Source organism: Chelonia mydas, chromosome 27 (genome assembly GCF_015237465.2).
Source record: "Chelonia mydas isolate rCheMyd1 chromosome 27, rCheMyd1.pri.v2, whole genome shotgun sequence".
Classification (NCBI taxonomy): domain Eukaryota; kingdom Metazoa; phylum Chordata; order Testudines; family Cheloniidae; genus Chelonia; species Chelonia mydas.
In genome coordinates this window covers 9,410,949-9,520,189 of record NC_057860.1, presented here as the reverse complement: position 1 = coordinate 9,520,189, position 109,241 = coordinate 9,410,949, and the positions used below count along the sequence as shown (strand labels likewise).

The 109,241-nt window shown below is 45.6% G+C and overlaps 2 protein-coding genes across 5 annotated transcripts; both read right to left on the bottom strand.

Annotated features, from left to right (window-relative positions):
- Positions 1-10,007: 10,007 nt before the first annotated feature.
- Positions 10,008-62,196, bottom strand: ZNF652 (zinc finger protein 652). 3 transcript variants are annotated; one of them, XM_037886664.2, is made up of 9 exons: positions 61,935-62,196; positions 59,849-59,908; positions 53,405-53,554; positions 47,361-47,547; positions 21,820-22,969; positions 14,934-15,081; positions 14,532-14,647; positions 13,355-13,499; positions 10,008-12,893 (listed from the first exon to the last, which is right to left on the bottom strand). In XM_037886664.2, the coding sequence occupies exons 5-9, from the start codon at positions 22,726-22,728 to the stop codon at positions 12,379-12,381; spliced, it is 1,833 nt and encodes a 610-aa protein (XP_037742592.1). In that variant the 5' UTR covers positions 22,729-22,969; positions 47,361-47,547; positions 53,405-53,554; positions 59,849-59,908; positions 61,935-62,196; the 3' UTR covers positions 10,008-12,378. The 3 variants fall into 3 exon arrangements, with proteins under 3 accessions (XP_037742592.1, XP_037742591.1, XP_037742593.1); XM_037886663.2 differs by lacking the exons at positions 47,361-47,547; positions 53,405-53,554; positions 59,849-59,908; positions 61,935-62,196 and adding an exon at positions 43,693-44,035; XM_037886665.2 differs by lacking the exons at positions 47,361-47,547; positions 53,405-53,554; positions 59,849-59,908; positions 61,935-62,196 and adding an exon at positions 27,237-27,316.
- A 123-nt stretch (positions 62,197-62,319) lies between these two features.
- On the bottom strand, positions 62,320-71,038 carry PHB (prohibitin). 2 transcript variants are annotated; one of them, XM_007061910.4, is made up of 7 exons: positions 70,798-71,038; positions 69,303-69,427; positions 68,521-68,682; positions 67,531-67,673; positions 66,231-66,347; positions 64,332-64,427; positions 62,320-63,526 (listed from the first exon to the last, which is right to left on the bottom strand). In XM_007061910.4, the coding sequence occupies exons 2-7, from the start codon at positions 69,388-69,390 to the stop codon at positions 63,314-63,316; spliced, it is 819 nt and encodes a 272-aa protein (XP_007061972.2). In that variant the 5' UTR covers positions 69,391-69,427; positions 70,798-71,038; the 3' UTR covers positions 62,320-63,313. The 2 variants fall into 2 exon arrangements, with proteins under 2 accessions (XP_007061972.2, XP_043392685.1); XM_043536750.1 differs by having other exon boundaries at positions 70,710-70,814.
- Positions 71,039-109,241: the final 38,203 nt, after the last annotated feature.

The window sequence follows — 109,241 nt, the reverse complement described above, 5'->3', positions numbered from 1 at the left end:
TAACAAGCATTGGAATACATACTAGATACCTGCAGTGGAACTGGACCTAAGGTTTCTATCCAGCTAGAATTACTTACATTCCACATAACTGCTTTTAAATGGATTACATTCCATTTATACAAATCACTTGTATATAAATGTGGAAGGTCACAATTAGTACATATGATTGCATACTACATCATTTGCGACTGTTTAGTCTGCTGAGCCCAGGAAAATATCCAGAAATCGTCCAACATTTCTTTGAATGTGTACTTATTGATATAAAGCCATTGTGTTTACTTGACAGATTACACAAATTATATATCACAAGATATAACTATTATTTGAACATGTAATCAACTATTTATTTCAACCAGTACACATTCAAATACAGGGTATATACACAATATATTTTTATTAAGAATGGTCTGTAATGAAGTACTTGGTATCAATGGCTACCTGCTCACATGTATATCTCAGAGCTGCACATTGCAGAATGTACTTTGCATGCAGAGTATAGTATTTTTTAAACACTTCGTTTACTTCTATATCAAATTTCTTTGAACATGTCAAAAGGCGCAGAGGACTAACTATGATAAGTCATACAAATCATGCTTAAAATCAAGGTGAATAAATATACACGAAGCTGTATGAGTGTGCAAGACGTAAAGAGTTATATTCTGTAACATAAAAAGGTCCAACAAATATATCCGACTTTCCATACAACTTCACAATTATGAGCAGTTTCAGCTCCAGTAGGTATTTTCCTTCAGATGCTGTAATCACCCCAAAACAAGAAGATTTATACATGCTTATTTCTAAAACAAAAAGTCAACTTTAATTATAGGGTTACTGGCATATTATAATATACAGTCCCTTTCTTTCTTGGTGATTGTATCATTTTCAGTTACAAATTTGCAACTAAAGTGGTCAGATAAATAGGCTTCTTCAGTAGCCACACTGAAGATGCCCTCTTATATTGCCAAGGCATCCAGCAATATAAACAGTCCAGACAGAACAGGAAGTATAGGATAACATACCTAATTTAAATCACAAGGCCCACGTAACGAGATAGAAGAGTTATAAAAACTGGAATTTGACCAGGACACAGTAACTCATATCATATGAAAACTGCCATAGGATCTTTATGGCTACAAATGGTATTTGGTATTTAGGCTTATCTGATAGAGGGCACCATGAGCAGCTCTGAACTTACCCAACCTGAAACAGAGCTTGAAGTGGATATGGTTCCGGGTCATAAATTAAAATGTGTCATCCCTTTTGTCTGTGGCTTTTGCCTTCACATATCAGTTTAAGTGGAACCTCACACTGAGGTACACTGATAGTATCTACCACCTGACTACACTGTATACAAACCATTGTTAGAAAAAACCTTACAGAGAGAGGATCATACAAAAACTGAAGAGAAAAATCTGTGTTCTTGTGATTAGAACACGGGATTGGGATTCAAGATATCTGGGGTCTGGTTCCCAGCTTTGGCAAGTCATACTGTTTTCCCATCTATAAAAATGGGGATATCATCTTCCACCCAAGAGTGCTGTGACGATGAATACATACATGAGCTGCTCAAATACTAGAATACTGAGCATCATAGAAAACCCTGTAATGCAGGCAGAGATTGTCTGTCACAGCAGTGCTTTCTAATGAACTTCCTTGTTTTTCTCACGTTTATGGAGAAAGGTGTCTAGCTGGCAAAGTCTGACACCAGATACTTCTCTCTCTGACGGGCAAAAGGGAGAACTTTTAAACAAACAAGTATATGGAAGCCTACAAATCTAGGTGTCTCACTGGACAGCGATGCACACACTGCTTCAATTCATTATCCTGTGTTGAGTTACGAAGGCAAAAAAAAAAGGCTGAATTCCTGTCGGAAAGTTGAACAGCAGAGTCTATATTATAACCTGCTGCCTCATGAGCTCCTAATTTTGCAAGCTTTCTAGCGTGCATATCCTGTGTGATTTCTGGATTGTTGTGTAAAGTGTGTTCAAGCCCACACATATGCAGACATCGGTACAGCACTTTCCTAGCTGTAACATATGCAAGAATCTGAACTGCTGTTTCTGTACCAGCATAGGTGACAAAAACAGAACTACAATATTTTATAAGCAGTTCCAAACTCCACTCATTATCTCCTGCCCCAACCACATCTCTCTCAGCTATGGTCAACCTGAAGACGAAACTGTGAAATTAGGACATCAACAGTCACAGCAGCTCACAGTTGAGAACCTAAATTGATTTTCCATACAGTCAAGACTGAAATAAGGAAAAGTAATTATGTTTGATGGATCCTTACGGTTTTAATTTTTTAGTTCAATATTAGAAACAGCAGGGGCTCTTATCAGTATTCTGATTAGTCAGTGTCTATACTGCAGCTTCTCCACTGGTTACTTCTGACCTCTTTCTTTTTATTGCTTGCTGGCACCAGCTCCCAAGTGCAATGATAAATAGTTATCTGTAATGGGGGTGAGGAGAAAAAGTGGGAAAAATCTCATCTCCCCTAAATTCTTAAAAGAATCCTAGCTCTAGATGTTGAGTAACTTCTCCGACATGGAAATGTAGTTACTTTGCTTCTCTTTCTGTGGTCTACATGATGTTGTTTATAGTATGACTTATTTTATTGGACCTGCAATTTTGGAACCTTCCTTTGGTGTTCAAGATATTACACAAATTAAATTAATTGATATTGTTCAAAAGGGCCCAATAAACCTTCCCTCAACTGATTTTGTAAGAAGGGTTAGTGCAACATACACAGTAAAGACAGACATTTCTTTTTACTCTGAACATTCGCAAAATGTTGGTTATTGTACACATCCAAAGGCTCAGCACGTCAAACATTGCGAAATGGCACATCTGGTAGCAGAGACTCTCAAGAATAAAATATACAATGCAACAATGATGGGCTAATAAAACAGTAGTTTTTACAATGTGTAACTGTTATAAACTTTATTTTTCAGAGCCATGCTTGAGTTGGGGGAAGTGCACTCTCTTGCTAAGGAAACTTAGCAACTGAGTAAATATAAAAAGAAAAAACTCCAGTCTGACTGGATTCGTCCAGATGCAGACGTCAGAGCATTCAGAGGAAGAAAAATTGAGCATTGGGAGCTAGTTTGAGACTACAGAAGAGGAAATGTGGGAACTTACATATAATGAACTGGTGACCCAACAATGCCACTGGTGCACCATAAACCAGAGTGGACATCTCTCCACCCCATCATGGCATCAATCCAAAAAGAGGAGTATATAGTCTCATTCATTTGCAAGCATCTCAACACCAAAAGCCCCTTGTATTTTCCACAGGGCGAGGGTTACTGCCAAACACCTCATCCTGGTGTAAGCTCCAACTGGCCATCTTTGTTTTTTTGCTAGTATGATCAAGTGACTAATTCATATGACAAAGGGTTCAATCCTGGACATCCAATGGAATCAGTGGGAGATGTGTCCCCAACAACTACAGTTTACCTTTAGCTAGCTTCTCTTTAGATGCCATCTGTTTAGTGATGTTATCACTAAACAGTCTAGTTTATTGCTTAGATTTAGCTTTAAACAATTCACTGAATATTTTTCTTAACATGTCAGAAAAGTCCAAGGAATTTCTGTACTATATCAACAAATCAATCCTACTATATACAAACTGATCACAGTTTTAGTATTCTTGTTAATTGTAGATTTTATTTTACTATAGAGGTGGAATTAGAGGAATAATACAAGACAAAATCCTCTAATCATCCTTGACTAGAGAGAAAGGGTAAACACTGCTCAGTATACTCTGAGTCATATTAACATCAGTATAGCATCTCAAAAGGGGGCTGGATCAGAGTGCTTCTTTTGAAGAGCTTGTAAGTTCTCCCAGCTAAGTTGAAAGGGAAAGTTGAACAAGAGCAATGTTTCTTTTTGGACTGGAAATGTGAAAGCATTTCCAATAGTTCAGAATAATCCAAACTGGGCATTTAAAATCTTCATATTAAAGTACATGGTGAAGTACCCTAGCTTACTGTAGTCAACAGTATGAGAACACTTTAGACAGGTCAACACAGATACTGGTTCTTATGCTAAATTAGTAGAGGGTGAGTGGCATGGAGGCAATGGACGAGCCGTTTGAAAAAAATGTAATAGTATAAAGTAAAAGGACAGTTTCCAAACTTCTAAATGATTAGTTTTCTAACCCAGCCTCGTGCAGCTAGGGAAGCTGTGTATAAAAATTGTTTTACATTGGTGTTACTGTGTCAAGAAATGCCTATTTACGGTCATATACAGCCAAATGTAGTCTGTTCACCACACATATGGGGCACAGCTCTTGAGAAAAAGCTGTCACTCTCAATACCTGATACAGTGAGAGAAGAATGATTAAACATTTCTGAAGAATTTCATAATCAGAAGCAATTTCCTAATTCCTTGGCATTTTAAGTCAGTGAAAAGGGCAGCAGAATAAGTGGTTATAATGATCAGGAGGCAGCGTCAAAGAGTTGTTCACAAGAAAAAAAAACGGACAGGCCATTTTTCTAAAAGTTTAGGAGAATAAAAATCACCAAACCCCTCTTAAATCCCTATACTCCTTGAAAAGGCTCAGCTACCAAACAGAATAATCCAACACTGTCTACAGAGAGCTTTGTGGTTACTTTTCCAAATGCAAAGGGTGCCCCCTGCTGCCCACAAATGGCTTCCTCATTAAGCACCAGAATAAATGACTAGGTGGGCTCAAGCAGAAATTCCTGGGGAGAGCCATGAAATTAACATAATTCTCACCACTTTTTACTCAATCATATTAAAGATTAGCAATCACAAAATTATCTGATTGTTACCAGGAGCAAAATCATGAGTGTGTTTCTGAACCTTAAACCGGAAGGAAATTTTACAGAGAGTTCTCTGCCCAAAAGGCAACTCACTACTGAGTGGAAAATGCAGAAAATTGTTTTATCCTTTATTTTTAGCTCATCTTTCCTTCAGAGAAATTAAGCCTTCTACCAATCCCATCATTTTATACAGTATTTGCCTTAAATTTTCAAGTCTCTCCTTGTGATACCAGTAACAATCCACCATGGACCCAAATGAAAGGACTAGCAGATTTATAGATTTTAAGGCCAGACGGGACCATCAGAATCTAGTCTAACCTGAGATTAATAATTCAAAAATTACTCCTCTCTCCAACCTTTATCTGCCAAACTCTTAGGAGTTTGGTTTGCCTTGCAAAAACTAAATTAGGTGTTTACGTCAAGGAAAGCAAATGGTAGAAGAATGAATTCAGATGGAATTGATAAACCTTAAGGCTAGACTATTCTCAGTGGTCTAATTTACCCATCCAACTAACCCAGTTTTCAGTCTTTATTCCCCTTTTCAAAAGCAACTAAGATGAGTCCTTTTGTTCGGTTTCAGACAACACAGGGGTGAAGGGAATGGAAGAGAGCTGTTCACTGTGCAAACCCCAGCTGCAGCAGCCCAAAAAAAAAATAAAAATGGTGGTTTTGTTATTATGTAGGAAGCTGAACCTGATGTGCGAACAATATATTATACCACTTATAATAAAGGCAGCTTCTATTGTACAAAATCAGGGTAGAAAAGAAAGGTGGTTTATGGAGAGAACTAAAGAGTGACTAGAAGATATTGGGGAGGATTGGGGGAAGTTCAGAAAGACAGCTGCATAAAGTGAACATCAAACTTTCAGCTTTTTGCAGCCATGTGGAGGGGCTGGAGTCAAGTGAATGGACAGAGGAGTAAATGGTTGAGTGAGCAAATACTTTTGAAAATAAAGGAAAATTTAGGACTGCATCTGAAGATACTTTTAAGCTAGTGAAATAGGACAGGAGATGATGTGAGCTTACTTCCTGGAACAAGAACAAATTGCCTAGTAGCAGCATTCTGGTCTCCTTGAACATTAGTGAGAAGGACCGGATCTAGGAAGAACTGAAATAGGAAATATAGGAAAGGATTAAGATTTCTGCAGAAGTGTTAATAAATTACACAGAAGGTTACTGAAAAGTGATTGGAGGTCAAGGAAAACTAGATTTCTGACTATAAGAGGAAAGCTAGGAAGAGTGATACAGGAGTTGGAGTCATGGGAAAAGGACTTTAAACCAGATCTATAGTTTTTAAATATTCTGTACTAGAAAGTTGCAGCATAATCACTATCCAAGAGTCAGAAGGGAAGAGAGATAAGATAAGCAGGATCAAAGTGTTGAGATGTGGAGCAGGGTGACGTTCACATGTAAATGATATTCAAAGATGAAACTATGAAAGAGAGAGAGGAGGACAGAAGAAAGCTAAAAACAGCCCCGAGGCACTCAGTGGAAAGGGACAAAGAGGAAGCCACCCCATCAGAAATTAAAGGAAGATTTTGAACTGGGATGTGTTTTGGAAACCTGGTTTCCTCAATCAAGACACTGAAGGACAGAAGGGTAGTGCTGATGCTATATGGAGATAGGGTAGGACTGATGGTAAGACACACAGAGGTTAGCACCAAATAGGTGATTCTATTACTTGAAATTCATAGCTGGTCCTTTGTCTGAAAAGTGCATCAAAACTACATTAAATTTTACTAGTCTGAGTTTTATTTAGATTTTGTGTGTCCTGAGATCATGGCAGAAAAATCAGGTTTTATCTATATACACATGAAGGTGCTTGATATAAAGCAGCTAAACATGTCCCTTTTCTTAAAAGGGGACAAAGTAAGTGTCAACTACTAGTAAAGACACCTATACACAAGAAATCAACAAATAGTTCCATAAAATTGTGGAATCAAGTAGTGAGCAAAATGAGTAAATTAAGAGTGTAGTAAGGTGAACTACTTAGATGTAGGTTAGCGAATGATGTTGCATAAAAGGATATTTAAATCTTAATGAGTACTTCAGAAATGGCAAGATTTTGTGACAAGAGCTTCCCTATTTAATCCTTAGAAGAGTTAAACTATTACATATTCATAAATGTGGAATTTTGCTTTCTTCAACTGTTACAATTTTGGATGATGTACCTGGGAAAAAAAAAATCAGAGAGTCTAGACTTGAATGTTAAAGTGTTTATCAATAGTGAAAACTGACAAGTTTTTGGCTAATGGCCTTTAAGGTCTAAAATGTCGAGAGCACCTCTGATTTGTTGAGGTAGTGTCCAGTGCAAGGTGGTTATCAATAATCATATGTTACAAAGCTAGAATCTATTGCATAATAAAGATAACACTCGCATCCTTAATAAGGTTTAACTATTCTCCGTTATAACACACACATTTTTCAAATCGGAATGTAATATGTCACCCTAGTCTCAAATTTAGTATGCAAGTTTTCAGCTCAACAGCAATTTTTTAAAACCAATTTTGAAAACCAAAATCCAATTGCCCACTTTAAAATCATAAGATTGGGAGAGGGAAAAGAGAGAGAGAGAGAAGAGCCTGAGATAAAGAGGAATTGAATAGTCATGACTGAAAAATGGTAGAACTCAAAAGTTCAGAAATGGGTTAATGTGCATGGGCAGTACAATTTTTCCATTCTCCCTCTCCCCCCCCCCATTTAAAAAAAAGTATATTGTATTACACAATAGACTGGAAAAGCTTCAAGAATGCTATTACTTGTCTATCAAGTATCCAATATTTGTTATGGAAACTGCCTCATGTATTTACTTAAATGATTTCAAAGATCTCTCAGGTAAATGTGTGTCTTGGGTATTATTTCCCCTCAAAGCAGCTTTTTAAAGACACAGTTTAATTAAGCCTCTATTTACAGACAAGATGTTCTATCTCAATGGGTAAAATTGCACAGTTCAAGTCTATAATTAGGAGTTTTTTTCCTTTTTATTATTAGTCCATGGAAATTAAACCATAAAACATATAAATATTTTTATGAGAGTTTGGGCTAAATTCCCACGAGCTAGGAAGTTTGGCATTACTGACTTAGTACACTCATGGGCCTCACTACAAGTCACATGGTGTTCTATTATGAGGTCCCTCAACCTCTTTCAAATCAAGGGCATGTACATATACAATCCATATGCACAATCAAAATCAAAAGTTTCAGTGCACAAACATTTGTCTCAGAGTCCAAACATCACTAGATAATATGACATATCACTCTGAAAAACACTTCTAAAATGCCTCTCATACAAATATTGTTCATAGTTGGACCATTAATCATTCTATTTGTACTGCAAAGGGGTAGACAGTAATTCAAGTAACTCTTAGGTGGGAGAGTTACATTTTGTTGCTCACCTACTTGGTTAAAAACAGAAGTGAAAATGACATATGGAAGCGCTTGTGTTTCAGATGATATCACTTCAGTTTTACCTCCTTCCTTCCTCCATCAAAGAGCAACCACCACCAATAATCATTTCAAGATCAACAGATTACAAGAGCAAACCAAAGAAATTCACAGTTCAGGGTAAGGTGCAACAATGAGGTGCATAGGAAGCTCCAGGAAAACAGAGAAGAATCCCACCTATCGTGGATTTAACTGGTGAGATATAGAGCCTTTCCCCGTTTAGGACTCAGGCTTGAATCTGGCTCAAGATACTAAATCTAAAATCATCATACCCCAACAACTGTTTAATGATTCATTAACAGTGTTAGTATTAGTTGTAATGGTGGTTTTTTAAGGGGACATCTATCCATTAAGAATTAGACTGATGCTAAACGTTCCTATTGTTAGCAGTACCAGCAAAGACGACAATTGTGTAGGCAGTCATAGACACAGAACTGCTCTCTCATCTTGAAAGACTGGTTTCCTTTCAGGTCAATCTGAGATACACACTGTATAGGGAAGCTTGCATTGCCACTGCCTTTTCTGAAAATAAATGACTTCTCTCTCCAAGACTAGCAGTTTTGTATCTATCATAAGCACTAAATTCACTGAAGGGGTGGGGTGGGGAAAGAGGGCAGCTGTCCCACTACTGCTGCTGTCTGACTCCTAACTGTAAGTTAATTTTGCGTGTGACAACTAGTGTGTGTCAATTTCGCTGAAATTTCTCCTTTAAAAATGCATTTAAAAAGTTCAAAAAATAAAATCTGAGTTAGGTTCTAGAAAATTTTGGACGGGCCAGAATTCAGTGCGTCAGACTTCACCAGCTGAGTCCGGATGACAGAAGCGCACAAAACTTGGAGGCAAATCCTCAGCTAGTATAAACTGCCTTTGTTGCATTTACTTCAACAGAGCTATGGGATACACGCCACCTGAGGGTCTGCTCCTTGGAGAGACTAAGCACTGCCACACTTATTTTAAAGACAAAGTAGGTAAAAATAAGCTTTAAACAGGCAAATCAACTAGCCTACACTGGCTAAAAGCTTCCAAATTTGGAAAGGAGTCAGAGCTCTACAAATAAAGAGAAAGCATCTTGTAAATCCACATTTCCATGTTTGTTATATAGTTTTTTAACTCAAAAAGTATCGAAATCCTTTTCACTCCTGGACTAGCATCTGGGCTGGAATTTTCTCTAGGCTGGAACTTTGTTGAATTTTAATACCTTGCTGTCACCAGAAAACTGAGTAACAAACAAAACACTTAATATAACCGAAAAAACTCTTTAGGCCAATAAAATACACACACACTAAAGCTAACACAAAACTCATGCATATTTTTTCCCCTTCACAACAATGGTAAAGTGTTATGACAAGAATTTGTCTATTTTCCAGTATTGCGTGAACCCTGTAAATGAAGCCCATGTTAATATAATTTAGGGCATATGCCATGTTAAGAATATGCCAGTAGCCATGGCAAATCTCTCCTTTGAATTTTCACCTACCCTCTGTTACTGCAGTTTGTAGTTTTATGGTACAATATTGCAGCACTTTTAGACAAGCATGTCAGATTCCATTTTAAGTTTGTCCCCAGATGCTTACAGAGAATTTGTCTCCACATCATTTTGTACCATGACATTCTATTAAACATGTGACTATTAAGTTAATTTTTCCTAGCCCAATTTCACTTTCTTCTGCAGAATGGTAGAAGTTCCTATATCTCAGCGGCAAAATCAGCTGAAATCCAAGATGTACAATTACTGTGTACCATAGAAGAGAAAAACGGTCTCAGATTCTCGAATTTTGAATAGCAGCCTAATACTGTAAATTTATTGAGAAGAAAATCATTTTTAAAAACCGGATTACAATTCATTTACCAAGATTTTGTTTTAGCATTTAAAAACCATTTAATAACAGGCCTGACCACAAAATCGTGGCACAACAGAAACGTAGGGTGTAAATGTGACATGGAATGCATAGAACTTTCCTGGGCGGACATGCCACCGTAAATACAACAGTCATAATCATGAGTGGCTTTATCACCTAGAAGATAAAGGGTGTATATAAATATTGTAGAGAAACATTTAAAAAACCCGCATTCTTTTATTTTTCAGAAATGGGGGGTACGTTCAGTTCAGTCAAAAATGAGTATGTTGGCCCAAAAGGGCCTAATTCCTGTTCCTAAAATTTCCTATGAAAAAAGAAAGCATTAACGATTAGATGGCAGAAAGTTTGTAAAATATCAACTAAGGAGCTAATTCCCAAAAGACGGAAAATGTGGTGTTTCAAAAAAATAGTGAACAGCATTAAACTTGAAGAAATAATGCTAGGAAGAATTCCCACCATTTCTGCTACTTTGAAGGTATCGATCAGCCACAAAAGCCCAGTCCATTAACTAAAATGGCAGTCTGTCTATTGGGGTCTTTGGAGATGGAGTTTGGGTGGGATTCATTTTACAAAGCAGCACAAAATAGTAGGAAACATTTTTGAAACTTACAGTACAATGGCCTTGGGCCTCTGTGTCTTCATTGAAGGTGGCAACAATTACCTAGATTGCATAATGCTGCTATATTCAATGTCATTTAAACAAAAATACAAACCTGAAAAACCACCACTCACTGATTAAAACAGATACATTTGGCCTTCCAAGCCCACCACCTCTGCACCAAACTTGTCATTTGCCACTCACTCAGTGCCTCACAAGATTATGAAACAGTGACTTGTCTAAATTCAAAGGTTTCTAACCTACAACTGTCAAACTCCGATTTGCCCAAAAAAGGGGACTATGAACCCCTCAGCATCATCCCATATTGTCTGAATGTGTCACGTTTATGGGACAGAGCTCCATACTGTGGATACATACTGCATTTTCTCAGCAATGTGTCTACTTAAACACCATTTTCCCATTCAAATTTCTCCTCTTCTCATTCTTACAATCAACCAAACACCACATTTGTGAATCTAACTTAATTCCCCTCTCCTAAATCCAGGAATTTAAAAATAGCAATCTGAATGAGCAGCATTTGATATGATCCCAAAATTAAAATCATATCATAAACAAACATTAAAACCAGGCCTTCCTATACCAAAGAAGATATGCTTGGCTGACTTGAGATAGTTTATTTCCCTCTCCTAAGTCAGATATCTCACTCACCTGTGACTTCGTAACTCATGAGCTGTTGAGTCTCTTCACCCAACGGGTGTGTCCCTTTCTAACCCATTCCACACTTCCATCTAACTGAACTAAGTGAAACTTGTAGAGCAGGAGTATGGTAACTCAATGTCTTTGTTCAATAAGCCTAAGAGACACTGTGGAAGGGGAAAGGTAAGGTTTAAAAACTACTAAATAAATTACATAAAAGTTCTGAAATCAACACCACTTCTGAGGCAGCCTTGCCAGAGACCTCTTGGGTCCCTCTCTTCTCTGAAGCACCTTTTGAGTTGTATGGATGTAAGAATAACTTTAACTATAGAAGCTATTTGCATCTTTTTAGAATCACGTTTTGATGATTATAAAATTTTATCTATTATACAACATAGGTCCAGCTACACTGAAAAAATTACACCGCTTATTGAAATACATTTCATTTTAGAAACAGACTACTAAATAGGTCTATACAAAAAACTCTAAAATAATTTCTGTAGTAAAATAAAGAGTGCGTTAGGAGAGCTACACAAACAAATTTTTTTGTCTTTCTCTATAATGCTTGATATACTGTGATACGTGGCTGGCTCACTCTGTAGCCGGCACGAAAAGCTGAAAAGAATTCATTACGATACACAGTGATACAATTAATGCTCTGTATTAATCTCACAGCCTTTCCGATTAGTACAAAGGAAACCAGGCCCATCCCCTCTTTGAGGAGAAGTCCAGGATATAAAAGCAAGCATACCTCATCAGCTGATATGAAATTATAAAATTCCACAAGTCTCAGTATTTGAAATTTATAAAAGTCATCAGTAGAACGCAAGCAAATTGGGTTTCAGTCCCTTTGGTTCCCCTGGTTCAAATGATCACTGCTGATCCAATAGAATTTTCTTGTTCGTTAACTGATTCATGGGAGTACCAGGAGAGATTGAAAGATCTTCACGAGCTCTCCCTCTGCAATTTCCAGGAGGGCACGTTTCCATGTGCATAAAACAGGAAAAACAGCTGGCAGGAGGCAAAGGTGTTAGTGGTGTTGTGCTGAAATGTTTTTTTCTGCCAGGTGTCGCAGAAAGTTGTCCTCACTCTGGCCTCTATGATTTAAAGGCTCACTCTTAAAAAGGGCTGGAGGTGGGGGTAAATGAGGGACTGGGGGGACTGGGAGATGGTGTGGATGGTGTGGGTGAGGGTGGAGATGAAGGTGTGAATATGGATGTGGGATGGGACGTGGCGGGAGCGTGTTCACTGGGTTCAGGTTAATGGGTGGAGTTGGGGAGGTGGGTGTGTTTGCTACAGAAAGGACTGCGGAAGCAGGAGAAGTTGTGGTAAGTGGGATCTGAACAGCAGGTGGCACATTAACGGGGCTTGTGACTCGGAAGCACTTCTCCTTGTGCGCCTTGAGCATATTGGAGAAGCGAAATCGCTGGCCACACACATCACATGGGTAAGGCTTCTCCCCTGTGTGAGTTCTGCGGTGTCTCTTCATGTTTGGGCGGCTGGTGAAGCTTTTGCCACAGATTTCACAGATAAAAGGCTTCTCTCCTATAAGACAAACACAGCAGCCAGTTAGGCTGAAAGCTTCTGCTAACAATTTACTTCAGCTACAAGTGGTCAATGAGTTGTATATTCCACAGACTGCACTCTTCCCTACTTACGGCCAAAATAAAATCACAGCCGACACTGCTTTCCCAAAAAAGCCCTCAATCTTTGTGAGCTCCTCTCCCAGCTTCATAGTATGGTGCATGAGGAAACCTCTAAAAAGGCTAGGTAACGGGCTTCTTCAAACCACAGTAACATGAAGAGAAACATGCACAACCATGCATTTTTGCAGTTGAAATACAGTATACAGTGCAGTGGGAGACGAGGTCAGGTGTCACTAAGTTACTGGATGGATCTGGGTTGAATCTGGCTTTAGGCATAAGTTTGGTGGGACCGATACACATGGAAGACTTGGCATGTTTATTCCCTGGAGGTGTGTGCATTTTTCTTAGATATGTTCTTACCAGTGTGTGTTTTCATGTGCTCATCGAAGTACTGTTTCATGTTGAAGTCTTTGCCACACCACTGGCACATGAACTGTTTGTGCCCAATGTGGATGCTCATGTGGGAACGCAGCTGGTACTTGTACTGAAACCTTTCATCACAGTTCTGCAACAGACACAGACCTTGACTTTCAGGCATCTCAGGTAAGAAAGCAATGAAGTTGCAGAAGGGTGTTCTACTGTTGCATATATAGAAATCCAGAAGACCACCCCAAAGCAGTACATGCACCAAGAAAACATACAGTGCAGAGATGATTTTACAACAGTAGGGCATCTAGTTAAAAATGCATATATGAAACACACACACTACTGATACCCACAGTTTTTTTTTTTTTTTTTTTTTTGGGGGGGGTGTCCATTATTAGGAGCATTATCTTGTGTACCCAGGAGGTACAGCCTTAAAGAGATTTATGAAAAATCAGGGCTTAGAAACTGCTCATCGGATACCTAATGGCCACAAGTAATATGAAAAATGACTCTCCATTTTACTAACAGTTTGTCTCATTAGAAAGCTCAGTGTATTCCTTGCACTGCTGAAGAAGGAAAACAATGGACTCTTCCAACAGCACTTTCTCTGGATTCTGTTGAGTCCTATTGTAGTTTGGCATGTAGATGCCTGGTAAGTTTAGAACTACGCCTACCCCTCCAAAGCTAGGACAGAAAGGGATGTTTTGTTTCTTCATCCTCTCCAACACTGATGAAAGTGATGGCAAGCTTTGTTTTCCTCCATTTTTCCTGAAGGTGCTAGGAAGAGAGATCTGGATAATTGGTCTAAAGATTTTTTCCTACCCTCCTTCATTCCTGGTTTTGGAAAGAAAGGGAGAGCTTCTTACCCGCTTTACCCTCTCACCCCCTGAACCAATATCCCTTTTCTGCCCCCATAGTATTCCCAGTAAAGGAAAAAATGACACACCGTAATTGGCTACTTCCACTGCAGCATTGAACCAACCCAGATTTCTTGACAGTTTTGCTTTACTCCTATCTGCACTTATGCTCTGCTCTCCCCAGAGAGTATATTTTTTCCCAAAGCCTTAATACAACTGCACCTCGTTACATAGATAAGACATTTTCACATTTGTAGCTACTAGATGCATATGCCTCATACCCTGTCAACACATCATTAAAGTGGCTGCCTCACCTCACATCTGAAAGGTTTCTCTCCAGAATGCTGTAGGGAATGCACTTTGAGCGACATACTGCGTTTGAATGATTTTCCACAGGTTTCACATGTAAATGGCATATCCTTTGTATGTGCTGCAACATATATATTACATTATGAAAAAAGGTTACTAAAAATGCAACATAAACACACTACTTCACTCAAAATCTCTCATTCTGGACTCCTGAGGAGAAAGACTGGTACTACAGAGATGAATACTATCTGGTGTTCCCAGTACTACGGACATATATTTTTTGTTTCCCTCTAACAGATTAAGCTAAGGAAGTTAGGTTACCTGCATTGTAGGTTATCTATTAAAAACAGTTAAGACCAGGAAGACAACAAGCTATCAGGCTCAGCAAATAAGCAGCAAGAACTCACCAACCATGTGCTTCCGCACATGGGCCATTGTGTAGAACTTCTTTTCGCAGATCTCACAGGAGAACTTTTTCTCTGCATATCCATGAACAATCTTGATGTGTTCATGGAGAGACCAGAGCTTCTTGAATGATTTCTTACAGGAAACACACTGAATGAATGGGACAAACAAGGAAGCTTAATTCACAAAGAGTTTCAAAGCCACAAGTCACATATCAACTTGATCAAGGAAGAATGTCCCCAAAACAAGGAAGGTAGTAAGAATCCCAACATGTACTTCAGCCCATATTCACTGTTTTTAAGAATCTGGAAAATTTAGATACACTTACAAGGAGTACAGAACAAGGAAGAGTGGAATGAGGGAACAGAGGTTAACACACTTGCAGTTTGGTGCCATCTGCTGACGTCTCAAGAGCAGTGCAGCTACTATATTACAGTATCCTGTTTCCAAAACCCAGTGGGATCTATAGTGTCAGCTCATGTTAGGTTGGACTGTCCAGTCAGATTCTAGTATTGGAAGGAGAGGTTTAGAATGTCCATATCAGGGTCCTTGTTCAGCGCCAGAAAGCAAGAAAACTTGGAGGCTTTGCAAAACTCTTGGCATGGCTCTCTACTTTTCTTGGCAGCAGGACTACATAGGAAGAAACATCTTAATGCCAGAGCTCAAACTCCAGCAACAAGCCCAAAGGAGACAGCAATACATGGCCAGATTTCCCTGTTTCTGGAACTTTAGGGCCCTGAAAATTGTAAGGTCAGAAGGCACTATGCAACCACCTTAATACTGACCTGGTGCACTTCTGGACACTGCTATTCTAATCTTGATCCTTAATTGAGCAGGGACGGTCAACTGTGTGGTGGTTTTATGAGGTGGATAAGTAAGGCGTAAAGTCACACTGAAGTCATTTTCACTAACTACCTAATCCAGACAGCTGGATGCCAAACAGTCATGAGTTCTAACCCTGGCCTGTACAATGACACTGTGTGATCTTGGACAAATCACTTAACTTTTGTGTCTTACTTTCTCCCTCTGCAAAATGAGGATATAACCTGCAGGGGTGTTGAGGAACAGTTAAATTCTTTATTTCACTTTCAAGAAGGAAAGCACTATACAAGTATACTAAGCAAGAATTTAAACCCAGTTCTACAGAGGTGAAAGCCTAATACACTAACTCATGTAGACAAACTACTTCTAACCCAAGAACCTTGTTTGCCTTGCCTTCAAGACCATTTTATATTGGGAAATATGCAGTACATGACCTCTCAATTCAACCCCAAACCCCAACCCCAGCATTACCATGAAATCTCCAGACAGGATCAAGGACAAGCCGCTCATGTACACCCCCATTTTCAAAAGAACATTAATGATAAACATGTTTAAAAATCATTGTACAATTTTATACATTTCAGAATAACAGTTGTAAATGGAGCAATATATGAAGATACCAAACATTTTCTATCTTTGAAGGGAAAGGGAAGGAGTTCTCTAGAAATTTTAATCTTTCCTGGCTGTCATTCATGCTGCTCACATTATCCTGCTCATGCTCAAAGTGAGCTGGATGCAGTTTTCTAAGGAGACAGTCAGTGCCACTCCTGTCAACATGAGGTGTTCCTCCCCCTCATGGGCAAGTCATACTGCCTTCACAGTGCATCCAACCTTTGCTGGCCTGGGAGTTTGCATACCACACTGCCACCAGGAAGAGCCTTCTCCTTTCAAAGGACCTACTTGGAGATGTCAGGAACAAACTGCAGTCGATGGTGGAAAAACCCTGGAGAGTAAAGCAGTGCTAAAAAGTGATCATTTGATTTAACACAAAGTTCAGCCATTGGGATATGGAAATCTAGCATTTCCATGAGCAATCAACAGCAAGTAATCGGGATACACCAATTTAATGTCTGGATACAGCCTAACACAACAATAAAAACCTTTGTAAAGGCACTAATTTTGAAAAGGTACTTATCCAACAGAATACAAAGGCTCTTTTGGAATGGCTACAATCCATCATATAGAGCTATATTTAGGTTTACACATGACTGAACAGCCATTATCATCAGTCCAACTGGCACTTATGTAATCAAGCCACATGGGATTTGTTCTAGACAAGGCTCCATGTCTTACTTGGCATATTAGAACTATATTACGCAACTCTCCCCCCACCTCTTCACTGCCTTCCCAATCAAATTAATTTTTTAAAAAGCTGCTCCCAAATTTTCATTTTTAACATGCTGCAAGTTTTAGTACTGACAAGGTATAATTGCATAATAGATGTTTACAGGGAGAATCTGAAGAAGACAGTCAGGCACCCATGAAGTTTTGGGAGACAGTTTTTGGGTTCTGAGGCTTTTGATACGGGAGAGGGAATATATTCTCCTCTTTCCCTCTCCCTTTTGGGCAGAGGCAGAAGTGCCTAAGGTATTGCCTACATGAGAGATTTTTGCATTAGTGTAGCTACACCAATACAGCTAAACCATCGCAAACTCCCAACACAGATATTCTGCACTGGAATAAAGCAGGTCTTATAGGTGGGCTGACTTATCCTGGGTACAGTAGTGCAAAATGTCTTGCACCAACATAAGTCATGTCTGTTAGGAATTTGGCACTACAGTAGCTATACCAGTGGCTAAAAATCAGCATAAACAAGGCCTTATGTTTGCCTCACATTTAAAAAGTTATCTGTGTAACCAATAAGGGCGAGACTTTTAAATGAACGCTTAGATTCTGGAGCACAAGATGCAGCCATTTATGTGGCTGCATAATAGCACCTACTAGCCCCTGGGTCCTACAGTTTACATATTATATTATGATGAATATATTATATAAAGGCAAAGATAAAATTTTGCTGAATTTGAAATAGGTCTTGGATAAAATTTTCATAAGCACTTAAAGACTTAGGAGCTTAATTCTCATTTCATAAGTGACTCAGTCACTTAGGAGCCTAAATCTCACTGAAAGTCAACTCCTAAGTGCCTCAATCACTTTTGAATGTGTGACTTAAGCTTCTAGTCCATTTTTACTCAATATACTGCATACTAACAATGGTCAAAAGACTAACTTATTGTACCAGTGATGCCTTTCAAGTGTGGTAAGTGTCCTGACAAATACTTCTGTTCAATGTCCCCAGAAGTCCCTTATATACCATACGTTAACTACTTATAAAATCCCATTGACAGTTCTAAAAGATTATTTGCTGTGAGCTGAGTCACCTGAATGACTATATCATCCTGTAAATTTATACTTAAGTGATCTCTGCTACACTACAAGCTTTAGAAATGTTTCATTTAAGAAGTGCAAGGATTTCTTCAATTCATTGATAGGCATGAGGATGCAGCAGAATGTTTAATTTTTACATACACACACACACACACACACTCAACGACAATGATGTTTACATTTCTACTTAGATGACATAAGGGGCATTTATAGTGCATCCATAGTCTACTATGCACTAATTGATGCTACAGATACCTCAAATTAATTTTATACAAATATTTATTGGCTTTTTTCTTTCTGATCTATTACAGGTAAACCAATAGGTCTAACTTCTCCTAGACTATTGTCTACCTTGAGGAATTTTAGGAAAAAAATCCTACTGGTGCTGTCACTGGTTCAACTGCACCTGGTGTTAGCATCAGTAAAAGCCTTAGTGTAAACAAGGCTCCAGTGGGTTACAAAGCTTTTATTACCATGTCAGTTAAACTTCTTGAGAAGCAGGTTTATTTGACAGTGGTAAAAATACCAGAAGCTGCTGCTGACTTGTGTACATTAGGTCTTCAACTGATGTTAACACCAAATGTAACTGAATTCGTTGTAGCACTGCTGGATTATTATTTTTAAACACCAAAATGCCCAGGTATAAAATGGCTTTATACTAGGCCACTTCATTACATGGCTGTCTCCTGGATATTTGGTTATATACATTGGCTTGTCTAACAGATCGTGCCCAACTGTTTTACTGCAATTCTAGCTCCAGATTCTACTTTGTATCCATTCTCAAGCCTTGTCTGCTCTTAGAAATAGTTCTCACTAGGCCAGGAATGGCCACCAATCAGTGTAGCTGCATCAATCCTGACCCTTATTTGTAGACAAGGAGATACAGGTGGGTTTGCACCAACTGAGGTTTACCCATGTTTGTATTGGGGAAAATCCAGGCTTGCCTTGCCTATATTTAAGAGTCAGCACCAGTGTAGCTACACCACATGCCAGCCACCAATGGCTGAGTCAGGGGTACTCCTAAGCATAGATATGGTCTCAACTTGGCAGTGAAAACCATTCTGGAATTTGTGTGGTCCAAAGCCTAACCCATTGTAACCTCAATTTTTAAAGCCCAGTGTGGCCTAATGGACAGAACACTGGATTGGGTTCCAGGAAACCTGGGTTTTCCTTCTGGCTTTGACACTGGGCCGCTAAGTGACCTTGGGCAAGTCACTTCACCTCTCTCTGCCTCAGTTTCCTCATTTGTAAAATGGAAATAACAATGCTGATCTTTTTTGTAAAGTGCTTGAGATCTACTGAAGTACTCAATAAGAGCTAGGTAATAATAATAAATAATAATTTATCCTTCCTTTCATCTCCCTCTTATGAGCTGGAACATAAGGTAAAACAGTTCAGTCAGAAATGTCACTTGAAATGTACTTCTACAAAATTGGAAAGTCTGCATTTATTTAAAAATTGTTACTTTTTTCCTATATATATTCAGTGTTTTCTATTGTTGTTTACTAACACTGTAAACTGCATATCAGTACAGGTCCAGAAATGCAATTTAAAATAAAAGGGAAAGCTGTCCAGAGACTTCATAAGCAAATTCTAAGTAAGGTCAAAAATTACTGGCTGCTGTACCAAAAAGTTAAGATCCATTTTAGGTAAGAATCCAAGCTTCACGGCTAGGATTATTTTCAGAATACTGGAGCAGTCCAGTAACTTGTTCAGAAACGGGCAACAAAAATGATTAGGGGTATGGAATGGCTTCCGTATGAGGAGAGATTAATAAGACTGGGACTTTTTGGCTTGGAAAAGAGACTTCTAAGTGGGGATATGACAGAGATCTATAATATCATGACTGATGTGGAGAAAGTAAATAAGGAATTGTTATTTACTCCTTCTCATAATACAAGAACTAGGTGGTCTCTAAATGACAATAATAGGCAGCAGGTTTAAAACAAACAAAAGGAAGTATTTCTTCACACAATGCACAGTCAACTTGTGGAACTCTTTGCCAGAGGATGTTGTGAAGACCAAGACTTGAACAGGGTTCAAAAAAGAACTAGATAAATTCATGGAGGATAGGTCCATCAATGGCTATTAGCCAGGATGGGCAGGGATGATGTCCCTAGCTTCTGTTTGCCAGAAGCTGGGAATGAGCGACAGGGAATGGATCACTTGATAATTCATTCCCTATGGGGCACCTGGCATTGGCCACTGTCGGAAGACAAAAAGAAAAGGAGTACTTGTGGCACCTTAGAGACTAACAAATTTATTTGAGCATAAGCTTTCGTGAGCTACAGCTCACTTCACTGAAGCTCACGAAAGCTTATGCTCAAATAAATTTGTTAGTCTCTAAGGTGCCACAAGTACTCCTTTTCTTTTTGCGGATACAGACTTACATGGCTGCTACTCTGAAACCAAAGGTTTTAATGTTCTGGGCTGAAATGGGGCCTTCTGCTTGACTGTCGGAAGACAGGATACAGGGCTAGATGGACCTTTGGTCTGACCCAGTATGGCCGTTCTTATGTCACGTTTCAGTCAAATGTACGTATTCTTTTTAAAAAGTGCCCTCTTTTGGTGATACTCATTGGATGGGAATAATTTACTGCCCTTCTGCCTTTTAACATTTCAACTAAATTAAAATGGAATTCACAGGGCTTTACCATGGGGCAGTGGGCCTATTTCACCACTAGGATGCAGCACTGTGTTAAGTTTTCTTTAACAAAGCAAGACTAAATCACCAGATAAAACAACAATGCCCATGGTTATGAGATAACATATATGCCTAAGAGCAGAAAACAAGTCACAGATAAGTCAAAAGCTCAGAAATTGTATTCCATAATTTAAATTATTTAAATGATTCTTTCATGGCAAAGATTTCCACTGTTGTGTATATAACTAAAAGTGACAAACCTTCTGGTGAGATGCAGTCCAACAAAAATCTCCCTACTAACAGCAAATTCAAAGGCTAATCTATTATTTATTCAGATTTTGCAGCACTGCAGAAATGGGCAGGTTTATGATCAGGTTCACCTTTTGCATTATTAGAAGGATTTCCACATACCTATGTACATGTATACAAACACCAATGTCAAGAGAATTTGAATCATCTTAATGTGATCCAGAAAGCAAAGATGACAAATTAACACTTTTCACATCTTGAAGGTGTTACAATTTTTCTAGGTCACTTGTGGCAGCCAACATTCTACACATTGCTGATTCCCTGACACTTGTCACCATTTTGTTCTCCCCTCAAATTCTTACCTTTACACATTACGTCCCTGATTTTCAAGGGTGCCAAACATTCAAAACTTTGACTGAAGCTACTGGAAGCTGCAGGTGGGTCAGCACCTCTGAAAAATCAGGTCCTATTTTGCACAAAGTGGTGCACTGCAGACAAGTTTTCAACCCATTATTCTTGTATCTGGCATTTGTTAAAAAGTAGTCTGGCATCTTCCCACAGTGTAGATTAATCCTAGCAAGAACTCTGCTAAAACAGCACACAGGGCACCCTCTGGTCCCTACAAGTTATTTCCTTTGGCAGACACCAAGAAGTGCTGACAGGTAGAGGCAGATCTCGGTCAGGACCTTGTCTCCATAAAAAAAATTCCCTCTCTGAGGTGTCCACTAGCCGTATCCAGGGCACAACAGAAAGGTGTGGAAATCTGGCAAGCAGGTGAACTAACCTACCTGAATGTTTTTTTCACAGTCTGTTTGCTGGTGAAGGGACAGCTCACTTTCTAGAACAAATTTCTTCCCACACTTGTCGCAGATCTGCATACGCCTGTGAGTGACGTTCATGTGCTTCTCCAGGTACCAGCGTGTGTTAAACACCCTGGGGCACTTTTCACAGGTCAAAGTCTCCTTTTCTTCACACTTTGATTTCTGCACAGGTGCCTTGGGCTCCTTTGCAGCTTTCTTCTTACGCTTGGGGGGCTCCACACTCTTTCTACGGCCCCTTGTAGTTCTGGGTGAAGGAGAAGTTGTGGCTGCTGCAGCAGATGCAGCTCTCCTTGTTCTCCTTTGGGTAACACTAACTTTTTCCACTCTTTTCTCTTTTTTCTTCTGCCTCTCATTTTCCTCATCATCATTACTGTCTTCAGTGGCCTCTTCCCCACTGTCACCCTCCTCTTCCTCACTGCTGGTCTTAAGAACAGCAGTCTCTTTGGACTGGGAGGGGACACCCTTTTCCCCTTTTGATACATTTAATGTTTGGTTGTTAAGGTTTACCTCCACTATAATCTGCTCCCTTTTGTAAGTCACTTCATCTTCCTCCTCTTCTTCCTCCTCAGAGTTGTCAGAGTTCTCTCTATCTTCTTTCACAGCCCGGACCTCTCCCACTGATCTGTTCTCCCTGAAATATGGCTGCTCCTCTCTTTCATGGAGATGTGGTTTACTCATTTTGCTGTCCACCAACACAGAGTAAGGGCTTCCTGACTCTCTTTTGTACACTTTGGTGGACAGATCAAGTTCCTGACTGGAAGCATGATAAAATGTGGGTGGCACTTGACCACGACGGCTTTCCTCTTGCGCCATCCCTGCTACATGCACAGCACTGTTTTCAACCAGCTGTTGGTCAGAATTGGCTGTTTGACTCATTGGGGGGGGGCCCTGATTCACTGAGCACCTTTGATCCCAGAAAAATCAAATAAGCTGCTGTGAAATATGATGGGCTTTCAAGATGATGCCTGTTCCATCAAGACAGAATGACTAAAATACGACTCTCTCCTGGTGTTTAGCACTGAAGTGTGGATCACAGAATTCTGGTATTATGGCAAGAGCAGAGCTGTAGTAAATATTCTTCTGAAGAAAGCGACCAACCAATCTCCAAACATCTTATCTACAAAGAAGAACAGAGAAAATTAAGTCAGTTTCTTAAAAATAATTGAAGAAATGTATCCCCCAAGCTCCTTGTTTTCTTTCCAGGTGTACAATTTAGGCAGAGCCCAGCAAGATCTACCATACCAATTGTTAATTATTCATTATGCTTAGCGGTCTATTCTTCAAATTGCCAAACAAAAAAATCTTATTTCCACTGATTACTGGCAACGGTGCAGATCTCAACAGACCCTCTGGGAGAGATAAGAGATTATCAAACTGTAAAATATGAAAATGGACCATACTACTAGGTCCACAGCTTATAATGGATAATGTGGGATAAAGGCCAGGTGCAAAGAAAAAAAAGGGTGCCCACCATCTTTTTTTTTTTTTTTAATTAAACTTATGTCTAAAAGCATCCTGAATGATATCCTTCCTAAAAATCCCTCCCCCTCCCAAATTTTGTTTTTTTTAAATCTTTTACATTACAAATTGAAGTCTGCTCTACCCTGTTTTCTGATGATCTGTGGAAAGATGGAGAACTGATAGTATGGCATATCTCTGGTTATTAAACCTCATTACTTGAGAAAGAAGTGATTTTCATTCCAATATAGTTTTGTTAAAGATTCAGCACACAATTAAGGGCTGAGAAGTCTTGCAATACTCATCTGAGACTATTCCCAAACAAAGTTTCCTGTAAACCTGAGAATAGCAGACTTAATATTCCTGATATATCAAAGATAAATACGAAGTATTTTTGATGGGGAGGAGGGCAGATAATCTTTTCAAATCTTCTCTATATATCATAAAGAAGCAAAAAAGAGGCACAGACCCTCTTTCTCCTTTTCACAGGTCACTTTTAAGTTAGTCAACAAACTCACTGTAGTTCCCAGTAGCACCAAGGACACAATTTCACTGTGCTGCAAAAAAAGTTACATCAGAACAAGAAAAACTCAGATCAAAAAGGCCATGAAAAATTCTGTACATGTGCCAGCCTGGATGAGATGGGTAACCAGACAGGAAAGTTCTGTAGAACAACTGAGAAAGCATCTCTAAACTGTCTCCTCCCTGTTCTACCCTCCAGGTTGTAGTAGCATGCAAACTGGAACTAATTATGTGCCAAAGGACATTTTATTAATGTACATGTGCATGAAGAGTCTCAGTGAAACATTTTCATCTTGCAGCAGTAAATTAGAGTGGAAGATATTGTGTGTCCAGTTGTTTGTGTTTCCACCTCACAGATTGTTCATACAATCTCTATTTGATTTAAGGGACCTATTCTCTTCTATCTCAGCTTGTGCCCTGTCCCACGGTTACTCACTCCCCAATCTAGTAGCCAAACAATAACACTTTCTATCCATCTAAATTTCACCTGCAGTTATCAAAGTTGGAGTTTGACCAGTACACCAGGGTTAAAGCTCCTACTTCCTCCTGCAAAAAATACCACGTGATCTCTACCACTAGTAATCAGAACCTCAAGATTTTTTTCCCATTCAGGAAATGACATTTCAAGCAGTGCAATATTAGAAAGACAAACCAAGAATCTGGATTGAATGGATGAGATAGAGGGGTATATCTGAGCCATCAGCATTAATGTGGGATAGTCAAAAAGTCATGCCTGCAGACAACAGTACCTAGAGAGGGTGCAGAAGGAGGGAACCAAGGATAGAGGCCTGGGGGAAGCACATAGGAAGGAGAAGAGAGGATGACAGATCACCAAACAAGAGAGTTTGAAACAGCAATCAGAGAGCTAGGAGAACCAGAAAAGCCAACCACTAAACTGTTGGGGTTAAGAAGGAACTTCCTCTATGGGAATATTATTACATAACTGTCCACCTCTAAAGTTTGTTCCACCAATTCAGAGTTGAGGCACCTTTGATTTAACAACACTGTGTAGTGAGACTTATGCTGCTATTCCTATGCAATACTCATACCATCAACAGAGTAAAGCACCTTTGGGTACAATTCAGCACCATTCACATGCACTAAATTGACTTCAATAAGAAAAAACTACACATGACTTAAGTAGGAAGAATAGTATATTACAGCTGTACATTACACACTTCTTTCCACTTAGCACTGTGAGTTACTAATAAAAACATTCTCCAAACCACAAATATGACAACTTCATTCCAGACACAGCTGAATGCAATTTATATAAAGAAGGAAGTATATGTTGCATTTCTCTATTCGACAACCTTAAAAAGAGTTCAATTAAGGTGTTTGAAAAAGGACGACTTCAGTAATAGTTTTTATGGTAAACAAATTCATTAAATCAGTGGTGCTTCTCCTAGGGTACCAATTACCAACGATCTGCAGAATAAAAAACAAGCATTCTACAGATAGTGTAGGGAGATGAGAGACTGCAAAGCAATAGGGACCCAAAGAGGTACTTACAAAGTGGTCTGCACAACAAAGTGTGAATTCCACCATTATGTCTCTCCCCCAACAGAATTTTAAAAATTAGTCATAAAACCTAGCAAACAGTGTTTATGCCATATAGAAAACTATACCTAGTTATTTCGTAAGCTCATTGAACAGATCTAAGTTACATGGCTAACACTAGAAGTGTGTATAATCACTGATAGTGTAACACCTGAAATAGCTTAACATGCTGCTGTGAACAAGAAAAAAAATAAAATCACCTTTTCATTGAATTTTTGTCTTCATATTTATTAGAATTGTTTCACCTCTGCTCATTTTAGGAACATTCTATAAAATAAAACCACTCTACATGAATGTATTACCACTTCAAAAGCAAAAGGACACATTCTGAACATATCAAAAGCTGTTTGGTCTTAAACCACTGCACTTTGCAGAAACAGTAACCTAGTTTCACTTTGAATATAATATTTGCAATCCTCAAGGGACCCACAACTTTCGAACAAAATTTCATTAACTGCCACAGAGATGGTAAAGAGAGGGACACTTAATACATTCTCAATGCATTGCATCAGAAGATTAAAAAGTTTGAAATAAAATAGTGCTGAAGTATAACTTTTACTAGCAATTTCTGACACAATATACAAATCTTAATTCTGAAAATACAAAAAAGACAAGAGACAAAAAAATCTATTTTTCTTAATGAATTCTTAATGAGCGAGAGTCTGTCTCATATCTTGATGAATTGTTCAGACTCTGAAAGAATGCTTTTCCTATCAGATGGGAGAAACACAGGCTCTCTTTAAAGGAAGTACATCCGAATTCAAACTCAGAAGTAGTTTTATTATGAATATAAAATGAATAGTTATGAGGCACCTGCAGGAAATTCGTATTCAGAGACTACACTGGAAAAACCTAAAAAGTGAGGTTACAAGAGTTAAAGGCATAAAGCCCAGAAGCAAAAAGTGCACCAAATCTTGACTTGCAGACAAATGTGTAGGTGGAGGAAGCATCTATGTGGGAGCAGCATTTCACACAATGCCTTTGCTACTTCTAATGAAAAACCACATTTCTTCATGTTATCTGCCAGCTAAAAATAGAAAAATCTACCCAGCAATGAACTCAAACAATTATTTGTTCTAACTTTGATTCAATATCAGCTGTTTTAAATCAAGACCAGTCTGAGTCGGATGTACAGAGTGCTACTGACTATAGATTTTAAATTACATCTCCTCAGAGTGGTGTGGTTAATAGTGACCAGACAGAGTGAGAAAACCTGGCTTTTATTCTTAACTCTGCCACTGACTCACCAGGTGACCCTACCTCTGTGCCAAATTTCCCTATCTGTAAAATGGAGATAATGCTTATCCCATTTGTAACACATTTTGTGATCTACAGATGAAAATTATTCCTGCTTAGCATGGTTCTCCATGCACCACATAGTTGTGTAGCTACCAACATACACTGTGAACAACTAGGTGCCTACTACACAAGTGCGCTGAATTACTTCTCGTGGCTCCCATGGAAGACAGGAAGATGACGCATTTTACGTCACTCCACAACCACTTACAGCACTGCGGGAAGCTCTCCAGGGCAGGAGTGACATTGACCTAATTCTTACCAGTTGTGCTGCTATCCATAGGGTTCCCAATATCAGCAGTGATTAACTGCCAAAGATATTGGTGGGCTTTCACTTTGCTGTAGCTTTGCAAACCTACAAGCATTTATATAGAGTCATTGCAGTGGTCTCTGCAGACATAGAAAGACAGCACTGCACTGGGTTTATACTTAGTTATCACTTGGAAGATTATTTTTGCAACCATGAAGGCTAGAAACTTACTTTTTTAAAATGAAAGTTTAGATTGTATACAATTGGTGGCATTTGCTTGGGAAAGCTCTGTACTCACCATAAGGAAGAGTGAAGTTTTCAAGTCCTATTCTCTACACTCCTTGCAGCTCTCCAACTTCCATCACACAGATTTGAGGACTGATTCAAAGAAAGAGAGAGAGAGAGAGAGAGAGAGAAAAAGAAAGAAAGACTGCAGTAGCCGACTCTCAGGCTATGTCTATACTGCAGAGCCTATGCCAACATAGCCCCCTAGCGTAGACACAATATATGCAATAGAAAGAGGAGTTCTGTGGTATAGGACCAGCACCTCTGCAAATGGCATTAGCTATGCCGACAGAAACTCTCTTCTGTTGGCATAGTTGTGTCTCACTGAGAGTTTTGTCAGCACAGATATCACAAGCAGATATTTTTTCATACCTCTTACTGACACAGCTATGATGGTACAAGTTTTAAGTGTAGACTAGGCCTTAGTCTTTAAGCTCAGTACTTACTTTGATTCAGAAACTATTCATTAAAATGTCTTACACTGGCAAACAGTATTCCAGAGTTGGAAGTAGAATAAACTAAATTTGTCTATTTTAAACCTCATTTGTGTTGGACTTCACTTCCACCAATGTGGCATAAGTGCGCCCAACTTTAATAATAAAAGGTCACAAAAACCCAGGCCAAAACTGATTTTACAGAAAAGCGCATATTAACAGTACACAAACATTAGGAATTAGTTTTACATACAGGCCCACAGAACAAATAAAACTTACAAAACTGCTTCCTTGTTATGGAATCTAAATTTTGCTTACAATGCAGAATAAAAAGCCCTGGTTGATGCAAGCAGCCTACTTTAAAGGGATACATGCAGATTACAGATGTGATCCATTAAATAAGAGACCTACTAAAAATTTCACCGCTAGCATGATAATGTAAAAATAGATTTTAATTTTTTATTTTTAACCTTTCCCCACTCTCCCCCTATAAGAAATTTTTGGTGCAGACAGACTGAAAGATAGGCTTTTCCTTACTGCTTCAATAAAAAAAAAAAAAAAAAAAACACCAGAGAAAGAGCAACAAGTTTTGAAATGGATATGGTCAAGTTATATCTTGTCACGTTAACAAGTTCCACTCTGACTTTTAAGCAAGTAGCCTCTCCTAACAGCATTTTGCCATTTGAGAATCTCTTATCCACACAATGAGAATTCACAATCCACACCAGTAGAAAGTATAATTCAAAAGACTTATTACCTTTTCCTCATTCCACTATTAAGCAATCCCACTTTACCTGTGCTTTAGAAATCTGAAGCAGTTAAGAATTGTGAATGTCTTTTAGTTGTAATATGCAGTGTTGTAACCCTGTGGGTCTCATGATATTAGAAAGACAAGGTGGGTGAGGTAATATCTTTTATTTGACCAACTTCTGCTAGTGAGAAAGACAAGCTTTTGAGCTTCCACAGAGCTCTTCTTCAGGTCTGGGAAACTCAGGCCATGTCTACACTTCCACTTATGTTGGCAAAACTTATGTCGCTCAAGGGTGTGAAAGAACGCACTCCTGAGTGACATAAGTTGTGCTAGCATAAGCACTCTTGTGCACAGCACTATGTCTGCGCTGATTTAGGTGTTTTTTTTATGTGGATAGGAGAGCTCTCTCCCATCGACACAGCGCGGCTACACAAGTGGTCCAGCTGTGCTGCTGTAAGCCTACTAGTGTAGACATGGCCTTACTCAGTGTCTCACAGCTTAATACAGGACGGAATAGATTGTTTAGCATTAGTACTTAACTCATACTTCAAGGGACTATTCAAGGTAAAGTGGCCAGTTAACTCTTTTTAATTATATTGGCAATCAGCAGGTGCACTAGGTCCCAGGTTATAAATATACAGCATACACCATGATTGGGGCAGAAGTGTGTGTTTTGGCTAAAGAAACCAAATGAAAACTCTTATAAAAAGTGGCATGTTATATATTTAATGTCTTTTTTTTTAAAAAATATGCCTCATCCAAAACACCTCAACATGTTAAAGGACTAAGTCAATCTGCTGGTATTTGAAATTGTAGAACCAGGGAGTCTAAATATTCCAAATTTGATTTTTAGAACACTGAACTATCACACTCTGCAGTTGTCCTTAATTAAAGAAGCTAAAAGACTTCCAGAGACTTAGCACACAAGACCATTAGGTGAATTTAACATTTGCATTATGACATTTACAACAGCAAATGTGAAGATTCAGGTCTCCAGCCACCTCTCTAATGGTTCCATATTATTTCTTTTAGACAATACTTAAAAACACTCAGACACCTATTTAACCAATTTGGCAAGCAACATATTCGCTATGTGGAGTTGGCCATTTGCCTGCAAATATTTAATATTCCCATGGAAAAGTGGAGCAGACTGGACATCTCCAATTTCAGAAAAAGATACCTTGCATCAGTGTCCTACAACTGGAGTGTAAAAACAAGACTGGCAAACCTGGAGGCCTTCTCCATTAATTAAGTCAGGATCTTATACTGTACCTACAGGTCAGAATTGGGGGACAACGTCTTACAGATCTGTAACTAAAGGGAATCTCCAAATCTATGGATCTGGAATTTTTTGCAAGCACTAAATTCACATGGAAGAAAGTTGAAGAGGATGTTCTGGCAGGATTCTTTAAAATATTATAATCCCATAGTCTTTGCTGTATGATGTAGACAAAATTTTCTTTGCTTTTGGGGTTATTTTTAGATAACCCAATAATACACCTAGATAGTTTTTCTATGTCTGTAGCCCAATTACCTTGAAATATGTTCTAGCCCAGAGATTCTCAGACTGAGGCTCGCAAACCACAAGTGGCTCTTTAATATGTCTCCTTCAGCTCCTTGCAGCACAATATGAAAACACTGTGATTTAATTATTAACCAATCAGAATGCTTTTACTACCAATTGTAGAATACTTGGTCAGTCATTTTGCTATAAGAATTTTATATTATATTTATATAAACAGTAAATGAAACAATTAATTCACTCTACATGGCTCTTTTGGGTAATGTTGATCGCTAATTTGGCTCCTGAATCACTGAGCTCTGAGTGTCACCATAGTTCATTCTAAACCATAAAGTCTAGGTGCACATGTAGAATCAGACTACTATTTAAACAACTAGTGTACGTCTCTACTAATCCAAATTCCTGGAAAACAGACAAAGTCAGCAATGAAACTGCAATTTCCCAATGGCATTTTGATTATAATTTCAGCACTGGCTAAGAAGTCTCAAAAATTAAAAAAAAAAAAAGTCCACTAGACTGTAAATTAAATTAGCTTCTTGAGTTGCCTTCAGGAAGCAAAGAATGGAAGATGCTTGAGAAAAAAATGCAATTACCCTTAACCACTATAAATTTGTGCTTAGAGACTTATGCTTTTAAAGCAGTACCAAACCTGAGTCCATTTAGTACCAATTGCAGAGTCAACTGATTTTAACCAATCATAACAAACAATTGTGCTGGTTATAGTGGGAGAGGCTGTTACAGCAAAGTTGCAGAACTCTATTCTGCCTGCTTTTTCAGGCACTCAAAATTTTCTGAAACTCACTTTTTGGGATAGTGTCCCAGGTTCATTCCCTACCCCAGGGTGATTAATTATACTATTTATTATTATTTTAGCAAAGAAGCATTAGCTGGTTTTGAGAATGAGTGAAAAAAAATATTTCCCACATGCTCTTGCAATTTTTTTCCCAAACAACTCTACAGCTGAGAGAGTTACAGTCAGGACAGAGAAAACTGAGCCAGTGCAAATTGTGTTACATCAGTCTAAACTGTGTATATTCTAGGTGTCCGTACTGGTGTAGCTGCACCACTGGCTGAAATCCCAGTACAGACCAGGTCTTTGCCTATTCTATTTAGATTATAAGGTCTTTGGGGAGGGACTCTTACTTTTTTTTGTGGGTAGTGCCTAGCACAATGGGGCCATGATTTCAGGTTGGGGCATATAGGTGCTAACATAATACAAATAACGTTTTCCACATAAATCAGTGGAAGTATGGCACATCAATAACTGGAAACAAAAGGTGTATGTTTCCAACACAGACCGCTAAATATCCTATAAAATGTGCAGGGATTGAGGAATGACCCTTTCCTCATGAATCTCTTAAGATAAAAGCTGCACACCTAAAAATTTGCAGATAATGGATTCTCCTCTGCAAACTCCTTAATGTTCAGAGCAGAGAGCAAACTCTTAGTAGGACCCTGCAAGGTGGACAGGATAGGATGTTCTAATGGTGTCATACTTCCACTATAAAATTCATTTTCTCTCTCTTTCCTTCTAAAATCCATGGAGTTCCATCAAATATTATATTGACAATCTTAAGGTTACCCTGATGTGCACACACGTCAGAAAATTACAGTTATGGCTGCACATGCAACCTTTAATCTGATCCTTATCCCTCTGTAAACTCTTTGGGGAAGGAACTGTCTTTTTGTTTTGTGTTTGTACAGCTCCTAGCACAACAGGCCCTAGTCCCTGACTACGGCTCCTACGGGCGACAATAATATACATTAATGATATTAATTATATGAACATGTACAGTTTCTATTACTGTGTATAACTATATTGAACATGAGAATTGATTAAATTGATTTCTATGACATGCACACAGTAAACTTTCTTACACAACATGTGATTACAACAAAGCACTAGTGAAATACACTAGTATATACAAGCCAGTTTTTCACTAAACTATTGCTCTAATTGCCTCATCTCCAAAATGGCACCTAAAGACTGATGGTTGGAAAGAAAAGGTATAGTAAATGGCTGCTGATTAAATTATTAAAACATATACATTAAAGATAGAAAACATTTTAGAAGTCTAAAAATACTAGATCATTTTGGCAAATAAAACAGTGTAAAGATACCAAAACTAAAAAATACAAGATACTGCCTTATCTAAAGTTTTACAATTTTATTTGATATAGTGTATTTGGGAAATAGCATAGGATCATAACTAAAGACTATCAGAATGCATCCACACAAGAAGGCAGAGGTACAGTTGCACATGTAACCTCAACTTTGGCATTTGAGGATTTGAGTAATTAATCATGCAACTTTAATATTTTTTACCAATAGTATCTAGGACAATTTAAAAAGTGCAAGAACTAAAACTATTCAATAAAAATCTCTACTTCCAATAGGCTTCATATTACTTGACCTGAGATTTTGACCCCCTTTCCCCCCAAAAAAAATCATAAGACCACATCTGTAGTGGTCATGAAGATTAATTACAGCTGAACAACTTTTTACATTAGAAAGTGCAGAATAATAAATTAACAGCCCAACAAAACAACTCTCAAAATAATGGAAAACAGCAGTGAAATAGATAAAACCTACAAAGGTTTTATGAAATGAGATAAAACACACACTATAGCTTGCATTTCATATGTATATTTATTCCTCAAACATAAAACACATACATTGTCCAAAATTAAAAGTTTGCAATGCTGTAATTTATTTGAACATAATCAAATTCCCAGTCTATTAATTAGTTATACCTAATGTCGTGATGGAGGGACAGCTGGGCAAACTTGAGTAGTACTGCGACCCTTTGCTTCAGGTCACAACATCTGGAGTGGGGAGCCAGCCCCAGCCCCATGGGACAGAAACCACTGCTGTGTGGGGTGAATGCAAGGCATGCTTGCACTCAGACAACACCCCCTCCGAGGAACTGCCCTCTGCCCTGGGCTGGGATTCGGGTTGCAGAAGGTGCATATATGTAATAGTGGGTCACTAAAAAGAAAATGCAGTTAGTGGGTCACTTCAGGAAAAAATTTGGGAACCGCCGACCTAGCCTATAATGAAGTTTCACCCAAACCAAACCAACTGTGTTAAAATACACTCAACAGATGTTGAGCTTATTGGACAAGAGTGGAAGTCTTCTAAACATTGAAAAAATTCTGAATTAAACTGTCCTGTCTTGTGATTTTACTTCTACAATTTCCCACTATTTAATGGAACAAACAATGACAATCTCCTTCAAAAGCAGATTGGAGACAGAAATGTGGATTTTCAACTTTAAATGCAAAAAAAGAGTAGAGAATTTAAGATTTTGTTCTAATCACATTTCAGACTCTTCTTTTTCTGGGCCCCAACTATGACCTTTGTCTTTGGGATCAATCACATTAGCTAAATAATAAAGAAGGACCATACCTTCTTTTCTTCTTGTATGGTTCCAGTTCTTTGCCATTAATTAGATCAAGCCAGATTTCCACCGAGACTGAGAAAGAAGTGTTATCAGGCTATAATTTGTCATGTCCCACTGAAACCTCACCCAGTGTAAGTTTAGTGCTTCTCTGTAGTCCCTTGTTGTATAAAATAGATGCTATATTTTGACCAAAGTCCTCTTCAACACTCTTATGGCAGCTGGATACAAACACACAGTATTCCTTAGATTTCACCAAAAAATGGGACATCAAAAAAAAAGAAGCAATGAAATGATCTTTAGGCCCAGGAGTGGTTGAGAAAATTTTTTTGAGTTTCCACAATGTGTTTCAGGTCTGTATTAGTATTACTTCATCCACAGGGCTTAAAGAGCATACTGAACACTGAAACACATCTGATGAAATGGGGTTTAGCCCACAAAGGCTTATGCCCCAATAAATTTGTTAGTCTCTAAGGTGCCACAAGAACTCCTAGTTGTTTTTGCTGATACAGACTAACATGGCTACCACTCTGAAAACTGAAACATCAGACAGCTAAGATAAGTGCTCCTGAGAAGACTGTCTTCTTCATTTCAATGCTTTTATATAAGAAAATGTCACATAACCTCCTTTTTCATACTTTTCTCTGAAATTTTGGATGCTATTGTGAGCAACTTGGACACAATATTGTTTTCAGATATAGAATTAATAGCATTGTGTATGTGCACATTTCTCCCCTCTATGGCTGCTTCTACTCATTTACTGGGTCATTTCTCAAGAGTATATCCTGAGCAAAGTGCTTCAATTATTTCTTTAAAATACTCATTTTGTGTTACGCTGAAAGCAACATCTACTAGCATAGAAGGTTGCAACTTTATCAAGTTTAAGTCTCTGCCTTTCCGTTGTTTTTACAACAAAACTATTGATTGATATTTGCCATTTGTGAAGTGTCACAAACACCGACTGCTCCTGAATGAATCTGATGTTGAAGAGCTTTAACGTGGCTTGAGTAGTAGCGGCAGAGCGCTGGGAGAGAACTCTCCCAGCACTCTAAAAATACCACAAGGGGCGTAGCTACCAGCGCTGGTGCACTGTCTATACTGGTGCTTTACAGCACTGAAACTTGCTGCGTTCGGGGTGTGTGTGTGTTTTTCACACCCCTGAGCGAGAAAGTTGCAGCGCTGTAAAGTGCCAGTGTAGACAAGCCCTTAGTTTCCCCATGCAGACAGCCCTAAGATGGATAGGCCTTTAACACCACATGGTGGGCCAGAATGGGGATGGTTTCATTTGGAAGGACTTACTTTCTATAAATGCTCTCCTAGGAGTCACCTTAATTAAAATGTTAACAAGAGTTTTGTTGTTTGACTATAAAATTTTGTCAATTATCCTAAATTATTCATCCTAGCAGGTAATGTGCCCCAATACCAACCATCCACCATCACAACTTAAATCAAAATCTTTACTGTGAGTCCACTATGATGAGGACTCACGCCACCTGAGCATTTGTCTTAACTCATCCCTCCTAGGTTGACAAAACTATCAGACTCTCTTTGTTTTTGTTTTTTTAAAGACATTTTGACTCACTTCCAGCCTATTAACTGGTGTTTTATAAATTAAAATGTTTTAATAAATTAAACATTTCAGATTTGCTGAGGGCAATAAAAGGTAAAAGTTTGCACTAAAATATGAAGCTCTTTCTGAGCTTTGTGGAAGCGTGCATTTAAAACCAACTTTATTTTTTAAACTTATTGCTTTAGAATTTTGAAATATGCCCACAGATCATGGTGTTAAATGTGCTCCCCTGTTCAACAGAGCCTTATACAATAATAAGCTCGTCACACACCTCATATCCACATGCAAAATTGCTTGCAATGGGTGCATAACTGTTTTATGCACAGTTGGAACCACATTTGCTTGGAACGTAACTCACCATCATGAATCTTATACTGAGTCAACTCTGCACCACTATAGTAATAGTGTAGAAAAAGGCTTTGCCTGCAATTAATTCTCTTAAAAATCCCCTTCCATTGCCACCACCAATATAGATTACACCAGTTTGGAGTTTTAGTTTAGATCTGCTGCCAGCATTTAAACCATTAGGCCCCTGAACCCTGCTCAGAGCAAGTCTAGCCAACATGGTGGTTAAGATGTAAGTGGCGGTGTCTCTATGCTAGCACTACCACCTGTGGAACTGCAGCCACAATAGCAACGGTGGAAAGTTTTTAAGAAAAGAAGTTTAGAGTTGACAAGTTCTAAACGTGCTGATGCTACTGTCTCAACTGGGTCCGCTTGCACAGTCTCTCAATGCTCCTGCAAACTTTCAATGATCTCCTATATTCCTAATTACTGTACTTTGTTTTGACCTACTGAAGCTTCTGTAATTTTATGCATACCAAGTTTGCTTTACAAGGTGAAATGCATGTAAACTTAAGGCTTTTCTTGTTTCAACAAATAAAAAACATGTTTATGCAATACTTCTAACATTTACTCTGACAAAACACATTTTATATAGTAAAAATGTTATACAGTTCACATCTCAAAAATTTTTTGGTACAACACCTCTCCAGCCACGTAATGCCATTCCTACAAAACCTTACTTTTCACACCTGTGCTGGAAACTATGGGTTAGGTACTCAGAATGCATTAGTACTGCAGCGGTTGGAGTGAGTGCTATATCTGGACATGCTGAACAGGTCTACATCAGCCACGATGGCCAGTGCAGACACACTGTACCATTAAAATAGTTCATGTCAACCTTCTTTTGTTGGACTGGCACAAGAGACACTGCTATACAGGGTTCTTGGATTCTATTCCCAGTTCTTCCACTAACTCATGCCGTGAGGCGGGACAACTCACTTCCCCTCTGTGCAAGATAAGGATAGCACACACCTAAGGTTTTCCATCATTGTAGTACTGCAAACCTAACTCATGGGGTGAGGAGGCTTACATTCATGTTTGCAAAGTGCCTTCACATAATTGGACTAAAGCACCTGTATGAGCAAACAGTACTCCTGTTACTGGTCCTGGAAGCCTATATAATAAAGAGATGTGATCTCCTAAAATGACCGATTTGCTTAGGTGGGTGTTACCAGACTCTACAATCTCCAATGAGATAGCAAGGAGAGAGAAGTAGTGCCTTAACAAGTCCTAAGATGCTTCATGAGAGCTGAAGCGGAGAAACACACTTTTGCCAGAGCCTGAAAAATTCATCTGTCTGGGGCAAATAGGAATCTCTCTCAGACAAATGCCACCAGCTTATGCATAACCTATGCTTTCATTTTAAAATAATATATTTCAAGCTCTTATAATTGCAAAAACAACCTTCAGCTACTATTCATAGCTTTGGCAAACCCAGAGTGAAACTGCAGGTAGCAATGGAAGTATCAAAATTCAGGTCAAATTCACATCTTGGAAAAGCTATGAATAGCTGTAGAGGTGGGCTGAAGAGATATTTATTGGGGACATGGACCCAAATCAGAGGGTTGACGATGGCTACATTGGAAATACCAGCCTTGCAATAGCCCAGGATGTCTAGTGTGAGACTAGCGGAACAGAAAAAGGTTAGAAAACGTTAGACTGATAAACTGCCAATAAGAGCAATCCCAGTATTCTCCCCTTTCCCAATAGTCAGAGGTTTGTGGATGAGGATGGATGGCTGAGAGACAGTGGGGAACTTTAACTTCATCTAGTTCTTTGGATTTTACATGTTTGGATGGGAGGATGAATAGAAGTGAGGATGTGAGAGTGGCTAAATGCACAAATGGATATCTGTGGGAGAGATTATTTTTAATTATTTTAAATCACCCATAAATTGGCTAAGTTTACAGAAGATACATAAGATCAGGAACCTGTCTTCAAAGAAAGGTAAAAGTTAGAAAAGAAGGAAGAGAAAAAAGACTGATTTAGGGGAGAAGTAGGAGAAATGGAAAAATAGAGAAGGAAGTAGAGAAGTAGAGAAAGAAAACAGATATAAGGGCATGCAAAACAAAGATTTCAGACATGACTGAGGTACATTTTAAGAAAACAAAGATAAGAAGTTACAATTAATAGCACACAATTTGTTCCATATCTTTAAAATGCAGGAGCCATGGCTTACCGGCAGATAGGCATAGCATGATAGCAGAAGTGGGGTTTTTTACCGACTAGGTTTAATCCTTCCACTAGATTGAAGACCTGCACATTTCAAAAACCAGACAAACTAGAGCAGTGGTTCTCATCTAGATATTTGCCTAGTTTTACAAGAGGCTACATAAAAAGCACTAGCGAAGTCAATACAAACTAAAATTTCATACAATGACTTGTTTATATTGTTCCATACACCGAAACATAAGTACAATATTTACCAGTCGATTTTATAATTATATGGTAAAAATGAGAAAAAGCAATTTTTCGGTACTGGTGTGCTGTGACATTTTTGTATTTTTATGCCTGATTTTGTAAGCAAGTAGTTTTTAAGAGAGGTGAACCTTGGGATACAATCATGTGGAAAAGTTGAGAGTCCTGAACTAGAGGGCCATAGCAGCCAGTTTTGCCACTACATGACATGGGTGAGGAAGAGTTATTGCTATGTAATTTGGTCCCTGTCTCAAACTCCAAAAATCACTTCTCTGAACAAGAGCTTGTCTTTTCACAGCATAAGTTTACTGAAAGTCATGTACATTGAAGGCCAATCCCATCCTAGTGCATGTCTCCAGAAAGAAGTATTATTAACAGTGATCTGGATCCAAGTGCAATGCTATATTACAGGAAATCTAGGTGCATTAATGGTAGCAGATGCCATCCTATTGTGAATTGAGGTTGCAACCAACCGTATTATCCATGTGCCAATCCTTTCCCAGTGTAAATCTTTAGGAAACCCAGATATGTTCACAGATTTGGTCACAGTGAAAGAATAGGGAACCCAGAGAGGAGATAATGATAGTAAACTGATCCCATCAAGAAATCTATAAGAAATCCTAATTAAATAAGGTTCCTTCACTGAGTTAACTGTAGCTGCACCCCTTGATCCACTAAGACTGAAAAACAAGAGGAATTAGTTGGAGTCAGGGATACAAATTCCATTTCGTATTTTATGAAAGGATCTAACTTGCAAGGAATAAACAAAAAACAAAGTGTGTATGAAGGAGAGTTATTAAAGTTACTGCTTAAAAAACCCCAGCTTGCTTGATTTTTTTAAAATGTAAGTTGCAAAGAACATTCACTTTAGCTGAAATCCTAAATATGAGTATTCTGTAGATGTCGAACACAACTCTAGTGATGCTATCAGGACTGTCAGCCTTTAGCAATCAGATTAACATACAGTAAATGTCCAATCTCTCTGCTGATTTAATCTGCTGCCTACATTAACCACTAAAATTCACACTAGGCCTGCCATGTGATTTGACTTCAGACACAGCATTCATTCAGACATTAAAGTCTTACAACACCCCTTTCACCACAAACTCTGAGCAGGTTTAAATAAGCAATGCCTCTGAGTAAGTGTAGCATTTGGAGCAGATTTTTATTGTCTTCATCAAAACCAGCCAGCCACAGTGCAACCAAAGTTCCAATAAGCCCTCTGCATCTGCAAGATTCAGCTATGTTCCAAGTTAAATATTTCCATCTTATTGTGTACAACATTCAAAGAAATGAAGGTATGCAGATCACAGAATGTTAGCCCATAAATTTTCAACCATAAAAGTTAAGCAGATCTGTACTCTTATACTACTTGATTACCTGTCTCCATGTCGTCTCTCTAGCTTGGTTACCACCTCAGATATTCCTTTAGAAATAACAGACTAAAGACGTTTTCAGTATTTGGAAAAGAATGAAACTGCTTGACAGGTTTAATATCAGCTGACAACGAGGAGCCCAATACTGTTGACACAAGAACTCAAATCTCCTTGTCAAGGAAAGTATAGTAGTCATCCTCAATTCTAAAGGCTTATAGTATATTTTTTAAAGTACACTTTTTGGCAGACTCTCAAACGTTCAGCACAGATAAGAGCAAGGGTGCTTTTAGATGTTTTTGCAACTATATTGAGAAAACTTTTTTGAAGCTTCATAACTGCATGTTAATTTAGTACTAAACCTTTTTTTGCACTGCAGCAACAAGAAGCAAGCCCACTACTGAACTCTTTCCTATATTCCATTTTTAACACACTTTCCCACAAAAATAATCAAATTTCCAAATTTAGGAGTAAAACTGCAAGCAAGAACTCCAGAAACTCTGAATGTAGCTCTGGTTGCAGCAGTTTGCAAAGCTTAGGATGGCTAAAATCTGAGTGCTTCTCCTGAGAGAAAACTACTGGTCTGAAACCTCCTTAGGGAAAAAGAAAAGGAGTACTTGTGGCACCTTAGAGACTAACCAATTTATTTGAGCATAAGCTTTCGTGAGCTACAGCTCACTTCATCGGATGCATCCGATGAACCAACCAACTAACCAATTTTAGTCTCTAAGGTGCCACAAGTACTCCTTTTCTTTTTGCGAATACAGACTAACACGGCTGCTACTCTGAAACCTCCTTAGGGAAGAGTGTCTGAAAGTGTCAAGGAAACTAATGCAAGCTGTTTGTACTAATGAGTTTGAGCTGCTGGCACCACAGCTACCTCAAGAGTTTCACTCCCTCTGCAACTGTCCTCCAGCAGAGTGGAGTGATATAAATTACTCAGTTTTATGAAGCCTCAAAACAATTTGAACATTTGTACTATTGCACATTTAGAAGATTCAAATTTATAATGAACTAAATTACAAAGGTTTTCTTTTTAAAAATAACATTACTGTTAGGGTAATTTATTTGAATTTTACAAAATTGCAGAACTTGATCCTGCAAATATTTAAGGAGATAAGTAACTTTACTGACATGAACTCACGTAAAGTTAAGCACGTACACAAGTATTTGCAGTATGAGACAAAAACTGTATTTGTATTAAATATTTAGAGGTATAAAATTTGTTACTTCAAAACAATAGCATCAATGTTAATAATGAAAAGTTATTTAGACTTACAATACAATAAAGTTAATATGAGCTTTTTATATATATATACACACACACACACACAAATAAAAAAAATCTAAAGCTAGGATCCTAAACCCATATTTAAGGCATTTAAGGGTAGGATATTCTAAAGCACCTATGTAATTCAGGAGTATAAATCCCATTGACTTCAAACCCTGATGGAGAAGTATTAGCGTGTTTGAAATATTTTAGCATTCCTGACTTATAAAAGTTCAATATAACCGAAGATGGCATAGGCTGCAATTACAGTATGGGGTATTTGCTTATCAATTTTGTGACTGAATGTGTGTTCTTACAGTAAAGATGTTAACAATGCCCTGGACTTATCTTTTTCAGTATAGATGAACATTTTAAATATGAAGCTTCTTAATGGACAAAATTTCCATGTAAAATCTGAAATTCTACTAACAATTAGGAAGTTAAAGAAACATACAATAATCTACTTTAGTAATTTAAGATTATAAAATGGGAAGAATGTAAAGAATTAGCAGCACAAGTATTTTTTAAAAATTTTAGGGTTTTTTTAAAATTATGATTTTATCTAGTTTGTCTTCCAGTACAAGCCAAGCGCTGAATCTCACAGGAAGAGAGCAGTTCTCATAGCAGAACACATTACATGACTAGCTGCTCTGTGTTGTAGGAATTTAAGTAAGTAAATGGTTAGAAAAAGTTCTGTAATATTGACCCAAAGAAGCAGGTTTTCAGAAGAGATTATCTCCTCAACAGGTTGCCACTTCTTTGCCCCTACAAAAGAAATTTAACATAACAGGAACAATAGGCTTGCTTTTTGTACAGGCATATTATGGCACTAGTATATATAGAGTGCTAAATAAACATAAGTCATTTCTGGCATGCAGTTTTGGAATCACAGAAAACATTTCTATCGCTGTCTCAGGAATATGCTGTCTGCACGCTACTCTTCAATTAAACATTCATATATAAAACATGATACTAAGGATGAAAGATGTTCTCTTGTTTACGGAGGTCTATCCAAGTTTAGCTGCATGAGTTTAAAGGATTTTTTCACCAGCTCTTCCTGAGGCTAATACTACATAAGCTCCCCTAGCTCTAAGTGGGGAATAAACTTCCTATACGTATACATAGAGTTTTCCTCTTTATATGCAACTACTCAACTCTAATTATAGTATGATATTCTCACATTCCCTAACCCTAACACTCAGGAAACAAAAGCAGATTCTCCCAGCATCCTACATGTCCAAATTGATATACTACCCTTAAAATCTAGCTAACTTGTTACTAAACTAGAGATCTCCTCACAAAAGATGTACTCTCATAGGAAAAACTGAACCTCTGTATTTTCACATTTGTGTCAAACAAAAAAGCAGTACCACTTAACCCATCGGATCATTTAAAATAGGCCAGTGATACAGTACTAGCTTAAAAGTGCAAGCCGAATAGCTTCTGCTAGTGTAAATGACATAAGTCCACATTATAAAGCTAAACGATTACACAAGCTACTTCATACTACAGCTTTATTTTCATTCTGAACTGACCTTCACAAATATACCAGATCTAGTTTCTTGCACGTCAGTTCTGAAGTTGGTAGCTGGAGAAACCCAAATCACTAGATACAATTCTGAAAAAAAACTGAGAACACAGCTCACTAAAAATTGTACAATAATAAATGCATAAAACACCTCTCCCCAGCACTGCAAAACTGCATAGTTACAAAGTCAATATAAACTATTGAATGATTTTACATTTTATGATCTCTCAATTGTACACTTCCGAGAAGCGTCCTATCCAACATCTGCACCACCCCTGACTTATGTTGTCAATATCAGGATCTGAGTGTAAACTGTCTATGGAAGGGACTGGGTTCTTTTTTTCATACAGCACAGACACACTGTAGGTGCTTGATTAATCACCATAAAATAGACAGAGTATCTTAAGCGGGTGAAAAGGGGAGGGAAAAGACTCTAGAAACAAGGTACCACTGGTTATACTAAACCACATCAGGTGTTTAAAGTGGAAAGGGATGATTTTTTTTTTAAAACCAAAAACAGTCCATAAAATGTCATTAAAGATACTAAACTTTTTAAACGTTTCAACCCACCCAATCCTTTCCCCATAACATACCCTATGAGCCCAGAACCCATACCAATGCAATTCAGTACCGGCATAACAGGGTTACAGAGCTCAACCCAGTGGACGCACAAGGCTAACTCCACATTAAGACCACGTGAACAAACAAGGCGGGCAGTCAATGCCATGACAAATCAAGGTGCATCAGACCATCTTTCACAAATCAATGCTTGCACATTAGAGCATCTCCTCTATTCAGTGCATACACACACCCCAGCATCATTCTCCTGATTCATCGCGCATACACCACTGTCAACAAAGCATGTACCAGTTGTCATTCCCAGAACAATAAGGCTCAGGTCATCCTCTGAAAAAATGCACATCCCTCATATCCTCAGCGCACACACTACCTCCCCCACTCTTCCTTAGATCACTTCTACTACACCCAGACCCAAAACCTCAGGCACAATATATAAAAAAGAGTGCACCTATAATACTGTTATGCTTAACCATTTCATTCTTACAGTGCAGGTACCCAGACATTCACAGACCCCTGAGCTGCACGCAGGACAGCTCCATACAAACGGAAGCATGCACACTGCACGGTTTGTCCTGGGATCATCAAGGCAGTGTGCCTTATGGAGTGATTGAAGAAACTAGAAAACATGGCCCACAGCCCGAGAGTAGGAATCACCAGGGGGAGAAAGAGGAGGTGAATACATTTTCCCCTCCCCGCATAACAACTCCAGAGCCAGCAGCAGAGGAGGGAAGGGGACGCATGTAGCAGCCCCCACGCACCCCTGCCGAGCTGGGGCACGCACACACCGTGGGTGGCGGGTGCACAGCCCGCAGGTGACAGCGGGGAAGAGGCTGCACCTGATCTCTCTATTGCCCCACACGCAATGCCGCCGCTCCGGGGGGGAAGGAGGATGGCGAGACCCGGGCCCATCCCCGAGCGAAGGGAGAGGGTGGGCGGAAATGTAACCCCCACTTGCTCAACGCAAGAGGCAGCACGGGAAGGTTTACCTGCTCCGTGCCACCCAGCCCCCCACCTGCCCGGGCTGCAAACAGCTGGTGCAACCCCCCCTCCCCCTCCCGCCCGTACGACCCCTCTGCCCCCAAGGTGCAGCAGCCGGTGCACGCCCCGCGCACCCCAGGGTGCGCCCCCCCCCCCGCCGGGGGGCTTCAGCTGCTGCCGCCTCCCGACTCTGCCCAAGTTCCTTCCCCCACCCCCCACCGAGGCCGGGCCTAGCGCTGCCAGCCGGCTGCCCCCAAGGCCCGACCGGGGTCCCCTGCCGGGCGGGCGGCCCCTACTCACCCAGGCCGAGCCCCTCTGGACCACCTCCGCCGCCGTCCATGCCGGGCGGTGGAGGGGAGGAGAGGGAGGGAGGGGGGCGGGCGCCAGGGGCCCTCCCTCCCGCTCAGCCCCCGAAGCCGCCGCGGCGCTCGCGTAGCTGCCGCCTCAGGCCCAGGCCCCGCCGCCGCCGGACGCGGCTCCCGCTCCCCTCAGCCGCCGCCGCCGCCGCAGCGCTACGTGGCCGCCGCAGCCAGTCTCGCGACTCAGGCTCGAGCGCGAGCGATGAGGGGGGAGGGAGGGGAGGGGGGGGAAAAAAGGGAGTGAAAGGGAGCGCGCGCGAGGCGCCTCGCGCCGCCTTTTCAGCCTGTCGCGCGCGCAGCCCCATAGGCGGCGGCGGCGGGGGAGGGGAGAAGAAGGAGGAGGATGGAGTTGGCGCATGCGCCATAGGGCGGCTCCTGTGCTCACCTCTGCCAGCAAGTGAAGTCCAGCAGGAGGGGAGGAAGCGGGCGCAGGGGGTTCGGTGCACACGTGAGAGGCTCGCCCTGGGGGCAAGCTGGGTGTTGGAGAGGGGTAGAAGTCAGTGAGCTCGGCAGGGTGAAAGGGGGGGTCAGGGGTGGAGTGGGGTCATGCTGGGGGGGGCGCTCAGGGCGGTGGAGTGGGCGCCAGGCTTTGAAGGGGGATGGGTGCCATACTCAGGGGGTTGGAGTGGGTGCCAGGCATGGAAGGGGGATGAGTGTAGGGTTCAGGGGGGTAGGTGCTGAGCTCCGTAGCCTGGAGTGATTGCCTGGCTGTGGAGGAGGGTTGGTGGGCTAATGATTAATACTCTTTGCACTCTCAATGAAACCTAAAACTACTGTACTATACAACAACCGCAAAGATGCAAAAACCTGCAAGTCTTGCCATCGTAAAATCTGGGCCACTGGCACCACAGAATCCTGTAGCATGGTTAATAAGGGCAAGTATTAAAGACAGAAGCCACAAAATTGCAAAAGTGTTGCATGCAATTGTTGCAAACCCAGCACAGTTTCCAGGCATATGTGATTTCATTTTTCTGGGATCCCTCTGTTGCTGCATGGAATCCTGCAACCAGGGGGGCTATGGCAAAACTCCAATAAGAACAGAGTCAGACACACTGCTGGCACTTGCGTGCGCAGTCTCTCCTGCAGCAAGATTAAAAAAAACTTTCAATTGCTTTCTCTCTATGCATGCATTTCTGTGCCCCCATCTCCCCAGTTACTTCTTAGTATTGGCATGCCTACACATCCTCGAACCTCTTATGCTGGAGAAAGAGGCTAATGCTGACTGATTGCAGCACGGATAAAGCAGTAGTGTAAATGATCCCAGGCTGCCTAAACCAACCGTTACTCTATTGTCCTCATCTAGGTAATTACAGTGAGATTTCACTTAATTAAAGTCATCTGAGCTGGGCGAGCTGCGGCAATGCTCTGAGAGCTTTGAGGAACTGTGGCTAACACCAACCCACGCATGGATTGTCTTTTGGCTCTGAGTAAAAGTGACTGGGTCCTGGGCTTAGTTGCTCTTCAGCAGCATGGGGGGTTTATATTCGAAACAGCAGTGACCCCTGTCTGTTAGCTTCACTGAAGGGTGCATGGAAGCATGAACCTCTAGCATAATGCAAATGCTGCCCAATTTTCATTTAATCAAGGGCTTGTTGCACTTAAGTGTCCTACCATTGATACGGAATATATGAAGCATAAAGGTACATGTAGAGAGAGATGTGGTCTGGTTACAGGACTGGGAACCAGAAGCTCTCCTGAGTTTTCTCCTAGCTCTGCTACTGACTCACTGTATGGCACTGGCCAAGTCATTTGATCTTTCTGTATCTGTTTTCCCATCTCTGCAATGGAGATAGTACATATATTACCTACATTCCAGAGGGCTTATGAAGAAGAATGCTTTTAATGTGCTTTGAAGGCAAGTGCCAAATATTAGTAAGTGTTCTGATTGTTTCCAGTGCTGTTGTAGCTGCGTTGGTCCCAGGATATTAGAGGTGGGTGGGGTAATATCTTTTACTGGACCAGCTGCTGTTGGTGAGAGAGACAAACTTGCAAGCTTACACAGAGCTGTTCTTCAGGTCCTGAAAGACCGCTTGTCTCCCTCCTCAACAAAAGTTGGTCCAATTAAAAAATATTACCTCATCCACCTTGTCCTGCTCTATATTCATGTAGCACTCTACCCCTGCAAGGTTTGGTTCAGATTTCATTGACTGAGAAGGCTTTGGCCCCTCCATCAATAACATTAACACCCTGCTCGACCTCTCTAGAATAAAGTGATCCTCCATTTTACAGATTGGGAAACTGAGGCAAAGATGTGGTCACTCAGGAAGGCTGATGGTCCTGAGTTTTGTTTTCCTTGGTGTAAATCAGGAGTAGCTGCATTGACCTCAGTGGAGTTACGCTGATGTAAAACAGTTGTGGTAGGAAAGTCAGGGCCTGTTGTGTCAATGGAGTTAGGATCAGACTTCAGTGGAGTTAATCCAGTTTGACACTGGTGTGACTACGCAGAATTAGGCCCCAAGAATTTAAGATCTTCACATCTAGCCGCCTCCAGGTTAGATTTGGTAGCAGCTCGGCTGGAAAAGCACCTAGTGGTTATAACAGCAGATTGGGAGTGAGGAGACTGTTCTAGTCACACCTCTGCCACCAGTTTGCTGTGTAACCTTGGCCAAATCACCTAACCTTGCTCTGCCTCAGTTTCCCTGTTGGTAAAATGGTAATAACGTTTAACTTACTGGGATGTTGTGAGGCTAAGTTAATATTGTAATGTGCATTGACATTCTCAGATGAAAAGTGCTATAAAAGGGCAACATATTGTATTGTGAAGGCCGCTATGAAAGTACAAGTATTTATCTCTCTCACAGAGGCATTGTAAAACTTTTTAGGTTTGTAATTGAGACAGAGAGAGATTCTATGATTTACCCATGTCATTGGCAGTCAGCAAGAAAAAACAGTAGTCTTGATTTGCAGTCTGCTGCTCCAAACCCTACCTCCAAGTTTCTCAATCTTTTTCCACCTAGAACCTCCTCCCCGCAGAATTCTGCCTCTAGTGGATAGCACACTGGACTGCAACCCCAGGGACCTGTGTTCTATTCCTGGCTCTGCCACTGGCCTTCTTGGTGCTCTTGGACAAGTCACTTGACCTTGATGTGCCTCAGTTTCCCCCAAGGGAAAATGAAGATAATGATACTGACCTCCTTTGTAAAGTGCTTTGAGCTCTACTGGCGAGCAGCGCTAAATAAGAGCTATGTATTCTTTATAGCACTCTTCCATGGCTTCTTACTGTGATCTGAATTTCCCAGTGCTTTGCGGGAACAGGGTCACTGCAGGAAACTAAGGGGTGGCTCTTTGGTGCTGGTGGGGCTATTGCTTGGTGGGTGGGTGGCTGCTGGCTACACGTGGCTGGTGGGAGATATAGGGCTGGAAGAGGATGCTGGATTGCTGTGGAGCTATTTTCTTCCTGCTCCTGCATCTCACGGTGCTCGGGGAGGCCCTGCTTTGAGAGGCTGTGAAGCCTGTCCCACGGCCTTTAGGCACACGACTTCCCTTGCCCCAGAGCTGAACACAGTGTAGGAGGGGGCAAGAATTCCACTGTGACCAGGTTAGGGGGTAAAAGAGGGTAGGGCAAGGGAGTGGGAGCAACTGGAAAGGGGAGGGTTCAAAATGATTAACCTGAGCTGGTTCCTGGTAGCATTTTCCCTGTGGCTCAGCAGTTGGGTTGTGACCCACAGTGAGTGTCGCCTCTGACCACGTATCCTCTGGTCCTTGGGGTTGTTTCTTGTATTGTCTTGTCTGTTGTGCACAGCAGGTGAAGTTTGGTGGGAGGTTCTCTAAGCAATTCTTTTTGTATGTAAATTACCTACAAACAGATTTGACCTGGTCACAATTAGTACAGCATGAAAATGACTCAGTGCTTTAATACAGGGTTACAATAAAGCTCTCCTGAGATCTTTCATTTACAACAATGATACTCAGAGCTCAGTGGCTCAGGAGCCGAATTAGCGATCAGCATTATCCAAAAGAGCCACAGAAGTGTGAATTAATTGTTTCATTTACTATAGTACTGTATATTCATATTTAAATGGTATGACGTGGAAATATTAATAAATATACAAACTTCTCACAGCAAAATGACTGACCAAGTATTATTATTTTAATCAACTACAGTTGGTGAATAGCATAGTTAAAGCATCCTGATCGGTTAATAATTAAATCACACAGTGCTTTAATAGCATGTGCTGCAGGAGACGCATTAAAGAGCCCCTTGCGGCTCGTGAGCCTCAGTCTGAGTATCACTGAATTGAAACCTCAAATAAAAGGGACAAGCAAGTTGGAGAGCCCCCCATGGCATACAGCCAGCATAGCTGACTTTTGTGTCTCACCGCCTACTGCACTCGCTACAGGGACATGGCTGCAGTATCTTTGCTCCCATCGGTTCCTGGAAGTCATAACCTACCAGCTGGCTCAGTTCAGAGCTGTCCCCAGGCTGTTCTAATCTATACTGAGGCTGATGTAGACCTAACTTGAGAGTCAGGGAGCCCTTGCTGTGGCCAGGGAAGAATCTCAGCCTAATAGAATCAGGGCTGCCTCTTTTGACCACAGAGAGAAGGCGGCTCAGGTGAAGGGGGAGGGTGGTCTGTCTTTGCAAGAGCAATACCTGCCTGTGTGAATTAATTCAAATTACAAATAAACTCAGTGTGTGCTCCAAAATTACAACTGAAATGCAAAAATTTAGGAACCTGCAGCTTAGAGAGCAGGATGATTGAGATGGCTATGAGCAAAGAGATCTGCCTACTGGATTTGGTATCTCAGGGAAGGAAGGGTTTCTGATCTGGTCTTCCAGTTCAGGCCTGTTTCTCAAGACAATGAAATACTTTCCCAAACATCTTATCTGTACCACAAAGGCCGAATGGTGCCCTATAGAAGATACCATTCTAGAGCAGTTTGACTTTTCTCCTAGCCTTGGGCCCCTCTCCTGTACATCTTCTGCAGGCCCCGAGTCCCTTGCGGGACACTCTCTTTGTTAGTGATTGACAATCCCAGTGATGGCTCTCAGTTTCCCCAGTAAGAATCTCTCAGAGACGTTGGCTGCCAAACTCAGTTCCTATTCCCACAAAGGAGTCTGTTTTGGCTACTTCTATTTTTCTCTTTGATCCAAGTTTTGACATGAAAAGACATGTCAGCCAGGAAGGAAAAAAAACAACCAAACCCACACCTCTGCCTTCATATGAGCTTCTTCAACACATGGAGCTGCACACTTGCCAATCAGCCACAGATCCTTATCAGCCCTCTGATTTCCTCATTGTCCTCTTCCCTCTACAGTCTCCTTTCACATCATTCATTGTACAACCTCTAGCGGTATGTAACCCATACTGCAACCCCCCCCCGGAAAGGATATAAATCATAAGCCCCGACCACGTGCTCACTGAAGATCCTGTGGCATGGCTCAAGATATCCTGGGGCAATTCCAGTGTGGGTAATTATCTTCTACATTCCCCCTACGGTTTCAGATGGATATGACATAGTTCTGCCCTAGACTGTTGTGTAGGGTTCCCAAACAACTGCTCTATCTCACCCCAGAGGTAGCTGCATTTCAGTGGTAGATGAAGTGCCTCCTATGCATAGTTTCTTGATCAGCTCATTAAATCTGCAAAGCACCTTGGGATCTCATGGGATGAAAGGTGCTATAAAAATGTAAGTAATTATTAGGCTAGCATCATTAAACACGCCCTGGGATTTTTAATATTATCATACATTTATTATATATGAAGCATTTTTTTAAATTAAAGAATCCCAAAGAGCTTTACAAAACTTAACAAATTATAGCAGCAGCACGGAGGTGCAGCTGGCTCTGGGGTGGAGAGCAGTGACCAAACACCACGCAGTATACTGCAGAACAGTGTGGGAAGGGAAAGCCAAGCACACTGAGGTAAGCTCCTACTTTTACAAGAAGTGCAATGGGATTGTAAACATCCCTGTGGCATAGGCAGAGTCTCAGTTTTGACACCTACCATCACCCAGTAAACTAAATGGTCTACATTTTATATCTACCTAGGAAGGAAAAAAGGTTGAGGGCAGCTCTGCTGGGATCAGAACTGATGGTGTCAAGGAGCCCAGGTGTCTCAAACCTAATGCTTAGACTGCTAAGCCATCCTTGCTAGCTGTCACTTTGGGAGAGGAAGAAGCTACAGACCCAGTATAATAATGGAAGCTCTAATGGATCAGCACATGGTAATTAAACTGTAAATTCACTGGGGCAAAGTGTGTCTTATCATATATGTTTGCACCGTGCTGGAGACAGTAGTGATGCTCAGAAAATGAACAGTTATTCCCTGGGGCTCCGTGTGTGGATCTTTGGTCTAATATCACTTTTAAACACTGGAAAGTAAGCTAATGAGTCTGGGGCTGTGGCAGCTGGACAGGGCTGGGAATGGGAGAGCTATTGTGTGAAAGGGAATCTGGCAGGGGTTGGGGGGAATTGTAACTTACAAAAAACCAACATATTAACAAAGAGTCAACAGAAGAGAATTTGTATCTGTCTGTCTTGTCCTTACTGTAAGCACTTCAGGGCAGGGATGAACTCTTCTAAAGTTTTGTCTACATGGGAAAGTTTTGACCAGTTACACCAGTATAATTATACCAATGTAGTTAACCTGATGTACTGGTATGACTCCACACACAGACACATTTTTTTTCTGATTTAAGTGGCTTTTGGGGGAGACGGGTAAGCTTAAAGCCCTTCCCAAGTAACAAGCTAAACCAAAACCAAGCCTGCTTATACTGGAATAAGTGTCCACACGGGGGTTATACCGCTATAACTACAGTGCTTTAAAATCACATCCTACCTTATACCAGTATAACTTCCCTGTGTAGACAAGCCCTAAGGCCCAGATCCTCCAAGGTATTTAGATGCCTAACTCCTATTGATTTTAATGGGAGTTTGGCCCAGATTCCGCAAGGTATTTAGGCACCTAAGAGTTTGTAAAGCACCTAACCCAATGGCTGCAATCCAGGGTGGAGTTTTTGGTGTAAGAGGAATACAAAGAATCCATAGGTTCTTGCTCCCCACCGTACAGAATTAGCCTCTGGAGTCCTGTCCCCTCTGAAGGACTTGTTTGAATTAATCTCTCTTGGACATGCTCATTTTGCTTAGACTTAACCCCTGCTTCCTTCCTGTTCTTGCCTCTCTTGAACACAAGAGTATTTTTAACCTAGTACTTCGGTGGCATGTTGAGCGCTCTTCTGTCCAGCCTTGTCCCACCCTTCCTGTTGCACCCACCACTCTTTGCCCTCCGGTTTAGTTATAACAGAGGACAAATTTTGCATCTAGCCAGTGGTACATGGACCCTGAGCCTTCCGCATAACCCTCCTGAACATCCATAGCTCCCCTCTGCTCCGGATGGACTCTGGGGCAGTTCCTAGGAGACTGGAGGGAGCTTGTTCCTTATTACGGCTGCTACCCATGGAGCTGAGAGTCAGGTCTCCTTGGGTAATGAGACCTTCTCTACTGATGTCTTGCTGTGTGACCTTAGGCATTCTCTGTTCGTCTTGCTGCACCACCATGGGTGTCCTTTTGACTTCGCCATCTCTGTGACCTTGAGTAAGTATTTCACAGCTATGTCAAATGGGGATAGTGAGGCTTGCCTTGCAGAGTACCTCTACATCTAGAGATGAAAAGCTGTCTCGTCAGTGGAAAGGTTTTTTTTTAATTAATTTCCTCTATCAAGCTGGTGACACTATCTCCCAAGTTGGGGTGAAGTGTCTTCTATCGTCCTGCAGCGCCCATCCTTTACAGCTCTGGTTTTGATTTCATGGTATGACAACACATCAGTGGCATTTTTACTTTGTTCTTCATCATGGCACTTTTTCTATATCTTTGGGTTTTATGCTGTCACCCATCACTGCAGTGTCTGGGCTTCTTCCACGTAAAGAGCTAGAACTAACTCGAGTGTTGCCCCTAACTTGAGTCCAGTCCACACACAAAATCCTTTCACCGGAGGGTAGGTGTGCTTTTCCACTCAAGATGGCTGGCCTGCCAAGGGTGTAGGTTCAGTCAGCACAACTTGTCAGCTGCTCCCCTGACTGCTCTGGAGTGTGGATGCAGCTTAGCTTCGGTGGAGCGCTGCTGGTTCTCCTATGCCTTCCCACAATTCCCTCTGTGTGCCCAGAAAGGACAGACACGTTATCCCCCAAGTCACTGGGAAAGAATTCATAGAGTGGTCCAGCTTATTGCCGTACAAAGAACCCAGGGATGTGCCCTCACATGAGGGGCCCAACACGAGTGAGTGCCGCATCAGTGTGGAGACAGCCGCTCCAGGGTTATCGCTCAGTGGGGCCGTTCTCGCTTGAGCTTGGCTAGCTCGAGAGGAGCAACCCCAGTGCAAATCTCTCGAGTCCCCTCTGCAGCAAAGGCAGACCCAAAATCAGTAGCGAAGGCTCTAGTGGAATGACTCCTCTCCCTTTTGGGGGTGTGAGCTCTGCTTGGGGCGGGGTGTTTTCCTTTGTTTCCATCTGAGTTGTTTTAGGCTGAGTAGATGTGGATGTCAGTGGTGTGAGAGTCATTTGTGCTATGGTTAAAAGGCTTTCTTGAAGAGGAAGATTTTGCAGTATTTTCTAAAGATGATCAGATTACTGTTTACTGTCTCTATCACCATAGAGCCTAGGGCAGAGGTCCCCAAACTGTGGGGCGCGCTCCTGAACATTCAGGGGTGTTTGGCAGGGCCTGAGCTAGCCCCCACAGCGGTGGGGAGGGAGCCTGGCAGCAGCTCTACACCTGGCCATGCAACCACCTCAGCCCCTGGCAGAGGCTCCATTCTCAGCTATGCTCCTGGCCCCAGATGCAACCCTTACTCCTGTTTGTGATTCCCCCCACCTTTCCCCTGGGAGCCACAGCGCCGCTGCCGGCTCTGGGGAGAGCAGATAGGGGAAAGGGGGGGCACAACCCCGAAAAGTTTGGGGACCACTGACCTAGGAGCCTCAGTCAGAGACCAGGACCCCGTTGTGCTAGGTGCTGTACAAACACAGAACACACAAACAGTCTCTGCTCCAAGGGGCTTACAGTCTGCTAGAATCGTGTCATCTCCTATTCAGGTTTCATCCAGATCTCATTGACTGAGAAGGCTTTGGCCCCTCCATCAATAACATTAACACCCTGCTCGACCTCTCTAGAATAAAGTGATCCTCCATTTTACAGATTAGGAAACTGAGGCAAAGATGTGGTCACTCAGGAAGGCTGATAGTCCTGAGTTTTGTTTTCCATGGCGTAAATCAGGAGTAGCTCCATTGACCTCAACGGAGTTACGCTGTTGTAAAATGGTTGTGGTAGGAAAGTCAAGGCCTGTTGTATCGATGGAGTTAGGATCAGACTTCAGTGGAGTTAATCCTGACTGACACTGGTGTGACTATGCAGAATTAGGCCCCAAGAATTTAAGATCTTCAGATCTAGCCACCTCCAGGTTAGATTTGGTTACAGCTCGGTTCAGAGCTTTGCTCACTCCCTTCTCCCCCACTTTTCCAGTGCAGTGTATTTCTCACTCTCTGCACCTCAGCGTGGTGGTGTTTTATACTGCCACTGTGAACTACTCCACCAGCTGCAAAGCAACGATGAACCAGACCCTAGGTCTTGCCTTACAGTCCCCAGCCCTAATGGCTATAAAACATACCCTTCAGCTGTGCTCTATGATACACGGTACAGCAAACCCAGGGAGCATCCTTACCTGGATAGAGTTCAGCTCCGGCAGCTGCTGCAACAGAGAGGAAGCATGTTTTCTGTTTGACGGCTAAGTTCCAAGTTACAACTGCTCTGATGATGTCTGGCTGTATGGTTACGCATGGTCTTCTCTTCACAAATCAGGTGAACTGGTTATCTATTTTAAAAAATCAGGGGGGGGGCGGGAGGGGAGGTGAGGCAGAGAGGAAATCAGGCAGTTTCCTGTTTGTTTGTGCTGAACAAAAGTGTGTTTGGTTGTTCTGAGTGATAAGTGAGCCTGCGAGCAGCCTTCGAGAGACTAGAGCACAGCTATGCAAATTAACATCAGAGAAATTATAAAGATGCAGGTTGACATCTTCCTCCATATGAAAAATCTCAACTATCAAATCATCTTGGGACACTTAAAACAAGGGAGAGAAGGGATGGAGACCTTCACCTTAGCTACACCCATCCTAGGTCAGCAGTGACTGGAGCCGGTGACCAGGTGATTGCCCACGGGCAGCTTTTGTGAAATAAGTTTGGCAGTTCTCAGTCTAGTTCCTCCTTGGAAAAGCACCAGTGCACTTGGCCCCCGTTGTCTCTTGTTGGAAGTCTCCGCTGGCCCAAGATATGGGGCATCCAGCTCAGGCCTGAGAGATGTTGGTGGCGAAATGCTGGGATTAAGCATATACTGCTGTCCCTGTTCTGTGGCTAAATAAATACAGGACCTTGGTCTTAAAGCAAATAGTTGGCATAGCACTAAGGGCTTGCCTACCCACAGAAGTTGCCCTGACTTAACTTAAATTGGTTTAAAAACCGATTTAAGATAAACCGGTGCAACTTGGTGTGTGGACACTCATGCTTACAGACACGAGCTAAACTGCTGTAAACCAGGTTTAAACTGATATGAGTGTCTGTGCCCAATGTTGCACCAGTGTTTGAATCACACCTGGTGGTGCAACTGTGCTTGTAGACCAGTCCTGCTAGGATAACTAGCTTCTTAATAGGGGGCCTAAGAGAGAAATTCTCACAGAGAGAGGCTCCATTGTCCGCATGCCTCATACACCAGCATGTTTTAAAAGCCAAATTCCAATTAGCCATAAATCCTCCATCTGATTGATAGATAGATAGATAAGGGCAAAAGTGCAAAGTCCTGCTCCTAAATCCTCGATCGTGACTGGCTACAATAGATACGAATGCCACACAACGTCTGTCCCTCCTTCCTGATTGGCTCAGACCCCAACTGGCTACAGGAGAATGAGATAGGTTTCATTTCACTTCATGCATCATCTGTGGTCTGAGTGCAGGATTGTTATTACTGGCAAGGCTGTCTGGGGCAGAAAGAACCCAGATGAACTTTCAAATTGCTGGAGAACTGATGTGTATCTTTTTTTGGCTTGTAAGTGGACCACGTTTTTATTGAGGTCACCCAGTGGCAAGAACAATGAACCTAATACATTGTCTTAGCTAGCACTCCCCCCCCCCCCCCCCCCCCAAGAATCTCATATGCAGGCATAAACTAATGAATTCTCACAGGCCCCTCATTAGGTGGGTCAACATCATTAAAAATGGGAAGATGGAAACCAATACCTAAGGTGAGTGGAATAGCTCTGGATTTCAAGGTCCACCTTGTTCTTTAACCCCCAGACCAGGGATTTCAAACTCAAATCACCACGAAGGCCACACGAGGACTAGTACATTGGCCAGAGGGCCGCATCACTGAAACCTTTTCACACAGCGATACAAAAGTATAGTCAAAAATGAAAAGCAATATAGTATGCTATTAAAAGTCAATGTATTCACTTTTTAAAAACTGTAATGCGAAGAGGGGTTTTAATAAAATATAAACATCTGTAACTATTCCTTACGTGGTCAGTAACACTGATGATGATCTACACTAACAGTCTATCAACATCGCAGTAATGGCAGGAACTTTTTAAAGTAACTATTCGTACAAAATACATTGCCACTTTTAACAAACATCTTCCCAACTACTCACAGCAAAGAATCATACATGCTGAACTTCGTATCTCAGACTGCTCGTCTAGTCCATGAGGCCCCACCCCTATCCTGCCACTTCCCACCCTGTGGCCACCCCCATTCCAACCCCTGTCCCAAAGTCCCCGCCCAAACTCTGCCCCCTCCCTGCCCCTATTCCAACCCCTTCCCCAGATCCCCACCCCGGCCCTACCTCTTCTTCCCCTCTTCCCTTGAGCTTGCTACATCCCTGCGCCTTCCCCCTCCCCCCGGGAAAGTGCTAAGCACTGCCAAACAGCTGTTTGGCGGCGGGAAGCACTGGGAGGTAGGCGGAGGAGCGGGGACGCGGCACGCTTGGGGGGTGTTGGAGGGGGGGCTGGGGGTGAGGGGAGCTTGGCTGCTGGTGGAGTCGGCGCCTATGGCGGGCCACAGGAAATAACGCCGCGTGTTTGAGACCCCTGGTCTTAAAGGCTTCCAGGCTAGCACCGTCTACCAGTTCTACATTCATTTAAACAAATTGTGCAGAACGGATCAAATAAATAAGAGTACTGGGTCCTGGTGGATTCCTCTGCCTCCGATAAATTAACTCTAGCCAGCAGGACTCCAGCACAACAGGATTGGTGTAATCCCTGCACAGCTTAAAATTTCTCCTCTCCAGCTCTTGGTTTTATCATTTCTATCCCTCTATGGAGCAGCTGTGAGAAGATCCCAAGTAGATTCCAAGCCGCAGTCTACTGTGGAATGAGAGGTGCTGCATTGGACGTGCAAGAACGACATGCTTTCAACACCACCTCTTTTCTTCCTGCTTGTGGATTCACCATCAGGCAAAAATCTTGCAGCTGGATTTGCTCCTGGACACTGGGTGCAAGAAACTTCCTGCAACTGAATTCACCACTAGGGATAAGGTGTGAGGCAGCTGTTGTGAGAAATATTGTATCTCCAGAATCAGGCGTGCACAGGGGATGCTGCCATGTCGGGCATGGAAATTGGCAGGGGAAAGGAGGATTAAACAAGGAGCCGGCTATTGACTGTTTTGGAGAGCTGAGAACAGTTCCACACAGGCAGGACAGACAAGGTCTCCCACAATCCATAAACAAATCCTAGAATGGCACCTGCTAGTGAGGCGCGAAGAACCCTGCCACATGTATGTCCGCAGGAGCCCGAGCATCAGACAGGAGCCTGCACTTCCAGAGTAGATGCAGCTACCCTGGTAGGGGTGGACGTACCAATGCAACATGCTTGGCAAGCACAGGTTTCACATGCGAGTGCCCGGGCACAGGTACTCTGTGCTGTGTAGATGTGACCAAAGATACAACTAGAAAAGGAGGACTTGTGGCACCTTAGAGACTAACCAGTTTATTTGAGCATAAGCTTTCGTGAGCCGATGAAGTGAGCTGTAGCTCACGAAAGCTTATGCTCAAATAAATTGGTTAGTCTCTAAGGTGCCACAAGTCCTCCTTTTCTTTTTGCAAATACAGACTAACACGGCTGTTACTCTGAAAGATACAACTGTTGTAGCTACCAAAAGCATGGCACGAGATGTATTAAACAGGGAAAAGGGCAGCATAACTTGAATGAGACGCCTTAGTATAGTAGCAGTAAACCAGTGAAATGAGCAAGGGAGATTGGTTTGGAAAAGCCTGCCCTGGCAAGGCGTCTGGTATCACGGGTTTAATGGGATAGCCTGGCACAGAAGGGGTTAAACAGGCAGCTGAGCACCCAAACTTTGTTTGCACATGACCGTGTGACAGATTTCACACCAGTGGTTTGCATGTTTAGTGCTGGCCCAGCACTTTCTCAGTATTGTCTTTGCCCTCAAGGTCTGGGAAGAACCTTTCTCCTCTGAGGGTACCTTGACCTATTTACTCACCTGCCCTGATTGCAAGGGAAACACCTTCTTTCTTTTCTTTTCCTTCCCTGGCCACAAGTTCTGCTCTGCTCCTAAGATTTATTGCTGCCATCTAGTGGTGCTAAAAGGACAAGGCCTGATCATGACTGCCCCCCCCCCCCCCCCCCCCCCCCGCTCTACCAGCACAGTGCGGGTCTGTGAAAAACATATTGTTCCCTCTGTAGATCTGTGCTTCTCGGTGAATGAAATGGCCTGTCCTGGCTGGAGGCTGCAGCCCTCATTTCCCATCTGGTGAAAGAGCCCCTCTGACTTTCAGCGTCTAAACTATCTTCACACAGATACCCGTAAGAAACTGGAGGAGCTATGGATTTTGTCCGAACACGATGTTGCTGTCCGTGTCAGTCGGTGGGGTAGGTAGCTACAGGGAGACTCTGGAGAAACAGAGGCATTTTTTGTTGTTGGTATGGAACAATAAACAGGAAAGATTCTGGACTAGGTATTGCTTTGAGCAACTTCCGTTTTTGTTTCTAGTATATTTTTAGTGATGGTGACGTGCCTGGAGTTCCCTCCAACATTCACGGAACAGATGCATTGATGTGAGGTGGACACATACCTGGTGGAGAGACCAAATATGGCAGGGAGAAGGGAGTTGAGTCTTCATGGTTCGGTCAATTCCCTTTTCTGAGAAGGATGCCCATTAGTGGTGATAGTGGTTTTTGATTGCAGACACCTTATCTACTGAGAATTAACTAGAGGTCTTTCAACTTCATTTCAGCTAGCTCACCCAACCACCATCCATCTTTGGTCACCACTTACTCATGTTGGATTCTAGCACAAAATTACCTCCATGCTTGGCACCTTTGGATGATAGGCAAGTACCATGGTTTCCTCGCTGCCTAAGGCTGATCTCTCAGGAACAGGCTTCAACCATGTTGGTGAAGCAAGATGGAGGAAGCTAGTGCTGCGACTTTCCAGGCTGCACCAGTTCTGCTGGTTAGTAGAGATCGGACTGCCTCCTTCAAGGGTGCCAGTCCAGCACCTCTAACTACCACTGAGTCAGTTCTTCTTTCATAACTTCCCAATGATTGCATGCACTCTGCTATGGCTGTCTCTCCACTAATACAGAATCCCTTTCTTAGGTAGGAAAGGATAGAGACAGGTGGGTCTAGCAACTCAAGCCAAATTAAGCCTAGGGGGGCTCCCATAGGACTCCTCAGTAGCTGGAGGAGGGTGTTAACAGAAAGGAGAGAGGGGAATAAGAAACAGTGTGCTTTAACTGGAGATCGCGGTAACAAAATAACCCACGTTGCACTGAGAAGCTCAAGATGTACATGCCTCTAACCTGTCCCCATTTTTTGACTTTCTTGCATCTTAGTCCTTGCTGGTGTTTCACTTTTATTATTTGTTATTTACATCATAAATGCTGAACCAAGAGAAAGCCACATTCTTCAAGAGGGTATTGGGCTGCTGATTTTTACAAGAATTCTGCTGGGAGTTGCTGGCTTGATGCGACCTGAGCCTGAAGTCCTCTCTAAACCCCTCAGGCCAAGTACAGAATGGGTCATGGCACTGCAAGTGTCCTCCAGCCTGCCCTGCCAGCATCTTAACCTTGGTTATAGAAGCTCCCAGCTTCAGGGGGTGGGGAAGTGAAGAGAGGAGGGAAGATCAGTCTTTGGCTCAATTCAGGCCTGGAGTTCTCTGCTGAGACTGTCAGGGAGGCTGCTAATTAGGGTGGTGTTTTGGGGTGACATGGACAACTGTACACAGAACTGGGCTGACAGCTCCAAGCTCGGCTGTCATAGCCCACGAGATGCCGATGGCTTTGTTACAGCTGAACTCAATCAAAGCAGCATCCATCAGCATAGAGGCTCTGTATCCTACCCTGATCCCCCAAGCCACCCACTTACCCAGCCCTCATTTCAAGCTTCCTATGCTGCTATTTTTCTCATGTCCCTGATTTTGGGGTCATTGCCCACTGCTGGAGCTTGGCCAGGAGACATGGTGCCACATGTTCTACCAACCTGGGAAACTACTGTAGTCACGGGATAGCCAAGAGATTCTCCCTGCACGTGGTGGGACAGATGCAGCTTTCAAGAGGAGCTTTGAAATTCTCAGGCTCCTGGCAGCTCTGGCTTAAAACCAGAGGCAGCTGGAGGTAGGGTAACAGGGCAGTTAACAGCTAGAGAACATTTGTGAAAAGAATTACATCCAAAAGTGGAGGAAATAGTGAATAATAAGGCCCAGAGGCCACCATTCGGGCCTTCAGTCATCTCCTCCAGTGAGGCTAACAGCAAAAGCAGCAGGAAGCGTTCCACTTCGCTGAAAACATGAAACTGGAGGAAGAAGTAACACAGAACAACAGAAGCTGAGAAAGGGATTTCAGATCCACTGTTCTGAGCCCAGCACCTGGCGCATGAAACTTAATCTAGAGAAATGCAGGAAGCACTAAGGGTCTTTAAAGAGGGCCATGGGAGAAGAGTGGAAGCTTCCTTAAAAGACTGTCTAAAGCAATAAAACCCAGAACTAAAGAATGGGACCAGTAGAGGGGAAAGCAGGTCTGGAAGTTATTTGGGAATTATGTACCTTTCTGCTCAGATGTTTAAAATACTTTGAAAGCTCAGGCACTTCATCACTGAAAGATCTTACCTTGGCAGCAGAAAGAGGACTGGATGGGACAGGCAGCCTTTTACCTTCATGCGGATTCCACTGCAAGGATCAAAAGTGGCCATCAGATTAAATCAAGGCAGCATTCTCAGATCTGGTCCTACTAGCCAGGTGTTTACACCACGACAGAAACGTAGTGGAGTGAGAGGGGCCAGTGCTAAAGCATTTCATTGAGACTGCACTTCACTCATGCTTAATGGGTGCTTCCTTTAGAACAAAGGAGATGCTGCCAGTGGGGGAGATATTTGTTTTGGCGTCCAAGCACGGTCATGCCCCAGACTTGAAGACGCTCTAAACGTTGACGTGATTAAGATGGCCAAATACCGTGGTTGGTGGCACTGACAACCAAATGTGACTAAGACAGTTTCAAGTATGTTCCATCTTTACAGTGCCAGAAGAGCAAAAGAACTGAATAGCTTTCTCAATGGTCATCACTTGAAACAAATCCCACCCAGTCTACCTTGGAATAACCCTAGATAGATCTCATATAACTTAACCTTCTGAGGAAAACTGCATCCTGGTGAGGTCATGTAACCATCTGCTAAACAAATTGGTCAGCACTCTATGGGGAGCAAAGGCTCAAACTCTCCAATCATCTGCTTAATCCCTGATACTCTGCAGCAGCATATGGTGCTCCAGTCTGGCTCCATTCATCCCACGTCAAGTTGGTGACACACAGCTATATTCAACCATGCGCATTGTAACTGGCACGATTCGACCCATACTAATATCGTGGTTCCCCATATTAAGCAACATCGCTCCTCCACACATCTGGCGTGAGGCTGCTACAGCCAGAATGGTTGAGAAGATCAGAGCAAACCCAAGCTGCTTTGACCACCCAAGAGGGCACTTATCAGCGAGGTACCCATTGTGGGCCCACTTGCCCTGCTCAGATTTCTCTGTGATATCACTGTAGCGAGAAGAATGTTCTGTAGCGGAGGTCAGAAACCAGTCTCTTGTAACTGACCTGACCATGTGTGTACCTGGCTTTGATTTGCCGTGCCGGTCCTGGGCCCTTCTGAACCGATTTTGAATGGGCTGGGGTCTATATGCAGCTAGGCTTCACACTAGAGGCTAATGAAAGGATGCCACCTGTGACTGCGGCCAAAGATGGATAATGTCACACATCACTCACAACTGCTCTCTGACCAGATTTGAGGGTGGTCTGAGGGCTCTGCACTTTGCTGATGAGGTGGTGGCAAATAAGGCAAGCTCCACATCAGATAAGAAGTGGGGGAAGAGGAAAAGAAAGGGTCTCTTGAGCGACTACTGCAGTATTTTGTGGCAAAGTAATTTTAAACTTAGCCCTTCTGTTCTGTGGTGGCTCTGCCTTGTAGAACTTAGTTCTTTCAAGTGCCACCATTCCATCAGGATGTCTCAGCTATCTGGAGCAGTAACTTTAAGTGGTACCACCCTGCAGACCTTGTTGCCAGCGAGGTAACCAGTAGCCCAAATGATACCATGCAATGAATGAGTTTTTTAAAAAGCCTTTCACCTTGAAGGCTGATACCGATGTGGAATTGACTCTTGTCCTCAGAGGAAAGAGTTGGGAGTGGAAGGTGGGGTGATGCTCTCATGGGGGTAGTTTTCACCTGGGAGAAAGCCATTCAGCCACAGCAATACCCTTTTTTGGCCTGTAGAAATTCTCAGGTTAGAACTGAGCTGGACTGTATAAAAAGAGAAAAGGCTCTCCCTTTCTGAGCTCCAGCAACCAGCCAGGAATTGTTTTTACTCTGGGGAGTGAGATGTAGTCAGTGTATTATATGTAAGCTCTTTGGGGCTCTCTCTTTGTTCTGGGTTTGTACACCACTTAGCACAATGGGGGCATGGTCCAGGCCTGGGAGTTTTGGGTGCTGCCTACAACTAATAGATCTTAGAGCTCTGCCACGCACTGTATGAAGGAAGGTGATAAGAGTCACTTAACAGATGGACAAACTGATGTGCAGGGAGGTGAAGTTACTTGCCCAAGGCTACACAGTAGATCAATGGCACAGCTGGTACTAGACCCCAAGTCCAATTCCCAGTCTAGTGCTCTACCCCCAGAATTGAGATGCATTAGTCCTCTAACCTCTGGAAATCCAGTTGGTGCATCTTTGCAGCGGAAGCCTTGCAAGATGTCTTCTATTCACTGGTTTCAGCGAAGAGTCTCACCCCAGCTTCTCAGGGCATTTTGATTCTCACACTAAGTACAAACAGGAAGCCCAGCAACGGACACGTGAAGGTTAGTATTTTCTGGTGGAAGATGGCTCAAGTTTTAATTCAAGAACTCCATTGCTCAGGCTAAGTTTTATTTAACCAAAAGCAATTTGTTCTGTTCAAGGCACACCCTTCTTTTGAGCCAGAGAGAACCTTGCTGCTGGGGACTTTTTGCTTCGTGTCCTGAAATAGCAACAGCAAGAAGCACCTTTCTTCAGAACTTCGGTCTTTTAAGAAACGAACATGAGAGAGCTGGGCAGGGTTGTGGTTTCATTTATTGAAGGCTGGGTTATACAATTTCGTCTTTCACATCCTCATTGTAATTCAGGTTCCCTAAATAAAAACACAGCGCTGGTGCTGCAGCAAATCATACTGCCAAGATCAGACTGTCTGAACTGTGGAACATTAAGTCAGACCTTCTTTGTCCGAAGTAGACACAAATGCAAGCACATTTACCAACCTTAGTACAACCTGGTGTACAACAGGGAGTCACTGGAATCGGGGCACCAAGGAGGTGGAGGAGGCGGAGAGGGAACTATTTCATTATGCACAGAAGGAATGTTTCCTGTATAGTAGAAATAGCTTCACTTCTACATCAGGAAAGTTCCACCTTTTGGGGTGGAACTCAGCTGTTCCGACACCCACAGACATGCCATAAGGATACACCTCCTGCCTACAATGCCACAGTTCAGAAAGCCAGTCAGAGCAGAGCTGCTAACCTGACAACAGATGTCCTCTTAGCTTCAGCTCACACCTGCAAAACACTGGGCTGACCAAGGAAGAAGGCCCTCAGCACTCCCATTCCCTTTCTGCAGGCAGCAGGGACAAACAGCGGTAGTCCAGGGCATGCGTGCCATTGCCTGTATTGACCATGCTTTGTGAAGTAAGACAGTGAAATCTCATTGGTACAGAATTTCTATGGTCAACAGAGAATGGCCTGAGCTTCTACGGATTCATCCAAGAAGCGAACACAAGACATTCCCCTCATGGCACTCCTCAAACTGTTGGAAAAGGGGCAATTTCTTCCATCTAGTTTACTGACCATTGCAGCTTCTGCACTGAGTGTACAAGGCTGTTGGAGAAACTCAGTATTCTCGTCAAAGAGAGCCGAGCGTTATGCGATTAAGGACTCGATTGAGGATGCATTTAATTTTGTTTCCTTTGCTTTACCCAATCAGGAAATCTCAATGATTTTTTTGTTTAAGGGATTATTTAGAGGCGATTAGGTAATGACTGGCTGCAAAGCTACGTTCACTGGGGCAGCTGGAGCAGCACCGACTGGCCTGACGGCAGGTAGGTGATGTTGCGGGACCGTGAGAGCTGGTAAGCGATGTCTTCGGCTGCCTCCAGCTTGCGGAGTTCAATCAGGCCATCACCAGCTGCGGTCAGCGAGGTGGCAACCAGCTCGGCCGCGATGGAGTCCCCCTCGGCAGTAATGACAGCTGCCTTTTTCTGCTGCTCAGCCTGCAAGGGAAGCGAAAAAGATGGACTGAAGAACCTGAAAAGCAGGAGGAAAATGCAACTGCCGTCCTTGATGATTTAAGACCTGAACTTCCCCTCTCCCGCACAAACAGCCTTAACAAGGGAGCTCAGACAGGTCATTAACGGACAAGGAAAGAGGGATACTGGGAAGGTAAGAGATCCCAGGTAAAGGTGCACAGACTTGCTTCGTTACCTTCTTACAACTGGAATGGTTAGTTTCACTTTGTTTCCATTCAGTTTCACTTTCAGCATGGGTCAACATGAAACTTGTGTTTCCAACACTGCTCAGGAGTTTTTAAACAAGACTATTTTCTATTGAAACTTACCATGCTTTGTGCTCAGATCAGCCAAGGATCTCCCAGTACAATGCAAAGAATTAAGCCACACAGCACCCACCTGAAGTAGGTACTATGCCCATTCTCCAGACTGGCACATGGAGAGCTTACCCGACTGTTTCAAAGATTCAGCAAGTCAGAAGCAGAATCTGAGCACCCTCAATCTCTCACCCCAGCTCTTGCAAGAGAGGACACTCCCCCCTTTAAAAAACCTCCAGAGAACATTGCTATTCAGTAAGTTTGGTAGAAACACCACAGCTGATTTCAGAAGAGTGGAAGCTTTGGAGTGTGACTTAAGAACAGATTGAGCCTGTCCGTTCTGTGGCAGGAATTCCTGGTCAGAGCAGACTTAAACGCTTCAGACCATTGGACAAATGAATGTTACTAGTCAGGGTAGGAACTGGATGACATTGGAATCAGTCCGCAGCCTAAAGTCGTCCACGGGCACTCACCTTTTCCACTATGAATCTGGCTCTCTCTGCTTCCTGCTGGGCCACCTGCTTCAATTCTACTGCCTCCGTGAACTCTTTCCCAAAGGTCAGATGTGTCTGGGGCAGGGGAGGAGAGAAATGAGCAAGATGAGAGTACCCATTAGGACATTTCTGCTGCTAGGAACCACTCACCATCTGACAGGCAGGAAACCTGCCTGTATCACTGAAGCTGGAGGAGAGAAGAGGAAGGAGGTCCCTCTTCCTCAGAGATCCTATTTGGTACACTGGACCAAGAAGGAGAGCCACACCATGTTCTACAGTCTGAACTCAGATCTGATGGAAACAGGCATAGCTCCATTGATGTGAATAGAGCAGCAGCCTCTTCAGTCAGGTTTGACTCAGTTTCTCCCTTCAGCTGGTTTCGGTTTTGAATTTAATGGGTGGTGGGGTGGGGGACAGAGCTGTAAAGCATTTACTAAGTAAAACCACCTAACGCAAAAAAAAAAAAAAAAAAATCTGGGTAATGGAATCCTCCCACAGTAGGCTTTAGACTCAAAGAAACATGACACTAGCCTCCCAGAAAAAGCCTATTGTAACTTCCCAATGAAGCCAGTAGGTGGAGCTCATTGTAGGTCAAGCTGTCCTGAAACTGACCTACCTTTCCCGCTCAATTCTGTACTTGTATTCTCAGCACACTGTTTGAACAGCTGCACTCTGCCGAGATGCAATGGGGAAAAGGTGAGCCTCCCCCAGCAGCATGTTCAGAAGGCAGCCACATCAGGCAGAAAGAGCCAATACTCACTTCCAGGAGGGAAATACTGGGACAGGGAACACACCTCACCAAGAGAGTGTTTTTCTAAGGAACACATCCTGCACATCCAAAGCCAAGTCCAGAGTATGCTCTGATAGGCTATCGTAGGGAAATCCCAGGAAGCAATGCGCGTAATAAAGGGCCAGATGACAAAGGGTTTCAGTTTACAACAAGCACTAGAACAGAGCTCACTTCAAGGATGGTCTCAGAACAGGGAGGAATTAATTATTGACAGAAAACTGAAGGGAAAGATGCCAAACAAGGTTTGGATTTTTTTTTACTGGGCGCTCAGGGTCCTGTAGCTTGTCCTTCTGCAGGCTTACAGAAGCCCTGGTGAGAGATCCCCTTACGCACATCTAGGGCCTTCCACAAGAATCCCTAAACAGTTTATAAACGGAGGCACAGTTGCCAGCCAGCAAGTCAGTATGGGCCAGGTCCTCAAGGATTTGCTCAAGTCACAGTAACTCAATAACAGAGCCGTTGACAGTAACTTTAACTATCAGCACCCTGTCCTAGCCACTGATGCTATGTCTACACTGCAAAAAAACCCAAAAACCTGTGACACCAAGGGTCAGCTCCCATGTCAGCTGACATGGGGCTAGACTCTGCAGGGCTAAAAAATAGCAGTGTAGACCAGGAGTTCTCACACTGGGGGTCGGGACCCCTCAGGGGGTCGTGAGGTTATTACATGGGAGGGTCACGAGCTGTCAGCCTCCACCCCAAACCCTGCTTCGCCTCCAGCATTTATAATGGTGTTAATTAAAAAGGTTTTTTAACTTATAAGGGGTGGGGGTTGCACTCAGAGGCTTGCTATGTGAAAGGGGTCACCAGTACAAAAGTTTGAGAATCACTGGTGTAGATGTTTGGGCTCCAGCACAAGCCCCGAGACACCACCCTCATGCAGAGTCTAGCCCCACAGCTTGAGTCAGCTGACTCAGGCCAGACATGCGTATTTTATTGCAGTGTAGACTTACCCAATGCATCACATTCCTCCCCAGACATTGGATTAAAAACCACAAGTCCCAACCTTCAGTCCCCTGCTCTAGCTACCCCGCTACACTCTCACTGGCTCTTATCCGAGCAGACTCCTAAAAAGAGAGAGCTCTTACCAAGGAAACGTCATCTAGGATGAGGCCAAAGGTATCTGCTCGCTCCGTGAGGTCTTCACTCACTTGCCTGGACACCAGCTCTCTCTGTGTGATCAGCTCTCCTGCGTCAAAACGAGCCTGAAGCCAGGACGAGCAGCAGAAGTGAGAGGGGAAACAGACATGCAAAAACAACATGCAGATTCTAACGAAGGAAAGCTCACAATATCTTGAGCTTCTCCACCCAGCTTTCCCCACCACAGACAAGGAGGTTTTGGAGGCTGCAGCCTAAAAGAGAATTCCAGACCTTTTCAGTTGGCGTCTACTTGCAACTGATTTTCAAGGACACTCTTTGTGCCCCTTATGCCATACCCTATTATACCAGTACAGTTCCTGCTGCTATTCCCCCTCTCCATCCAATTCCTATCGTCCTTTGTTCTTCTTTCTCTTGTCCCTGTCCCAGCCCCCACCCACACTCCCCTTTCTTTTTTCTCCCTATGGTGTGTTTGTAACGTGTGGCTCCTCTCCCTCCACTTTCCAGAAGGCCACATGTTTTTGCAGCTTAATGCTACAAGACTGGGGAAGAGAAGCCTAGGTTGGGGTGGGGGCTGCCTGAAGCTTCTTGACAGCCAGCTAGGAGAGCTGAAAGGGAAGGTGAGCAGTTTTCAAGGAGCTGCCTGCACCCGATGCCAAGGGGTGAAGCAAACAGGTGTGCAGAGTGCATGTAAATCAGGGTTCATTCAGCTTTCCTCAGATCCTGCACACACACCCCCGACCCCCAGATTAATCTGGTGTCCCCACACCCAAAGAGCAGGAAACGCTGAGTTACCTGTTCCATTGAATGAAACAGGCTCCCATCAATTCTTTAAGCACAAGCTACAGCAGTGACTGCCCAGCAGGGCCTACATGATAGTGTGAGAGCTGTACTGAAAGTACTCAGTGGGTGAGTTTAAGTATTGTACATACAGAGGTGGGAAGAGGGACTCCCTTTGCTGGAGAGGCTGGGAAGCCCCACAGCAATTCGAGGCTGGAGAGGGGGCTGAAGATAGCCCCACTCAAGAGTGAACAGTTTTGAGGAGCACCAAAATGAACTCAGCTCCCCATCATGCTCGACAAGACTGTATCTGACGCAACTATCAACTCTTCCCAAACGGGGATGGCAGAGAAGCAAACAGCAGTATGACCATCTTCATTCTCTGGAGGACAACTTGCAGGAGGGTGTCTCTAGTCTGAAGCATTGAATGATCCATGCTAAATTAGGTCTCTCACTGCTAGAGGAAGATCACAGCATCACAACTGGCACAAACTGTTGCATGGTCCTTACCACAACAGACTTCAGGATCTCGGTGGTGATGGACGGTAGTACGCGCTCGTCATAATCCTCCCCGAGGCTAGTGAAAATTCGAGGTAACTGGGCAGCAACTGGTCTAAACAAGATACGCAGTGTGATGTTCACATTCTGTAGATCTGCAGAGATAGGTGCATGAGTTAGACAGCATATCACAGGGACAAGGGATGGCACGTGATTGCTCTTCCACGGTCACCGAACAGGGAAGGACAAATGTGTTCAGATCTCTTCCCTCCCCCAAAGTTTGCTCTCCTGCCCAATTTATCCTTCTGTCGTCTCTTTCACTGGGGATCTCAACACCTTTTACAAACTTGACTTAACCTTTGTCTTGCTTCTGAGGCTGGGAATTATTTACCCTACTCTACGTATGGGGAAACTGTCTTTAAAGGACAACCTGAAGGCCTGAGGAAAGGGTTCCCTATCACTACCCATCACAGAACAGACTGCTGGCAGAGGCCACATGCCAGACTGACGCCAGCACCCATAGAATTGCCACACCAGAAAGGACAAGAGCCCTATCCTGATTATGATTTTCTGTAAGGATACAGACCATGAAAATCAGGCCTTACCATTCCTCTGGCCCTGCCTACTTAGCCCTATTTTGTCCCAGGGATCCCATCCCTGTTAGTTTACTTTACTAAGTCACCCAAAAGCAACATGAGAATAAGGGACAGGACATATGATCAAAGAGGTGCTTCGAGGAGCTACAATCTCGCAGGGCCTTAACTTTGAGGCACTATCCTGCGAGGCACTGAAAACCTTCTGCCATTACCTTCATGGGGAGTACAAGGCAGCCAGCATTTTGCAGAACTGAGCCCTAGTTGACATGGGCACTAAGGGTATGTCTACACAAGCTGGCATGGACTAGCCTCGGGTGTCTAATTGCAGTGTTGACGTACCCTAAGGGACTCTGAGCGAACACCACCAATGTTGCTCTCACAGCTGCCACTTGCCCGGAACGCTCACCTTTGCTGCCAGTGATGACAGGGACATTACGTGGGCGGGAACGACAATCAAAGATGATTGGTTTCTGTACCCAGGGGATGAGAAAGTGGGTTCCTTCTCCTACCACCACATCTTGAACACCACGGAATCGATCAAAGATAACGGCTCTGTGTCCTCCATCGACTAGAGGAGAAAAAAGAGCACATCAAATACAACTTTAACCATTACCATTGATCATACGTTGCACATTACCAAAACACTTCACAGAGGATATCAGAGGCCTATCCACATTAGTTAAGCCTCTCCAACTCCCAGGGGCTAATCAAGTATTCTTATTTTACATGGGGAAACTGAGGTACAAATAAGTTAAGTCACTTGCCCAAAGTCAAGCATGTCAGTCAGTAGGAGAGCAAACAAAAAAACAACTTCTGGCTCCTAGTCCCCTACTTTCAATCACTAGACCAGTCTCCTTTCAAGAACACCACAGAAGATAGTTTTCTAGGCAGGAGATTTGATTCACTGTTTTTCTGCACCTTGTGTTGTCAGTTACACTGGTATCAAATACTAGAAGTTAAGAATGCTAATGTCGTACACCCATTTTGCCCTGGTGTGAGTGACAACACAAGGAGCAGAGCAACCAAAAATGAAGGCCAGGAAGGCCAATTAATTAGTTCTCCCAATCCTCAGAGTAGCTGATCTTAAGAACTATCCCAAGGCAAGTTTATACTCTCTTATAAATATCTCAGCTTCACTAATTTTTAGTAGAGAAAGATTATTTCAGCTCCATCTCTTCTGCTCCTCACCATTATAGAGAGCGGAGTTGACAACTCCCCCTGCAATGGCTAATCCCAAACCAAATTTGCCAATGTTCTCAAAGAGTCTGGAAGCCATTTGTCAGTCCAACTGCAGCCTCTTTGCAGAGTCACACCTGCAAAAATCCAGTAAACATATTAGAAAGGTACTACACAAGGAGCCTAGGTTTTCCCCTCTCTCTCTGTCGGACAGAGCAATAAATAACTCCCATCCCCACTGACAGCATTCATCACAGCAGGAATAGCTGCAGCCCCAGGCTCCCGTCCCAGTCAGATCTCACCTCAATCCTAGTTGAAGGTTGTCCCCTTCCCACGGAAACGCCGCTTTCCTTCACCGCACCCGCTGGTCCCACAAATCCCCTTGCATAGCCCAACACCTCAGACTAGCCTCTCCGTGGAGCTCCCCTTCCCTTATCCTAGGGCTCCAGACTCCCAGAGCTCAGACCCTGCAAAGGCCACAGATTTCAATCCACTCCACGCCCCCACACCAGGGTAAGGCCCTGAAATGCTCCTCCTCTCCTCACCTTACCGTGCTTCCTTCCAGAGACATCCCGTCGCTAGGGCTCCACTGCTTTGTCCTCCCCCACAGGGCCTCCAAATCCTGCCCCCCACCCTTCCCCCGGCACCAGCCCCCAAGCTTGCCAACCTCCCACATCCCCATCCTTCCCAACTCCCCCAGGGCCCTCCAACCCCCCCTTCCCCAGCCCCGCTCCTCCAGGGCCCCCCAGTCCCCTCCTCCTCCTCCCCCCCCACATCTCTTCCTTCCCAACTCCCCCAGGGCCCTCCCCAACACCCCCTCCCTCCTCCAGCACCGCTCCTCCCCCTCCAGCCCCACATCTCTTCCTTCCCAACTCCCCCAGGGACCTTCAACCCCCACTCCCTCCTCCAGCCCCGCTCCCCATAGGGCCCTGCAACCCCCATCCCCAGCCCCGCTCCGCCTCCAACCCCCACCTCCAGGGCTCTCCAACCCCCCTTCTCCAGCACCCCAGCCCCGCTCCCCCAGGGCCCCCCAGTCTCCCTCCTCCTCCAGCCCCACATCTCTTCCTTCCCAACTCCCCCAGGGCCCTCCCTCCTCCAGCCCCGCTCCTCCCCCTCCAGCCCCGCGTCTCTTTCTTCCCAACTCCCCCAGGGACCACCAACCCCCCCTCCCTCCTCCAGCCCCGCTCCCCATAGGGCCCTGCAACCCCCCCTTCTCCAACCCCGCTTCCCAGCCCTCCATCCTCCTCCCAGCTCCCTCAACCCCCCCCCCCCCCCCCCCCCCCCCCCCCCCCCCCCCCCCCCCCCCCCCCCCCCCCCCCCCCCCCCCCCCCCCCCCCCCCCCCCCCCCCAGCCCCGCTCTCCCGCCAAAGGAGGCCCCACTCCCAGCTCCCATCCCCCCGGGGGGGCGGGGCGACTCACGCACTCCGGTTCTGGCCCCCGGCCTTCCCCCTCCCCCCGCCCCGGCAGGGACCGGACCGAACCCCCACCTACCCCCTCCCCCGCTCACCTTCGGCCACAGCCCTGACCTCCACATGAAAGGCCAGCCAACAGCGCCTGCGCAGTCCTCTGCCAGCGCTTCTCATTGGCTCCCGCGGGCGCAAAGCACTCTGGGATTCGTAGTTCTCCGGCCGCTTCCTGCTCGCCCCTCTCCGGCGAGGCCGAAGCTGGCTAGACTACAACGTCCGGCAGGCCGCGTCCTGGCTCGGCCGCGGAGCAAAGTCTCTCTCTATTGGCCTCGGCCCTGCCTCGCTAGGCGCACGGCTTCTTGGGAATTGTAGTCCTGCCGCGGGGGATGCACGTGTTGGCGGAGCTGGTGCCTGAGGGGGTTCGGGTTTGGCTTGGGCTTGGCTCTCCTCTGTTCTCTCCCGCCGGGTGCCAGGCAGCCAGTGTGATGGGCAAAGAGCCATGCTCCAGCCCACGCCACACTTCTCTGCCAGGCAGGGAATCCTGCAAAACACCATGACCAACCAACCCCCTCCCCCATTTCTCTGCAGGGCAAGGGTTCCCCAAAAGGGCCATGCTCCAACCCCCCTCTCAACTTCTCTGCTGGGCAGGGGTTCCCCAAAAGGGCCATGCTCTAACCCCCCTCTCAACTTCTTTGCTGGGCAGGGGTTCCCCAAAAGGACCAACCCCTCTGTAAACTTCTCTGCCGGGCAGAGGTTCCCCAAAAGGACGATCTAACCTGACTGTAGCACAGAAGGGCCCCTTCAAAGAGTCATTATAGCACTGCCCTAGAGCGCTCTTTCTTGTAAAGGGATCCCCAGAAGGGGATTTCTGCTCCCCCCAGAAAACTCTGCGGAGTCAGGCTGTCACCAGAAAGGTCGATGCTTCAACCCTCAACCACCTAGCTGCTCAAGGTAAAGAGGCTTCTTCAGGGTGCACTGCTCTGATGTCCCTCCACTCACATGCCTTCTGCAAGGTAAGTGTGTCCCTAGGAAAGGTCACATTCCCCACTCGTACCAAAACCTTTTGGCCAAGTCAGGGAATTCCTGTCCCAAACCTGAATTTATTCTGTTATTCTGTTGCTATGCAGTTAATTGCTGTCAGAAACGCTGAATCATGGAAATGAAGGAGTAGAAAACTCTGTGCGTGTTAAACAAATGAGGTCACGGGTCTTTTCAAGTTTCCGCCCTACTGCTTCGTAGTGGGGAGCTTGTCATGTGTATTAGTCAAGTGTGTGCCCTTCACTTGAGCCTTGGATGATCTTTGGAATGAAATTTTAAAAATCAGGGCCTTGCTCAGTTAGGGTATTACAGGAAGTTTCAAAAGAAGCATCTCTAAGTATTTTCGGTGGTGGAAATAACCAAGCGTGGCTAAAGGGCAGCTGCTTGAAGAGACAAAAGGTAACATGGCTGAATCTTAACCCTCACCGTTATGGCTCTTTTGAAAACCTGGCTGTATGTGTCACACTGGGGGCTGAGCACTTTGAGAACCGGGCCCACGTTTAGGTGCCTAAATGACAGCTGAGGTCTCTGGAAAATCTGCCTACTGAGCACCTGAAAATCAGAGACCCCCCCCCCCCCCCCCCCCCCCCCCACACACACCTGATAGTTGCATCCTTAGCCCTAATGCGGTAAGAGAGTCAGCAGTCACCACTGTACAGGGTGAAAGTGATCTCTGAAAGGTGTCTTTTCCTAGTTGGGAGAAGCGATGTTCACCTTACTCTTCTTCCTTTCCCCTATGTGCTCTCTAGGAGCAAGGGTATTTTCATAGCAGGGAGCGTCTTGAAACCAAGAAGGTGTGCAGGCTAGGTGGGTCTACGGGGTGCCTGGCACGTGCACCTTTAAGGACCATTTTGGTATGGGATGATTGACACGGCTGATGACAGTGACGCCTGTGTCGACTGACGGCAAGAGCCGCAGGGCAGTGAGCATGGTGGTGAATGTTCCATTGTGCTTCAGGGAAGACCTTGGAGTAGGTTGGCAAGAGCACGGGGGGAAGGGGCTGGGGAGGGCAGAGCAGTTGGCAGGGCATTTGATAGTGTGCTGGGCTCTGAGCAGCATGGGGTGTTAGGATATAGATATTCAGGCCTGTTTGTAAAGGCCTGTACTTTAAGAATTTAGGGGTATTCTTATCACTTGGCTAGTTCTAGAGGTATAAAAGAAAGAATCAAAATCACTGTCTGCTGGTGTAAGGGCCTTCTCTTACTGTGACAGTTTGAGGCCCTGTTCTTAGGCTAAGGCCTTTGGCTAAGCAGCAGAGGCAGCCATAAGCCAGGAAGCGAACAGTCACATCCTCACATTCCAAACTAGCTACATTGAAAGAAGGTGCTATTGGGCTGTTAGGAATACAATCCTGTCCTGAATACAATCCTGTCCTGATAATTCCTATCACCTCCAGAGAAAGGGAAGTGCCTAGAAAATGTAAAAGGAAACTTAGTTTGATAGCATCCTGTCTGGCAAGAACTCACTTATCAATAGCTGGGATGTGAAATCCTCACTTCTGTATTGTTTTGTCATTAGAGTTCCCACTTTGCTATTGTTTGTCTGTATAATCTCTGTCTGGTTCTGTGATTGTTTCTGTCTGCTGTATAATTAATTTTGCTGGGTGTAATCTAATTAAGGTGGTGGGATATAATTGGTTAGCTAATCATGTTACAATATGTTAGGATTGGTTAGTTAAATTTCAGTAGAATGATTGGTTAAGGTATAGCTAAGAATATTACTATATAAATTAGGGGCAAACAGGAAGTAAGTTGGGATTCGAAAATAAGGAAAAAGGAACTTGTATTTAAGCTTGCTGGAAGTTCACCCCAATAAACATCGAATTGTTTGCACCTTCGGACTTCGGGTATTGTTGCTCTCTGTTCATGCGAGAAGGACCAGGGAAGTGGGAGAGTGAAGGAATAAGCTCTCTAACATGGGGTAGTTGGCAGTGGAAGATGCCAAGGCCGGCTGGTATAGCGGGTGACATAGATGGGTCCTCTGGAGAGTGCAAAGAATGAGGCATGGGAGGGTGAACTTGCAGTTCTGGAGCCGTTGGCGCAGCAAGGGTGCCCGTAGAGCAAGGCGGCTGGCATTTGGCGAACTGGCTGACGGCAGCGTGTACTCTGGGGAATTATTGGCACCTCTACCACCAGCAGGGGCCAGAGGGTTTGAAGTCTATGTGAGTCATGTGGCCCAAAGGTGCACGCAGTGGAGAGGACGTAGGAGTTGGCAGAGCTGGGGTGTTCTCAGATTACGGCAGCCAGCGGAATGGCTCTGGGGGAGTACTTGGAGCCATCTATCAATTTCGAGTCTTTTAGCATGCTCCTCACTCTGGATTCTAGTGGGATGACTCGGGATGGTGGATAGAATAGTGGTACCGAGCTGTGGGTGTGATATTGTGCAGAGCATGTGAACACGGAGAGAACAATAATCTCTAAGAGGCCTAGTCCAGTACCAGGATTTTGGTCAGAGGAGAAACTTGGTAGGTCTAAGCAAGCAAGGTAGTCTCTAGTCCTGCTTCGCCTTTGTTCCTGCCCACCTGGGGCAGCACATGGCCATGTGGATCTCTTTCTCATGCTCTGGCATATCCCCCAGTTCACTGAAGCATCAAGTCCCAGAAGCCCAAGCTAAACACAATCACAGTAATCAGCCATTACATGTTCCTCTCCTTTCATCGAAGGAGAGAAAAAGACCTGAAATTGGCTTTTTTCCCTGCTGAATAAGCAGCATTCCTAGGAACGTGGGAAGCAGGATGCTGGGAAGAGACAGATGGGGCTTGGTGTTTGCTGATAGTGCACTGGGGAGGTCCTAAAGCTAAACCCACCTGGCTACCCTTTGAAGAAGAAACGTGGCTAGTTCAGGAGGAAGATTACAGGATTGGGCTGAAACCAGACTCTGGTGTGTCTATAAACGTTGTCTACAGGTGTGAATTGATGGAGCCTCACAACAGCTCCCTGAAATAGAGTTTAGATCACCAGTTTTAATGAGGGGGAACCAGGCTCAGAGAAAGGTTAAGGGACTTGCCCAGGTTAAGGGACTTGTCACAAAGTGAGTCAGTGGCAGAACCAGGAGTAGACCCTGGAATCCTGATTCTTAGTCCCATACCCAAATTGGTATAGCACATTTCCTTCCACATGGTTAGAAACAGAGCCCAGGAGTCCTGACTCCTAGCCCCCTGTCTTTAACCATTAGATAGCCCTGCCTCTTTTGACAGGGGTTGTGCCTACGGGTATGCCTGTACCCCAGCGGCACAGCTACGGAGCTGCAGTGCTATAACGTAGATGCTTTCTACATTGACATAAGGGGTTTTTCCAGTTAATCCACCTCTCCGAGAAGCAGTAGCTAGACTGACGGAAGAATTTGTCCATTGACCTAGCTGTATCTACACTGGCGGTTGGGTTGACCTAACTACATCTCACAGGGTGCAAAATTTTTCATCGCCCTGAGTGGCGTAGTGAAGTCGATCTCATGTTTAAGTGTGGACCAGGGCTATGGTACGTTTGCATGTTTGGGGTTACAGAGATCGGGTAGAAATTTCAAGCAGTCTCAGAAAATGGCACAAAGGCTGTTGATCACCAAGGATTTCCAGGACTTCCCGTCCAGTCAGTAAAGGCAGAGGTTGTGGGCGGGAGACAGACACACACAAAAAACATTGCCCGTTGCCAACTGTGCCCACATATCTATTCAGGGGACACCATCACAGGGCCTAATAACATCAGCCACACTATCAGAGGCTCGTTCACCTGCACATCCACCAATGTGATATATGCCATCATGTGCCAGCAATGCCCCTCTGCCATGTACATTGGTCAAACTGAACAGTCTCTACGTAAAAGAATAAATGGACACAAATCAGATGTCAAGAATTATAACATTCATAAACCAGTCGGAGAACACTTCAGTCTCTCTGGTCACGCAATCACAGACATGAAGGTCGCTATCTTACAACAAAAAACCTTCAAATCCAGACTCCAGCGAGAAACTGCTGAATTGGAATTCATTTGCAAATTGGATACTATTAATTTAGGCTTAAATAGAGACTGGGAGTGGCTAAGTCATTATGCAAGGTAGCCTATTTCCCCTTGTTTTTTCCTACCCCCTCCCCCCCCAGTCGTTCTGGTTAAACTTGGATTTATGCTGGAAATGGCCCACCTTGATTGTCATGCACATTGTGGGGAGCGTGGTCAGTTTGGATGAGCTATTGCCAGCAGGAGAGTGAGTTTGTGTGTGTGTTTTGAGGGTGGTGGTGGGGGGGGGGGTAGAAAACCTGGATTTCTGCTGGAAATAGCCCACCTTGATTATCATGCACATTGTAGGGAGAGTGATCACTTTGGATGAGCTATTACCAGCAGGAGAGTGAGTTTGTGTGTGTATGGGGGTGGGGGGGTGAGAAAACCTGGATTTGTGCTGGAAATGGCCCACCTTGATTATCATGCACATTGTAGGGAGAGTGGTCACTTTGGATAAGCTATTACCAGCAGGAGAGTGAGTTTGTGTGTGTGTGTTTTTTGGAAAAAAAGGGGGGGGGGTGAGGAAAACCTGTATTTGTGCTGGAAATGGCCCACCTTGATTTTCATGCACGTTGTAAGGAGAGTGGTCACTTTGGATAGGCTATTACCAGCATGAGAGTGAGTTTGTGTGTGTGGTTTTTGGAGGGGAGTGAGGGAGTGAGAGAACCTGGATTTGTGCAGGAAATGGCCCACCTTGATTATCATACACATTGTGAAGAGAGTGGTCACTTTGGATGGGCTATTACCAGCAGGAGAGTGAGTTTGTGTGTGTGGGGGGGGGCGGAGGGTGAGAAAACCTGGATTTGTGCTGGAAATGGCCCAACTTGATGATCACTTTAGATAAGCTATTACCAGCAGGAGAGTGGGGTGGGAGGAGGTATTGTTTCATGCTTTGTGTGTATATAAAAAGATCTTCTACACTTTCCACAGTATGCATCCGATGAAGTGAGCTGTAGCTCACGAAAGCTCATGCTCAAATAAATTGGTTAATCTCTAAAGTGCCACAAGTCCTCCTTTTCTTTTTGCGAATACAGACTAACACGGCTGTTACTCTGAAACAAAAAACATTGTCAAACCTCTGCTCCAGGCTGCTTTCGCGATCCCTACTCCTGACTAGCCACTAGGAGGAGACAGCACTCTCCTGTTAAAGTCTCAGCACAGGATGCTCTCAGGGGACTTATCTTTCGCCTGAGCCTGTATCCAGGAAGGAAGGAAAAGACAGATTACATCCAGCTAAGCCTGCTGCCACTTGCCCCTGGCAAAGCCCCCCCTCCCCTTTTGCATCCCCGCCATGGCAGTAGCTTTTTCCAGGCACCTTCCCCATGTGTTCTGCCTTTAACTTAATGCCACGAAGCATGGGGTCTTCATTAAGCTGCAGCCTGGTGATTTGTGAGCGTGTAGCTGGGATCCTGACATCCATCAGGTATCAGATACGTGTCGGTGGGGGGAGCAGGGGAGGGAGCAATTAATGGCTGGGTGTCCCCACTTCGGGGGGCCCCGGCCTGATTTACGAGCTCCTAAATAAATCATGTGTATTGTAGCTGGTCCAATGGGCTCTTTGTCTCTGCCTTACATTTAACCTGAAACACCAGTCAGTCACTGCAGAGGGTCTGTGAGTGTCCAGCTTTCAAAGTTGCGTCCCTCCTGATGGCACCTGGAGAGAGGATAATTCTAAATAATAACCTTCCTCCCCGCATCCTTCCATAGCACTTCGCTGTGGAAGATCCCAGGGTGATTTGCAAGTGTGGAGGAGTGAAGCCTCATGACCCCTCCTGCGAGATGGGTTTGTATGGTTACCCATGTATGATAGATGGGGAAACTGAGGAACAGAGGAAGGAAGGGGTTTTCCCGCGCTCAGCCAGCGGGACGGGGAAGAGAAGAACGAGACCGGGAAAGGGCTGTTTGGAAGGCTGCAGGGTTTTAGTTAATATCAGAATTTGCTAGCTTGGAAGAAGTTTCCAACAGAGGAAGGGATGGTCAGCCACAGTGGGAAGAATTTGCGAGAGCTGCTGTCACCCATGGTGACTGAAACTGAGCAATCCTCCTCCTCCACCCAGTCCTGACCGCAGGAGATGCTCCGAGCTGCCAGGCTGCCACCAAACCCGGCTCACTGCCACTGTCCACCTGCAGGTCTCAGCGCTCTGTGCTGCCTGGTGTTCTCTTCCCACTCCGCTAAGAAAATCAAGCAAATTTCTGCAGAGAGCTGGGAGACTAGAGGCTGCTGTCTCCTGTTAACTGCACCTTTGTGCTTCTCGGCTGGTCCTAACTGGTGGGGAAGGCCTTGGCTCCGGGCAGACGGTGGCACCGCTGCCCTGCAACAACCTGCTGCAGAAAACCAGTGACCTCCCTCGCCAGACTCCTGTCTCGAACCTCTCGCTCCCGAGCCAGGTGGACGTGAACCAACTCAAGCAACGCCTGGCCTCTGGGGATACCCCAGAGCAGGCTAGAGCAAGCACTCATGACCTGGGTCCTAGACCCTGCTAAGGGGATGTGTCCGAGCCTGGGTCCTGCTGAGACTCAGGTCCAAGCCCTGTCACTCTGCAGTGTGGACGCAGCTCAAGCTGCAGACCCGAGTCAGAAGGTCTCGTGTGGTGCCGCGTGGACGCATCATCACGGCAGTGAGACCCGGCTCCAGGAATTGCAAACCAGGGTTTACAATTCAGTGCGGATGCTCAAGCGCAGACTTGGAAACACCAGGTCCACAAGCCCGGATCTCACAGACCTGGGCTTCGTGTGCAGCTGACCTTGCTGCCTCAGGTCCCATCTCTGCACTGGGGATAATAGTACTGCCCCGCCCCAGAAGGACTGTGAGGATAAATCCATTGAAGATTGCAAGGCACTTTGATCCTATAGGAATCAGCATCCTTCCAGAGCCATTAAACGTCGTCCTGGGCAGTGCTACTCGAAGTGGTGGTCCGCGGACCGGTGCCGGTCTGCGCGCACATTGGGGAAAAAAATGGCCCGTCCCCCACATCAGATAGCTTGAGAAGCACTGGCCTAGGGCACAAACAAGGCTCCGCCATCCCTGTCGATCAGGGGCTGCTGTGTGCATGCCCTCGCTGTTGTTAAGTCCCATAAGTTTTCCTTCCCTTCCATGGAGGGTTTCTTTTAGTCGGCCTCTTGTGCGTGTCCCTCTGTCTGCCCAATGGCACAGCTGCCATGGCAGCTGTTCTGGCTTCGTTCTCATCACGTGTTCCAGGTCTTCCCAGTTTCTTTTCTGGATAATGTTGGAAATAAGAAGTAGTTGGACTCTCCTTCAAAGAGCTTCCAACCTAAATAGTCCAGGCAGACAAAGGGTGGGAGGGGAAACAGGCACTGTGAGGATACGTGTCTTGCTCAAGGTCACGCAGCAGAGCTGAGATTAGAACCCAGGTCTCCTGGTTCCCAGTCCACTTATATCACACAGATGCCTTGCGACTACTGCGTACTTACATTGTGCATTGATTTCCAAAGGCGCTCCAAGTGCTTTAGTATCTTTCACAAGTTCATAGAGGAGTCGCCTCTGCGACCTCTGAAATGCAGCTACTTCTAGGGTGGAACGTGGCAACGGTTTCACAGCTGCGCGGCAACGCACAGACGGAGACAACCGTGTAGGCATTGGGTTAGCACAAAATTAGTCGGGTCACGGCCCCGCCTCCGCTAAGCGCAGGAAGCAGGTGATCTTAGGTGAAGAGAGATTGAACCTTCACTGACACGTGTCCTGGAGCCGAAAGGAGAATTGAAGCCGGTATCATTTAAAGTGGATTAGAAGATAGTAATTACATCGGAGAAAGGGTCAGGGAGGATTTGAATTGGCATGTGCATCAGTCAGCGCGTGCGTAGCCCGGGGAAAGAGGCTGTAGATAGACACAGAAATATGCTACATGTCTGATGGGAAGTTTCACGCTCCATAAAGTAGAGGAAGATGGGGAAACTTAAGGTGACACTTATGGAGAAATTCCATGTCCTTGGAGACAAGGCCGTCGGGAGACTTCTCTCTTGTATTTTGATTGGCCAAGATTGTCTTGTCACTGCCCTGTTGGCTGGGGAAGAACCTAGGATGTGGCTCTTTCCTAAATTAATGGGGATTTTTTTAGGGGGATTAAAAGGCGGTTGGTTTGTTTTTGATTTGCCTGCAGCCAGCGCTGGGTCAGGAGATTCCTGGTTGGCAGGATACCCTTTTTGTTGAAATCTTTAACACAAAAATACCCCTCTGTGTGTGCACCAAGGATTCCCCTGTGGGGGGAAGGGGGTCGTCACTCCTTGGGTGATGTAGGTCAGCTTCTTTGCTACCTCCCTTAATGGCTGCAGCTGCAGGGGGTGGGGCTGGGCTGAAGGGTTCATGGCCAGGATGTTCCTGTGCTCCGGTGATCCCAGGCTGTTGGAGTGGACCCATGGGGTCATAGCAGCTGGTGAAATAAAGCAGCCCTGAGCCTGCTGTAATTGACTCTGGGGATTGAACTGGGGGGCTGTGGTGTGCAGTGATCACTCAGTGCTTATGGGGCTTGAAGGGATCTGCTTTCTTCTGTGTCTGGTTCCAACCGGCTGTGCATAACAGGTGTGTCAGCATGCCGCACCCAGACTCTCTGTTTGGGAAGCTCAGCCCTTACAGTCCCCAATACCACAAAGGGCAATGTTGTGCCCGCTCCTTCATCTAGAGTTGCATGAACACCTATGTAACCCCCTGCATGCTCGGCACGCTGGCTAGGCCAGCTGGAGCTTGGTGAGCCTGCCACAGCCTTGGCTAAGAGATGTGTCTTTCAGCTCATGCAGGAGCAGCTCATGCATTTAGCTCCAGAGGTCCCAGGTTTGATCCCCGCTGCCGACGCCCCTGGGTGGGTCGGCGTTACACCCACCCATCTGCAGGGACCCCTTCTGCAGTGCCAGGGGGGCATTCAGCCTTCATGCGTAACCTTGGTCTCTTTGCTGAGACTGCCAGCCAGGTGTCCGGTTAGTGCCAAAGGCAGAGGTGATGTCTGTGAAGTGGTTTCCTGCTCCCGGGGAACTGGACTGAGGCCAGTCTTAGACTCCTAGTGCCACAAGTGAAAACGCAAGGTGCTAAGAATGCAATTTGCTGTTTATAAAGTGGGTCCCTCACCTGGAATCTAGATTCTCCCCTAGTCCTTTCCTGGAGTTTTGCAGAGCCGAACAACCCGGCACCATTTCACATAGCGATTCCCAGCGGCCATCGCCTCTGAGCTCCTAGGTTAGCCGGCTCATTCTTCCAAGCTGTCTGCGGGAAGGAGAGAGGAAGGTCAGCACATCGTGGGCCAGTGTGAATCTCAGGTATGTTTCAGGCTTGGGGCAGAGTCTGACGCTTGCAGCTGTTCTGTGCTGCGGCTCTACCAGCTCCAACTGTGATCTTGTTGGATTTTGCATCCTACGTAGGGGTGGGAGAGGTCAGTATTTGGATAGGGAAACCCAAGGTGCTGGGTTGATGCTGATGACTTGACAGCAGGTGATCTTCCTTCTGAGTCACACGTAACCAACGCCCCAGCCCAGTGTCGGGGGCCCTGCACCACGACAGATCTGAGGTTCTGATCCTTGATCGCAGTGACGCTGTTTGTGTGGGACATGGCGTCAATACCCAGGCCCTCCCCAAATTCCACATTCTGCCTGAGTTCCCCCTGCAGTTTCAGATCCAGCTGGTATGCTCCTCCGCTTCCTGTCCTAAAGCAGTTGTGCGGGGTTGCTGAGCCCCACCCCTGAGGTGGCTGCATTTCAGTGTCGGGTGAAGTGATTAGACCTAGATATTATCATAGCCAGATGGTCCATCCTGCCTCCAGTGAAGTCACCTGGTGTTTTGCCTTTGACTTCCATGGGAGCGGGACGGGTCCCTGGCTCTCTTGGCACAGCCCTGGCTGGGTTCAGGCTGGGAGGATTTGGGATTCCCCAGGTGTGACCTCGTGCCATTGTGCCGTGTTTGTACAGCCCCTAGCACAATGAGGTCCTGGGACATATAATACATATAATAAATACTAAGGATTTTGTTGCCCCTGGAGCTTTAGAGCGGGAAGTAGCCTGGAGAGATCCAGGAAGACAGACAGGTCTGATCACTCAACGGCCCTTTTACGCCATCCTGGCACTGGGAAGGGGCCTTCCAGTGGGCGCCAATGAGAATCAGACCCACAGTGGCTAGGGCTATTTAGAGTGAGATCCTGACTCCCTGGAGTTGATGAATAAAAGCATTTCACTGCAACATGCCTCCTGGGAAGCACTGTGTCAGGGTCCCATCAATACCCTCCCCACGCCTAAGAATCCAACGACAGGGGCCATCCCCACTGCATTACCACCCTCCCACAGGCAACCCCCCCGACGGGCTTGCATTGCAAACCTCCCGGCCGGCTCCAGCAGGAACACTGGCGTTCCCTGAGCTTATGATCGAGCTGCTGGCATTGGCTTCTCCCTGCCCCGGCAGACGCTGGAGTGTGGGCTCAGGGGGGACCCGCGGCTGTGGGTGAAAGCCGGCCTTGTGGGCTCTTTTGTGTGGTGTGACCTTCTCCTGCTTTGTGTCCCCGAACAAAAGCGCTTTAGTAGCCACTGCGGTGGCTGGAGAGCGGGCAGAGGGGGAGTTAAACGGAGCCGAGCGGAGAACAGGGTGAATGAACGTGGCCGAAGGGCTGGAAAAAAATAGACTCCTGCCTTCAGGGCACAGTAATTACTCATCAAAGGCAAGCGGGGAGCTCCTTTGTGCGCTGGGACCGCTCCCTGCCTCTGCCCCCGCGCAACCAGGAGCAACCGCTGCCGTCCACAAAAATAGCGACTCGCAGAACAGGGCCCGTGGCATGAGGTTCGGATTTGCCCGTGTCTCCATCGTGCACAAAGCGCCAAGGCCGCTGAGCTGAACGGGCTGAGTTGGGGGGTGGGGGGGGCGTAGGGGGGTTACCACTCTGGCTCCGTGGGTAGGCAGAGCATGTGTGTGTCTGCCTGCGGTGGGCCGAATCCCAAGCAGCTGTCAGTCAGCGTGGCTCTGTTGGCTTCATCTGGACTGGACGGCTCTGGCCCCATGTGGTTTGCACGTGTGTGCACGCTCTGTAGGTGTGCGTGGCGGCATCTGGTTCGGGTGTGCACAGCAGATGGAACGAATCCTGTTTCCACTGATGTCAGCGGCAAAATTCCCAGTTGACGTCAGTCTGTTGCCTGGGCCGGCACCAGCCAGTCACGGGGACGTGTGGCACTTGCCTGGACGCGCTCCAGTTTTACACCAGCGTAACTCCATTGGCGGGAGCGGTGTTCCTCCAGATTTACACCCCTGTACGTGAGAGCTGAATCAGGCTCTGCGGGAGTGGAAGAGGGAGAGGTGACCACTTCACTCCTGGCCTTTGCTTGCTCTTACTCGCTTTTCATTGCCGGGTTGCCCCCTGTTTTGTCGGGTGCACGCGCGCGGGTGTCGCTGCGGCCGGGCAGCCCTGCGCACAAGGAGGATCGTCGGTAGGGTGAGCCAGCCCAACAACGGGCGTTATTTACAAACAGCCAGAGAGCCTGTGTGTGGCCCCAGCCCAGCGAAGAACAGCTGGGCCTGACGTACTGGCTGCCAAGTCCTCCTCCGCAACCTGCAGCATCCAGGGAGAGCAAAGCAGATGTGGAGGCTCTGAACTGCCGGGGGTCCTGCGAGTCTGAAAGCGCAACGTAACCAGGATCCCCTCAGCCTCCATCCCCAGAGCTCCAAGAGTGGGTTCACGACAGATCCCGCTTCCGGCCACACATCTATTTCTGTTTCCTTTACCAAAACACATACGCACGCCCCAGAAACCCCCGCAAAGTCCCTTGCGGAGCCCAGCTGCACGGAGCAGATGTTTGGGAAATGTGTCCTTGTGTCTGGCAGCCCTTCTCCCGAGCTCACAAAAGGCTCTCTTCTGCCTCGACAGCGCTGGGAAGCGGAAACGTCGGCGGAATAAAAAGAGGACGCCACGGTGTTTATAGGCGCACAGGATCGTTGCGGTGTCTCATCCACCAGGCTGGAGAGAGCAAGGCCCTTGCACAAGGGATTGAAATTCCTTCTAGGTTTCCAGCAACCCACCCATTGGGGAAACTGAGTTATGGAGCCAGCCAGAGGCCCAGGGAACTGGGGCTGCAGCGTAGTGCATGTCTGTTCTCATGAACATGAAAAGATTGGCCGTGGGGAGCTCGTGATCAGCTTGTTGAAGGGAATGGGGAGGGGGGCCCTGAAACGACTTTTACAGCCACATAGGACTGGGTCTTGTCCCGATCAAATTATATAAAGGGGAAAGGGCCAAGGGGCTAAACCAAGATCACCTGGCTCGGAACTCTGGAGGCCTTGTTCTGATCTCATGCTGGTGAAAATCATTGACGTCAGTGGAGGGTTGCCAGCGGACCCGAGCTACCTGCTTAGAAACCCCCAGGAAATGAATAATTGTGGGCTCTCCCGTGGTACCAACTATGGTCCCAGAACAGCTGGGATACCCAGGCTCCTTAAACAATGGGATACAGGGAATTTCTCCCCAACAATAGCAACTCATATCCGGGAGATTTCTCTTCACCCATCTATCCTAAGCAGGGACAGAACCAACATATGCCCAATTCATTCTTGGTGTAACTTTGTACAGCTCAGTGGCGTTTCCCCAGGGATGCATTTGGCCCCGGGAGGTTTCTATCCCAATGTGTCTAATCTAATATCAACATCCGTTATGGCGAGAGAGCCGAGGCAATAAACACCAGGAGAGATGCACCCTTTCAGAGGTCTGCAAGATTCACACAGAGTGGAATTCAACCAGTAAGTCGACCTCTTCGCTGGGGTCAATTTCAGCCTTTTGCAGTGCAGACCAAAGCGTGGATGTGCTTGTTGGTTCATTTTGTGCGTTTTCACACCCTTTCCAGCTTCCTACGAACCAACGTTTCTTGTTCATGCAGAAATGGCTGTTGTCTCATGGAAAGCCTGGTGTTTTCATGCTTTTTTTTTTTTTTGATGCAAAGCCAGTGCTGCTTGGGAACGGGCTTGGGACATGTGCAAAACTCACGGAGCCAGGCAAAAATGTTTGCCTGATTGTCCCATTTTGGAGACACATACAAGGGATGGAATGTGACCTCTTCCGTCATTTTTGTTTATACCCACACGTGTCCATCTCCATTAAACTTGATCCCTAGAAAATTTGAACTGGCTCAACAGAGAGAGAAAAGAAGTCAACAGTATGTGTGCGAACATGCATACACAGACCCCTTTATGACCCCTAAGAATGGGGAGAGATTCCTCAGGAAAAGAGCATTAGGGACAGTGATGGACTATACGGGGCTAAGGGGCCAGATCTCAGCTAGCGTAAAGCACCATAGCTGATTTGGATGGAGCTATTGCAGTTGACACCAGCTAAAGGATCTGGCCCATGAGAGACACTCAGACAGCATGGTAATGTGTGTAGGATGGAAGGGATGGATAGATTAGCCAGCAAACACATGGAATAAACCCATTGTGCTGTTTACATTGTAAGCACTTTGGGCTTGAACAGTATTTGTACAGCACCCAGCGCATTGGTTGGGCCCCATTCTTGGTTGGCTCGTCAGCACTGCCGTAATGAACAGGTTAAATAATAATTAATAATACTTAGCTATTTCTCCCATAATATCCCAATCCCAACAAGTGACACAACATAGACAGGAACAAATCCCTGTAGGCTTCTGTTCTGCTCTGTGTTCCTCTTTCTACCCAATACCCCTGCGCCAACCAGGGGTAAAACCAGAGCAATAACTCCCAGGAGGAGATGTCTTCCCAGCCGTTCCTTACCCAACATCCTTATCCTAGAAGGAGAAAGCATCTCACAGGCTACGTGCCATTGGATTTGGACCCATCTCTAATCAAACCCACCCTTATCCCTCATGCAATTGCCCAATGCCCCGGCCAGAGGAGGAGGGGTGGCATTTTCCCGGCTGACATGGTCAGAGCCTGATGCTGTGGTGAGGAAGCAAGAGGTGGGTTGCCACCGATCCATCATGTTGCAGTCAGCTCCCGCGTGACATGAACGCCTTGACATTTCCGGCAGACTCCTCCAACTGCTGTTCCCTTTCACTGGTTGGTGCAGTGATTGTCAGCAGCATGGGAGCCCTCACCCTCTCTTTCTGTCTCGCTCTTTCTCTCTCCTGGGTCACGATCCGGTGACACACTCCAGAGAGAGCATGGAGGCTGTTGTGTTTTCAGCGCCGGCTGGGACGCAGGAAAATGGGCCTATTGTCCGGGGAATATCTCAAGGGTGATTCAGCCAGGACTGACGCCTGCTTGACAAGCTGACACATTGCTTTGTGACCGGGAGGCGGGGTGCTGCGGGGAGAAGCTCAAACATGTCCCATCGCCCAGCGCTTCCCCTCTAACTGGGGGTCACTGTCTCGGGTTGCAGGGGAATGTCAGGTCAGCGCTCCAGCTTTCCATGGGAGAGGGCCGTTTGGCTCGGTGGGCTTGGTAGGGAGAGTTGAAATCTGCCCTCTGGAAGTCGAGGGCCGGATCAGAACACTTAGAGTGAAATGCTCCCTGGTGCAGAGTTCAAATGCAGTGCCTTGGCTCTCCTTAAGCCCTGTTTTGAGGCTGCATTGGTTTAAGGACTCATATAATTCATTGCAGAGAGGAAGGCTGGCCTGGTGGTTAGAGAGCCAGCCTGGGATTGGGGAGACCTGGGTTTAATTCTCTGTTCCACCGCAGGTTTCCTGTGAGACCACAGGCAAGTCACTTAGCCCCAGGTCCCCACAGGTATCTAGCTGCTTAACTCCCACTGACATCATGTGTACTGTGGTGGGGAAGATGACTCACGCCCCCCCCCACCCCCCCCCACACACACACCAGCCAAGCAAGGGCTAAAGAACTTTTGTGGTCACAAGCGCCAACCTATTGCACCTGAACGCTTCTCAGGCCTGGGTGTGGGAGGAAGTCAGTGCAATTGAGGGCACCCTTGGAAGCCATGGCTCCCAGACCGAGGCCCTGTGGTACTAACTGATGGGTGGCTTGAGACTGCCGCCCGCCTGAACCCTCTGAGGAAGAGGACGGGCCCGTCTGTTTTGCTGATGAAGCCCTGGCCTTTAGCCACACAGAAGAGCGGGACCCGAGAATGCCTGCAGGGTCCCAAAGACTGCTGCCTTCTCCCTGGTACCAGGAAGGGGGCCCGGTTTCTTGTGGTCCGTGGAAGTATTTTCCTTTTCTTTGGACTGGTGTATGTCCCCTGAAAGGGGGTGGACTAGCTAAGGGCTACAGCCAGGGGTGAGCTGGAGCCGGTTTGCACCGGTTCGTGCGCACCGGTTGTTAAATTTTGAAGCCGGTTTAGAACCGGTTGTTAAAGAATACAAGGAACCAGACAGTGTGCTGTGAGGCAACTAGAAAGCTTTTGAATGCTGTAACAAGAAAACACTTAAGCACATGGTTAGCTTATGGCAGTTTTTACTCACCCGGCAGTCTTCGGCAGCACTTCGGTGGCCGGTCCTTCACTCGCTCCGGGTATTCGGCGGCACTTCGGCGGCGGGTCCTTCAGTGCCGCCGAAGACCCGGAGCGACTGAAGGAACTGGTTCTTCAGCTTTAGGCAGCTCATCACTGGCTACAGCTATAGACCAAGACTGGACCAGAGTTGCTGCACCATGAAAATGGTGCATGAGATAAGCAAGCTGCCTGCCCTCGCCCCAGGGGGGCGACATTGAGACAACCGTTCTCTCTCGCGTGCGCGTGTGCACACACATATACACAAGGGAAGGAATACTCCTGCATTTGAAAGGAGAGGGAGTGAATGAGTCAACAAGACTTTTCCATCTTTAAATTCTACGGGGACTGATTCTCCTCTCACTTACCCTGGGTTTACAACACTGCAAGTCCATTGCTCGCAGTGGAATTACTACTGATTTCCAGTGGTGTGATGGTGAAAGAAGCTTAGGTCACCCCTCACTGCCCCCCAAAAATAAAGCACCCGGCTTTGGATGCCCATGAACCTGGCCGATGTCAATTTAGCTTATAGGATGACTGCCAGCTCCCAGCTTCGCAGATGTTCCCTTGAGACCTGCTTTGGGGTTTTGGCGCACACTGTATAAAGTTACAGAATGGGCCCTCCATTTGTTTGTGCTTGCTGAGTGTCTGTGTTGCTAAAGCCAATTCCCTGGCCAATTGGTAATTAGCCATTACTGCACGATTGATGAGCTGCTAATTGACGTTTGTCTCCCGGTGATATTTGGAAGGTTATGACAACACACGCTAAACCCTGCATTAAACATTAAACTTCTGTGCACCCTCCTGCCATATTTGCAAATCTTCTTTCTCCCTCTCTTTGCCACTTCTCCTATTCCTTCCTTTCCCGTTCTCAAGAGCTCTTTTAAACGCAGCACCAGATTTCTCAGTGGATCGGGAGTGGCAGTGGGGAAGCTCTCTGCTCTAGGCAGGCTTAATTTGTGCCAGGGCTCAGCCCCGGCACCTCTAGGCTTGGCAGTTCAGAGCCCCGGCACCTCTAGGCCACATCAGTTATTAAAGTTCAAAATTTGCCTGAGCCCTGGCTCCTGTTTTATTACAAATTAAGCGCTGGCTGTAGGTCATCAGCTCAGCCAGCCCAGGGGCCTAATCCAGATTTCAGTGGGAGCCCAGGTCAGTAGTGACCCCCTTGTTTGCCCAAACAGCCTGACAGCAGTTTGGTAGCCTATGTGAAATGAGCGCCTGGTTCCTAGGGTACAGGTGTCCATGTAAACCCCACCCACCCTGACCCGTCGACGACGCTAAACTCTCCAAAGCTGATTTGGCAGCATGTTACACCCACAAGGGGCAGGGTAACACTGAGCTACAACCTGAGTAAATAGTGAGTAAGGACTTCAAGATTTAGTCCAGCAGCTGCAACACCGTACTGGGGTCTCCCTAGCAGCAGCCAAAGATGCACGGGATTGTAGCATCCACTGGTCTTGAACCAACCATTTTACCGGGGCTGGGACTTGTGGGTTGGGTGTCTTTGCTTAACGAGGTTGTGGGGCAGCATCTCAGCAGCGTCGGGAGCGATCAAAACCTTCCACGCCTTCATTTCCCTTTCCAGCGGGGGGAGCTGAAATAGTTGCTCACTTCAGCAAGAGAGCAAATAGCCCCGCTGAGCTGCGGAATCATTTGCTGCAAACCCGTCAGCCAGCTTTGTGGGGTTTTGTTTTTTTTCCCATTTAGTTCATCCGTACCAAACCAAACACGCTTTCTGATCATCTGTTCATTGGCAACAAGCACAGCTCTGCGCTTTTCCAAGGAGGAGCCTGTTGTCAGAAGGAGCCAACCAGGAGCTAGACAAATCTTAGAGCGATTTTAATCTCCGTCACGGAAGAAAGAGGATAGTTTGGTTTTTGATGACAGTAAGCTCTTCTTTTTTCACCCCCTCTCCAGTAGAACATTAAGCCTTTGAGAAAACCCCAAGCCAAAAGAATATCTGTGCACCCTTCCCCAAGTACTGACAATGGGATTTCAGACAGATGCGGGCTTGTAAGGCGAGCGGACAATGAATCAGGACTCTGTGTGGCAATCTGGTTTATTTCAGAAGAGACATTCCTAGATGGGGCAAAACCTCAAGTGGACCAAGCCCTGGCCTCGCACTCAAGAAGTGGCCCATTGTGTTTGCGCTGGGAGGCCAGGGCTGCCCAGACTTCTCTATCTATGGATGGAGCAGCAAGCCCCTCGAACAAAAGGCCCCCTTTTTCCCACCATCCAAAATTCATCTCTCTGGGACAATGCTGCCCAGAGTCCACCCCAGGAAAAATTTATGGCATGAAATTTGCAAACTCTGGAGAATTTGAACGCTTGTTGCCAAGTGACCCTGGAGATGTATTTCCCTGTCAGTCAGCTATAAAGACGGTCATTGATCTCTGACCATCTTGTGTAGTACATCCCACTCTTCACCAGAGGTCTGGCCTCAGCTGGGTGATAATGCTTGAAAATGCTGCTTCAGAGCCAGAGCATTCAAGTGGTGGGAAGACCCTTGTGTCCCGATATGAGGAGCAATGATACTCCAGAAGTGCCAGTTTTTTCCGGTTAATACAGCGCCTGAATCGCTCTGGATATAAGCCTGTTGCACGATGCACCTTGACTGTGGACCGCCCTGCCCACATGGGAATCCAGTTCCCATCCCTTGTGGTTTAGAGGTGGTCTTATCCTTGTGCTGGCATACAGCACCGTAGAGGAGTGTCCCCTGGGTGGTGGATGGGGGTAGCCCATCTTGGGGAAACCCAGAAGGGTCCCACTGAATATTACGCAGTAAAGTGTCAGGAACCAACTGTGCGGGGGAGAAGGGAAACTCTACTTTCAAATGAAAGCAGACAGGGCTCACGTCGCCTCTTTAGGTAAGTCTGTCTAGGAGAAGGAATCCGAGCAGTCCAACCTTGTTAACGTTGGAAGGCAAGTGGACAAGAGTGGAACCGCTGATACCTGTTCCTAGCAGGCTCTGACATGGCATTCCCATGAGCTGCACAGGGTGGATTGGCCTAACAAGCCATTGGCCAAACAAGCCATTGCAATAGAAACAGTTCAACAAGCCAGAGTCAGGGCAACGCTATACTGCTCCCTGTGTCTGTAAACATGCTGTGAGATGAGAAGATTATGCCCTGAAATTGGGGATTTCTATCCCTACTTCTTTTCTCCTCTCAACTGTACCTATGGATGGTCTCGTCAGCTACATTAATTCTTCTGCAACAATCTTACTAAGCGCTTGACCTCATCTAGTGGCAAGGAGTTCCACAAGTGAACCACTCATTGTGTATAACAAGCCTGACTTTTCATTCATATTAATTTTGATGGCTGTCAATTTCACGGAATGTCCCTCAGCCAAGGGTCCGCCCACTCCCTTATTCCCCATTTTCTTGGACCAGAAGAGGAGCTGTGGCCCATTGGTGAGTGCTCTGTCCTAGCGCATTGCCACTCGAGAGTCGACGTCTGGCCCTAACTACATAGTGGTGCTCGGGTGCATTACGTGGCTACTTGAATGGCACTTTGGGCATTACAAGGCAGGCTTTAGAAAATCCTACCAGAGGGGTTGACCTTTCCATGTTCGTGCAAACTCATCTCCCCTGTTAACTAATGCTACTGCTGAGTCCACCTCCCTTACTGAAGTCACAATGCTTTAGATCCTGTCCCCACATGGAGCCAATCCTAGGCATCATTCAGGGGTCTATTATGGCTCAGCTGACCCATCCTGGAATCCTTCCTCAGGCAAAAACGCCCCTTGAAACTAATAGAAATGTTGTCTGAGTGTGCGTTTTAGGTTTGGGCCTTGGAGCCTTAATGCACCACCACTTAATGCACTGCAGGGACGTAGCTCCTAGGTTCTGGGGCATCAGTACAGGGTTAGGTTCTTGGGTAAGACAGTGGGGTCATAGAATGTGCCTGTGGGGGCAGGGGTTAGATTCTAGAGTGAGTTGGATGCTAGCCTAGGCGCTGACTCCGTGGGTGCTCTGGGGCTGAAGTGGAGCACCCAGGGGGGAAAAAATAGTGAGTGCTCAGCACCCACCGGCGGCCCTGCCGATCTGCTCCTCCCGCTCCATCCCAGCACCTCCCGCCCACCACGGCTCCGCTGTTCAGCGGCATACAGGAGGCGCAGGGGGAAGGGGGCGGAGCGAGGGTAGGGGGCGCTCAGGGGCGGGGGTGAAGCAGGGGTGGGAAGACGTGGGGTGGGACCTTGGGGGAAGGGGTAGAGTGGGGGCAGGGCCAGGGGTGGAGCGGGGGGTCGAGCACCCCCAGAAAATTAGAAAGTTGGCATCTATGGATTCTAGAATCTTATGATGTGGGTTAGGTTGTCAAGCATTACTATGGGTCAGGCTTGATCGCATTATTACAGAGACATGTTCTGGAGTATGACTAAGAGGGTTATAGTCTAGAACATTATAATGGAAAGAGATTCTAGAGCGTTAGTGTCTTTCACCGTGGATCTGACCCCAAATCCTGCTACAGGAGAGACCGGCTCAGAAAGTGGCAGTATTACATCATCTCGCGTCTCTTGCTGTCAGAGGAGCCGCAGAGAAGGCGCTGTGCTGACAGGGTACGAAAGGAGGATTCCTTCCTCGAATGGCAAAGAGAAGCAGGGTGCAACCTGCTGGCACCGCAGAATTCCCCAGTTCCCCAGACCGGCCTGGCAGGAGCTTTTTTTTCAGTGTTTGTGGCTGGAGGATAAATATAGTTCGGTTGCAGGAGGGTTGAATTGCTGTTATTCAGGCTCCTCTGACTCAAGCCGTCAGCCTGTAATTAAAGCGAATGTTCAAACAGCGTCTTACAACACAGAACAGAACAGCGTCCGCAAGGGAAGCAAGGCAGGAACACATAGGCAGGAAAGCCGGCGTAGGCATAAACACAGCCGTGCATGAACGAGCACACGGTCCGGTGCCACCAGGTCTGACTTACACACATGTAGTAACAACAAAAATTACTTGGCACCTTCTGTATCTCAACGGGCTTTGTGACTATCAATGAACATAGCTTGGGAGATGGGTTTGATTATCCCCATTTTAGAGATGGACAAACAGAGGTGAAGTGGCCTCCCTAGGGTCACACAAGAAGCTTGTGGCAGTGGTCGGGATTATAACCCAGGTCTCCCACACCCCAGTGATGGATTCTTTTCTCCTAATACGATGCTCCACTGACGTATTAATGCAAGTGCTAGGGGGGAATTACTCCATGCAGGCACAAGAGGGTCTGCTTCAGCTTCTGCCCTTCCTTTTTAGCCCACACAGAGGGGCAGCGTGCCAGGTGCAGATTAGTGTCATCAGGTCTGGCCGTGCCACGGCCAGCACAGGAGGGACTATTGTAAATTAGAGTAATGCCATGTACGCTGTGTGTGTGTGTAGATGTTAGTGCTGTTTGGTATTTTCAGTGAGGTTTTGAACAGTCCTTTCACTGTTGCCTTTTGGGCAGTTTTATGCTCCATCGGAAACCTGTCGACATTCAAACCTCAGCTGCATCAGTGTAGCTTTGACTTTTGAAGTTTGCTCACCAATAGGCTTGTGTCTTCTGACAGAAGACCCAGATCGTTCTCAAAATGTGGGCTGCTGCTTTGGCATAACGATTCGTAATGCAATGCCTAAAGCTTGAGGTTTCAAAGGAACCTACGGGAATGAAGCAGGCGGTGCCCACTGACTAATGGGATCTGAGCGTCCCCGTTGTGTCTTTGAAAACCTCCCCCTAAATGTTGAGTGCTTTTCTTTTCATTGCAAATAGTTGGCACTAAGGGCTTGCCTACCCACAGAAGTTGCCCTGACTTAACTTAAATTGGTTTAAAAACCGATTTAAGATAAGCCGGTGCAACTTGGTGTGTGGACACTCATGCTTACAGACACGAGCTAAACTGCTGTAAGCCAGGTTTAAAACTGATATGAGCATCTGTGCCCAGTGTTGCACCAGTGTTTGAATCACACCTGGTGGTGCAACTGAGCTTGTAGACCAGTTCCTGCTAGGATAACTAGCTTCTTAATAGGGGCCTAAGGAGAGAAATTCTCACAGAGAGAGGCTCCATTGTCCGCATGCCTCATACACCAGCATGTTTTGAAAAGCCAAATTCCAATTAGCCATAAGTCCTCCATCTGATTGATTGATTGATTGATTGATAGATAAGGGCAAGAATGCAAAGTCCTGCTCGTAAATCCTCAGTCCTGATTGGCTACAATAGATACGAATGCCACACAACGTCTGTCCAAGTCCTCCCTCCTTCCTGGTTGGCTCAGACTCCAACTGGCTACAGGAGAATGAGGTAGGTTTCATTTCACTTCATGCATCATCTGTGCTCTGAGTGCAGGATTGTTATTACTGGCAAGGCTGTCTGGGGCAGAAAGAACCCAGATGGACTTTCAAATTGCAGGAGAACTGATGTGTATCATTTTTTTGGCTTGTAAGTGGACCACATTTTTATTGAGGTCATCCAGTGGCAAGAACAATGAACCTAATACAGTTGTCTTAGCTAGCACTTCCCCCCCAAGAATCTCAAAGTGCTATACAGGCATAAACTAATGAATTCTCACAGGCCCCTCATTAGGTTGGTCAACATCATTAAAAATGGGCAGATGGAAACCAATGCCTAAGGGCAGTGGAATAGCTCTGGATCTCTTGAGGTCCACCTTGTTCTTTAACCCCTAGACCAGGGATCTCAAACTCAAATCACCACGAAGGCCACATGAGGACTAGTACATTGGCGCGAGGGCCGCATCACTGAAACCTTTTCACACTGCGATACAAAAATATAGTCAAAAATGAAAAAAATGAAGAGTAATATAGTATGCTATTAAAAGTCAATGTATTCACTTTTTAAAAACTGTAATGCAAAGAGGAGTTTTAATAAAATATAAACACTCACTAATGCACCTCACTGAAATGACAAAACAGACATTTACTTTTAGAATTACTTCGGTTAAAGCCCCACCCACTCTGCCCCCGGCCCTGCCCCCACTCCACCCCTTCCAAGAGGCCCCCCCCCTGCCCCGCCTCTTCCGACCCCTTCCCCATTCCAACCCCTTCCCCAAATCCCTGCCCGGCCCCGCCTCTTCTCCGCCTCCTCCCCTGAGTGTGCCGCATCCCCGCTCCTCCCCCCTCCCTCCTGGAAAGTCCTAAGTGCCGGGAGGTAGGCGGAGGAGTGGGGACGCGGCATGCTCGGGCGGGAGGTGAGGGGAGCTTGGCTGCCAGTGGAGTCGGCGCCTATGGTGGGCTGCAGGAAATAATTCGCGGCCTGCAGCCCACTTGTTGGAGACCCCTGCCCTAGACTATGTTCCCTCTCTAAAGGCCTGATCAAAAGCTTATGATTGAAAGCCTTCTTTTGACTTGGGCTCATTAAGATTGTTTGTATTACAGGAGCACCTACAGGCCTGGATTGAGATGGGGGCCCCATTGTGAAGGGTCATGTACATACACGGTCTGTCGAAATGGCCATCAGCATGCGCAGAGATACCAGAGCGATCTGTCTAAAATAGCCGTGAAGCCGCCTGGGTACAAACCCAGCCGGGATACGTACTCGGGGAGCTAGCCTGGGCCATTGCAGCTTCACTGCGGTTTTTAGCAAGCTAGCTTACGCAAAGCCGGCTCTGTCTATATGGGCTGCAGTTACACCTTCCAATTGCCGTGCGGACACAACCCACAGCGTAGGAGACATCTCCTGTGCTGAAGAGTTTAGACAAGACAGACAATGGGTAAGAGGGCGGTTGACTTGCCCAAAGTCACAGACAGAACCAGAAATAGAACCCAGGAGTCGGAACTGTCAGGCTAGTGCCCTGCCCACTTGGACCACGCCACCTCTCAGGATCAAGCCCTCCAGAGGGACCCTCAGACTTTTTGCAGGCTCTTTCCTGGCTCCCCCGAATGCTGTGTCCCCTTTCTAGCTGTGCTCCGTTGGAGACCAGGCATGAATTTCCTGTCTGAGAAGAGCGCTGCAGGTTGCCCTCTATACCAGCTGTCTCTGGCTCTCGTCCTCCCCCATGTTATCATTGCAGCCTTAATCCATCCGCTCTCCGACTAATTGCTTTTTTACCAGGAGTTAACGACTGGTTGGTTATTTAACAGCCAGAGGTAGGGCAATTAACGAGTGAACCCACTGGTTGTTAACTGCAGCAATGACTAATTTCCAGGGCCTGCAGACACAGCAAAGCCCTGGTTTATAAGAGCAATAACCTATTGTGTGTTTTAGAAAATTAATAGCCACACAGGCTCTGGAGGAGGTGTTTCTCCCCGCACCAGCAAACAAATGTTTAAATGACTGTCCAACATACATAGTAAAGAGCTGCTTTCCTCCTCCCCTGGAGGGGCAGAGCTCTGGGCTGGGAGTTATTCCTTACATTACAGCCCTCTCTTCGGCTTTGAGACTGGAGTGTCCCAAGCACAGCCACGGTGGCAGTTGGCCAAGAGCTTAACAGCTGCAACTACTCTGGGTAGTAGGCGTGATGTAGTCCAGCGGTTAGAACAACTGTGGCAGTCTGTATCCCTATGTTCACCCCTTTTAGAAGGGTATGATCAATTTTGTACAAAAGTGTGCCTTGTGAGGTGTCATTTGAAAACTCGTAATTTGCTGATCATTATTGTCCTGGTAAAATATGTGTGGCAACATTACGTGTAAAGTTATAAGTGTCCTCTGTATAGTATTACTAAGGCCATGTCTACACTTACAAGCTTACAGCTGTACCAGTACAGCTATGCCTTTGTAAGAGCGCCTGTGTAGCCATGTTATGCTGACGGGAGAGAGCTCTCCTGTCCACCTCATAAAACCAGCTCAACCAGTGGCGGTAGCTATGTTGGTGGGAAAGCATCTCCCGCCGACATAGCGCTGTGCGCACGAGTGCTTATGTCAGCAAAACTTATGTCGCACAAGGGTGTGTTTTTTTCACACCCTTAAGCAATAAAAGTGTTGCCGATGTAAGTGCTAGTGTAGACATGGCCCAAGACATGTTCCAGGTCTGGGGGGAGCAGCCACAAACCAGTTCCCCAGAGACAAAAGGCTAGCCAGACCCTCAGCCGGGTGTCAACAAAATCAAATGGACCATCACCTGGTTAAGGATGTGGGTGAAAATGTACATCTTGGCAAAGAAACAGCTTGGGGTTCCTGTCCACACAGACTTTCTGTCTCCTGAACCTCAGCTGGGGATGATTCTCCAAGAAAAGAAAGAACTGTAAGAGGAGAGAGGAGATGCCCCAAATTATTCCTCCCTTTCTCTCTAAGCACAGCATCCACAACACCTGAAGAACAAGGGAAAGAGCTTTGCAGTCGGGGGAGGGATCCTGACTGAAAGACATTCAGCTGGGAAGACGGAACATGTGCTTTGATGTCACTTAGCTTGTTAAGCTAGGCATTAGTTATGTTTTTCTTTTATTTTCTTGTAACTAATTCTGACTTTTATGCCTCATTACTTGCAGTCTCTTCAGATCTATCTTCCTGTAGTTGATTAATGTGTTTTGTTGTTTTATCTAAACCAGCGTGGTTGGGTTGAAGTGCTTGGGAAACTCCATTTGGGATAACAAGATTTGTGCATATCATTTTCTAAATGACTGACTTTATATGAGCATGTGTTGTCCAGTAATGCAGTGTAAAAGGCACCCCAGGTTGGAGAATTAAGGGGACACAGCTATTTATCAGTCCAGATTGTACCCTGGGTAATGTCACAACGGCCCCAGGAAGGATGTGTTACCCTGGGACTTAGAAGCAAGGGTTCCCTTCCTTGCTCTGCTACAGACGTCCTGTGAGATGTTGGGCAAGTCATTCAGGTCCAGAATTTTATAGGTCTCTAGGTGCCCAGTAAGATTTTCTAAAGGTCCTACTTGAAAAATAGCCCTTTTGACATTCCCATGAGGTGCCCATAAATACTGTAAAAAATCTGGCCCTTCGTCTCTTTGTGCCTCAGTTCCCCATCTGTAAAAAAGCACTGCCATATCTCATAGGGATGTTTTGACAATGAGTACATTAAAGATTGTGCAGTGTTCATATTTGACAGTAATGTAAGTATCTAGGTAGGTAGAAAAGGGACTTGGGAAGCAAGATAGCTAGGGTTTATCTTAGATTACTCCGCCCTCAGTCTAAGATAATTTGGAGAAATCACATTGTGTCTCAATTTCCCTAGCTGTAAATGGGGTAAATTCTTTGTAGAAGGAGCCATCTTTTCAATTCTCTGTGTGTACAGTGCCTAGCACAATGACTCTTGATTGGTGGTCTTCTCTTGGTCCTACCGGAAGACAGATAATACATATTATTTATTTATTTATTTTATTATTTTATTACATGACACATGGGGCCAGTTTCTCATAAGAGCTCAGCACTTGAAAATCTGGTTTAAATTGTATGTGCAGAACTGTCTTCTAGTGTCTCCAAAGCACTTTAAGATTTTTGGATGAGAGCTGCTGTAGACATTATTACATATACATCACATGTAGTCATGGTATTTCGTTATATCAGTCGTTATTTGTTAAACGCCAATGTGCTTGGAACTGTGTGAGGGCCAAATGAGGATGCAATCCCCGCCCAGAAGCATTTTCAGACTGATGTTTTCTACTTGCATCTTGAGAGAGGAATAGAAATTGCTTTTTTGGCAGAGTTCACTAGCAATAAAACCCTGCAGCTGCTCGGCTTTTGTCATCCAACAGTTAGTAAGTAAATAAATAATAATAGGAGATGCTAATATGGCCCCCTGTGACAGGAGGAGGAGGATTTTCAAAGGTGCCTAGGAGTTTAAGTCCAATTTTCAAAAGCGACTTAGGACCAGATTTTCAAAGGTCTTTAACTGCCTAACAATGCAAATGGGTAGCTAGTAGGATTTTCAAAAGCTCCTAAGTAGTTTAGGTGCCTAACTCCCTTGAAATCAATGCAAGTGACTGCATAACATATGCAGTAAAGAGGTGAAGACTTAAGTCAAGTTTGCATCCATCCCTTCTCTCTTTTTGCTGATCTCGCATTCACACACACTCTTCCCCTCTTTCTCCCGTCCTTATTTATATCCCCCTTTCTCCCTCTCCTCTCTGCATTTATCCCTCCCCCACTCAAGTATGTGTGTAAAGCACCTAGTGTAATGATTCTTGACTTATGGTCTCTAGGTGCTCTCAGAATACAAATAATGAATACTATTATTAATTATATTATAATTAAGTTATTAATTATTATCTCAATAAAGGCTGGTGTCATTGGAACTGAAGTCAATGGGACGTAGGCTCCTCAGTCACTTAAGACTTTTTGAAAATTTTACCTGAGATCTTTGTAACATAAAGAATTATGCCTCACAACGCCCCCGGGGAAGGAGGTAAGGGATACATAGAGAACACTGTGCCCACCTCTGGGGTGGGACGTGGCAGCGAACAACAGTTCAGGACAAGAAGTGAAGAAGAATTCCCAGGCTACATCCTGCTCTCCGTTGCACCAGTATAAATCTGGAGCAACTCCACTGAAGTCACTCTGGCTTTATATTAGTTTAGTAGAGCAGAATATAGCACTACTCGCCCGGAGTTCATCTTGGGTACTGGAGTAGTGACCTGTGGCAGTGCAGGTCAGCTGCCTGAGTAATTACACAGGGTTCTGAGTAATTACCCAGCTTCGGTGCTTCAGGATCCGAGCTCACTGGATTATAGCTGGCTCGGGTATGTCTATAGCTGGCTCGGGTATGTCGGGTATGTCTTGCTGTGATTGAAGCTCGTGTAGACTGAATGGGAAGAAAGTTGGCCTAGGGCCAGTCTCCACACTTACACTGATTTAACTAATTTAGTGAAACCGGTGCAACCCCCTCGTGTGTGGACACACTACTACTCATTTGAAACTGTCTATATCGGTGTAGCTTGCACCCACATGAGCTAAACTGCTATAAACGGTTTGAAACCGGTGTTAACGTTTCCACGCTAGGGATTGGCACCAATTTTACTAAATCACTGATTTAATTAACTTGGGCCAAAACCTGTGTGGCCCAGCCCCTAGGGGATAAAGCGCTAGACTAAGATTTAAGCGACCTGGGTTCGATTCCTATGTCAGTCGCAAACTTCTACTGTGAACCTAGGGAAGTTATTTCATGTGCCTGTTGCCCTCAGCTGTAAAAGAGAGAGACAGCACTTCCCTGCCTTCCAGGAGCATTGTGAGGTGCTCCCGTACTGTGGTGCTGAGGGCTAGCTAAGAAGATAGCCTGGAAAGATTTATGCTGGGGATGAATTTGGTCAGGGCACCTGAGTTAACTCTCTGACTTTTACATGCTTCCTGAAAGGGTCCAGGGCTTGATTTTATGTCTCCTCTGAAAGATGGTTCGGCACAGCAGTGCTCCAGTACCCTGCCAGGCTATAACCTCAATGCTGATGCGGAGGGAAGAGCACCCCCTGCTGACCCACCCTGCTCTATCGAGTTGTAGCAAGGAGGCAGTGTCCTTTTAGGATCCTGCAGTTCTTAGGCTGCGCTCTGGGCACCCTGCCTCCGTAGCGGGATAACAGCCTCCTCGCCACCCACACCCACTCCGATGCACCTGCGTGCGCTCACGCCACCCTTATATCTGCATCCCACGTGGTTCTGGGGCTGTCAGGGGGAAAAGCAGAGCCCTGTAGGGAGGAGGATCTGGGCCTTGTGTTGCGATAAAGGCCTGGGAGGGAGCCCACGGCATCTGGCTAACATTATTTTGGTCTCCCCACTTTAATGCTACTTCCAGATCCCTATCGCCAGTTAACAAAGTTTCATTCCCCGCAGAAGAGGCCAGCGATCTGAAATTGGCTGCATTAAAACCCTGTTCCGCTTCAAGAAAGGTCCTAATGGCTGGTAATTGTCTGCTGACAGCAGCAAGAAGACCCAGGCTGGTGCTGGCAAAGATTGCAGGTGTCTCCCTTCCGAAAGCTCCCACTCTTCTTTCCAGCTTTCCCCCCCTACCCTCCACTTCATTATCTCTCCCACTCCCTTCAATTGCTAATCTCTCCCCCATCCCTCCAGCTGTTTCTCGTTGCTGATCGATTACGGCGCACATCTGGGCCCCTTTGCATTCCCCCGCTTCGTCGTGCTGCTTTGGGAACGGGGCTTACTACAGGTGCTGCCTGGCCCAAGGGGTACATGTAAGAGGATCCGGAAGAGCCTATCTAGCGTTAGAGAGAAACAGAGTGCAAGGCAGGTGAGAGAGGGGGAAGAGAGAGCAAAGGGGCCCTACACATAGATAGGAGAAAGAGGGGAAGATTATTTGTGTGTGAGAGAGAGAGAGAAAGAAAGACACTGACCACACGGTAAGAATAGGCCATTTGGGGTCCCTTCAGTGTCTCCTTTATAGAAGCCTAATTTTGCACATTGACTTTGTTGGGATCACTTGATATTAACCTCAGTCTGGCACCCCGTCCCCACAAGCCTACGGTCCTTCCGCAATTAACTGCATCAGCGATGCAAACAATCCATGATCCCCGCCTAAGCCATAAAACGCCTGTAAACAGTGCTATCTTTACCACAGGAGCATCTGGCAATGAAGCACAGGCTTCGATAGCTGGATTTTGTGTTCACTGCCTTCTCTCTCAATGGCTGAATTTGCCCATTAAAGGTCTCTGCCTCGCTCCAGCATGGGGACATGGGTTCCAGTTTCCGATTCCCAGCCAGACCCTGGTTTGTCCTTCGGGTGAAGCGTCGAAGATGTGCCTTCACGTAGGTCTACGCTGCAATCAGACACCTGCGGCTGGCCCGAGGCACCTGACCCAGGCCAGCTGCGGGTGTTTGAGTTCAGTGTAGACCTACCCTTGCAGGGAATCCCTAGCTCTGAGCACGTGCAAACTTTGGAGAAGTTTGGATCTGGATCAGAACTGGAGCCCAGCGTTAGTGAAAACCGATGGTCCCAAACCAGGGAGGAAGAGGATGAATGGGCAAGTCGTTGAGGGAGTCACCCTTCGTCCCTGGCACATCTCAGGTCTGAAACCATTTGGTTTGGTTATGCTGGAAACTGTGAGGCCACACACATAGATGAAGGGCCTGGTTGCCCTGTCACTTCCACAGGTGTAAACCAGGAGTAACCCACTAAGATCAGGTGGAGCGTCCCTGGGGCCAAGCGCGCGTGAGTGAAGAGTCAGACCCAGGCATTTATGGACACATCCGTTTATTTTTAGGACAAAGCACAAATGGAGGCCAAGGGCCCAATTCCCGCTGACTTTCTCTGCCCTTTGTGTCTTCGGAGCGTTGCCCCCTTTAAGGTCGGCATACCTCAGAAATGAGTATTTTACCCAGTTTTAGCAAATGATCCGTCGCCAATACAAACTCGTTGTTTTCGCATTTCACCAAGGGGCAGCGTGGTTCAGTGGCTAGGACACTGGGATCGGCTTCGGGAGACCTGGGTTCTATTCCTGGCACTGCGTTGCTGGGTGACCTTTGGCAAATCACCTTTACAGTTTTGTGCCTCAGTTTCCCCATCTGTAAAATGGGGATAATGCTACTGCCCTCCTTTGTACCGTGCTTTGCAATCTGCTGATGTAAAGCACTATATAAGAGCCAGGTATTATTGTGTGTGTACACGGCACTTAGCACAATGGGGTCCCAGTCTTGGGTGGGGTCTCTAGCTACCGCTGTAATGAGAATCAAACTGAACTCCAGAAAAGGGCTGAGTTTGCACTTTGCACTGGGTGTGGCCTGTGCTTGCAACGCATGTTGGGAGAGGTGCCTGCTCACAAGCTTACATTACTTTTAAGATATTTTCCTTTTTCTCTGAAAAAGAAAGAAGAATCCTTCATGGAAATTCAGGGGTTTTTTTTTTTAAAGTTAATGAATAAATGAACCATAATCATGAGCAATGAACTGCTGACCCTCTCTCATTGGAGGGTACTTTGGATACATTTTTTTTTCTTCTGCAGTAAATTTAATGCTGGTGAGATGCACTGGGTAGGATAAGGGAGCCCTCTAGCTAACCACAGACCAGATGGAACCTGGTTGTGGAGGGCTCGTCCACTGTCCCCCACCAATACGTCTCACCCACACCCCCTTGTTTTGAGGGACGTCACTCACCTGAACCTCAGAGTTCCCTGTACTGCACACAGATGTGTCTTCCCCCTCACCTTTGCAGTGGCCAGTTACTGACACCAGAATCACAAAACTCAGGTTGTCGTTAGAGTTATTTACACTCCAGCAAGGAATCCTGGAGCATCGCAAGCTTCATAGACTCATAGTTTGCGAGGCCAGGAAAGGACTGTGGTGATCAGCTCGCCTGATCTCCTGCATAAGCAGGCCAGAGAATCTCACCCAGTGAGGCCCATGGTTGAGCCAGAGCATCTCGTTTAGAAAGACATGAATAAAATGTTTGCATGCAGCGTTGTTGTAGCCGTGTTGGTCCCAGGATAGTAGAGAGACAAGGTGGGTGAGGGAATATCTTTTATTGGACCAACTTCTGTTGGTGAGAGAGACGCTCGCTCTCTAAAATGTTTGTCCATCATTTAGGATGATGGTCAGACATTGTAGGCCACATTTGGGCTTTGGCAGGTTGATGATGATGACTGCACCCTATTGGGCTAGGTGCTGTCCAAACTGAATCAAAAGAGCTTACAATCTAAGTACTGTATAAGACAAGAGCCCGTGGGGGGCTACAGATGGATGGATGGGGGAGAACAGTGAGCCAGGGCAGGTCAGCATGATGGTCTCCGCTCACCCTGCTGTCTCACCGTTCTCTGGTTTTTTGTAGGCATCCCACCAAAGGCTGGTTTGAAGGAGGACAGTGAGGTGGAGAGAGACGGTTTCATACTCTGATCTGGACAGGCTACTTCTAAAGGGAGTTCAGTCTCCACAGCCCACTCTGTTCTTGGCCTCTTTAATGCTTTTGCTGCTTGTGGGTGGGCGCTTCCAGGATGGGTGACCGGCTTTTTCAGGTGGCTTCCGGGTAGAATGTAGCTTTCCCTTGGTATAGCCCTTTCTGGGAATATTCAGATCATCTCTCTCTCTCCTAGTGTGCGTGGAGGCTGGGGGAGAAGCATTGTGGGGTCTGGATGATAAAAAAAAAACAACAACGCATCTTTCCCTTGCCTGACTCGGATTCTTTTGTCAAGTAAATGAGGGTTTGTTGCTCCATCTGCAATTCCAGCATGGTTTGAAAACCCCAAGCTAATTATTAAAACGGCCTTCGTGAGAGCATCAGGCAGCTGGGACCGCAGGAAGAAAACAACCCATTAAAGAGCACAAATGAACTCGGCGTGCAGGGACGGGTTGGAATCAATGGCTGTGCGCCGGTGTTCATGTTATATTTATTCCTCACTGCACTCACGGCTCAGCCCCCTTTGGAAAGGGACTGTAATAGCATTTCCATTTGTAGCCAGAAAGCTTCGGAAGCAACGCAGCCTCTCCCAGGCCGGCCCGCCGGTGGCGAGGCAGGAAGCCGAGGCCTTTCCTTGCCAAAAAATCATATCCCCCGCTTGTGTCTGTCCGATTTGGTTGGGGAGCCCGGGTGGGTTTCTTTGGTCCTCGGTGGCGGCTGCCTGGCGGCCCCTGTGCACTGATTGGTCGTGGTTTGCTGTGCACGGCGTCGGTGCCGCGAGCAACACCTCCGTCGTGGGCAATGACTAGGCTCCGCAGCCTTTGCACAGCCAGGCTCCTCAGAGAGGCCACGGAAACTGACCCCGCAACGAGATCCCTTGGTGGCCGGGCTGGGCTCTCTGTCCCCGTTCTGCAGACAGAGCACTTCAGTCTCCCAGGTTGTCGGTCTGACACCTTTCGCCAGGGCCGCTTTAAACCCTTCCCCCACAAAAACCCCTGAGAGCTCCACCCTGCAAGGGCTTTGGCCCCAAGCCTCAAAGAGATTTAGGTGCCTAACTCATTGAAAGCAGTGGGAGTTAGGTGCCTGAATTCCATGGAGGAGCTGGGCTTGAGGGCCTTCAACTCGCACGGAAGTCGATGGGACTTCAGGGCCCTCAGCACGAGCAGGATTGGGCTGCATTTGCTCACAGCCAGATTCTGGGATTCTTACGTCCATTGTGATTTCAGTGGGACCACTCATGGTCTATGGTACTATCCAGTCTGGTCTGCTAGGCAGAGCAGTTCAACATGGACCTGTGCTCAGTCCTCCCTTTAAGTTTCAGTGACCAGTGCACTTTGGGACAGGTGTCTCGATTGATTAGTGTGTATCCAGGCATGGGGACAGGCGTCTGCCTAGGGATCGGTGCATATCCAGGCACAGGGACAGGCATCTGCCGAGGGATCGGTGCGTATCCGGGCACGGGGACAGGCGTCTGCCGAGGGATCGGTGCGTATCCGGGCACGGGGTCAGGCGTCTGCCTAGGGATCGATGCGTATCCAGGTACAGGGACAGGCGTCTGCCTAGGGATCGGTGCGTATCCAGGCACGGGGACAGGCGTCTGCCTAGGGATCGGTGCCTATCCAGGCACGGGGACAGGCGTCTGCCTAGGGATCGATGCGTATCCAGACACGGGGACAGGCGTCTGCCGAGGGATCGGTGCGTATCCGGGCACGGGGACAGGCGTCTGCCTAGGGATCGTTGCGTATCCAGGCACAGGGACAGGCGTCTGCCTAGGGATCGGTGCGTATCCAGGCACGGGGACAGGCGTCTGCCTAGGGATCGGTGCCTATCCAGGCACGGGGACAGGCGTCTGCCTAGGGATCGGTGCGTATCCGGGCACGGGGACAGGCGTCTGCCTAGGGATCGGTGCGTATCCGGGCACGGGGACAGGCGTCTGCCGAGAGATCGGTGCGTATCCAGACACGGGGACAGGCGTCTGCCTAGGGATCGGTGCGTATCCGGGCACGGGGACAGGCGTCTGCCGAGGGATCGGTGCGTATCCAGGCACGGGGACAGGCGTCTGCCTAGGGATCGGTGCGTATCCAGGCACGGGGACAGGCGTCTGTCTAGGGATCACTTGGTATCCAGGCACGGGGACAGGCGTCTGCCGAGGGATCGGTGCGTATCCAGGCACGGGGACAGGTGTCTGTCTAGGGATCACTTGGTATCCAGGCACGGGGACAGGCGTCTGCCGAGGGATCGGTGCATATCCAGGCACAGGGACAGGTGACTGCCTAGGGATCGGTGCGTATCCAGGCACGGGGACAGGCGTCTGCCTAGGGATCGGTGCGTATCCAGGCACGGGGACAGGCGTCTGCCTAGGGATCGGTGCATATCCAGGCACAGGGACAGGCATCTGCCGAGGGATCGGTGCGTATCCGGGCACGGGGACAGGCGTCTGCCTAGGGATCGGTGCGTATCCAGGCACGGGGACAGGCGTCTGCCTAGGGATCGGTGCGTATCCAGGCACAGGGACAGGCATCTGCCGAGGGATCGGTGCGTATCCGGGCACGGGGACAGGTGTCTGCCTAGGGATCGGTGCGTATCCAGGCACGGGGACAGGCGTCTGCCTAGGGATCGGTGCATATCCAGGCACGGGGACAGGCGTCTGCCTAGGGATCGGTGCGTATCCAGGCACGGGGACAGTTGTCTGCACCGTGATGGGTCTGTATCCAGGCACAGGGGCAGGTGTCCGTATTGCATGCCTGTGACTTCATGAGATAGAGTCCTGCTCTTGCCCAGGTTTGCTCAGTTACTTCACACGAGCTATCGGAGAACTTTGCACTCCCCATCTGTGACTGAGATCCTTTTGGAACAATGGCACTTAAGTCTCCACTTCCCTCACAACCCGCAGCTGGTCTGAACACCCAGCCATGCCCCTGTGACCCCTCCAGCACTGAGGACTCTCTCTCACTGCCAGGCTTCCATCAAAGATGCTAGCCGTAGGTTTCCTCTCTTTCAGTCCAACAGCCCCATTAAATCCCCCTGGGCTCTTTATGACTAGGAACCTTTTACTTGACTGACAGATGCATAGACAAACCTGAGGGCCTGGATGGGTGGCTGTTTCCATGGTAATAGCAAGAGGGTCAGAGAGAGGTCTGGGATGTTTTAGTCTTCCTGTAATATCCTTAATTGCCCATTTATTTAGTGCAATTAGTCCCAGGTGCTTGTTCTTGTCTGTGTGACCCCTAGCGAATGCATCTTCAGCCCTGCTGGGCTATTCTGAGCTGCCCTATCGATCAGTTTCCTGCCAAGGTGGCTGAGTCTATCAGAATTCTAATTTAGGCATCATGTGATTGTGTATAGTGCGTGTGCTTGAGTGTGCATGGACATATACATCTCAAGTGCAAAACCACCCCTAAGCAGTGAGGCCTTGTTACATTTACCCCCTGCAATGTCAGCAAGGCCCTGTCCCACATCCTGTATATTTTACAGCATGTACATTGACACCGGACCTTCATGCAACTTTTGCAGATTGTCACAAAATTTTACCAGCCCAGATTCGTCATCCAACCATCACCGGCAGGTCTGGGGATAGTGTAGCAATGACTGATGATATTGTATCCGCTGTACCTCGGAAGGACATTGCTCAGTTTAGTCCCAAAATTACCTACATACCACAATAAATCTCCTTACTTCTGTTGTTGCATATTATTTGGATCTGAAATGAAGAATCATAAAACTGTGGAACTTATGCTGGGCCTGACAGGACCAACCCAATTTGTCCCGGAATCCTGTTTCCATCAGTGGCCAGAAGCTGATGCTTCACAGGAAGGCATAAGAAACCCCTATAGATGGCTGATGTGGGATAACCTGTCCCTTCATCCAGGCCTCATCCTTATCCCTAACAGAGGTTGTCTTAAGCCCTGAAATATTAGGTTTTATCTCCCTTCTGATATTTTTTGTTTTAGGTATTATAACTCTGGATATTCTTGTTATCCATATAACTATCCCGAACCTCTCTGAATCTTACTAAGTTCTTGGCCTCAATGACATCACGTAGCAGGGAGTTCCACGGTCTAATTACATGTGTGGAAAAGTACTTCCATTGTCAGGAACTCCTTTTGGAGTTTACAGAGGGTGTCATTCACATGAATGGAATGAATTCCAACGTATTTTAAGTTTCCTCCCTGAATAATTTTGGTGGGTCCTGTATTTTAGGTCTTCATCCACATTATGTCCCACACTTGGCCCTGGTCAGATTAAGAGGTTTGCAACTTGCCCGTGGTGAGAATTGCACAAGGCTGCTTTAATGGATTTCTTGTGTAGATTTTAAAAGGAAATCAGGAAGAGATACTACTGCTCGGATTGTAAGATCTTTGGAGCCGGGTACTATCTTTTAGTTCTGTGTTTATACAGTGCCTAGCACAATGGGTCCTGGTCCGTGACTGGGGCTCCTAGGGGTTACCCCAATACAAATAATAATAATAACTACTGACATGAAATACAGATGAGCTGATTATGTGGACACAGCCATGGCTTTTTCTAGTTTCCTGCCTTTTGTGTGTTTGCGTTTGTTTTTTTTTCATGTTGCACTAGTATAGAGAGGTTTTTTGCATTTCATTTCCTACCCTTTTAAAGCAAAGGATGAGGAGGAAAAGGAAACAAAGCAAAACAACAAAATCCAAGAACTGTTTGTTGTAGGGAGCTTAGAAATTTCCTGAGCTAGAATTGTCCAGCTAATGATGCTTCCTAAAATCTCTCTGTTCAAATGGCTCTTTACTGTTTCGGGTCAGAAACCGGAATTTCTGTTCCATGGGAAATTCTGACGTTCGGTGGGGTGGGGTGGGGGGTGTGTGTGTGTCATAGTTTGGAACAAAAAGCAACATTTTGAAATTTGCTATGAAATGAAAGTTTTAAAGAAATGGTTTTGCGTCAATTGAAACATTCCACTGTGATCAAATTGAAACGTTTTGTTTTGATTTAGACTCTTTAAACATTTTTTATTATACTATAAAATAAAAGACTTTTAGAAACAAAACCATCAAAATGTTCTGTTCCGAAAATATGGACATGATCAAAACGCTTCGCTTGGGATTTTTTTTTTCCAAATGAAATTTCATCAGCCAACATGTTCCCCAGAAAAGTTTTGATGCTGATGAAATTACATTTCCTGACAGAAGAAGGTTCAGCTGGAAAAGTGTTAAATAGCTCTCCTCTTTATCCTGTATAGCCTAATCAACAGAATAAGGTGTCCTTACAAACCATCCTGAGTACGGGTAGACTTGGCCAAATTAGATTTTTATTTTGTTATAGTTTTGATGGATAATATTGATGTTAATTTTTAAGCATTTTTTTATTTTTATCAATTTAAATTTTCACAGTCGTACAAAATTATGGGTTTTAAGGAATTTTTTTCTATCTTTGATTTGAATGTTCACAGTTAGGGGAAATTATGGGGGGGGTGTCAGACAATGGGGGAGGGGCAGGCAATAATTACACATACAAATACAATCCAAGCAACACACGAGCTGAGGCAGATTAGGGGTTTGTGGGGCCCTGGGCCAGAGCAAGTGGGGGCTCCTCCCCAACTCCTTCCACCTGCAGTCCCTCCCACCCCCCGGCACTCCTGCTGGGGAAAAGGGGTCGGGGCACGGGGGGCTTGCCCTGCCCCCGCCCAGTACTCCTGCTGGGAAATGGGGTCGGGGCATGGGGGCTTGCCTCACTCTGCCTGCCCAGCACACCTTCCGGGGAGCAGGGTCGGGCCATGGGGGCTTCCCTGGCAGGAGCGCTGGGTGGGCAGGGCGGGAAATTGGCCCGGGCCCCTGGGCACGGGCCCCGTTGGCCCATTGGCTAATCCGCGACTGCACACGAGCAGAGAGAACACTGTGACCGGCTGCTAATGTCAGTGTTGTAATTTCAGAGTAGCAGCCGTGTTAGTCTGTATCCTCAAAAAGAAAAGGAGGACTTGTGGCACCTTAGAGACTAACCCATTTATCTGAGCGTAAGCTTTCGTGAGCTACAGCCCACTTCATCGGATGCATTGCAGATCGGCCCCTTTTACCACATCCCTTCTAGGAAGCAAGAGCAGCCGGGGAAGGTCTGAATTGGGCCTTCGCTCAGCAGAACTGGAAACTCAGGAGGGCAAGCCTGACACGGCTCGTTCGTTGTTGTTGTTGATGCGCAGGGGCCGATGCACCGGCAGTTCTCGCCGGCTCCTAGGAGGAACAATCTGGGCCTTTGTGGAGGCTGGGAATGTCATGTGAAAAGAAATCTCCCCCAAATGACCAGTGATGTCACTAATCATCTGGGCTCCTTTTGTCCGGCGGGGCGTTGTGCAAGCTATGCTGCCAAGAAGCGACTGGCACAGTTCACGACAAGGGTCTTCCCACGCTGTCTTTTCGGTGGGCAGGGGGTGTGTGTGGTGTGGGAAGGGGGGAAAGGAGCTGCAGAAGCTCCC

Coding starts and splice junctions, on each gene's coding strand:
- ZNF652 (XM_037886664.2), bottom strand. CDS start 22,728: ATGAGTCAAACAGCCAATTCTGACCAACAGCTGGTTGAAAACAGTGCT. Junction 15,082..21,819: donor ACTGTGAAAAAAACATTCAG/GTAGGTTAGTTC, acceptor CCATTCATTCAG/TGTGTTTCCTGTAAGAAATC. Junction 13,500..14,531: donor AGAAACCTTTCAGATGTGAG/GTGAGGCAGCCA, acceptor TGTCTGTTGCAG/AACTGTGATGAAAGGTTTCA.
- PHB (XM_007061910.4), bottom strand. CDS start 69,390: ATGGCTTCCAGACTCTTTGAGAACATTGGCAAATTTGGTTTGGGATTA. Junction 67,674..68,520: donor TGTCATCACTGGCAGCAAAG/GTGAGCGTTCCG, acceptor CTATCTCTGCAG/ATCTACAGAATGTGAACATC. Junction 66,348..67,530: donor AGATCCTGAAGTCTGTTGTG/GTAAGGACCATG, acceptor TCCTGGCTTCAG/GCTCGTTTTGACGCAGGAGA.